Source organism: Populus nigra, chromosome 1 (assembly GCF_951802175.1).
Source record: "Populus nigra chromosome 1, ddPopNigr1.1, whole genome shotgun sequence".
Taxonomy (NCBI): Eukaryota; Viridiplantae; Streptophyta; class Magnoliopsida; order Malpighiales; family Salicaceae; genus Populus; species Populus nigra.
Window position 1 is genome coordinate 44,068,279 of NC_084852.1, and position 138,889 is coordinate 44,207,167.

Below are 138,889 nucleotides of genomic sequence, written 5' to 3' on the forward strand. Positions count from 1 at the left end.
CGGCTGCTAGGAGGGAACATGTTGCTGTTATGCAAGAACAAAGAAAAATGCGAATTGCTCATTATGGGAGAACAAAGTCTGCTAAGTATCAAGGGAAAGTTGTTCCTGCTGATTCTCCGGCTACAAATACCATCTCTCGAGAGGAAAAGAGATGTAGTTTTATCACTCCTAATTCAGGTATCAAACGAATCACTGACATTCCATTTGATTGAGTTAACCTTTCTATGCAATTAAAGGGTACAAAAAAAAAGTAACTAAAGTGTTCAGTCTATACTTATGTTTCACCAGATCCTATCTATGTTGCTTACCATGATGAAGAATGGGGCGTTCCTGTCCATGATGATAAGTAAGTTCTCTTCACTCATACACAATGTATATGATGGCACTCATGAATCATGAAACTAAAGGAGTGATCTTTTTATGCAGGATGCTGTTTGAATTGCTAGTACTGACTGGTGCACAAGTTGGATCAGATTGGACTTCAGTCTTGAAGAAAAGAGAGGCATTCAGGTGTGTGCTTTCAACGAGGGAAAAAAATAGAATTGGTTGCGTTGAGTTAATTGACAGAGAAATAGTGATTAAATGGTTTTTTTTCTTTCTTTTTGGACATTGATGTCTACTGCAGGGAGGCCTTTTCAGGGTTTGATGCAGAAGTTGTTGCCAAATTCACTGAAAAGAAAATAGCATCAATCAGTGCTGAGTATGGCATAGACACAAGCCAAGTTCGAGGAGTTGTAGACAACTCTAATAAGATTCTGGAGGTGATGCAACATAGCTTTCGTCACTTGTTCATTATTTCTTAACAATCATTTCAGCCTCTGAACTTTTTACTATACTGATGGAATCAAACATCTTACTTCACCAATGACATTCTCATTCGATAAGAAATATGCATAATTAAGGTTCTTCTAGAAAAGATCTTAGGTTGGGATTGATTTAATAGTTAAGTAACAGTCTTAAGAATCATTTAAAAACTGAACAGGTGGACATAATAACACTAACTACAGTTTGCCTTTGCGTTTGAAACTATGTATGGATGTATAAATACTTGCTTTGTTACAAAGTCAATGGACATGATTGAGAGACTTTACTGTTTAAATTATCCTGATTAATTTTAATTTAATTTTACAGGTTAAAAGGGAATTTGGGTCATTTGACAAGTACTTGTGGGGATATGTTAATCACAAACCTATCTTCACCCAATACAAATCATGCCAAAAGATCCCTGTGAAGACCTCAAAATCAGAAACCATAAGCAAAGACATGGTGAAGAGAGGGTTTAGATTTGTTGGTCCAACTGTCATCCATTCATTCATGCAAGCAGGCGGACTCCGTAATGACCACTTGATCACCTGTCCAAGGCACCTTCAATACACAGCCTTGGCATCGCAACATCCTAGCACTCTAGCCCCACCTTCGTAGATGAAGTTGATTTACAAGTGGCAGCATAGAAGGGGGAGAGAGAAAAACAGAGAGAAGGGAGATGATCAACATATTACATGGCATATAGTGTGACCATAAAGAAACAAATATAGTTAAGTGGCTTGATTACCTAACTACAGATATAAATTAATGCTGCTTTTTAATGTCAAATATTTCTGTGTAGACAGGCTTTTTTGGGAGTTTTCAGTGATGGGGCTAAGATAGAATGGGATGATGAAATGAAAAATTAAAGGAGTCTTGGGAGTGGGGGCATATGGGCACAGACAGCATGTGCGGGTGGGCAGGCAATGGCATATGTATGGTTTCAACTCCCAATTGCTTTTAATTTAGTGACCACCACACCCTCCTCAATTCTGTATTCTTCCTTTAAGCTGGCCCTCGGAGGATAATCTCCTAAATATTCTTTTCTTTTCTCCCTTCGTGGATTGGATAAGAATTGTTGTATCTTCAGCTTTCTTGAGGATAAAGACTATATTCTCTGGAGACAGAAACGAGAATTTGATCCTTCCAAGACAAGTATATAGTGACTTGTTGCCATTGCACCTCATCTCCTAAACAAAGTAGCCCAGATACATTTGTAATGGTCATTTTTTTCAATACTAACTTGTGAGGGATACCAAGTTCTTGTAATATTATGAATTAATGTACAGTTTGAGTGCTTTTTTGCTAGCTGAAACCCGACGACTTTTGCCTGCGCAAAATGTGTTAAAATTAATATCATGGGTCTCCATAAGCAGCTCGTTTGGACCCCTTGTTTTCCAAAACTCAGCCTCCTAAGTTAAGCATATCCTCTTCCTCCTCCACGTTCTCTCAGCTTCATAGCTGCGTACCATTCTTTCCTATACTTTTGTGCAGCAATCACTGCAGAGATACATGTATGATGATTGATGGCTGTAAAGTTGTGGCTTTAACCTCCTGTAAAGTGGGCATATATCGGAGGGGAATCCAAGGCACTACTAGCTCGGGTTGAGGGGCCTCTAGCTAGCTGTACGCTGACCCTCCCCCAAGAAAATATGCATTGTTGTGCCTGCAACTACTGTATAGGATTCCCCTTCATTTATCTTCATCTTCCCCTCTTGATTTTTGGTGGAATCAAAGCATGAGAGTGTGGATGCACGTGTTCATTTAAGGGACATCAATATGATTAGCTTAAGTAAATTTCGTTTCCCACAAGGGACCATGAGTTTTAAGCAAACATGCTGTTTGATTTAAATCCATTTTACCTGACTGTAGCCATGAATGCTTCACAAGAACATCTGAACAAAGGCATGAGTGCTCGTTAAAACCTTCTTGTATATCATCATTCGACTTCAAATTAAACCACCCAGTTTAGTCCAATGGTCGTCTCTGGAAAGATTGTTTCTTGGAACATAGGCTCGTGCAAGTAAGGGCTTGGTGCTTTTTCGAGTCTCTAGAGATGAGGGCAAGTGACCCCAACGAACTGGCCTGCTGCTATGCTTCGTAGCCTTGGGTCCTAGACATTGTTTCGTGTCCGAACTGAATTTCTGACAACGACAGAAATTCCGAACAAAAGCCTTCAGTTACAACTAGACTACACTGTCATGATCCAATGTAATCAGGCCTGCATATTTATATTTCATGGATTGCAACTTTACGGGCCATCTCAATTTCCACTCACAGTTACCCACCATGCCACCACAGCATCCATGACAAAAAGTTGCACACAACATGCTTGATATATATATATATAGATATGCGCGCTTTGAGTGTGAAATCGAAAAAGGTCCGCTCGATGGTTGAGATGGAGATCTCTCCTTGACCATCATGTTATGAACTAAGTCTATAGAACGAAAATTTAAGAAAAAATATATATTTTTAATTCTAATAGAGATAATCCATCTTTGATCATGTAAAAAAAAAAAAAACAGATTTAGAAACTGTTTGAGAACGTAGTGTAAATCATATTTCTAAAAAATTCAATTTTTTTTGTTAAGATTTAATATAGTTTATATATTTTGGATCGTTTTGATATGATGATATCAAAAATAATTTTTAAAAAATAAAAAATATTATTGGTATGTATTTCGATATAAAAAATTATTTAAAAAATAACTATTACCACACTACCAAACATGCTCTATAAGTGTTGATAACAGAAGATGGCAATTGAATCAGAACATTCTTTTTATCATGTAATAAAAAATCTAAAAGCAAAATCATAAAAAAAAATTTAAGAAATATAAATAAGAGAGAGAGAGAGCATTAACATGATGGAACCTAGCCAAATTATCGGATAAAATCACCATCAAATAAATGTTCTCGTCATTCATAAAAAGCTTGTAGACAACTAATTTAGACGGTTTTATCATCGAATTTGGGTGTTGATTATTTAAAAGCAATTTGTAATATTAATTTTGTGTTTATAATGCGATGAAAATGACCCGTTGTCCGCTAATTTCTTACACCCTAGCTATCTAGGCTTTGATTCCAAGCCTGCTAGTGATGTGGGATTAGTTTAAAGCCTATTCTTTTTAACATACTCATTTATAAATATACAAGGTCCGGCCCCCACTTCATTGCGGGCCATGTCAAAATCCAACCACTGCATTAAAAAAGTCTTTATGCATGCAATAAAATATTTGAAATGAGAGTAAAAATCTTGATAAATGTATAAGATAAAATTAAATGATCATCATATATGTTAATAAATTTAAAATAAAATTATTAGTGTGCTTCTTCAACCTAGTGGATTATGAACAAGCTAATTATCTTATTCAAATGGTGATATAGTTTTTTTAAAAACAATTATTATTGCTATTGATGACAAAGGATTAAATTGCAAAAAAAAAATCAAAAGAGTGAAATGAAAAGGTAGTGAGTGACACATTAAGTTGACCCATCTTAACCCGCAAAATAGATGACTCGGGTAATGGACACAGTAACAATAAGTTAACCTAATTAGACAATTTGCCTCTTTGTTTTTCCTTCTTTTATTCTCTTACCAACTAGGCCTTGTGTGGGTTTCAACTAACCTTGGGTTTGATTAAATAATGAAGATGGAATTTAAGAAATAAATAAATATTGAAGGGTATAAAATTAAAAAATATAAGTTTAAAAAAAGAGGAAAAAAAATAGCAAGCTCATGTGAATTTCTCGTGCTATGTCGTGGACCAATAATGTTTTGAAACAAGCAAGAAGAACTTGATACCTAAATCATTAAGTTGACTATATGTATCAAATAAGGATAAAATTGAAAAAATTTAATTATCACGAGTTATTACAAATAAAAGAAATACCAACCAAAAGATCAAGAACTTAAAAAAAAAGTAAAAGAAATTAAATGAGGATGAAATTGAAAACAAATTTTAATTTTCATAAGTTATATGAAATAAAAACAAATATCGACCAAAAGATCAGGGATAAAATAAAAAATAAAGAGAAATTAAGGGGTTGATTTTAAAAATTACAGGGTAAGGAGCAAGAATCTCCTGAGAGAGGGAAAAGGAAGGGGGAAAAAGCCATCAAAGTCAATTCAGATCTCTATTTTCTACACGTGTTGCTTATACTTGGAGGAGACATCAAGACAAATCTAAAGACACTCCAAAATGGTAATTTTGTTCGTCGAAATCAGCCGCTTATGACATCCAAAAACAGTGGAGCACTTGATATATTAACGTGTTCTTAGCACGCTCTAATTTTTTTTAAAAATCCCTTTAATTTGTTAAAAAACAAAACTAACAATCACTTTATCCAATAACAAAAAAGAAATTGATAACACAATAACCAAAACATTCCCAGATCCAAGGTACAAAAAATTAAAATCCAAGGACAATAAAATATTTTTTCCATGCAAATAAAAAAGGTAAGATGAAAACACTCCTTCTAACCAAGCGAAAGTATTTTTGTATATAAGGTTAAATTGGTTATTTTACTATGTATTTTACAAGTAAAAATACAAATCTACCCCTTAACAACACCAAATAATATAATAACCTTAAAAGTATTTATAATAATCTACCGTGCAGATTTAAAGTAAATACCTGTCATACCCTTAATCAATTTAAAAATATTAAAATACTCCTTTTAAAAAACAATCATGCTCTCAACCCCCGCGTAAAAAAGGTTCTTATTTTTTTCCAAGGTAAAGTGATGGGGAACAGTGAATTCACCATCCATTTTAGTTTTTTTTTAATATAATATATAATATAACCGGAGGGATTTACATTGATGTGGAAATATATAGAAACTCTCAACCTCGCTTTGGATATTCTCCGAGGTGCACTGCTCGTCTTTTAATTAAGCAACCCCGATGCCAAGACACCCCAGCATTATTTAAATAATTTAACGGTGTTATTAATAATAGCAAACTTTAATGATAAGGTAGCTAGCTAGCTAGGTCGTGTTAATATCCCAGGTTAACGGTGTTGTCGGCCACACCTGAGTTATTTAATTACCGCGTTTCGTGTTTTAATGTTTTATGATTTTTTATTTAAATTATTTTATTTATATTTTTAGATTATTTTGATATTCTAATATTAAAAATAATTTTTAAAAAAATTAAAAAATATTATTTTAATTCATTTTAGAATTAAAAATATTTTAAAAATAATAATTATTATATTTTTAAACATCCTGTTAATCATGTAGGTTAATCATTTAGGATAGCGTTTGCAATCTGAGAATTTGACACCTGTCCAAATCGCATGATTAAAACCAAACACCATTTTCAAAACTACAAAAGTAGTAACAGGTAGAAGAAAATTATACCAATTAAATAACCTCAAGAAATAGATTTAAAAATACCATAAATTATAGTTTTTTAATAAGAAAAAATAAAGAAAGAATTTGTAATAAAATCTATGTAAAATTGTAACGTGTTCCAATTAAACAAATATTTTTAAAATTATAATTAAATTAAAACGCGTTTTTTAATCACACATCATTAAACCACCGGATACACTCTTAATGGGAAATGGGTTTAGGATAGTGTTTGACATCTTGAAAATCTCACAGCCGATTTGAATCCCATGATCAAGAACAAACCATTCTCAAAATAACAACGACAATTATTAGAAGAAAAAATATACCATTCTTTTTCTTCCTTTTTTTGTGCCATCCAAGCGAAACTTCTCAGTTCTCACCGCACCGCAGGTTTGAAACTTGAAGGCCCAGGGATCTCGCATTACGCGTTCTAGTTATTACACATCACAATCAATTTTCTACATTATATTGATCACATTCACAAGAAATCCCACGACCAAGAGAATCTCAAAGAGTAAACTAGAAATAATGAAAACGCCGCCTCCTTCTGGGAAATACAAGCAGCAGTTGAAAACGCAAGCAACACCAGATGGTCCTCAATCAAGCAGCGGCAGCATTTGACGAAGGCGTCAACCCACAGAGAAAATATCAAGTAATGCCGGCAAAGGGTCCCTCCCTTCGCATTCTCTCTCTCTCTCTCTCTCTCTCTTTTTCGTTCTTGGGAAAAGGTCCCTTCCTTTCTGATTGTCTAATATATTTTTGTCACAATTAAATCTTAAATTTTAATATTTTTTATTTATCTTAATGCTATTACTGATGATAAGGTAAACCGTCTATATCTCAGCCGGTGTGCTGATGATAAGTTTTTTTTTTTTTTTATTTTCTTAATATTCAAATTCCAAATAATACTAAGAGTGATCCAAGAAAAATAATTGATTTTGACCTCGGAAAAACTAATAAAATGTGACTACCGTGAAATCTTTGTTAAAAAGAGAGAGGAGGTAAATGGAGAATCACCTTGGAAAACAATACCAACACGTGTACGACCCTGCTCGCACAATAAAAATAAATAAAAACTTATTCCGGAAAAGTAAATAGAAATGATATACGTGTCAACCAGTCTCAAGGATATCACTTTATTGATTGAAGTGAAGTGGGTCCAACTCAACGAATACAGGACACGTGTCCAGAACTTTCGCGCCCCTTCTGTGCAATCCTTCATAAATTAGTTGTTAAAAGATATTCCCGCAAATACAGGAATTATAAGAGGGTCCTGTATCCTCCCGACTAGTCGTCAGCTCTGTGAACTGGATCACTGTTTGAGCGTGAGAGGCTGAGAGCTGTATCGGTCCACGTGGAAAAATGAGTTATGATGAATCTTGTGGTCCCTGTCTAAGGCTGTGGCCTTCGTTTCGGAGGACAAGCCCATGAGGAAGGACAGGCGTCGTTGACGGAGCAGAGCACCGATTCAGATAATCCTCCATCTGTCTATGTTTCTTCCCTTATACTTTTGTTTGCTTTATTATGTTAATTATTCTGATTCTTATTTGACTCCTCCATGGTCTGGGTTGTAGCTTTTCTTCTTTTGTTTCTCTTTTTAGAAGCAATTTAGTATTATTAGAACAATTATTTTTTAAATTTATTTTTAATATCAATACATTAAAAAAACTTGATTTGAAGTAATGAAAAAAATAAAAAAAATTAAATATTTTTAAAAATATTTTTGAAACACAAAAATAAAGAGCTTGTTATTATCTCTTTAGTTTGTGATGTAAGGTGATTTTTAAAATAATTTTTATTTTTAAAATATATTAAAATAATATTTTTAATAAAAAGATAGAAATCATCGAATTCTAATAAAAAACTTATTGTCTAAATTTACAACTTTAAAAAAATATAATATAGTTTTCTCTAATTAATTTTAACAGATTTCTTTTGAATTGTTAGATAATAGCTCTGAATTATAAAAAAAAACTGATATTTAGTTATAAAATACGAGAGAAGATATATTGCAGATATCTATCATAATTTCGTTTTCTATAGTATAAAGGAAACTTTTATTAGAAATTTCACTCTTAATTTTGTTTTGTGTGCATTACTTCTTTTGTGTTCCAAACCTTTAGTTTTTGTTTGGGAACAATGATTATGCAATAATCTGATTTTTACAAATAAATCAACGATGCTTTCAAAAAAAGAGGCAGGAGGGAGGGAAAATGGCTGCAACCGGCGTGGACAATAAATTGACCTGGGAAGTGTTTTTTATGTGGAATCCAAAAGCATCTGAAATGTGATTTCCAAAAATAAAAGAGGAGGAGAGAGAGGGGATGAAACGGCGAACAATCTTAGCGTTTTACGATAAACAAATAAAGGGCTATATTTCTTAAGAAACAAAAAATAATGCCAGGGATATTACTAGTTTTGACAGCTGTATTTCTTTAGTAAAACTAGAAGGAGAATCATTCTTCTTAGTCTAAATCCATCCATTTGCACCAATGGATGAAACTTCGTATCTCACTGGGAAATATCTATCTGTCCTCGAAACACGAGAAAATAATTTGGAGAAATCAGAGACTGGGAATTAATTTTGAAAAACCAAGAGAAAAGAGAAGCTTATTAAAAGCAGACGAGGTTGTGTTTGTTTTTTAAAAACTAATTTTTAAAGAAAGTATATTTTAAATTTTTAAATTTTTATTTGTTATTAGAAATGAAAAATACTTTTCTGTTAGCAAAAAATTTAGCTTGGTTTTCAGAAAAGTGTTTTCCTTTTATTTTGGATGGAAAACACTTTCTGTAAGTTGTGAAAAATTTAGAAATATCATATTATTTGTTGATTATATCAAATTTGATCCTCAAACTTTTGATTGCCGTATATATTTTGTTTTGAATATTTATTTTTCAATTTCATCCCTTATAATTTAATTTTTTTATTAATTTTGATCTTTATTTTTATAATTGTTATTTGTTTTTCCCTTATCATTATTCAATTGAGATATTTTATCTATCAAATTTCATCACCATTCTTTTGATTGTTATTTATTTTATTTGAAATAGTTTATGAAATGTTAATTATTATTATTTTAATTTCTTCATCTTTCAATTTTTTTATTTTTTAGATTTGATTTCTATTATGTTGATTATTATTTATTTTATTTCAGATAATTTATGAAATTATATATTTTTTTCAATTTTATTTTCATTCAAGTTTTTAATTTTGTAATATTTGTTTCTCATTATTTTAATAAACTTGAAAAAAAATAAATATTAATAAATTATTTTCCACAACATAACCAAACACGGAAAATATTTTTCAATTTATTTTTCATTACACTACTAAATATCAGAAAATAATTTATTTTCTTAAAATTTATTTTTTTTTAAGAAAAAACAAGCCTAGACATATAGAAAAAAACCAAAAAAAGGGAAACATGAAGGACCCACAGGGAAGAAAACTTGAAAACTCAAAAGAATGAAAACAAAAATAGTAGCTGTAAGATAAAAAAGGAACGGAACTCAAAGCTCTACAGACACAAATTTCTACGCGTTGGATTGGCATGATGAAGATTTCTTTAAAAAATTAGCCTTGCTGCTGCTGTGTATTTACATAGATATTATTCACTCTGTTTTGTAATGATGCTGTAAAGTTGCTTTGATTGCTTTCTATTCTGTTAAATCTAATAATACTCTTGAATTAACATAAAGCTTTCCTCTCCGAACATTTACTTTTTAAATATTTTTTAATGGCAATAACTTTGAAATAATATTTTTATGAGTTCCTAGAGATTTATTTTTAATATCGGTAATCAAATGATCCAAAAATAAAATAAAATAAGAATTTAATTTGTTAAAAGATACAAAAAAGACAAACAGACAAAATTGCCCTTCACAATGTCGTTGCCGAATCACTGCGGAGAAGTTCAAGCTCAGACAATCGAGAAATCCACACTAATTTGAAAAATAGATGATTTAATTACCTAAAAAGGATATATTACTAATATACACTCTACCAAACCATTTCTAAAAATGGAGAGCCAAGCAATTTACAACCCGCTCTGGCACTCTGATTTGCTTTTCACACTCTCATTTACAGCCCCAAAAAAACTTAGAAAGTGATGTATAAAAACGGACGCAAACAGGCACGTCCTGTACACACCCTCTATTAAAGATACAAGCAAGAAATACAGAGAGAGAGAGAGAGAGAGAGACCTTCTTCCTCTGCCTCTTCATCTTCCCCCTCTCTCTCTGAGAAAGAATATACAGAGGCTTCCGAAATCCATCCGATATGGGTAAAGAGAGATCAGAGAAAGAGAGAGGTGGAGGAGAGCATAGCAAGAGGAATTTGTTTGTGTCTTGTGTTGTAATGAACTCATGTGCTGCCGAGCTTAAACTTCTTTTAACAGCTCTTTTAGTTATTTGCAGTGTTGCTACTCTTTTCCAGATTCTCCCTTCACGTTTTACTATCTCTGCTTCCGATCTCCGTTTTTGCATCTCTAGGATTTCCACCTCCAACACCTCCTTCGCTTCCCTCAACGGTACCCCAACCAGTACCCCAACCATGCCTCCAAGCCCATCCCCGCCCTCCATTCGAAAAGATCAAGTGGCTGACAATGGTGTTATCAAGCGAGCCTTTAACCCTTATGGTTCAGCTGCTTATAATTTCATAACCATGGGTGCTTACAGAGGTGGACTCAACACCTTTGCTATCATCGGCCTTGCTTCAAAACCTCTCCATGTTTACTCAAAACCCACTTACCAATGTGAGTGGGTCCCCCAATCGTCCTCTGCATCCAACTCTACTTTCTCCACTGTTTCTTACAAGATGCTCCCTGATTGGGGTTATGGTCATGTCTACACTGTTGTTGTAGTGAACTGTACCTTTTCAGAGGCTGTTAATAGTGAAAATTCAGGTGGGAAGTTGTTCCTGGAAGCCTCAACATCAGGCGGTGGTGATAGAGATTTTAACATTACTGATAGATTTGAGGTTTTAAATGAATCTCCAGGAGATATAAACACGACCCTTTTTAGTTCAAAGCCTAAATATGATTATTTGTATTGTGGGTCATCTTTATATGGTGGGCTGAGTCCACAAAGAGTGAGGGAATGGATTGCTTATCATGTGAGATTATTTGGGAAAAGATCTCATTTTGTTATACATGATGCTGGTGGGGTTCATGAGGAGGTTTTAGAGGTTTTGAAGCCATGGATGGAATTGGGGTATGTTACATTGCAAGATATAAAAGAACAAGAGAGGTTTGATGGGTATTACCATAATCAGTTTATGGTTGTCAATGATTGTTTGCATAGGTATAAGTTTATGACTAAGTGGATGTTCTTTTTTGATGTTGATGAGTATATTCATGTGCCACAAAAGAATACTATCAAGTCTGTCTTGGATTCGCTCTCAGATTATACTCAGTTCACTATTGAGCAAATGCCTATGAATAACAAGCTCTGCCTCTCTGCTGATTATGGTAGATATTACAGGTATAATTATGCTTACTCTCTTTTTTTCTCTTTTTATAATTTCTCTCTTATTTTAACTTTGTTTTATCTTTCCTAGCATGATTGATTTTCTCTGTTCCGGTATTTGTGCTATATTGGAATTCTTTTTTTTTTTTGTCTGTGAAAATGGATGTGTCGGTTCGCATAGTGGTCCTGCTGCCACAATAATTGAATTTTGCTTGGTAAAGTTTTCACACGGAGAAAATTGGCTTCTAGGCCTAACGAGATGGGTATAGAATATAGATTGTGGGTTGATTGAGTCTTTGGGATATTGGCAAAATTGGAGCAGCAGTCGGTTTTTGTAGTTTTGTATGATGCTTTGCAAATTTGGGATGCTGGATTGGAACATTTTAGGACTAATGTCGAACAATTAAACAAAAGATTGAGTAAAGTGTTTGGAATTATTCACCTGGTGACCATACCTTGATTTTTCTCTCGTCTCTTTATCAGGGCAGGTGGAAGTGGGGTGGGTTTGAGTTTTGTAATTTGTTCTAAAGTGATTGTCTCTTAGTAATAACTAATAGCTATGATTAGGAGCCTTGTCAATTCTTTTTTATTATCAATGCTGTGTTCTTTTTATTCTTGAAGAATCAAAAGCAAGGTTCAATTGCGGAAGTTCGCTTCTTAAAGATAGGAAAACCACAAAGATCAAAATAGAGTTCATTTTGGTAATGAAAAATGGATTATTGTGGCGAAATGAACTTGGAAAATCAATTAGATAGTCGTGAATGATCAATTATGCTGATGTTTTTCTATCAAAAGTAAATTGATGGCTATATAAAATAGTGAGATTGCACTGATGTTGATGTGGATGTGAAATTGAAAATTTTAATATCGAGACTGTTTTCTATATAAAATAAGTGCACGTTGCATTGACTTGCATCTTGTTCCGTTCATAACATGCCTTGTGATTGTGCTTGGATTCACAGAAAGTGGGGGTTTGAGAAACTTGTATACAAAGATGTGAAGAAAGGCATAAGGAGAGACCGAAAATACGCAATCCAACCACGCAATGTCTTTGCAACCGGAGTGCACATGTCCCAGAACGTCGCCGGGAAAACAACACACAAAACTGAGGGCATGATCAGATATTTCCATTATCATGGAACCGTAGCACAGAGGCGTGAGCCGTGCCGGAACCTGCTCAATGTCACGGAAATCAACTTTGAAAACAATCCTTATGTTCTTGACACAACAATGCGAGATCTTGCTTGGTCTGTGAAGAAATTTGAGAACCAAATGATTGGACCCAAGCTAAAAAATACTCGGCAATGACTGGATGCTAGATTATCTTTCCATACTATGTAGTTGCTTGGTAGTAACTTGTTATCCTTTCTTTTTATTACTATTTTACTGAAGGTTGGGTAGATCAGAAATATTCATTGGGGGGGTGTTCTTTTTTGTATCATATTGTTTTCTTTCTCCTTTTCTTTTATGAGTATAGATACAGGTGGTGTATGAAATAATATGGGAGGTGCTTCATTCTTTAAATTCTTCTATATATATATATATATAAATGTATGTATGTATTTATATAAACTTGCGTGCCAAGTTATTTTTCACATAAATTATGGGTGATTTGTTGTCGGTATGATGTCCCACCGGCCACCTTTGGGAGGTAAAGCAATGCCAGCCTCCTCCTCGCCTTTTGGTTGATCCCTCGTCGATGCCATATGCTTTCGTTGTGTTTGTGATTGAAAGACCAAAGTGAACATGTGGTATGGTTTCCGAGGAAAGCCACAGGCTGATTTTCTCTTTTCCCTTTATAATCTTTTTGACAAGTCGAAATGGACATGTGGGTGACAGTATAGCGGTCCCTTTCAAATGTCTCCTCTCTCAACTAATCGATGAAAAAAAAACCATTATTCATCATATTATAAAAGTATTTAGTTTGACTCCTCCTTTCTTCTAATACTGTTTTATTTTAGATATACGAATCTAAATTACTGACTCGAAATATTCTAATTTTTTTTTAAAAAAAAAGTAGCAACTTGGGCTATTAAAGAATATATAAAGATTAATTTTTTTAAATATAAAAGTATTTAGTTTGACTCTTTTTATCTATTAATATTCCTAAACATTAATTTTTATTTTACAAATCTTATTTAATATATAAAGATTTAAATCGAATATATACAAGTTGAATTCTAAAATATCCTATAGATAAAGAAACAGAAAGCAGCAACATGGGTATTTTTTTTATTAACATGGATGTTTGGGTGAGTTTATGCACGTATTAATTAAATAATAATAATAATAATAATTGTTATTTATTATTTAATTTTGATTAAACAACTAGGTTACATATATTTGAGATTCAAAATAAAGATCCCATGATTATTTTATCCTATCTGTATTCTTAGCAAGTATTTCATGAGAAAAAGAAATATGAAATAGTAATAAATTTGGTTCGGTTGGTGGGTCCCATCACTTCACGTGTTTGTGAATGACGTCCATAATTCACACACAAAATAATTAAGGTGATGGAGGGAATGGAATAATATTGCGAGACAACGGCTGTATTTATGGCCATACCTTGAAAGGGAGGGTAATGGAACCATGCACCAACTGTAATATTCTCCAGCATGCAATTGCTGCTCTATCCATGCTTTCATTTACGAACACTGCCAGCTAGTTCAACACAAGCCCATTTCTCCAGCTATTTTTGAGAGAGACTTCGATCGTGTCCTGTAGCTTTTTCACTCGTCATGACCTTTAATTATTAATTTGGTTGCATCTCTAGTTAATTATATCATCGATCTCTAAATGATTGATCAGACTAATTTCCCACCCCTTTTTTCTCTCATTTTTTGCTTCAAGAAATATATCACACAGTCATCCTCTTCCAAGCACCAAGTTAATACAGGAATTCACTCTGCTAAGCCATAAGAGTCCGATGTTACTAGCTAGCCAGTGAGATGGTCTTGGACGCATAGACCCGTAAGCCCTGTACGTGGAAGATTCCATAAACGAAAATTATGATACTGGGAATGAAAGCGACATGGCGTGGAACCTGTGGAAGAGGCCACTCACCGTCCAGGACGTCGTTAACGTTGCATGATCACATGAGGGCGCCTGAGCTGGGTCAATATCTCATCGATCCTTCATTAACTATCATGCCAATGGTTCTGGCTTCACTTACCAAAGGAAGGATTTCAAAGTCAAGAAAGATTGTTGAATCTCCATTGCTTGAAGGATTATGGTCAGCGTTGCGAGACAACTCAACGCGGTTCCATCATGATCAGTAGTTGAAAAATATATATTTCTTTTGTTGCTTTGTTCCTTGCTTCGGTTAGAGAAGAACCTCCCCGTCTAATTAATTACGAAAATATGGCAAAGCTATACCTATATATCTTTGTTTATTTATCTATTAATCTAGCTAGCTAGCTATCCATTTATCTCCTAAGTTATATTTTTATAGGGAAAGACGGAAAGGTCGAAGAGGTTCTTCTTGGTGAACAGCACCTCCAAAAAGCATTCCCACAGTACTGTTCATAGCTTTGTTTTTCCTTTATATAGATTATTTCTTGTACATAAAAATAGATGGCCACCATTAAATATATGGTATAGTGTGGGACAACGCACATGAGAGCATGTGGAGCAGGAATTTGGACCATTTATGCTTGCGTTGAGTCTGTTTGGGGTAGGTTACAGCACAGGAAGGGAGGAAGAAGGAAAAGGAATTCTTTAAGGTATCGGTTTTGTTTTTTATTTGAAAATATATATAAAAAATTATTTTTATTAATTTTTAAAAATTATTTTTACTATAATAAGATGAGTCACGGAGTACTGAACCAACCCATAATTGCAATAATGAGAATTAAAAGCTTCCATCGATCCTCCTCAATCACATCATTTTGTGGGTCTAAGTATGTGTTCTGTTCGGTGGAGCACTTATTACTAATCTAATTTCAACGACGATGAACAGTGGCTATAAATTTCTGCTAATTGCTCCATGTGGTTCGAACTACAAATCATGTCTATTTGAGATTTACAGTTTCCACCGCTAATCTTATCAATCCCTTGTCGAATTTATTTATTACAAATTTAATACGATGAATTAATCGAGCAGATAAGATGTAATTTCATAGGGGTACGGTGTCGGTGTGGACCTGTAGAGGTGTGTGACAGAAAAGTAAAAGATACCTAGGGAACTATTTCATTACATATATACTTGTGGATTTTCAGTTCTTATTTGTTGGTTGATTAATTTGGTGAATATAGACAAATACCTAACAAATAATTAGGAACTTAGAAGCAAACCCCCGAAGACTTTTCCCTGATTACTCGGTGATTGAACAGGTTTGTTTTGTTTATTTATTTATTTATTTATTGGCATGTGATTTGTAATTTGATTTTTTTTTTTAAAAAAAAAAGAAGAAGCCTAGCTAACTTCATGATGTCGGCTAATATATATATATATATATATATATTCGGGGGTTTGCTTTTAAGTTCCTCATTATTTATTTATTTATTATTCGGGGGTTTGCTTTTAAGTTCCTCATTATTTATTTATTATTTTGGCATGTGATTTGTAATTTGACATCATCAAGTCAGCTAGGTTTCTCTTTTTTTAAAAAAAAGAAATTCAAATTACAAATCACATGCCAAAATAATAAATAAATAAATAATTAGGAACTCAAAAGCAAACCCCCGAAGACTTATATATATATATATATATATATATATATATATATATATATATAAAACCCAAGTCTCTCATTCTTTCACGGTAAACAGTTAATGGAAGAGCAATGTTTCATTCAAACAGTGCTTCTTCTTTTTTTAATTTTTGATCCTTCATTTTTTTATCACATTCTTAAAAATTATTTTGATTTCTTAAAAATTATTTTGATTTGAGATTGATTTTAATGTTTTATTTCTCATAAGAATTTTAAGGCATCGATGAAATGTTTCATTACTCATTTAAATCTGAAATTAATAAAGAAAAATTCAATTTTAATGATTTAAAATAGAGAAATCATCGTTAAAATCTTATAATTTGATTGAAATTACACTGAATTACTGAATTTTAAAAAATTATAGTTTATTTCTTGAAGTTTATATGTATATAAACGCTTAACATTCTGATAAAAAAAATCAATAAAAAACATTTGATTATTTACAGAATTTTTATTATATTATATTTAATAATAAAAATACTTTTATACTAAATATTATATTTTTGCTATCAAATTAAAAAACCTAGCCACTACCTTCATTTTTTTTCTTGTCTCTGAGATCCAGACACCCATCTCATCGACCTGCAAAAAAAAAACACCACCGACTAACCAGAAGCATACCCATACCCTTAATAAAATCTTTGTGTCGAAGTCGGATAACCACCAAGTGAGAGTAATCTCCCCGAGCAACCTCATCCATCTGATTATTTCAACATTTACACACTTTAATGCTGGGCTGCTCAGTTCAACAGGCAGTGCCTGTGTATTCGATATTGCAATCTCAAGATTAACAAATCCCGAGGTCTCGATCTCTGGGCGAGCAGTGAGTAAAAGATTGAGATCCAATGCTGGGAATACTGACATAACTCAAAGAAAGAGATTTTAAACAAGGGAATCTCTAAAAATTGGGTTACAGCTTCTGCTTGCCACAAATCTCAAGAATATTTAGATAACATTCAGAGTAGTTTGGACATTATAAATCAATTGGTGCAATGGTTTCCTAGTGTACATTAGCCAAGCAACGATAACTCGTCAACATCAACAGTCAAAATTGGTTTTTTATTTTTTAAAAAAATAGCATAATAAACAAAAAAATATACTTTAACAAAATAGTACCGTTTTAAAAAGATTTCGTGAAATAATATAATTTTATATTATCACGTTTTAAAAGAGTAACATAACGACATTTAGTAAATATCACTATTAAAAAATATAACAAGCTAGCTTACATGCTTCAAAAGCGCGATAAGATAGATGTCGCAGTTCTGAAGCACGACATTTACTTAATGTCGTGCTTCTGAAGATCATTTGCTTAAGATGTCACGCTTTTAAAGCCTAACATTAATTAAAATTTAAACGCATCTCTAATAGAAAAACACAAATTATACGACCTCTTTCTCTCTCTAAAACCAAACATCACCCCTCACAATCTATCTAAAAAACCTCTACAAAATCTTTTTATTTTGTCCTTGAAACAACCAAAAGGCAAACTCATCCTAGTCTTTAAGTATCATTGGACGTGTTGATTGTGGTTTTTGTAGGTTTTTTTAAGCGGGATAAAATTTTAGGTATAATTCTTGTATAGGAGAAAAACTATGATTTTATTGTGGATTTTGCAGGTTTCGTTAAAATTATAAAATTTTTAACTTTCTAAGAATCATAAAGTAAATTAAATTTCAGAATAACAAAAACTATGATTTTATAAATTTTTTTACTCTCAACACACCAAAATTCTCCAAAAGTAAACAGTAGCCAAAATGATCAGATTATTTTCTTCGTTTCTCAAAACGGTTTACTAACTAATGTTGCAATTGAGATAAAATGATAATTGATGTCATGGCTCACAACCATAATGTTTAGTTAAATATCACGTTTTTGAACTGTGACATCCCAAATGAATAAAGAAAAGGGTTTTGAGAGCCTTCATTGGATATCCGGATTAACTAATGCAAGAGGTTTTGTTTTTTAAAAAATATAGTTTTCCTTAATTATTTTTAATTCTTTCTATTTAGTTTACGAGATTAAATATTATACTTAATAATTTTGTTTTTCCTAGTTTGTGTATAAGTTCTATTACTTTTCCTTTATTTTCAGATTTCCTAATTTGTGTAGGTTAATTTTTGAGTTTATTTAAAGTTTTTTAAATCTCTTAGATATACAAATTACTTAAAGAGAAAATATGGAGTAACAAAATTTTGAATTAAAATTTTTTATGTGGTGATCTTATCCCATAGAATTTTGTGTTGCATGTATTTGCTGTCTTTTTTATATTGTTTTCGCCCGCGTCAACTGCTTTCCAATGTAGCGGGTTGTGACGATAGAGCTATGATGACCAATTCTTCATCTTTTTATTTCTTTTTTCTTCTCTCTCCTCCACTTGATTTCCACACTAGCTTTATTTTCTTTTCCCCTTTTTTGTTTTCTTAATTTAATTTTTAGTCCCTTTTATTTCAATCTTTTGAAAAATAAAGATTCTGAACAAATTTTTAAAAAATTAAGCTACAATTTAATAGTGAGAATTTTTTTTTTAACTCCGTGAGAACCTTACATTGAATCTATCTAAACAAATTAATATTAAAAAAAAGAAACGCGAAATGATCAAATTAAGATATATATATGGAAAAAAAAAGCACCATTTGAATCCACAATGCAATTATGTGCGAGTGTCACGTAATTGAAACAATAAATTGCTTAGCTCTTTTTATTTTCTTGTTTGATTTTTTTTTTTCCGGTTTATGAAAAGAATACGGATTCAGTAACATCGGACACGAGAATCCATCACAACTAATTACATAAACGAGAGACGGTGACGTAACATTGTTATTTTCATTATATCACGTGAGGGATGGAGTGTCCATGTCAGACGGGCGTGGAACTGGAGGATGGTTTTAAATAGCAGTCATGGTTACGGTTGCCGTGTAGTTCAATACCTTAAACGATGTATTTAATATATTAAGGTTGCTATGTATATATATTAATTATTCATGCATATAATATATTAAAAACTCACCAAAAAGATCTTTTTGAAGCGTGACGTCGGCGACACCGATTATAGTCATGACTTTGATTTCTAGTTTATTTATTTATTTATTTACATGAGAGAAGAGTGTGTTGATATTGTAAACATGTTTTCTTGTCTTGTCAAGATTTTAATTGGAAATTAAAATTTTGATGGGAATGTTTAATGAAATGAGAAAATTATTTCAGATTAAGCAACAAAATTAAAAAAACATATGCACATAATAATATTTAATTTCATGACATGGGATGCATATTCAAATTTTCTTTTATTTAACTACACGGAATTAAATATGATTTTCATCACAAATATAATAATTTAGATTTTGTAGAAAACATTTAATTGCTAGTATAATTGTTTTTTACCAGTGTGTTTTTTTTTTTAAAAAATATGTCTCTTTAGCTATGTTGTTTATTAGATATAAATTGTAAGCAACTAAAATCAATATAAAAAAAATCTAACTTTTTGAAATAAGTCTAAAAATGTATTTCTTTAATCAAATCATGTTTCCCTATGTGGGATTTTTGTTGCCAAAATATTTTTTTTTCATAATTTATGTTTTTTTTTAAGTTTATAATAATCTTAAAAGCAACTTTTAATTAAAGAAATAATGAATTGATAATTTTAAAGAGCATATATTTAAAAAACATTAAAATCTAATATTGAGAAAATTATATAAAAAAACTTTAAAAATAGTTATTTCATATATTTATAAATTTATGCATATCATGTTCATATATACTTACTAAGAAATAAATTGTTGATATCACATGAAGGATGCTAATATTATTTAAAAAGAATGACATAATTAGATAATTATTTAAAGATAAATATAAATTATTTTATTTAAAAATAATTAAAAAAAAAACACACACACTTCATGTACCAATATAACCGTGATCCCGCCAACAAAACACATTTTATTTGACTTAAAAACACAAAATCAAAACAAGCAGAAAATTTTTTTGAAGTCGAATCTCTATATATATATATTTTTGTATGCATAAAGAAAAAAAAATACTTCCATTAAGTTCCACTCTTAAAGATGAATATACGAATACCAAATCAAAGTTATTGATGGCCAGAATTTGACCATCCAAAAGTTTTTTATCTCGACCAAAATTTTCATAACTTTCTCTCTTCTCTTTCAAGTTATAAGGATTGAAATGAAAAACAAATAAACTCCGGAACCTAAACAAACACTCAAAACCATAAGGGATCAAACTTAAAAAAATAAAATTGAGGGATTAAAATGTAGATTTACACGCCTTGCATCGTTATTGTGTTGTGCTTGAGAGAAATAAAAATCATAATGTTCTGCTGGCTCTGGGCCGGGCCTACGATCTCTAACAAGAACCCTCAAAATTGGCTATCAGGCTTTAAAGCCCTTTGGGTTAGGGCCTCAGGGTCCTTTTCTAGTAAACAGCGACGCAGCCCAGGCCTCTGCCTAGTAAATATGAAATACTTTCAATCTTCAAGTGGCTTCCGGCCCAACGCTCGTCAAGATCTAACTACTGTCTAGCCTCGCACTCAGAGCCCACGATTATGTCTCTTATTAATTATTCGACGTCTCTTTTTTCAAGGTTTTGCTAATGGTAGAAACCACATCATATAAAATGTTCTTGTGGAAGCATCAAACAATAGCAAAAACATCGTCATCGATTTCGTCATGGAGGGTTTTTATTTTTTTATTTTGTGGCGTTTGTCGGAGGCCTGGTCTGACCTGAGAGCCAAAAGCATTACCTTTTGCGATTTGGACCTAACTTTGCTTCACGTACAGAGAGCTAATTTTCACTTCCAGCATGGAATTTATTCCTCGAACTACAATCTATCTTATAACTCTTCTCTCCTTTTCCATGCCTTTTGCAACTTCCGCCACCATCTTTGATTTCGAAAACTGTGAGTTCCCAGCAATCTTTAACTTTGGTGACTCCAACTCCGATACCGGTGGATTGGCAGCTTCTTTCACCCCCCCTAACTTTCCCAATGGAGAGACATACTTTCACATGCCAGCAGGGAGATACTGTGATGGAAGGCTTATTATAGATTTTATTTGTAAGTCTTTCTTTTTTAACTTCGGAAAATCCAAAGTATAGATTCATAGTTTCAAGGTGAGCATGTTAAAAAATTAAATGTTAAGTATGTTTTATGAAAGAAATATACCAATACAAGTTAATTTGCAGCTTTAGTTGTGTAGCGGTCACTGATTTTGGAATCTTGAGATTATAATTCATGAATTTTCTTTCAATTGCGTTCTTTTATCAATTTTTTTTAATAGTTTAAGCCTAATATACATGTTTTATCCATAAAAATGGTGTCGATTTGAAGAAAATTTGTCAGAAAAAATAATGAACACTACTAACATTTTTTTTTTCTAGTATGCATAGTTATGTGCTGAAATGACATCAGTTTGAAGAAAAATTGATGAATATTAACAAAATGCTTGATTGAGAATATTTTGAAATATTTCAGATTGAATTTGATAAAATTCATAAATCTGGAACTCAATTGAAAATGAGTGGATAGGTTTAGGAGTAGATTGAGAGGTTTTCCCAGTTATTATTTTTATTTAAATAGCTTGAAAAAACCGTGTTTTTTTTAGCAAACAGTCTTGATCTTCCGTATCTGAGTGCATATTTGAATTCTCTGGGGACGAACTTCACTCATGGAGCAAACTTTGCCACTTCATCATCCACCATTACCTTACCAACTAGTATTATGCCAAATGGTGAATACAGTCCTTTCTACCTTGGAGTACAGTATGAGCAATTCTTGCAATTCAAAGCCAGGTCACAGTTGATCAGGGAAGGAGGTATCCCTTATAACATAGTTTATTGGTTTCGTGTTTTCAAGATGATGCTCGATTAACTAATTAACCTTAAATTGGCACAATTTGGTTCTGTAGGAGGAATTTTTGCCAGGTTGATGCCCCGTGAAGAATATTTTGAAAAAGCTTTATACACATTTGATATTGGTCAAAATGATCTCGGGGCTGGATTTTTTAGTATGTCTGTTGAGGAAGTGAATGCATCTGTCCCTGATATGATTAATGCATTTTCAACAAATGTTGAGGTATGCAACTCGATTCCGCTCCTTTTTCCTCCTCTAGACATTGAATGCGAGAACAATTTCAGTGTAAATATTTATACATAGCATGTATATGGTTCACCCCTCTGAGTCTCTTAGAATTTCAGTAGCTAAAAAGAGTGGAGTCTTGTTGATGTATGTGGATGCAGAAAATATACCATTTGGGAGCTAGATCATTCTGGATTCATAACACCGGACCAATTGGTTGTCTCGGCTACATTTTAGTTGGATTTCCCACAGCAGAGAAAGATGTTGCAGGTTGCGCTAAGCCTTACAATGAAGTAGCTCAATACTTTAATCACAAGTTGAAGGAAAGTGTTTTTCAACTCAGGAGAGATTTTCCAACAGCTTTATTCACATACGTAGATGTTTATTCTCTGAAGTATGCTTTGTTCAGCGAGCCGAAAACATATGGTATTTAAACCTTATACTGCACTTAAATCGCGTTGAGAATTACTTTCATCGATCACCGTAGCAGGATACGATCATTTTCTCTTATTCATTCAACATATTATATTTGTGACTTTTGGTCTTCCAGATGTATTTGATGTGGTTTCTTTGCAAACTGCAGGATTTGAGCTTCCACTTGTAGCATGCTGTGGCTATGGCAACCTGTATAACTATAGCAGCGGTGCTGTATGTGGAGCAACCATTGCAATAAACGGTACCCAAAAAACAGTGGGTTCATGTGATACCCCCTCGGTACGGGTAGTTTGGGATGGGGAGCACTACACTGAAGCTGCAAACAAATTTATTTTTGATCAAATTTCTACAGGAGTATTTTCTGATCCACCTGTTCCTTTGAAAATGGCATGTCATAGGACTGCAGACCTAGAGATACTAATTAACTAGATATCATATGTATCAATATCATCGAATACCCAAATGTTGAAGAATTTAGCAATGCTGATTAACTAAAGCAACTAGACACAAGCATGACAGGTTGCACGACACCAAACTCCCTGATCTGAGGAAAACAGGAAACTATTAATGTGTTAACAGGGTAAAGTTACTACAAATTTTAGGAATATAATCAACCATGAACTCATCATTATGGCCAGTATTAGACTAGGCTGGTCAAGTGACTGAAAGTGACCTTTTCTGCTCTTGTAATTCTGAAAGATAATGCCTAAATGAATTTTGAACAGATGTATTGTTAAATATAGCTTGAACAGTTTTTTTTTTAATCTTTCTGTTCTTATCTTTGGTGTCGGGCAAGGTTATGGCATTTTAGAGGAATAGGAGCAACGAAACATGGCAGTTCACTTTCTTATAGCAACTCGATCTCTCATGGTAATTGAACGGATTTTCAATCTTCCCAAGTGCAAAATCTCACCCATCGATAGATGCTGAAAATTTGCATGGTGGTTCATTGGTCACTAGAATTAATTTGACAGCAACCTCATGAAGACCATTCTATCAACCCAATACATGAAACAGATGAAGAAAAAGAAATGGCAAAATTCTCGTACAATTATATTGTTCAACCCTCTCTCGCTTATCCCCAGAATATGGCTGGAAAATGAAGGATGCATCAGACTCGGTAAAATTTGTCATCCAAAACTGCACAATTGCAACAAACAGAAGAACACGATGCTAGAAGAAAAGGAAGTTAGCAGAAATTTCATGCACCCTGTGCTTCTAAGAAAGCATTGAAGTCCTCCCTAGCCTTTTGCAAGCGAGGTGTAATGCAAGAAGCTGGCGAGGTAGGGTGCGATGTGGAAGATGATGTTGAAAACCGAACATGGCGAAAAGATTCATGGGATTTCCTGGGCGCTGCTCTTGTTGAACAACTTTTGAGAACTCCTTTTCGATCCTTGTCGAAGATGAAGGCGGCAGCAACCGGTGAAGTTGCATCATTGGAACTAGTTTGGATCAACTCCATTGGCAAATCAAAGTAAAGATTCATGGAGTCATCTTCATGGTCATTTATGATGGCCGATGAAGCCCATGAACCACATTCAAATTTTTCCAGAGAAACTGTCCTGGATATTACATTTCCCAAATCTACTTTTACTTCTTCCTTTTTTGGTCTCACTGGTTTTCCCTTTGCGAAGCCTGGGAGGTACAAGCATAGCACACCGCATTTAAATCCATCATCAATGGAATCCATCTTTTCACCAGTTATGAGATCTTCTTTGCTAGCCTCAGTTTTGAAATGTCCATGAGGTCTGTTATTGGATTTGCAAGCATTTGGTCTGGTGAACCAAAGATCAAGTTCATCAGCCGGTGCAGCTGTCCTTCCTTCTGCACAAGACTTGCTCCTTCGCAAGTGAATTTCTTGTTGAGCAGCGAGGGGAGCATGTGCTGAAGAATGTCGACTGGCCATTTTATCAATTTGGCGGGGAGATGCTTGGCTTTCGTTTTTCCATTTCTTCTTCAACATGGTGAAGCTGATCGAAGGAGATGAGCAGGCAGAGCTGGGGAGGCTGCAGGTTATAAGCTGGGATTTTGAAGGCAGTACAGGTGGTAGCAGGTCTGGAGGTGGAGTAGTTGAAACTAGCGGCAGCATGAAATTGAAGCTAGATTCTCTCCTTGATGATTCTCTCAACGATATTGGATCCACTGAAATCTGCTTTTCCTTTTGCATACTCTCCTTTCTGACCAACTTTTTAGATTCTTCAATAGCCAATTTTAACTCATGGAAATGTTCAGCAGTACTCATACAGAAGTCCAGATCATCAGAGATTTCAAGTGTTTCGCGAGTTCCATTATTTGAAGTGGTAAGGACAATATCTGAAGCTGGGACCATGGTGTTTAAGGGCACAAACTAGCTTTGAGAATAAAATGAGAGATTAAACTACTTATAAGAACAAGAGGAGGAATATGGCAAAGTGAGGACGTGGGCAGCATGTCATAAGTGTCAATGAGTAGTGATTTCCATGTTTTTCCCTACTCGCCCGTATAAAAAATGGCATAGTTATATAATATTGCAAGTTCTTTGTCATCTATCAATGTATCATCTGCTAGCTTCAGAATAATTTAGTTTATATTATATTCTTATGAGAGCTGACTTCCCTGCAATAATTATGGTCTAATAAGAGTAGCACTAATCGACACTAGCTAGAATCTAGTTTGTCCCCAGCATGACTCGAAAATAAGTGCCCCCCAAGCACCAGAGAAACCACTGTTTGATGTGCTTGCATCAACAAATAAAATCACATAACAAGCATGCAAGACATACGATGAGGCTTAAGCCAATAAGCAATACTAAAAGACTTCATGTTTTTTGGGCATCAAAAACTAAAAAGTATCGCATGGCCAACCATAAAAGATCACCAACAAGGACATGACACCAACTCTTTAATTTCAGCCTGGAAGTTGCAAGAAATTGTTGTAATATATTTTTCATTTTCTTCATTCACAAAACACAACAAAGGAAGATCATTAGGGAGTTGCAAAGAGGCATTCATCAGAAACTTTTTATCATACTAGCTCAAGCAAGGTCAATTAATTAAAATATATTGTAATTGCATAATCATGTGGTATTCACATTGTTTGAATGCATATGATACATTTTAAGTTAAAAGGTAGGACAAAAATCTCTACTGGAGAGAATTATAAAATAAGATTAATACTACTGCAATACCAATGATGATTGGAAAACCTGTGACCAAGTATAGCGCTCATTATAAAATGTAATATATTTTTCATTTTCTTCATTCACAAAACACAACAAAGGAAGATCATTAGGGAGTTGCAAAGAGGCATTCATCAGAAACTTTTTATCATACTAGCTCAAGCAAGGTCAATTAATTAAAATATATTGTAATTGCATAATCATGTGGTATTCACATTGTTTGAATGCATATGATACATTTTAAGTTAAAAGGTAGGACAAAAATCTCTACTGGAGAGAATTATAAAATAAGATTAATACTACTGCAATACCAATGATGATTGGAAAACCTGTGACCAAGTATAGCGCTCCATAACCCTGCAAAAGAGTTACAACCTCAAATTAGACAAGTCAATTTTCAATTTTCAATTTTCAATTTTCAATAGCTGATTGTTTTATCCTGCCCTCACAAAGACACCACTACAACCAGCATGCAGATTAAATGAACGAGGCAGATAGTACATGGTTTGTGTTTTTCAACAAATATTGTAGTCATGTTAAAGATTGCACAGAATATCAATCAGCAATTAAAACAAAAAGTATTACTATTTAAATCATATTATTTCTTTTCTGCTTTCCATGTATGAGGTTAGAAAATCAATAAGCCTTTATAAGAAACCAAAACATATTTAACAGTGCCTTTCAACTGTGAGAGAGTCAGTATTTTCCACAACAAATGTTTCATGAGTATAAAATTTTAAGAGCTAGTTGTATCCATGTTTGCAGGAGTATTGGCACCACATGGACAGCAAGCTCGTGAGAAGCAGCCAGACTACTGTTTTTAGAAAAACACACAAACAGACCACCCTTAAATGAAATACACATTAAACTAAACAGAAAGTGAACAAACCACAACTGGGGGTACGTCAGTTTCATCATTCATATCAGCATCCTCAATTTCAGCAGCTGAGTCCCAATCAATTTTCAGTCTCCTTGCAGCCTCTTTAGGATTTATGCCAGTGTCAGTGGCTTTTGCATAAAGGGATTTGCTTGGCTTTGTCTTGGTTGCTTCAACCTATTCAAGGAACACGTCATTGTATAAACAAATATTCAGCAAGGCCACAAATAAGGTGGAGGTGGTAATCACTAAATACAAGTTAAGGGAGGATCTATTAAAATGATTTTGCCGTGAAAAAATGCAGACCCCTTATACAAGTTAAGGAACACGTCATTGTATAAACAAGGATTGAGGAAAAGGAAAATGACAATTAATTTCATGGCTGATTTGATACACAAATGATTCAGGTGTTTAGAACTGCAACCATTCACAGAATTTTGGCTTAAAACAGAATAGTAAAGTAAAAAAAGGGACCCATGTAGCAAACTTGGAACTCTGACAATTAATTTGAGTTGAATTCAGTGGAGTTGCATGCTTATGGATATATTTCTTTTCAATTCTGGGTTGAACTCTAGGTTAAATTGGCTAATTTTAATAAGTTGACTTATTCATGCAAGGTGAAAATTATCCCAGTTAGCGGGATAAAGTTTCCTTTACAATGTGTCAAAATTATGTGGTCAAGACTATGCCTATTAGTCCTTGATAGATTATGATTTGAATATCAAGGGATCATGTTATTGCATACTTAGTTTCAACTACCTAGTCTTGAACCTTACAAAGTAGATTTGTTTTCTAGCTACTTTTACACACAGAATTAAGTAAATATGAGGTTCATTACTCGTAACCTGCAGCATGCTCTTATCAGAGGTGACGTGACTTTGTTGCACAGGACTGTCAACATGGAAGTGATATAACTCAACTCACTTAAACTAGAACACGGCATACTGATGTAGTAGGGTTGCGGCTCCGCTTCAATCTATTCATAGTTTTCAATGCTATGTGCCTTTTGCTGATCATTCAAAGAAAATATTTGCTTTAATAACTCTTTATATCCAACTTAGACAACCTTGCATAGTGATTCTTTCACCCTTCTCTGACTTCTGTCTATTCTGGCAAATTGAACACAGAAAACCCTAATCTTTTCTCCTTATGTTGCATTGCACATCACTTCTTGCATACCTCAACACAGTGAATGCTTGAAAAACACGATCACCTCCTCGTTGAGAATGATCCCACCTTCACCAAACCTGCTCCTTTTGTTTCTTGTCTCATACCTTGCTCACAACAGCCTATCTCATTTATCACTTCCCAGCTCGTTCTGAATTCCAACTCCCATTCGAATGTCTTTGGGTGCATCGCCGAACTATCTTAGTCTTTTAAGTAATTGGTTTTTTATGCTTTCCTTTTATGTGACCATACATGGAATAAATGCTTGAACTGCAGTCACAAACTTGCATTCTCTGGGCTAATCTCTCACCCAAAGTGCTTAAAAATGTTTTGCTTTAAGCACAGAAAATATCACATTATCTCGGAAATCATATCGCAAAGGGACAGGATCATAGCTAATGTTCATCCTAGCCTATGTTTACATCTAACCTTCACCTAAAGAAGGGAATTATCTATAAGTAAATTTACAAGTACAGATGATTTCTGAAAATTTAAATATTGATGAAAATCAGGAGACCAGAAGAAGTCAAAACCATAGCACCCCTATTATCAACAATGAGCATAGACTAAACCACAAGTTTACCTCCAAATTAGGCCAATTTATCATCTCCTCAGCTAGCATTTGAAGTGCCTCCCGATTTTTTGGGATTTTGCCTTCATTCACCTAGTAAATAAAGGATCAAATATTAGAAAGAATGAAATAATATTGTTCACACCTTATGAATATAAAGAGAATGTTTTCAAATTCTCTACTGGGGCAGGTGAGCTAACTTTCTTGAAGTGCAAATGCTTGAAGCAGCAACTATCATTATGGATTTTGGAGAAATTTGACATTGCAAAGTTTCAGCACTTAAAAGATCAGGGATGGATATCTGTCAAAAAAACTCCCATCTGCTACTAACTAAGTTGAGAAGATTGGAGATACTTGATCAACTCATTGAAACGTTATGTTATAGGTGGTCAGATGATTAATTTCAATTCCAGCTTATTTATCCTCTTCTATACCAAATTAGCAACTAAGTATCTGCAAAACACGGTGTTCTTGGATGTCTTTGCTTATGTGTAAGGGAATGCAGATTTTAAAACCAAATCTATGCACATCAGTTCATGGGAGAAAACTTAACTTATCACCCTCTACTTTCCCAATACTTAACACACTGTCTCATTCTTTAGTTACGGTAATGCATTACACTAGCCAGAAAAATAACTTCCTTCAAATCTCCAGCTAGCCTTGGCAAAAATTGACTAATAGTAACCTCAGTGCTGTCAAATATATAGCACAATTGAATCTCAATGGGGTATTAGGTCCAAGCACATTTTAATTCTAAAGTTAACTTCACAAGAAATGAATAAGCAGCAGCGGTGATTATTAGTTATAAAGGGAGGGATTTACTTGTTCTAGAGCTTCAGCCAAGTCATCTCTGGTTGGGGTATCAGCATCATCAATACCAAGCAGTCTCCTTCTCTCAACTTCTCTTGGGTCCTCAATCATTACTGTCAACTTAACCTAAAATATTTGGATGAGTAATTGAGATCAAAGTGAATTTAATAATAAAGAAACACAAATATTGAGCTAATTTGTAGTACAATATTCAGCTGCAAGAACAGTGAACATGAAATGAAATGAAGTGAATTGAATAACAAAGAAATAAAAAATACCTCACTAAATATCATGTCTCTGTTTTTCCTTAGAAGCTCCAACACCTAGTCAAAAGACACAGATATAATCAATTAATAAGAAACATGGTATTCTTTAAAATTTAAAAGAAACGAGAAAGAGAAAATGGTGAGGGGAAATGAAAAGCGACCCTTTTGATATCTTGAACATATTGGAGGTCTTGAGGGCTAGGGGGTAGTGCTTCTTCTTCCTCTTCTTCCTCTTCCTGGTCTTCTTCTTGATCTTGGACACTCAATTCTATGTCTTCTTTACCAACCAACAAATTACCAGTCTTTCTCCTTCTCAAAGCATTATGGTAGAGAAAAATACTAGCCAGTCTTGTTGTCAGTCGCTCATTCAAAGAAGGTGTGTATTGGTGGGATTGAAAGAAGAGTGAATGGGAATGTGAAGAAGAAGAAGAAGAAGATAATGAGCGTGTAAGGGGCATTTGGTAAAGTTGCAAAGCCATTGTTAACATCATCTTTCGTCACCCTCCTGCCTTCTATATCTATGTGAAAAACTAGTAGTAGTTACTGATATGAAGTAGTTGATGATAGGTTTATGCGTGTCAGTTTTGAGCATTTCAGAATCTTGGAGTTCCATGTTAAAGAAGATGGAGATGATGTTATGATAATCCCTTGGTTGGTTGACAGTAAAGGCCCAAATGTCACTCCATATGGATTGGGCTTTTGTGCTTTTGCAAGTCATCCCGATTCACGTCCGAATTAGTAACACATAGAGCAAGCAACTTATTAAAAAAAATATTAAATTTAAATTAAATAAACATGATTTAGAGTAAGCCAATATCATTATCCTACATTGTGTTGTTGGTTAAATCAATATTTTTTTTAATATAAAAAATATATATAGGTATTGTTGAAAAAAATATTTATTAATTTTTTTTTTAAACCGTATAGGAATTGATCCAATATGATCTGGTTAACATGACAAGTTTAAAAGTAACTCGGATAACCAATAAAAATATAGTTTAACTCAAAATAAATATTCAAAATGATATTTTTTTTATAAATATTGAGATGAATCAAACCAAACAAAAACAAATCACAAAATCTAATTAATTAATCCAACAATGAATAATGAAATTGAGAAAAAAAAAGTCAATTAGAAAAATAAAAAAAAATAAGTTGGTTGAATTCCCATCAAACTCGCAGTCTAGATCACGAGGCTGTAATAACATCATAAAAAGTAAATTGAAAAATAATTATGAAGTTCAATCCCCAATAAATTTAATGTTTGAGGATGAAATTGAAAAAAAAATATAGATTAAAAAAAACTAAAAGGTCAATTAAAAAAATGAAAAAAAATTGAATCCATCGAATTCCCATCAAACTCACAGTAGATCATGAGATTATAATAATTTTATAAAAAATAAATTGAAAAATAATTATGAAATTCAATCTCCAATAAATCTAATATTTAAGAGTGAAATTAAAATATATATATATAGATTTTAAAAAACTATTACAATAAATAATATTTTATTTTAGTGAATAAAGTAAAATCTCCTTCTCTTTTAATTTTTTTGTTAATAAAAATTATAACAAATTACTTCTTTATTATTTAAAATTTCTCATTAAATCTAATTATGAAATCTAGAATATAATCGTTATATTTAATAAAAAAAACATAAAAAAATCTCAATCACATCATCCAAGTTAAATAATAAAACTTTTTATTTTTTGAATTATACTTCAAAACATTTTAATGTATGAATGGTAAAATACATTTGAAACAACTATCATAATCATGATTTATGATGATGTTTAATGTCAAAAGTATGAAGTATACCAAAAACATTATTTTGATGTGGTTTTTTTAATTTTTAATCTCAAAATCATTTTGTTAAAGCACTTTTGACATATACAAGTATAAAAAAAATATTATTTGATTTTCAAAACAAGTAAAAATGACCTTCAAATTTTTCTTTACAACATAGAACTTTTCTTTTGTATAGACGGCTGCTATGGATTCAAATTTTTTTAAATATAAAACAAAAATTAGGTCTTAATTTTTTTTTTAACATCGTTATAAAATTTTATTATAAAAATATTTTTGTATGTTAATATATTTTTTATTTATTTTAGCCAAAACAATTTTTTTATTGAAAAAATTAGATTCATTTGCAAGAACATCGTTATAAAATTATATTCTTCACTACACTAGATAATTGATTGTATTAAATGACATTACACCCTACCAAACAAATATTGTGTTGAAGATTTTTTTAATGATTCCATTTCTAAGTTCATTGGGATAATCATTGCTCTATCAAATCAAAAATATTAGGTAATTACCATCGTACCAATACTCCTTCAATCCTCATAGAAAGAAACTGATGAAAATTGATTCTTATCAAATCAAGGAGCCTATTCCCAATTAAAACAACTGCAAGACCAGATTAATATAATTAATGGCTTAGCTTTATTGATGAATTAATCCCCATAGCACAAGAATAATCAAATATATAGTCCTTTGATCAATGTTGACTATCCTTAATTAATATTTATTTTGTTCCAAGATTACCTTCTATCCCAATTAAAAATAAAAAATGAAGAATATGATTTTGGCCTCCAATTTTTTTTTGTTTTTATTTTTTATCCTTTTAATTTGAAAGTTTTATATTTTGATCCAAAATTTTATATTACTCATATTGTATTCTCTAAGTTTGAGAGAGTCACTGAAAAAAAAACAAATGAAAAAGAAAGGAATCACTCGTCCAAACAAGAAAAGCTAATTAAAGTATATGTCAATATATATTTTACTTTGTTTTTATATATATTTCGTGATTACTGGTTTAATACATCTATATATATGATGTTTATTTTAACAAACATTCCATTAATTTTGTTATATGCTTAGCATCATGATGCTTATTAATTAGTTAAATCTTGATCAGCACATCGAATTAAACTAAACATTAATTAGCATTTTTTTCCCCAACACTCAATTATCCTTTAAAGTATGGCAAGAAAGCCTCGACGTATGGGATATATACTTTAACATTTACCATCACCTTAATATATACAGTTAAATGTGGTGGGAAAATGGAAAAGAAATAGCATACAACTTTTCTTCTTTTATGTCTCCAAACCTAGACGTTCCCCTGGACACCTGTTATTTGAATGATTCGAATCAGCACATCAGGTGTGCCAAAACATACTATTCGTGAATAATTTCCATGCTGCTATCTCACTAAAGCTCTTGTCAATGCAACTCCCAAATTCCTGCTTTTCTGAAAAAGAAAATAATAAAGCAAAAGTCTAACACGAAGAAAGAAGAGCATGGCCAGAATATCTGAAAAGGGATTCGTCGCGGGCGCAGCTTATTTGACAAGCTGCAACCACATACATACTCATAAAGGAACAGCTGAAATCTGGCTAGCCAGGACGATTTGGATCCACCAGCAGTGTTATAATGTACGTAGCGCTGCAGATGCCATCTTTCTTTTAGCTTTGTTCATACATATCGTGTACACATGCCATGCGCTTTATACAAGCTCAGCTCAACTCTTTTGAGGTCCTCATAGGACAAAGGGAAAAAAAAGTTTGAGAGATAGGTATCGATTTTGGATTTCGGCCACAGTATCCATTCAGATTTAGATTCTCTCCGATCAGCTAGTTGTTCCGGAGAATCAATTTTGTATAGTAAATTTAAACCCCAGAAGTACTCTATAAGGTTATCTAGCAGCACTATATATCGGTGGCCATGAGCTAGGTTTGAAGAGTTTCAAGATTCTTTGGATCGAGAGCCCGCGGATTGAGATGCAAGTATTTTTATTGACGAGTTAAAAAATCTTGAAACTCTCAAAAATCTCACATATATATCGGGACATCACACCACCGGTAAAATAAATTAGTAATGCAATTCCATTTTAAAACCAGGAAATCACATTCCTCAGAACGTGTGGATGTGAATATATTTTCTCTACTTAAATTAACATCCTTAATTTTCATAGAGCCAGAAGAAAACTTAATCTTAGAAAGTGGATGGACATTCTAATTAAATGAATTGAAGGCTCGTTTTGTATCAAAATGTTGAATTGATTTGAAAAACTAAAATAATTTTAGATAGCCCTTTTGATTATTATTTTGGAACAAGAGAGATGCATTAGGATAGAGGGGTTAGATAAGAAATGTTCTCATGTATTTTTTTTTCAAAAATATAAAAATTCACTTTAAAATTATTACAAAAATAAATTTAGTTTGTATCTTTGTCCATGAGCTCAATTCCTAAATGATTCAAAAAAAATAATTAAAATAAAAAAAAATACGAGGCCATTTGGGTTGACCCATCAAACTTAGGTAACCCTATAAAAAAGAAGACGAAGAAAACCATGAAACCTATTCTACAAAAAAAAAAAAAATCAATGTCTAGTAATGAGATAAAAAAAATATAAAATGATGTGAACCTGTAATCCAAGTTATTTGACTGGAAACACCAAACTTGAAAAAACCACCTAGCCTAATTTTTAATAAATCAAATATCAAATGATAAAATTAAAAAAACAAAATCAATCACAAAAAAAAATTATTCAAAAGAAAAAATAACAACTAAAAAAATAAGAATAAAAACTAAATTTAAAAAATAATTCGTCCACCAAAACCAAACACGCACTACATGTTGAGTAAGAGAATTCCGTGAGGGATCGAATGATATGGTAGGAGCAAATTCTTAACCTTCATGTGACGGCGCATACACCGCCGTAGCACTACGGCTTCTTTCACACGCCTAACATTTTTTTAATTACTATTAAGGACTAATTTACCCCTGAAACAACTTATTAAAACAAAAAAAAACTCAATTTAAAATATGAAAATGCTCTCGAGAGCTTAATTAAATCTTGAAACTAAGGTTATTTTAGTAAAATCACTACGCTAAAAAATGAGAAATCTAAAAAAGAAACCTTGGAGACTAATTATCTAATTTTTTTGCACTAAATTATTATGTTTTATGTTATTAGATTATTTTGATATGCTAATATAAAAAATTAATTTAAATATATATATATATATATATATATATATATTAACATATTTTTATACAAAAAAAAATTTAAAAAAACAACCTCTACAATAATATCTGACATCTAAATGAGGTAAGAGTCCCAACGAAGGAATATGGCTTGAATTCGGCATACTGAATGAGTGACTGAAATCTAACCCATAATTGAGGAATTTCATGTGGACTATTCCATGAATATTATATTAGATCGTCACGCACCAAATTAACATGGAGTTAATTAAAAAAATTCCCCATGTCTAAGTAATTAATTATCAATGCTCCAAATCATAACCTAGCTAGTAGCTAGTATTCAATGCTCATTCAATAATAACTTAAAATTGTATTAAAAATTGGTATATGATCATGATTAAACGAATGTTCATTCATAGATTTTTCTTTAATTGAAGTCTCAAACGAATGTATCAAATTGAGTTAGTACGTAGATAATGTAACCGTAAGCAAAAAAAAAGTACTTACTTAGGACTATAAATAAACGATAAATAATTGAACCGTATACTTACTTTTCACTGGCAAAATCATACTAGCCATGTCACTAGCTCGATTATGCATTTAAAACAAGCCCTCAATATATAATAAGATAATTAATAGTTTTAGATGGGGATGTTGGAGCTGCTGCATGCACCTTGAGTGGATTCCCAAATTAAATATCGTTTGTGAATTTTGATTTATTTATTTATTATTATTTTGGGGTGGGGGGGGGGGGGATTCATTAGAATATGCGATCCAGCAGGATCTAATTATTAACTTTTTAATAATCAAAATGGACAAGTTTACTCTGGTTGACCTTTTGATTATTATTGGCTCATTGTACTTTAGCTTGGTCGTCTTTAAAAAGTTGGTGAAATGACTGTCGTTTTGCTACCCTCCAATTTTCCTTTTTGCTACAATTAATTTTATATATATCTGTGTTTGATATCAGCATAATCATTCTCTAACGAAAGAAGAAGTCTGCTTCCTGAAAATATATTAAAATAGAACAAAACAAGAGTTGTATTTGTCTCGTGGGATAAGGTAAAGATAGGCATATCACGTCTTCATAGCCTTTTTTCAATAAAATAAATAAATAAAGGAAGAGGCATCACGCACGCCATAATTGAAGACGCTGTACTGCAATTCAGCCAAAACATTTATTTTTCTTGAAGTTGCCAGGTCATTACTCGATCTCCTTGCAAAGAGAGAGATAATTTATATAACTCTCTACCGAAATCCTTGCTGCTGTCATTAACCTCTTCTTCTTCTTCCTGGAAAAACCCTACCGACGATGTCAAAATGATTGCATCAATGAAATTGCATGCTTTTGTCCCGGGGCAAATAAATCAGCATATATAGCTTTTTATCGTCATCAAACAGCTAATTTAAGAGAGACTCTAAGAATGATTAATTTTGAGCCTTTAATTGTGTTTTAAGGGCATTACCTCTGTTAATTTTAAAGAGTTAGTTCAGCAGATAAGGAGATTTATTTATTTCTTTGATATTTTGAGTTCAAATGATCTAATTAGAGATAATACTTCAAAAAAATCTTAAGATTTTATAAATGAATCGGATCGAAGGTCTTTTTTCAAAATCATCCGGGAAAAACTTAGGCTTTACTAAAAAAAGACCTTTATATTCAGGTTAAAACTATATATAAGTTATGACTTGATATTTGATTTGGATAGAAATTAATATTATTGATGAGTGAAAACTGGTATAGTTGATACATCCATCGAGATCGAGAGAGAAGAAGAGGGAGTAGCAGCCAGGAAGACGTGACATTTTTCACAATTCCCCACCGATCTTAGCAGAAAAATATCGGCTTGACTTTGTTTATTATTACAAAGTAAGCTGTGAGATATTTCTCTAGCAGTACCAATCAAAACTTAAACGAGATGTTATATTTGGAACGATGCTGATGCCTCTCTTTATATATATATATAATCTTAATTAGGACACATACCTCTCATGGGTTCATATCATCTCTTTATGTGAAGAGAAGTTGTTCCATTCATCACGAAGCAATGATTAAAGAAAGTTGCATTTCAGTAGGATTTGATTACACTACAAGTAAGGGAATATCTCAACCATTTTCTGCTAAAGATGGAAAAACAATTTGCCAATATCTCTAGTTCTTTAAAATGTGGGTGACCCACCACCTGCACTGAAAACAGTTGCAAGAGAGCAATTGACAAGAAAAGTAGCCTATCAAGAACTTGATTTTACTTAAAGAAGATAATAGCTTGGGAGACAAGATAATCATATATCATATTAATGCTCATCTACATGATCACTAGTCTTAGGTATAGCTAGGGCATGTGGATTGGAAGAGCTTTCTAATCAGTGCAGAACAAACCAAAAATAAAAAAGGCCAGAAAGGAAAATCCACTCTTGTAGCCGACAATTTCTATGCTTTTGTTTTATTTATAATTTCCTCTGAAGTTGATTTTCGTTTCATTACTATAACCGGGGGAAATGCTAACTCTCCTGGCTTTTGTTTTTTCTCAGGTGTAAGCGAGTAGATTTGTTAAGCAATGATGTCGATCTTTGGATGTTTCTCGCTAGTGGAAAACACACGAGTGCCCATTACTGCAACGAGCAATCCCTCATTTTAATGTATTGCAAATAACCTATATATATATATATATATATATATCTTCATCAACAGAGAATTGAACAAGATTTATGACAAGTTCCAATAAAAGTTAGAGGCGTTTAATTTCCACAATTGCAGTTAAATATATCGTGGTTTAAAATATATTATATATAATCAGTACTGTTAGGATGTAAATGCCGCTTAACATATATATAATAGAGAGAATTATGGATTGTCATTGCAAGATATGTTTATAGTAGCACTTTCATTAGTAGAATTTGAAAGAAAAAGCCACCGAAAACCAATATTCATCTATATAATATATATCATGATTATAGTGTTTTACTTGTTCAATCCCTGGGTTTTACCTGATTGAAGCTAACTAAATATTGAAAAAATAATGCAACGGGAAGAGCCGTTAAATGTTGCATATTTCAGGTTTTATAATTGCTTTCTCATATCTAAAATCCTATTATAGCGAAGAAGAAGAATAAATGAAAGGGAGAGGTTTCGTCGCCTCATCCTCCACAAATCCACCACTCTTCTGCAGTTTTGCTCGGGGCCGGGCAGATCCATTACAGACCGACTACTGTGACAATATCAAAACATCTTTCGAAGAATTAACGTATAGAATACAACATTAATTAAACCATTATTTAAAGTGATAGTTATGGTCGGAAGCAATGAGTCACACCTTTAAGAGCATGCACGTACATGAACCGTATTCATATCTATCCCACTGAAAGGCTTACTAGCTACTTGTTCTTTACTCTCGCCTGAAGTAAACAAGTAAATTAGCGTTCATAAGAAAATAACATTACAGAACACTATATTTGCATAAATAAATAAAAAGAACTAGAATTTCAGTCTTTTAGTCAATAATCCAAGAATCAGTTGGTCTCCCTACAAGAATGGCCATTTAACAAGGACTTCCAATTCTTGTCTATTATATCTTTTTTCCTAATGGTCTTTTCATAAAAGAGCTACCACTTTTTCTCTGTTTTTCTTTTTTTATGATTTTAAAGAAGGCATGGTGTGATATTCAAGCAAAATTACTTGAATTTGAAGCTATATACAGGAAGAGTCTTGTCAGGGAAGAAGAAGAAAAACTCTAGAATTAAAAGAGAGAGAAAAAAAGGAAGGAATTCGGTGGATAATAAATAAAATCCACCATATGATATAATCCTCGCGCTAATTTAATTGTAACTGGCTATTAATTAACAAAAAGGATCAACATGGTAATTATTATAATGGGGTCGATAATACCAATATTGGACAATGAAATGGAATCAAACTCATCATCTTGTCTCCAATCCCTCGAATTATCTTTTCATTAATCACACATAAGATACTACTAATTATTATTTTTCTCTAAACATTGTTGGCTGATACAACGTTATGAGCCATCTCCATCCCATGATTTTTATTCTCCTTCTCCTTTTCTTCTCTCATTTTAAGATACATACCATAAACATAAGAACAAAAACCCCACCCACAAAGCACAGTGGATACTACCTTGACACCACCAAACTCATCTCCATAGACCAGCACCCCTCCTAACACGTTCATGGCCAAAAGGGCAGTCATGCAAATCCCTCCTGTTAGTGATGATGTTAAGAAAACCATTCCTGCTGTGCCCATGAAGCATAGCTGCCATGTAACCACGTTAGCGAACACCGTCACCCAGTAAATCTTTGGTCCTTTATCAAATTTGACTTGGCTCTCTCTCTTCATCTCTGAAAAACCACCGTCTGATGCCATCCCCGCAGTGGCCAGAGCTGTGGCAGCAATCTCCATCACTAACTGCATTTCCATCACCATCTCATAACAGTAGATCCATTTGTATATCTTTTCCATGACTGGTAAATATAAAGCAAATAACAAGCCAGCTCCTATGGTTGAAAAGAAACCAACGAAGTATTTTGCACGGGTTAGTCCTTGAGGTTTATCATGGCTTGAACCTAAAGCCAAAAGGACTGAACTTAGGGTCAAAAGGACTACACAGTTGAGATTTTGAAAGGTGATCTTTTGTTTTACTATGATAACCGAGAGAATAAGGTTGAATACAAGTTGAGAAGACAAAAGTAGAGATGAGGTTGATACTGGGAGATAAGAATTGCCCCATGAAAAGAGAAGGTTATTCACGCCTAACATAAGACCTATTAAGATTGATAAGATTAATATCCTTGGAGTGAAGTGACTAAAGGGACGTCTATCAGTGCATTTGAGGACATAAAAAGGGAGGTAAATGGGGAAGATAAGAAGAGGGAAACCAGCAGATTGTACCCATGTAGATACCCATCTGCTTGAACCGTGATGGTTGAAATAAAACTTTGAGAGTAAGCTCGAAGAGAGTGAGCCCGCAAAGAGGAACAGGTAGTTGATCACCAAAAGAAACATGTATCTCTTGTTCGTCTTGGCCTTTTGGTCTTCTTGCACTCTAACTGAATTGTTGCTCATGATCACTAGTGATTGTGAAGATGAGAAATCTTTGTGTAGCTTTTGCTGTTCTTGAATTGTTTCGGTATTGTTCTCGATGTTCTTGGTGGTGGTGTTGTTTAGAGCACTTGGAGAGTGGGGATGGGATTTGGGAGAATTTGGAGATGAAGCTTGCCTTGTACCGAGATATATATCCTTTAAAAAGGAGTTGAAATTAAGGAGACGCATAGTCTCTCTTGATAAGGAGATGGACGACTTTTGACTCCTAGCGTCTTATACAAGTAGTAGTGTTAAACAGTACTAGTATTTAAAAATATATATTTAAATCTGATTTATTAAATAAATAATTCAAATACACTTAATAATTTGTAGTACTTTTGAATCATATCACTAGGGATCAAAGTAAGTTAAAAAATGAACCTAAATCGCAACTTTAAATTGGATTCTATGTAAATCGTGGGGTCTGTGGATTTTTTGGGCCATATACGTGAAGTTTCCGGTGAACAACTTCAAGAGAAGAATCCAAGGATAATTAGTAATAACCTTCTAATATAATTAATCTGAATATGCATTTCTTCTCTGCCTTCTATTGTTTTTTTTGTTTAATTAGAGTGCATTTACTCTATTAATCATGAATATAATATCTAGAGCCATGGGAATTCTTTGGTGGAAGTTCATCTATCCTACTGGTGTTTAATTGACTTTATCCGAACAAATTATCAAATTATCTTATCTTATCTTATAAGTGGAGTCATTCTCATGTCGATAACTTTTTTTTAATTAATATTTTTTATGAATATTGTTATCTTTTATGGTTATCAATATATACAAAATTTTAAAAAAATTTACGTGCTAAGATATTGCTCTATTATTGCGAGCAAATTTAAGTTAGACAGTCAATATGATCTTATCTAGACCTTAAATATATGTTAATGTATATAGACTCATTCTAGACATAACCCTAGAAATGAGCCAAGATCTAAAGTTATCTCTACCTTCCCCTCGAGTTCAACACTTATATTTTAAAAGTAAAAATTAAGCTTTATATCTAGATTTGGATTCCAAAATACTTTTTTAAAATTAGTATTTTTTTACCAATAATGCATATACTAGTTTTGGCAATTTTTAGCAAGAAAATAATTTTTATTTTTATTATTAGAAATAATAACAACGCAACTTACTCTAGATGTTTTGAGATAATTTTTATTTTTATTTTTATTTTAATTCAGCATAACTAATTATTTAAATAACTTTGGAAATCATTTGGGGGTTTTCTAGTTATCATGAGCTAAGTGGCGACTACCTTTTCAATTCTATCCCTATCAATCATAAAATAAATCGAGTTTGTTGAGATGTTCCGGTGAAAATAATAAAAGGTAGAAAGGTAATATATGAAAAATCACAGGAAAGGGCTGGGGCATACCTAGTAATATAAAATTATTTTTTTATATTTAGATTTTTTTCTTAAAAAAAAGTAGAAAACATGTTTGTTTATTAAAAACATAGAAAAAACCATATTTATAATAGTCATATTCTATGTACATGATAATTTAATTATAAAAGGTATTAAGAAAAAGTTATATTTGTTAACTTAAAAAATAATTAATAATTATATTAATCATCATTTGAGGTTTTTTATTTGAAAATAATCAAAGACTTGTAGAGAAAACCAGTTAAAAAAAATCTTCAAAACTTGATATAATTTTTTTTTAAAAAAAAACAGGATAGAAAAATATTATGTCTGAACAAGAAAATTCAGTTTTCTGATCTCCGATTTTTCAAAAGAATAAATTATTATTTTATTTCAAATAGTCTCTGGAGTTTTTGTTCCGAGTGTAAATCTTGACAAGTGGCTTAGGAAGCATTTGGTAATCAGAAAAGGAATGCACAGATGAAGAGAGAGGTTCTGCTTCGAAACGGCTAGCCTGGACTGCTCCTTGGTTTTTTATTGCCAGATATCAACCACCGTATGAGCATGCAACGATGTGGTGTGCTGGCAATGTTCGAACAAGAAAAATAATTTAGTTTTGTTTATGAATATATTTATTTATTTTTTAATATTTATTTTTAATACAAAACCATCACGACAATAAAAAAAAATAAAAAAATTAATTTAAATAAAAACAAGTTAAAATTTTTAGTAACGAACGGCAGCCACATTCCATGCAAGCTATAGGCGTGATGATTGATGAAACTATTACAGTGTTTAGTGGACGCTCCACTAAACGACAATATGACTTGTCATAATACGCAGAAGAGAGATTAAGCTTCGTTGGTTGTCTAAAACGACAATGGCGGTTCTAGTTTTATTTTTTATTGATTAACTATTTTGGAGATTCATCAACTCTTCGTTTTGTATTTAAAAAATATCCTTTAATATATTTTGTTACTTTCCTATTATATACTAGGGTTCTTCTCTAGTTTTTTTTTTCTATTTCAAAATATCAGTTTTCCTATTTTACTTTATTTATTTCTAAACTATTAGGGTTTTTTTAGTTTTTTCCATGTAAAAGGTTGTAATATTTTGCTGGAAAATTAAAATATAGATGAATAAAATAAAGTATTTTGAAAGTCTTCTCATAATTATGGTATTTTTTGTCTTTAAACTTTTAACTTGTGACAGATTTTATTATTCTTCGTTTTTATTTGCGTTACGATTTATAATTAATAGCTACATGTTTACTGTGTGCTACTAGAAAACAGGTTATAAAAGATTACAAAATAAAACATGCTCATATAAAAAAAGGGGCCAAGAAGTTATTATGTTTCTTGTTGTTCAGGATTTTGACTTGTAATAAACTCTGGTAATTTTTATTTTTGTCTATGTAAAAAATGAGTTGAGATGAATACGGGCTATAGATGTGCCCACGGACAGAAAGCAAAAAAAAAATTTAAGTATAAATTGTAATAAATAAATTAAACTATTTTAAATTTTAATTAAATCAAGATCATGACTTAATTTCTGACAAACATTTGATTTAAGTTAAAAGTTATGTCAACGTAAACATGCTTATAACTTTTCATTTAGTGAAAAAAAAAGATTCAAATCAATTTATAAAAAATATATTAAATATTAATAAAAACTAAAAAAGGGGTTGATTTACTGTTCGCAGCATCATAAAGCTTTTTTTTTTGTTAGAATAGGGGTTTTTTCTTAATCTTTTTCTATTTTTTTTATTGGGTTTTTATCTTTTTAATTTTATTATTCAACATTAATTTGATAGAGGATTATATTTTATGATTTGTTTTTATGTTTTTATCCTAGTGTCGTGATCTAAGTTACGAGTTTGACAGGTTAACTTGAGTATTTTTTTTATCATTTTTAATTCATTTTTTCCGGTTCTTATCCTTCAACATTGATTTCATTTTAAGAATTGAGATTCATATTTTTTTTTGTTTTCCATGGGTTTATTCTGATTTTATGATCTAGATTGTGAGTTTGACAAATTAACTCCAATTGATTCAAGTAATTTTTTTAGTTTTTTTTATTTTATTTTTTTCAATTTCATTCTCAATACCAAGTTGTTTGAGATTTGAAATTAATAATTTATTTTGATTTAATTTCTATGGGGTTGTCATGGTTTCATGATCAGATTCTCGGTTTTAGTAGATTAATTCGAGTCATTTTTTTAATTCATTTTCTAGTTTTATCTCTTAACATTGGGTTGACATCAGGAATTGAATTTCATAATTTATTTCAACTCGTTTTTTTTAGAGTTATCATAGTATTATAATTTGAATAACAAATTCACTAGTTTGATCTTGAACGATCAAATATGTTGCCTTCTCAATTTTTTTTAAGAATATATTTTGATTTTTTTTTTCAAACTATATTTTTATTGATCATTCAAATTGTCTTTTGACCCGCTAAGTTAACCAAATTACATTGGATTGACCCTAAAATGGTTTAAAAGTTTTTTCTACTATAAAACATATTATCAATACCTAAATATATTTTTTATATTAACAAAAATTTGATTGAATTCGCATTATATCTTATACCAATAAAGTAGTAATCATATTAAATAACTAACTTGCAATATAGTTCAACATTTAGTCCCATAATTCATTCTAAAAAAACCCTTAATTATTTTTATAGGTAAACACAGTGTCACTAGAAAGCCTAACCACGAACGTAAAATAACGGCATAGCCCATTACGAATCGGGCCATTAGAAAGCCTAATAATAAACTGAGTCCGGCCCATATCGTACTCAATTCTGGCGCGAAAGAGCTAACCCCTCCACTGATTTCCCGCCAAACAGGAGGGCATAATAAAGTAATTTGCGTTGCCTTGCCTGTTTCCGCCATCGAACACAAACCCGCTAAAGCTCTTCCATTACAGAAACCCATTTTCAAATTCAAAACAATGGATGCATTCGGCCGCTACTTCGTCGACGAGAAAGCAGTCCGTGTTGAGAACATTTTCCTCGACTTCCTCAAAAGGTTAGGTTTGGGTTTTTTCTATTTTTATCTCGGTAATATATGTGTGTGTATATATATATATATATATAATTTAAGAAAAAAACGAGTTACTATAATGTTTTATTGAAATGTTTCTTTCTTTTTTGGTTTGTTTGGAGCAGTTTTAGATTAGATGGACAAAATCGTAATATAGGAGAACCGTACTACGATGCTGAGATTGAAGCAATGAAAGCGAATGAATCAACAACGATGTTCATTGATTTCTCCCATGTCATGCTTTTTAATGATGTTCTTCAAAAAGCCATTGCCGACGAGTACTTTAGGTATACAAAAAGAAATGATTTTGAATTGAAATCTGTTTAAGAAAGGCGTAATCACAATCCCCATTTTTGTTTATTTTGTTTAATAATGATGGCGATTATTAGGTTTGAGCCGTATTTGAAGAATGCGTGTAAGAGGTTTGTGATGGAGCTGAGCTCAACGTTTATATCTGATGATAATCCTAACAAGGACATCAATGTTGCTTTTTTTAATATCCCTTTTTCCATGAGGTACTTCTTCACTTTATTCTTAATGTTTTTTTCCAGTATAATATTCCTTTATTTTTGTTATTTTTGTTGACGGGTTTAATTAATCCCTAATAGCTGATTCTATATACACTGTTCTAGTAATCACTGCCTCAGTTGATGAAAAAGAACAAAGTAAATTATTGTTATTATTCCCTCAATTGTGTAGTGGGCTACCTTGTTTACAGATTAAGAGAGCTAACAACAGCGGAAATTGGGAAACTTGTGTCAGTAACCGGAGTGGTGACTCGCACAAGTGAGGTAAGGCCGGAGCTTTTGCAAGGAACTTTTAGGTGTTTGGAATGTGGTGGTGTTGTCAAGAATGTTGAACAGCAATTCAAATATACTGAGGTCAGTTTGTGGATTAGTGCTGTATTGCAACTTTAGTTTCAAGTTTTATGTTTTGTTTGATGCCAATTGTTAAACCTGTTGCTGGAATTGCGAGTTTTGCAGCCAACAATTTGTGCCAATGCGACATGTTCCAATAAAATGAGATGGGCATTGCTTAGGCAAGAGAGCAAATTTGCTGACTGGCAGAGGGTGAGAATGCAGGAAACCTCTAAAGAGATTCCTGCCGGTTCCCTTCCCAGATCTTTGGATGTTATTGTTCGCCATGATATTGTTGAAAAGGCCAGAGCTGGTGACACGTAAGATATTCTTATGCGTTAATTACTCTGGTTATCTCTAGTGTTTCTTTTCTCTTTGAAGTAAATGTTGGATTTTGTGTGTAATTTGGCTTCAAACTTTGATTGCTTCCAGGGTCATTTTCACAGGCACTGTGGTTGTTGTACCTGATATATTGGCATTGGCATCCCCTGGAGAGAGAGCAGAATGCCGCCGGGAATCTTCTCAGCTTAAAAATTCTGCTGTTGGTGGTGAAGGTGTCAGAGGGCTCCGAGCATTGGGAGTGAGAGACCTCTCTTATCGCCTTGCATTTATAGCCAATTCCGTGCAGGTTGGTCTACAGCATGGCTTGCTTGATACCTAATGTTTGACCATGATGTATGTGTATTACAATTATTTGTGATTCATAAGTGTGTCTTTGTTTAGGTTTGTGATGGCAGAAGGGATACTGACATCAGGAATAGAAAAAAGGCTGTTGATGAAGATGATAACCAGGAATTCACGGTCAGTTGTCCTATTTCTGCTTTTTTTATTATTAATTCTCTATGCCCTGACTTCTAATTCATATCACCATATCTTCACACTACACTAACCCTATGATAATATTAGCTACTGACATTCTAGATAAATGTAATATCATTTGAACCGTGTCATGTTTATTTGAGGGTCATGCTCATGTTGTCATATATGTGGTTAGAGTAATATACCAGACTTTTCTCACTTCATTTTACTTGACAGACAGAGGAGCTAGATGAAATCCAAAGAATGAGAAACACTCCTGATTTCTTCAATAAGATTGTTGATAGCATTGCTCCAACTGTTTTTGGTCACCAAGATATCAAACGTGCAATCCTGCTCATGCTCTTGGGTGGCGTTCACAAGTTCACTCATGAGGGTATTAACCTTAGGGGGGACATCAATGTTTGTATTGTTGGTGATCCCAGCTGTGCAAAGTCTCAGTTCCTCAAGTATGTTGCCTTTTTACTCTTAATATGTGATTCTTCTGCTTCTTCTTTGTTCAAGTCTATGCAAGGGAGGCATTTGTTTATATGGGTCTGTTCTTACAGGTATGCTTCAGGTATAGTTCCAAGATCTGTCTACACATCTGGAAAATCATCATCTGCTGCTGGGCTGACAGCATCTGTGGCCAAAGAACCAGAAACTGGGGAATTTTGTATTGAGGTAGCATTCACATGATGTCAGCACTCTTTTGTTGGCTGAGAATCAGTGGATCTGTTTTAGTCCAAGCAGTTGTGGCACCTGTTTACAGGTGCTCCTCTGGACAGCAGAGATCAATACTCTTTCTCTTTTGGAAGAACCTGCATGACTCTATGACTCTCTAGATTCAAGCAGTTACTAAACATCATCTTGAAGTTTGGTTTAGACTAGTGTCCCTTGCCGTACTCTCTAAGAATGACAATGACAGCAGTTTTGAAATGACACATGATATTGAGCATTCATGATTTCTATTGCAACTTCAAATCTTTGATCTTTTATTTTTCTGATTTAGTGTCTGACTTTTTTTTTCTCAGGCTGGTGCATTGATGCTTGCTGACAATGGCATTTGTTGCATTGATGAATTTGACAAGATGGATATTAGAGATCAGGTAATTTTCTTTCATTAAAGTTGAACTTGACATTTCTAATAGCGATTTCTGATATCAATCTAAATGAACATTAAGGTTGCAATTCATGAGGCCATGGAACAGCAGACAATAAGCATCACAAAAGCTGGGATACAAGCGACACTCAATGCTCGAACATCAATTCTAGCTGCAGCTAACCCTGCTGGAGGACGCTATGATAAATCTAAACCGCTCAAGGTGAGAAATTGTTTCACCTGATTTTAAAGCCATGTGAATAACTACAAGCTGACTCTTTTATGCCATTACCTGTTTTATCAAGTTAGATCTCTTTTTTTCCCCAGACTAACTGTTTCCAAGTGTTGTTGTCCAGTATAATGTGGCTCTCCCTCCTGCAATTCTTTCAAGGTTTGATCTGGTATATGTGATGATTGATGATCCAGATGATCAAACTGATTACCACATTGCGCACCATATCGTAAGAGTTCATCAAAAGCGTGAAGAAGCTCTTTCTCCTGCATTCACAACTGCTCAGATAAAACGATACATTACATATGCAAAAACCTTGAAACCAAAGGTTTGATGTTAATACCTTAAATATATAACGTGCACACACCAATGACTTTGTTTTGAGAATTCTTTCACTGTACCTAGCCATGCTTTAGCAGACCTAAATCTTGATGCAGCTTAATTCCGAAGCAAGAAAACTGTTGGTGGACTCTTATGTTGCTCTTCGCAAAGGTGATACAACTCCAGGGAGTAGAGTTGCTTATCGAATGACTGTTAGACAGCTGGAGGCACTGATCAGACTGTCTGAGGCCATTGCTCGAAGTCATTTGGAAACTCAGGTTTCTAATTTGCCATTTGCATCTTGAGATCGATATGCATTGATTGCATTTTCAACTTAGACCTGAGACAAATAACTTTTTCACAGGTACAACCACGGCATGTCCGTGTAGCAGTCAAATTGCTGAAAACATCCATAATCAGGCAAGAAAATTTGGGAAAGTGCTGACATCTTTCTTGATTTTTCAAGTTTTTTCATAATTATAATACGTGCCTTTTGTTGTGCTTGTAGTGTGGAGTCAAGCGAGATTGATCTATCTGAGTTTCAAGAAGCAAATGGTGATGGTGGAAATGATGGTCCCAGTCAAGGTGATGCCCAGCCAAGTAATGCTGACGCTAACCCAGTTTCAGAAAACACAGGTAGGCTTTTATATCCTAAGTTATTTATATTCTTTTTATTCAAACTTTTCACTAAACTACAGAGATTGCACAGAAAATGGAGCGGCTTCTGCTAGCCGACAGGGGAAAAAACTTGTAATAAGTGAAGAATACTTTCAGAGGGTTACACAAGCACTGGTCATGCGCCTTAGACAGCATGAAGAAGCTGTGATGCGAGATGGTAAACTGCAAGACCCCTTTCATTCATGTTACATGATATTTATGTTTTTGAGTTAGTATATTTTTGCTGCTATCATTACAATTTAGGTTTTCATCTCGAAGCATTTATATATTTTCTTAATTTTGCTTGAGGGCCTAACCTATATGATGTTGATTGGGAAAAAAACCCTATGTAATGATAGCACTGGAAGTTGGACCCTAGATGCATATTGTACAGTAATGATCTGTGCAATAGTGACGAACCAATAGATAGTAATGAACCAGGAGGCCCTTTCCTTTATTCACCATATATACTGTCTGAGGCGTGTTCTGCTACCAATTTCAGGGACGGGGCTGGCTGGAATGAGGCAGGGAGAGTTGATAAGATGGTATGTGGATCAACAAAATCAGAAAAATAGCTACAGTTCCTTGGAGGAAGCAAAGAATGAAGCTTCCAAAATCAAAGCCATTATAGAGGTAAAACTAAAAATATCTCGAGTCTCGCCAATATATTTTAGAAGTTCAATGCGAGTAATATATTGGATGGGACAAATGTTTATATTGCAGAGTTTGATTCGGAGAGAAGGCTTTTTGATTGTGGTAGATGATGGCAGCCGACCAGAAGCAGAGGGTGATGGTGCAAGGCAATCATCATCAAGAGATGACAGGATATTGGTTGTGGCTCCTAATTATTTGGTAGAATGATGTGATGCATTCACAACTCGGTAACCAGAAGACTCGTGCATGGTGCATGGTGTATGGTGTATGAGGTCATGCTAAGTTAAATGTAACTTAACCATATATACATGCTGCAAGTTCGGCTTTTCTATAGCCAATAGTTTTTAAGTTCACGGCAGCTGAAAGCCTGGCATTGGAATCAACCCATTTTTCTAATCGTAAATGCATTTGTAAGATCTGAAAATAGCATCTAAAGTGTGGTAGGTGATTAAGAAGTGATGTTTTTTTCTCCATGATTGTTATGCAAAGCGCAAATGTTTTATGGTGGCACAGAGCCGGACTTCAGGTACTAGACTCAGCAGCACCACTTACATCTGCTGAAAGTGCTTAACAGAGAAGAGATGTTAGTACGGATTGATAACTCAATTCTGCAGCTAAGATTTGCAGATCTCAGCGACTGCCGACTCTGTTTCACAATTTCCATCTGCAGGAGTGGGATGCGTTATCCTGTTCTCCCATGTATGATGCCTCAATTAGTTGCTCTTGACAATGAAACCTGACATTATAAAAGTCGACTAGTTTTTTTGAGTTCCGTAGTTGGATTCAACAAAAGCCTAACCGAAGTCTTCATTCCAACCACAAGTATAATGGCATGAATAATCTGCAAAGTTAAGCAGCATGGCGATTGATTCAGCTAGATTTGATGAACTCGTGAGTGATAGCCTCCACCGAACACGTTGTCGTGTTGCTCTCCCCGAAGAATCATCTCCTTTGATCTCAGCCTGGCTGTACAGGTTGAGCAGCCAGGGGCTTCGCTTAATTCATTCATCGCTATAGCTTTTTGTGCCAGCTTTAATTAATTAAAGCTTCTTAACAATTAAAACCAACGTATTTCAATATTTGTGGCTGATTAGACATCAGAGACGACATTTGTTCTTACTGACCCATCAATTTCGAATCTCTATCCTAGTAGAAATGAGCTGTCTATGATCATTTCTAGTTTTGGAAGCTAGAAATGAGTTTGATCCACCTTGCAGATGCGTCGTAAAGAATTTTCTCCTTACACTCGCAGTCTGGTGTACTTCTTTTATCAGTACTCCTGTCTTAAAAGAGTTCTGATGATAGGTTCTGATATATTTTTTGGGGTCCCAATCAAGGGTAAAATGAGGTGCACAGTGGTTCTTGTCAATATATATATATATATATATATATATATATATATATATATATATATATATATATATATATATTTTGCTCTGGCTTAAACTTGGGACATGATAAAATCTTGTGGAACATTAGGGTCAGTTAATCCTTCTTTTCAATTTGCACTGCAAACCCATCAATTTCTTTCCTTAGGTTCCACGTTTTTTGTGGGCTTCTTTGTCACCTGCCTTTCAAAAAAATCATTTTAATTCAAAAATTTAAACAGTTAAATAAAATTTTAAAATATAATTTATATTATTTTTTAACACACCACCTCAAATAAAAGCTTTTTAGATCTAAAATTTTTACAGACCCACACTACTTTATACTTAATTTTTATCAAAGAAATAAGGATGGTAAGATTCAAACTCGTGACCACAAGATCATCAAAGCTTTGATATCATATCAAAGCTTTGATATCATATCAAAGAACTAATCCAACTAAAAAGCTTCTTTAACATGATATCAGAGCTTTGATGATCAAGTGGTCACGGGTTTGAATCTCATCATTCCTATTTATTTGATAAAAATTAAATAGAAGATAGTGTGAGTCTGTACAAGTTTCAAGCACAAATAACTTTCATTTAAGGAAATATATTAGAGAATAATATAAATTATATCTTAGAACTTCACCTAACAACTTAAATTTTTAAGTTGAATTTATTTTTAAATATGATATCAAAGTTTAAATTATTAAATGAAATTTCAAAATATAATTTATATTATTTTAATCACATCTACCATATTTATATTTATGTATATCAAAAGATTCAAGAGAGACAAAATCATGTACTGCATGTAATCTTAATTCCAGACAGCCAATGGGGGCTAAAACTGGGGATTTAAATTTAAGCGAAGGAAGTGCATCATCATTAATATTCTGAAGACGAACAAACAGATAAATAACCAAGTCGTCTTAATCGAAATGCTCAGGTTGGAAAAGACTTGCAAACTTGGATAAGATTATTGGATGTAAGAAAGACAATAGAGAAGAGCCAATCAAATTACGGTTTCGTTTTCAAAATGACGAAGAACCCATAAAGCAGTCCTTATCAATGGAGTTCTGCACTCAAACGTCAAGTTCGTCATCTTCTGTTTCTTGATTAATGATACAAAGGCGATTGACACTAACCACTATCTTCATCACCTGCTCTGCTCTGCTCTTCCTTAGGTCTACCATTGTAACCAGCAGTTCAACATCTGGGCTTGCCGTGACATAACTACTCTCAAGCTGATACCATTCCATACTTCAGAGCACAAAACTTGTACCCATGAAATCTGTCTGCACAAATTAATTTATTGAAACACGAGAGCTTGTTCTAATACGTAGCCTCAGAGCAGACCTTATAAATGAGTAAATAAAAACTATTCTAAAAACCCCATCACTAGACAGTTCATTTATACCGGCTGGCGAAGCTGCTGTTATTTTTTTTCTGTTTGTTTTTGTATTTTAATAATATTTTTTTTAAAATTTTTTTATTTTTTTATTTTAAATTAATATATTTTTGATATTTTTATATATTTTGATGTGTTAGATATTAAAAATAATTGTAATGACAATGAAAAGGGAATGACTTTTTACCGGGTAAAATACACGCTCTTCAACAGAGCACGTTAACGATATGGATCAAGGACTCAATTGAGAGTTTCCAAACCTCTAGGGATCAGATCGAAGAAAATCTTAGAATCCCAGTTGAGATATGCGTGCTATAAGCTTGGGGACTGATTTGGAGTTTTCAATAAAAATGAAGTTAACAGAAAATCAAAGCCTCGGCTTTCAATCCAATTTCAAATCATTTTCTTTTTATATATAAAGCAAATTCAAATCAATGTTTAACTTTCATAATGCTATAGTTTTATCATTTAATCAATTAGTTTTTATCAAACGATAGAGGTATTAATTACAAAGACGGTCTTAAGAACACACCTTTTATATTAATCTAGTATTTTTAAAATTTCTGGAGTGTAATAAAACACGAAGAGAGACAGATCAAGCATCCATGTTTGGCCTTAATTTTTTTTATTTATATTATCTATTTTTATTTCTTTTTAAAAATATAATAAATAAATTTTTTTCTGTCACAATACAAAAAATATTTACATCCTCAAAGTTCAAACTCATAATATATAATTTATCATACATGCTAATCAACTCTGCTACGAGATAAATTTGTTATCAATTAATTAAAAAACAATATTAAGATATTTTATTATTTATATTAACAGTAAATCACAAAAAAAATCCATTTCTTTTTTATGTGTTTAGGATATATATATAACGTTTTTGCTTTGCGAAAATGTGTTTGGAAGTACAGTGTAAATCGTGTTTTTAAAAATTTTAAATTTTTTTTGTTTAAAATGAAAATTTTATTTTATGTTTTTAGATCGTTTTGATATGCTGATGTTAAAAATAATTTTTAAAAAATAAATTTTTTTTTATTTTAATATATTTCTTAGCAAATAAATACTTTAAAAAGTTCCCACAATTACCAAGAGCGTAGCAAAAAAAAATAAAATTAAGAGGGTTAAGATTTTAATTGTTTAATATTTAAACTAAAAACATAAATATTATACAGGGAGGAGCCGGAAAAACAATTTCCTTCCAGGGCCGGACCCTGCCAGCCCTCCCTGTACTCCGCACCTGGTTACCACAATTTTTAAGATTGGCAACTGAGTTGATTATGACTCTTGGATTACTCTACCTCTCCTCTTCCTTGGTGCTTGTGAATTTTTATGATCAAATCTCATATTAAACGCAAATCAAAGTCTTTTTCAATCTCCCGTTGCCTTCTTGCTCTTACTATAGTTTGCAACTTGCCATTATTAATTTTAGATACATTTCTTCACGGTGACTTGGATGAAGAGGTGTGCAAGACTCCACTATCCGGCCTTTGTCTACAGGGAGAGAACTTACTGTGTTAACCGCACAAGTCACTCTCAGAATTGGTTTTCGAAGTTCTCAGAAATTAACCATTCAAAAGGCTGGCTTTGTCCGATCTCAATTTGATCGATCACTCACTATTTGTTCAAAGAAAAGACTCATCTCGAATAGCGGTACTTGCTTATGTGGATGGCATGATTATAACTGGAAACGATGACAAGGTTATCTAGGATCTTAAACTTTTTTTTCATCAACAGTTCCATTTTAAAGATCTCGATCGGTTATCTGAAGTGTTTTCCGGGTTTGGAAGTTGCAAGATCCAAAGCTGTTATTGTTATATCTCAAAGAAAGTATACTCTAGAAATTATAGACGATGTTGGTTCTCTTGGGGTGCAACCACTCGGTTTTCCTACGGAATAGAATTTAAAGCTTACAGGTAGTTAAGGGGATCTCTTGCCTAATCCTTCTCGTTCCAGAAGATCAGTAGGATGATTAATTTATCTTACAATCACCAGACCAGATATCACTTACTATAGGAGCATTCCAAGTCAATTTATACATGCTAGCTCCGAGAAAGCCTCACTGGGATGCTGCACTTCAAATTGTGAGATACCTAAAAGGAGATCTAGCTAGGTCGTGGTTTGTTGTTCTCCTCAAATAGCTCCTTAACTCTTAAAGCTTAATATGGTGCAAATTGGACAGATTGTCCCATGACTGGAAAATCTACTTCAAGCTACTAAGTGTTTCTTGGAGGTACACCCTAATCTCATGGAAGACATATAAGCAAAAGATGGTATATAGATCATCTTCAGAAGCAGAACATACGTCTATGGTTGCTGTAACTTGTGAACTCACATGGCTTATATTTTTGTTTGATGATCTGCAAGTGCACATTTGGGACCAGTTGATCCTATATTGTGACAATCAAGTAGCTCTACATATTGCTGCAAATCATGTGTTTCATGAACGCACGAAATACATTGAACTTGACTAGTCATGTCGCGAGAGAAAAGATTCAGGCAGGACATATCATAATTAACCAAGTTTGTTCACTCCAACTTGCTGGGATGTCTTCACAAAAGCTTTGGGAAGAAATGAGCACTTTATGAACTTAATACGCAAGTTGGAACAGATATTCATGCTTTAACTTGAAGGGGAGTGTTGAGATTTGTTTGAGCTGGAGTAGGGCAACAGAAATCAGAATATCTCATTCGAAGAAATCCAATGATATTCTCTGATTGGTATCCCTTTTATATATACATAAGTTAATTGGTTTGTTTCCTTAAATACAAGATCAATTAGAAGCCTCTGTTACTCTGTAATAGGTACATATATGCTATCACTGTATCCTAATTTTTCATGAACTGAGTTAATGCTAAGTTGCCAAGCTACCGACTAAGCCATGGGTTGGTGGATCAGGGCAATGATAATAGTGGATTGGAAGGCAGTTGGTGTGGTAGGGATCGACAATGGTGGTAGCAAAATGACAATATCAGTGAGATGTACGATGATATCAATCAGAAAAAGAAACCAAGCACAAAGAACAATGAATGAGAAATAAGTTACTGGTCTGGTGTTGGTAGACTGGATTTTAGTCCGAGAAGATGACTTTTATTTAGGGGTATAATTGTCACTTTGTAAGAAAACAAATTAAGAGGAGTGTGGTTATGACGTTTAGTGGCGTGGTCCGTGGATATATCATTATCACCTCCCTATCTTCCAGGTATTAATTACTTCTCTTATACTTATAAATTTATATAAGTTTCATCATGAAAAATATTTATAAATATTTTTTTATAAAGAAAAATACTACTCTAAAATTACATGAGGCATTATGATATATATATTAAATCCTATTTTACATTTTAAAGAGATATCAAGTGAAGATATTGGGCTATCTTTTTCAAAGTTATATACAAATATCAATTAATTTTGCGTGACGAATTCCATAAATAAATGAGAGATGTGCTTGTCTAGACTAAAGAGTACATCAGATATAATTTTTATATCTTGCCCTATCATTTAACTCTAGCTACCTCTCGGCTTCTAGTAAAGAGATAAATTTTTTGTTGTTACATTAAAAAAATCCAATACAAAATTCATTGATAAGAACTTTCGAGTCAAAATATTTTTAAATAAAATAAAAATAAATGCTCAATTTAGAAATTTTTAAATATATAAACAAAAAGAATATTATGTATTTAGGTTGGGTCGGATTGATCGAGTTTCAAAAATTCTGATTCGTTACTCAATTTTTTATACATGTTTATTTAATTTTTAGATTTTTTAACTTATTATTATCTAATAATTTGATGAGTTGAATTGAGTTGGATAATATAAATATTATTGACAAGCCAATTTTTTTAAACGCTACTTGTGATATGACAAGGTGGCTTTATAAAAATGTTTGATAAGAAAATTAAAAATAAAAATATTTTTGAGTTTTCTTTAATATTATGTCTAATCATATATAAACTGCAAGCTGCAATCTTAATTTAGTAAAATAACATTTATAAGGTTAATAATTAGTAGAAACGTTGACTGTCAAAATTGTTGGATATTATACATAAAAGAATTTTCACCCTCTCCCTTTCCTTTTATGAGGCCAGAATCTTTCCAACTTTGCTATTTTTTTTAATTTTTAGATTTTAAATCTTTTTTTGCCAATTAGAGCATATGATTGACAATTATTCTGGTCAAAATTTGTGTTAGTCTACAAATCGTGGTTATAAAATTGACATAATCTAATATTCAATCTGCGGGAGTCTAGGACTGCCTCAATGACCGAATGAGGTGCATCTGTTGCTTAATTAACATCTCAAAAATGCAAATATTTGAAAAATGTATATACGATCAATAATTAGTTGATGACAGTGATTATTATTATTATTATTATTATTATTATTATTATTATTATTATTATTATTATTATTATTATTATTATTATTATTTTTGCTTATGCAAATTATAAATAGATATCCCTCTTTCATTTTGAGTAGAAGAGCTGGCTATTTTTAGGTAGAGAAAGGATTTCTCTGAGGAAAAAACGAGTAGAAATCGAATCATAATATTTATTGTACATACAATATAAACTATAAAGTCCATGGGAAGCGACAAGGATCTCAATATTAAAGCTTCTGCCACCGATTTAGAGCTGTCGACAGAGATATCTACAAATTAAGGACAGTTGATCAATCTTCGCTATATTACCCTACGCACGCATAAACAAGCATACCAAGCTGCATCGATCTCTCCCATGGCTACAAAATATTTTGTCAGGTAATATTAGGTGTCATCTACCGCTAATGAACAACGTATTATGTACTAATTAAATCTAATATTTCATAATGTCTCAAGGTATCAAATAATAGAAAAAACTTGCAAAAGCATCAAGTACCCCACCATTAACTAATCCAAGTTTCTTGTCTCCCTCTCCTTGTTCTTATTGTTCGAACATAAATTGTAATGAAGCACCCCATGTGCATGCAAGCTTGTTGCTTATATTTCTTCTTGTTGCTGTTAATTTCCCCCCTTCTTATCTTGCATGGGTGGATATTGCATGTCATTCTTCATTTGTATGTTCAAGCATCCCATCAATGTAATTATTCTACAACGACTCAGCAACTCAAAAGACCATGAATTAATCTATAATTAATGGAATGTAATCCCTTAACTTACAGGAAGAGTTTACTGGTTTTTCAAAGTTGATCTCCTCAACTATAATTAGGTTAGTCGAGTAAATAAACTTGCAGTTTAACTTACAATATCTATCTATTTATAAAGTATATATTTAACCCCAAAAGATCGATTGGTATATCAGCATCATTTAGCTAAGGGCTTGGGAGGGTTTGTTTCCTTCAACATCTCAAGTTCAAATCTACTAGTATTAAATTTATTAATGTCATGGGCTACAAGATTTAACCCTATATAAAAGTTGGTTCTAAACAGTAAAGATTTAATATAGTACGTGCAAATTAACTTAGAATACTTTATATTTTAAAATATCATGCGTATAAGCTGAATTAAAATACTCCATGTTTTGAAATAAAAAAAGTATTTTAACTCTATTTTTTTATCCATAACTTTTTAAATAAAAAACTTGGAAATTGTTTTAATATACCCTATATAAAAGCTGGTTTTGAGTCGTAAAGATTTAACATGGTGCATGCAAGCTGACTTAGAATATTCTATGTTTTTTTTTTTAAAAAAGCATTTTAACTCTTTTTTTTTATCCATAACTTTTTAAATGAAAAACCTGGAAATTGTTTTAATATATACACATCTCAAAAGAATATTAATTATAAAAACAGATGGATCATTTATCCAACATGAAATATTTAATAAATGGTAAATAATTAAATCACCAAATTAAACTCGATTCAATAAAATATGAAATCACCAAAGAATCATGGCACAAACGCAATAAGTCAGTAAGAAAATCAAAGATTCATGAAAATGGAAAATGGCGATGAATATTGTCCACGTTGTAGAGTTGTTGAATATCATCGCTATAGACTAGACAGAGGTGTCGAATCAAGAGGTTGAGATTTTTTATTTTTGAAAAAAGAAGACAAAAGGGTTAGTCATTGACGGCGTGATTGAAGAACCAGCGAAGCCACGTGAGAAGTTTTGAGAAGCCAAAGAAACATATTTTGTTACAGATCACAATCAACGTCCGAGTGGGGACCCACTTATAATATTTGCCACCTTTCATTGAGATTGATTGCCAACTGGCATCTCCCCCACACCTCTCTTCCCTATTTTGTCCTTCCCATGCCATGCTTATTTACAAGACCCACCCTTGCTTTCAATCATTATCGGCCAAACCAACCCTAAATTTGTGGACACTTATAGCCCCGCGGGGATCACCTTGTGATGCGGGGGGGCAAAGGGCTAGAGAGGGTCATTGACTCATTTGCATGGTGAGGCTGGCTTGCGTGCATTAATAACAAGTTGGTATGTTTCGGTAATTAAGTTGGAAAACAAGGGGTAGGTTTGTTGCAAGCATGTCTATATGATGCCATTGGCCTTAAGCATGATGCGCCTTAATCTGGAGGGACAAATATTGGCTGTAACAGTTGCGTTGAGGTGGACACGAGGATAGATAGATAGATAGATAGCAGAGAGACAGAGAGTTTGAAAGTAAGTGAGAAAGATGCGCACAGATTCTTTTGGCTGATTCATCAACTTTGCTCCTTTCTTCTCTACTTGTATGAATTTATGTTTGACTCGTAAATATATAATTCATGATGTTTCTTTCATGTAATCGATGAATATGTTTTTTTTTAATATTTTTCTTTCTTAATTGGATAGAGTTTTTGATCTTCAACCTCTTGATTATTCATACTTGTTTCTTTTCCGGATATACAGATTTGTTGAGTACTTGAGACAAGAGAGATATGGGGTATTGGAAATCAAAGGTTCTTCCAAAGATCAAGAAGGTTTTTGAGAAGGACAGTACAGCCAAGAAGGCAGCTGCAGCTGAAGCTATCAAGAACTTTGATGAGTCTAAGGTGCTCTTTTTAACCTGAAACTTTCTTGGATTTCTTCTTTTTCCACAAGAATACTGTAACTCGCTAGAGGCTAGCTTACAATATGTCTCTATTCTTTAACTTGCAATATGTATCTTTCTTGCTTTATTAGGAGGAAATCTGTAAGGAGTTTGAAGAGAAGAGGACTGAACTTGGACCTAAAGTGATAGAAATCTTTGAAGCTTCAACAGCTGAAATCAAAGTCAGTCAGTTTTATTTTTTTCCATGCGTACATCTACCTATTTTATACATGAATCAGGATATATACTAACATGGGCTTCTTAATTATCTTAACTTGAAACAGACATTAGTTAAGGATCCCAAAGAAGCAGGATTAAAGAAGCAAACTACTTCAGTTCAAAAGTTCCTTGATGAGCTTGTTAAAATCGGTATATATATAGAAAATTTACTCTCTCATGTCCTAGCTTCTTTCAATATCTATAAGCTATTTTATTATTGTCATCTCCATATATATATATATATATTTACTTTGCCATATTTTTGCATGCACAGAGTTTCCAGGATCAAAAGTAGTATCTGAAGCATCGTCAAAATTTGGACCAGCCTATGTTTCGGGTCCTATTTTCTTCGTTTTTGAAAAAGTCTCAACCTTTATTCCGGTAGAGGAAAAGGCAGTTGAGCCACCAGCACCTGAAACAAAAACTGAAGAAGCAACTTCTAGCACAGAGAAGGAGATAGTAGTTGAAGAAGAGAAGAAAACAGAGGTAGTAGCAGCGGAGGCTTCAGAGAAGACTGAACCAGTGGCTGAACCACCTGCCAAGGTGGAAGAAGCAGAACCACCAAAGCCATGACTCATCATCAAGAAGTAAATCCCGTACGTCTTTGTGAAAAAGGTTACATAAAAAAAAGATTTGTTATTCTTTATCATGTATCCTTTCATTGTAAGTTCTTTGGGTCATATATTCCTTTGTGTATTGTTTTTTTTTTTTTTTTTAAGTTGTAATATCAATTTACAGTCTAGAGAAGTGGTGGGGGGCGCGTCACTTGGTTTCTCCTCTCTTTTCTTAATTTGTTCTTCTTGATAAAAAAAATATTAAATTTCTTTGAATAGGATTGTATTTGTCCTCTCCCTCTGCATGTCTTTTTGCCTGTTTGTCCTCTACTCCTATTTATTAATAGTTGCTGGTATATGTCCTTTTTTTTTTTTTATCGTGCCTTGCTTGATAAAGACCAAAACGTTGCCTCTTTGCTTGGGATTTTAAGAATTAATTGCACGGAAAGAAATATTTCAATAAAAAATAATTAAAACCTTGGAGGAAATAAAAGCTTATTAATTTAAAAATGGAGTGCTTGTTTAAGTTCCCTGTTTGTCCTTCATTGCTGAAGTTCAATTTTTGCGTTCTCTACCTGTAAGAATGAAGAAATTATTTGTTTCAAGAACATAAACCAGGAGCACATGCAAGATACAAACTATTTCTTTCGAACGACATGCTAGCTAGAAAATGTGTATATATATATTCCCGACTTTTCTTCTCTCTCGATCACTTCCTATCAGGGGACCCTGAATAAATCATAGTAATTATACTTCCATGATCGTAGTTAAATTATTTTGATCGATTTCACTTTTGGGACAGGGCCAAGTAGCCCTTGAGTGATGTGTGCTTCAAGATCTATTTTGTAAGAACTCGTGAATTATTACAACAGATCGATTGTGCTGTTGTAAAATCTTGTTTGTCGTTTTACAAGTGGATGGCATTATTTTAGGCATTTTCTTTTTGTCTACCATACCATCTACCACCCCGGGGAGAGCATAATGTTTTGCCCAGCACTTCATTTGTTTGGTATCATGATGTATCAGCTCCTATCATGAATACTTGTACAGAATCAAGACAATGTTGTTATATACCACCGGAGCGAAGATTAATTTCCTTAATTTGGACAGACTCTCTGTGAGGACAAATGCTTGTTGTTGGTTCTGATGATCATCATGTCAGACCATTTTTTTCCAGGGAGGAGCTGGGGCATAGTTCTAAGGCTATCCATTTTACCAATTTATTCATATCGGTGCAGGTAAAACGGTCAAGGATAGGGTTCAGAAGTCCCCTCATCCTTGGACATGCTCCACGAAACATGGTCCAATACCTAGAGGGAATCCAAAGTTAAGTCTTCTCTCATAGTTGGATTAGGGCAAACCATGCTCAAATCTAAAACCATCTCTTCGGCCTCCTCCTAATTAGGCTAGGGAAAGCCATGTCCAAACTCAAGACCTTCTTTAGCCCCTTCCTAGTTGGCCTGGGATGGCCTCACTGCGTGCCTCCTCTCCTCGGAGGTAAGATCGCACGTCCCTCCTTGACATGACTTAAACTCTCAAATACAACCAATTGCCTTTAACGCACCTACGTTATTCTATTATAATTGAGCCCACTAGGTGATGACTGTCACGTTGGACTCATTTAGGCTAATTGCCGTTTTAAAACTTCGCCTAATCCATAATCCATGATCGGCACGTGACAGAATTTATTATCTAGGTTATGAGTTATGAGTTTGCTTCTCAACTCAGTTAATATAAAATAATATTATTTAAATTTTTTTTTTAAAAAATTAAAATAATATTATTTTAAATAAAAAAATTAAATCAAGTCTCATCTAAGTTTTAACAGGGTTACGAGTTAATTCTTCGTGACAACAAGTATAACTAGGTCAACTCCTAACTCGGTTCGACATGAAATCTAGTCTTAACCAAGCCTTAGATAGACGGGTCATAGATCTGTCATGTTAGGCCAGGTGAGGTTTATTAACATTTCTTAGTAGATGATTGACATGACAATACCTCTTACTTCGAACAAAACGCTACCACACATTAAGGTTTATATATCTAAATGATTTTTTATTTACTAAGGGTAGTCACAATCTTTTCATCTTTTTTTTTTGCCCTGTAAATGGTTATGGTTCACGGATATAAATATACATCTATGAATCATGAGGTACAAAGGAAGAGTTTCTTTCATACTTTGGTATCCTAACCTTCATCTTCTTTGTTATCTTGCAAATAACCATAAATACACAAATACACGATACTTAACCTTTAAGGCAACATCCTTTTTGCATCTTTATTGGTTTAAACATGAGAAGATCTTTTGTATTATATATGAGACTTATTCTGGAATAGATCATGAATTGCAAGTTAAAGTCTTTTATAACAATTCTAAAGCCCACCAACCAGCCATGAAAAAAGTCTAATATCTCTCGGAGTTTGCTCTAAACTTTGTTAGTGGTGTCATCTATAAGAACTTAAATTAAAAACCAAATCAATTCATTTTCTTTTTATAAATCTTCCAACTCTTTTCACAATTGATAACCCAGAAACACTAGGATAAGAGAGAGTGCTCATAGAGACACTTTTAACAATACAAAAGAAACTTAGAGCCTTACTTATTCCTTAATATCAATGACTTAACCACTAGCTCCATCACATGCATCACCTAGTGTAAATAGACAATTATTACCTAAATGAAAAAATCATCATGACAAATCATCATATTTTTATTCGGTTTTTTATTTCAGGTAAAAATATTACTTGAACAAAAAACAATCTTCATCTAGGCAAAACAAATTCCCACACGATGCTTGAACAAAAACCATATTTCATCTAGAAAAAAATAACCACTTTACTCATACAACTCCATTCTCTATGAAGACACCAATGACTATTTTGCTTAAACCAAATGGCAAACGTAAACTTAGAAAAAATTTTATATAACAAGGAGTAACTTTGCTTGGGTAAAATATGAATCCTATGAAATGCTCACTAGACTACATTTTCTTTATGTAACTCTCCAGCCTAGACAAGAGAACACCTCTACCTAGGTATAACATGATCTCTATGAGACATGCATCATAAATGTCTCTATGTAACTTTCCAACCTGGACGAGAACACCTTTCTAGGTGCAACATAATCTCCATAAAACATGCACCATAAATTTCTCCATGCATGTAATTCTCTATCCTAGGTAAGAATGGTTTTCATGAGACTTCTCCTCCCAAGTATAATATAGTCTTTATTTGAGTATATGAACAACTTGGAATGAACTCAAAATGTTCTTCCAATCTGGGTATAAAAAATCTATATTTGGGTATAACATGATCTGTGTGAAATATTTATTATGACATTTTCTCCAAGAGATTCCCCACCACTACGAAAAAAAATGACTAGGTAAAAAAACAATCTTTATTCAAGCTTAAGCATTAAAACTCTTTATTAAAATCCAAAGACACAAGGCCATCTCCACTCAGGAAAACATAAGAGTTTGCCAACTTAAATTTCCATAACAACATAAATGGTTACTTTACTCACAAGAGTAACAACAAGTATCCGTATGATTTTTCATTCGAACATGAACAATCATTTTGGGTACAACTACCCTTTAGAACATCTTATTTGTGAATGAATAACCTTTTTAGGTACAAACACCCTATTCAAGTATATACAATTCCTTTAGGTACAATTACCTATTTAAGTATTATACAATATCAATTCAAGTCTATATTTAAGTATAGGGATAACCTAACTTGAACTGAAGGAAGTCAACACTCCAAGTGAAAATGATCACTATAAAACTTCTTCATTCATGAACTATTCAAATCTTCCATTCTAGTATAGAGATGACCTGGCCTAAACTCAAAATACTCTTTATTTAGGCACACTCTCAGTTTAGGTAATCTCTATCTAGAATGAAAAAAGGTCAAGTTGGACACAATTCCATTAGAAAATCTAGCTTGAACTAGACAACCATTCTTGAAAAGCTTGGTATAAAATAAAATAAAATAAAAAATCCTAACAAAAAAAAAGCCAAAGGGCCTTTTCAAAATTGGTCCACCATTGGCCATTCATCCAAACACAATGCATGCCTTTTAATATGTCAAATATATGATCATTTGGTTATGACACATATTATGATACTAATTTAAATCTCTCAAAAACAATCATCATCAGGGTTTTAAGTTATAAAAAACAACTTTGTTCATGTACAAAAGCATTCTCCACTCAAGTAAAAGAATCATTTTGCCTAAGTACAACCAGATCATGAGTTACTCCATAACTTTTCATGATTTACCCCCTCTAAACTTCATAGGATTGAGGTCAAAGATAACAATTTTTACAATATAAATAAAAACAAAAATAAAAATATTTTTCATCCCTAGGGGTTTTGTCCACAAAGTTCTCTCTTATAACCCCAGGCTAGTCTCCTCCGGTATCAATATTGGGCACAATCTACTTCTTAATCATGTTTTTGTTTTCCTTTATAAATGGTGTTTTTGCGTGTTTTGCTTATTGTAACATATATACTTACTCAGCCCATCTCTCTATAAGTTGGATAATCATCTCCAACTTCCTAGAATTAGACTCAAATAAGTCCCTTAACTATCTTTTTCTTAGAGCCATTTTCCTCCTTGATTATTTTTTAAGCCCAAGTGTAGCCGTATCAATATAAAAAAATACAACACATCTAAAATAGGTACAAGGTATGATTACAAAATATACAACATGCACAAAGAGAAAGATATTGCATATCTTAAATGCTCCTCAAATGAATACCTTTTAACAAGATAACCCAAATACAACTCTTAGTCTTTGTGTCACTATGGTCACAAAGACTTAGAGAGTTACTAATGGATTCAGGAAAAACAACTCTTTCCTATTTTACAAGTATCAAAACCTAAATATTGGGTCAATGATAGGGCCTAAAGGTCCCTCACTCTTAAACGTACTCTATTAGCATGATCTAATGCTTAAAAGAACTCAAAGTTAACCTTTCCTCCATGTTGGGCTAGGGTAAACCTTGCCCAAACCCAAACCCATCTTTTGGTCTCCTTCTAGTTGGGTTAAGACAAGTTATTTCCAAATACAAAGCCATTTATTGGCCTCTTCTTAATTGGTCTAAAAAAATTTATACCTGAACCTAAAATCATCTTTTAGCTTTCTTCTAGTTGGGCCTGAGTGGACTGACTATGTGCCCCTTCTTTGGTGGACTGACCATATGTCCCTCCTTGATAAATATTCTTAAATATAAGTTGCCTAGGGTGCACCCACGTCATTCTATCATAATTGTGCCTACTAAACGATGGTTGTTATGTTGGACTCATTTAAACTCCGTAGATAATTGAATAATAAAGCTTTTTGCCTTGAACAAAAATCCACCATCCATTAAGCCCTATAAATCTAAATGATTGCTATTTTTATATGGATCATATTCTCCCTCTATTTTGGCTCTTATCACCAAGCAAATGAGTGTTAATTATGAATATAAATTTGCATTCATGAATGTAAGGTGAGGTAAAACATTTTCTTTTATACTCTAGTATTCTGACCTTCATCTTTTTTGTTATTTCCTGTAAACAATCATAAATATACAAATAAATAAATACACAATATTCAACCTTCATGATAACATCCCTTCTAAATCTTTACTGACTTAAGAATTATAGGGTTTTTTGTATTACACAAATGACTTGTTTTGAATGAGATTATGAATAACTAGTTGGACACTTCTCTAATAATATCAAAGCTCATCAATTAGTCATAAAAAAAGCCTATTATATCTTGAAGTTTGTTCCATACTTCATTATTCTCCTAAAAAATTTATTTAATTTATCAGTTCTTCTACATTTGAGTTGACTAAGTATTATATTAGATGAACAAATGAATGGCTAGAGAGATGAATGAGAATTATGAATTTTATATATCTTTGGTTATGATAATGCCACTACATACGTGTGTGCGTGCGTGTAGCTTAGACTTGAATTTAGAATTTAATGGAGCAACTTTTTGTTCAATAATTTTATATTTGAAGCACAACTTTTTTTTAAAGATATAAAACTTTTTAACATGAGAATACAAATATTAATAAGATGATTTTTTATCTCTTTCGAAAAGGGAAAAAAAGGAATCGTTATATATATATTTTTTATTTTACCAATAAGTTCCTGAAAGGAAAAAAAGAAGATTTGACTCATTTATTACACTGTAGATTTAGGTTTTTGTAAATCTTAGTTGATTCAGAATAACTTGGAACTGGGACATATTAGGTTTTGGGTTGTAAACTAAAACCTCATGCCTTATAGACTGAACGACGTAGTTTTCTAACTGTCTTTTACCACTTAAGGCCACCTGAACCAAACCTTTGGATGCTAATTTGAGACTGGCCCATAAAGGCCCATTCCAATCTCGTGAGCCGAGAAAAGAAAAATATATAGACCGAATGAGTTGGGCCTTTCAAAAAACAAGGCCATCCCAGGATCAGGGAGATCTTTGACTAATCCAACGACGATAAGAAACTATAAAAACACCAAGAGTCGTCCCACTCAACTACTTTCATTCAATTTCTAGGACCTCCCCTCTTCTTGTGCTTCTGCACTTTTTGACAGTGTAATTGCTGTTTCGCACTTTAAAATTGACAAGAGTGAGTTCAGTTTCTCTCATCGCACGAAAATTTGTTAGTGCCCTTTCCCTTTTATTGTTTTTCTTGACTAATTGTGTTGTTTATGCTGAAATTATCATGATTTTGATAGATGGGAATTTTGTTTTTCCTTTTTTTTTCAAAAGAAAACGAAATGGATTTTGGCATATTGTGAGCAAGTAAATGGAGTCCATGTACAAATCCAGAAGATGTATTGTAGTTTTTTTGTTTAATTTTTAAGCTCTAGTTCCTTTCTTTTAACCATCAAAGACTTAGACTTTACCGGTTTGGAAGAAATAGATCAAAATGGGCTGCAAATTTTCAGATTCTTCTTTTCTTTAACTTTTGTTCCTTTAAGAAAATGGGATTTTTTTCTTTCATAGGAAAGAAGGTTGCTACTTTTCTTCTTTTCTGTACACCTTATGACATCTTATTTTATTTTCTTTGTTGTTGCTTCTTTTTCATAGATGGAACATATGATCAGATCTATTCGAGGTTCCAGAAATGTTGGAACTGGGAACATTGAAGTTGATAACTCGGAAATGGAGGTGTTTTGCGGTTGTATTGATCGAATGTTCTCAAAAGTTAATGAGGTGTTTTTTTTTTTGTATTATTAATATTATCAATTCTAAATAAATAATGACTACTTGGTTTTGTTAATATTTTCCTTAAATTCATGTTAATAGATGTTGGAATGCAGTGAAGAGTTGATTTTTGTCAATTATGTCTTGATTTTCTTACTTACAACTTACAAGTGTGCTGGATAATGAAATGAAAAGATTGTCACGTTATTAATTTGATATTGCATTTTTTACGCAACTTGTTGATTACCAACTGAAACCAGCCTATTTTGCTTGCAGTTTGAGCAACGAGTAGATGCAGTTGAAAGATACTACGCAGATAATAAAGAACTAAATACTGCTAAATGTAGCTCAATTCTGAAGGATAAAATCAAGAAGAAACATTTGATGACCGTTGAGAAGCAACAGCAAGATTCTGAAAAGATAACGCAAGACCTCATGCGCCAGTTTGCAGTAATATTTCGCCAGGCAAGTAGTTAGCTCTCTGATTATATAAGAGGTTGCCACTACTTATGCTTTCACGTAAATCAGGAGTTATGCATATTATGTTTCTGAGTTGTAGATTTGAAGTTTCCAAATCTAGGATGAATTGAGATTTTATTGATCCCCACCCTCTTCATTTCCTCATTTGATGATAGAAATTCTATGCTGTTATAAGGAGTAGAAGTTTTCACGGTCAAATTCCTAGCCTGGTAATCTTGTTTGGTTTGTGGGCCTGTACATTCAAACTTCCAGCCTAAATAAATCATAATTCATAGGGGACAAAATAACTGAACTCTATTTCTGCCCTCTTCCGGATGGCTGGGAATGTGATTGAACAGTCTTGCACACTTTAGAGGTTATGTGACAGTGTTTGGTGCGGTATGCACATATAGAGAGCATAGCAACATTCAATGTTACTATTAAAATTATCCTCTTTTTTTTAGGCTGCCTTGTGTTGTTTCTGTCTTGTAACCTGTTTTTGTTTTCCTTCTTCAAAATAAATTGAGTGTTCTGCAGCTCAGAGGGTGTCTTGAAAATTTTCATTAAAACTATTCTGTAGTAGCTGAAGTTTGCTTAGTGTTTGGTATTGTGGTGCAGGGTGTTTTTTACTAAAAAATGCATCAAAATAATTTATTTTTTCAGATATTTTTTCATTTTTGACATCAGTACATCAAGACCATCAAAAAACACTAAAAAAAATGCATCAATTTAATGCTTTTTCAGGTAAAACGCACCTAAAAACAGAAGCTACCACATTCCCAAACACTAGATGTCTATCCGGATATTAACCATGTTAATTCATTATGTTGTTCAGATATGAGATTGGACTAAGCTTGTGGTCTCTTTCCATTGATAGAAGTTCATCAATGCTTTGTTTTTTAATGCTATTCATTTTGATTTTTTTAACTTCTAGTCTGATAAGTATGCTACATAATGTAGTATATCTTTCCTTCTTCCTTAAACCTTCTTTTCCCTGGTGAAAAATCTAATTGATTTCCTTATCGCTCATCAGATCACTCAGCACAAGTGGGCATGGCCTTTTCTGGAACCAGTGGATGTTGAAGGTCTTTGTTTGCATGATTATTATGAGGTAAAGCTTATTGTTACCATTAAAAGTTTCTACTTGTATATATATCTATGATCAACTGATCTGGTTTTTTGTTCCAAAAGTAATTTTAGGATCTCTTCCACACTTTGGGTTCTAGATTCAAGATCTAAAGAGATAGAAAGTGGGAAGGGTTATGTTTTTCTTTTTTATGATGATGAATTTCTAGATTTCTAGCAGTGCTGATAAAAAATATATTATATCACTTACTAAAACTAATGGAAACTAGGCCAGTTTGGCCTTAAATTTTGTTGCTCGGAAATCTCAATTCTGCCATAGGGAAGAAGTAACTCCCTTCCTGCTTTTTATAGAATTAATTGTAAACCACTTTTGTGAGAGAAAAAAGGTTGCTGTGGAAGATAGTGGGTGTTTACAAAACATCTGGAATTGTTGGTTGGCTATCTGACATTCTAAAATCTACCAGTCAAGAGTTGGAGAGGTGCAAAATAAGATTTTTTTAAGGATTGAACATGAAAAAAATAATCCTCACTTTGAATCTACAAGTTTGCTTATACCTATAATTTTTCTTGCCATGGTATGCTATAGATTTTCTTGATGCATCCTTTTATTTACTATTCATCTTTGTTAATTTTGGAGTTTCTTTGTGGATATATGTATCTTCAGTTAATGTTTAAGGTTGTGCATCCCAGGTTATTGAAAAGCCAATGGACTTTAGTACAATAAAGAATAGAATGGAGGCTAAGGATGGCACTGGGTACAAGAATGTTCGGGAGATATATGCTGATGTTAGACTTGTTTTTAAGAATGCAATGAAATATAATGATGAAAGAGATGATGTCCATGTGATGGCCAGAACTTTGTTAGAAAAATTTGAAGAAAAATGGCTGCAACTTCTGCCTAAAGTTGCCGAAGAGGTATATTGCTACCTTTGTTTGATTGCCCTTTTCTCACTGGAAATAGCTTAACTGTTTTCTCAGCACCCCATCTGACATTCGTGAGAGGTGAATTGCTACCCTAGCCTGAATATTGTTTTGCCTAGGAATTGCTTGATTCTCTACAGCAGACCGAGTCTGATAATTCTTTTCTAAATCTCATTATCTATCTGGTACTTTCTATTGTTGGGTGAATTCAATATTTAAATGCTTGCAGGAAAAAAGACAAGAAAAGGAGCAAACAGCAACTCTGGTGGCTACGAAACTAGCTGAGGAGGCTTCTTATGCTAACATGGCTCAGGATTTAAGCAATGAAGTATGTGAAACTTCAGAGCCTTTTTGTAACTCACTGTTTAATGGAAGGAGATGCTTTTTTTTTTTTTGCATACACTGGATGACGTCCCTCTATTAAATTGTTTAATATTGTATAAGAATATATCTGTTACATGGGTTGAACAATACATGTTAAATTTCTGTCAGCTGCATGGAGTTGATATGCAATTGGAGAGAATCAGAGAAATGGTGGTTCGCAACAGCAGGTTTGTTCAGCAGCCCATGTTCAGTTTCCTGATATATAACTTTGAAACTTTTATTGGTTCAGATAGATTTTCCATGGTATTTTACTACTGTATGTAGGACATTCATGATGTTTTCTTTGTTTTCTTAAATTCTCCAAGCAGAAAAAAAGAGTTGGGATGAAGTGCCAGTACATATTGATTTTCAAAAACAAAAGTGCTATTCTTAATGTCTCTAAAGCTTTATTTTAGTTTTTCTACCTGGAATCTGAGCTGGTGAATGACATGAACAGCTAGTCTTCAGCATAGCTTGGCATGCTGGTTTGTTCTTATTGTTCAATTTATAGACGAGTCATTCACATTTATGGACACACTGTTGAGTCTGAAAAAAAATCCAAAAGTATGCTTAATCAATAAATTTTTAGAAACTTGTGCTACATTAACAAAAACAGAAAATTAATGAAAAGGTCGGAGCAATACGTAGAGTTACTAATTTAGTACTTGTCCCCATTTATACTGATATAAAGTTGATCCTGGCACTCTGTTTGTTGAATTCTCAACTAAGAGGATATTTCAAAAGTTGATCCTGGCACTCTGTTTGTTGAATTCTCAACTAAGAGGATATTTCAAGTTAAAAAACTCATCCACAAAGTACAATTTTAAGGAATAGTAAAAAATGAAGGGGAAAGGGTTAAAAATGTACTAGTATCATTAGAATCTTAACTACCCCCCCCCCCTCTCTCTATACAGTTTCTCTCTTGTTAACTTACTCAAACACGAACTACTGCTCTTGCTTCCTGGCTCGTTTTTCATTCACTTCGTTAAAGAAAGTTTTGAAAATATTTAAATTTTAAGAGATGTTGATAATAGAGTCAAAAGTACCTTTTAAACCATCATTATGATCTGAGTTGTATGCGTGGTTTGCCCATGCTGTGTTGTGTGCTTGCAACTGTATGTGATGTGTGTATTTGTGTGCATTTGTGTTCATTTGAGACTGGCCAGCTGAATTTGAGCCATCTTTCATTATATTAGTATAATCAGCCATCCTCAGTTACAGTGGATAATGTTGTTTTAGAAAGATATCCACGGAAGAGAAGAAGAAACTTGGGACAGCGCTCACTCAATTATCTCATCAAGATCTGATTAGGGCACTGGAAATAGTTGCTGAGCATAATCCGAGCTTCCAAGCAACAGCTCAAGAGGTGAACCTTGACATGGATACTCAGGTGATCATTTATATCTCATGCTTGTCAGCATTCTAAATTGACAAGCATGTTTAGATTCTTGATTATAATTTCCAATATATTGCCATAGCAGCTAATATGTTTTGTTTTATTTAATTTTGTTTTCCCATTCCAGAGTGATGTGACGTTATGGAGATTAAAGGTTTTTGTGCAAGATGCACTAAAAGTTTCTGGCAGGAATTCTGGGGGCACGGGTATGGGGTGCAACAGCAATATTAACAATGATGATAACAAGGCCAAGATCAACATCAACAACAAGAACAGGAATTCCACTGCTTCCAAAAGGAAAGGAGAGAGGTGTGATGCCGTGACCAAGGCATCTGCCAAGAGGACGAAGAAGATCTCACTTAATTCCCTTAATCCATAGCCTACCATTGCAGTTTAGGATTTGTTCTGGCAGCAACCATTTACTTTATCGATAGCTTTCGATTACTTGGTTCCATGGGGAAGTGTTAAAATCAGGAAATTTTCTGGAGATGGGAAGAAATGGTTGATGTGAACAATTGAGAAAAGCATGGTGCGTATTTGTGGCAGGTATCACATTCCATGTGTCCTCTCGTGTGGATGCACATGCATAAGTGATATGTGAAGATTGAAGGTTTGGAGGTTCCTCTTATCTGGCAAATTAATCACGTTGAGAGATTTGTGAAGATATTCCTGTATATATTGAAGGAAAGTGGCAAATAGTGTATATTGGTTCTGTACATATTCTACTCTCTTGAATTGCAAGATATATGTTCTGTTGCTTCTGACATCAGTTTAAATGTTACGGATGTAGTAGTCAGGGATTTGTTTGTTCCTGTCTTTTAACACCAACCCTAGCCGCCATGTTACAAAGAGCTCAATGCCTTGGGCTCCAGGTGCTCTTTCCTGAAAGGAAAATGGGTTCAGGGCTCTAGGTGACTCTATCCTTTCCAACTCCTGATGATGAATCATTGACAATGCGCTTCTTGCTTGACTGACTTTTAATCAGGCAAATGCAGGACTTACACAAGAAATTGCCAGAAGTAAAAGATGCGGGCACCGGTTTAAGATTTTATTTCAGTCATTACTAGCAATTAGCATTTTGCATATTAACATTTCTCATGTGTTGTGAATGTACCTTGGGACTTAGCAGCATGTTGTGGTGGTATTTAAAAAAAAAAAAAAAGGAATGTTGCATTTTCTGAGATACTTGGGCATTAACCTTGTTCCACCAAATTAAGTTTTCAAAGTGATCACCATAACGCTCTTAATAACTCTGGAAAGTAGAGACCATATTATGGTTATTTTCTTTTCTTTTTTTCCAATCATTTCGGATTTCTTTTGGTTTGTTTTCATTATGAATATACCATGTGAACTGAAAGTTAAATTTGTTAGAAGCAAACTGTGGCGTGTCTGATTTTGACATTACATTTGAAAACATTTGCCATAAATCATAGAATTGATAGACAGCATCAGACCATAAATGCCGTGATCTTGATAGAATGATCTTCAGCAGCAGTCCGGACTCGACCCATCTGAGACCAACAAATGAGCTTAGGTTCGGGTATCAGTGAAAGAAAAGAAGTTTTCCAACAACCAGGTTGCCGACAAGGGACTCTAGAGAGGTTTTTCAACAATGAGATCCATAAACTCTGAAACTAGCTCGAAGTGTGGATTGCAAACTTCTGTTGTAACCCTCGAGTGCAAAAATGGTCATCTCAAATGTAAGGCTACCTGCGACCTTATCAATTTGCCTGGAAAATGGGAAATCAAACAATTAGTAAAAAGTTGATAATTTAGTAATACTCATGAGGGGAAAGAGAAACTATCAAAAAGAAAGGCAAGACGAGGAAATTTCCACTCCTCATTGGTGGTTTCTTAAATAATCTTGCTGGGGGCTGACGCTTACTTTCTGTAGGATTGTTCCTTGTTGCCTCTTATCAGAATTGAGCTAAGAATCTCTGATAGAAGGTCCTATTCTATTCTTATTTCTTTGTCTGCATGGTATCTTGGAAGAATTTCACCTGGCTCAGGCAAATTGAATTATTCTGGTATGCTGACTCATGATGCGCCTTCTTGAGCAGGCTACTCAGCTATCGTTCTTTTCTCCATCTTTGGACCTCTCAAATCTCATATACCATTAGCAAGAAATGCTTTCATTTCTTTTTTATAGTCTTTAATTGACTGTTCTCTTATCTTATGAAATGAGGAAAAGGAAATGTAAACAATAGACGAGCATATTAGACATGGAATCAAGTTCACTGAATGGTTTGGCCAGCCCTTAATCCTGATCTGTTTTAAAAAGCCTTCTGAAACCACAATTTTAAAGTATGCTCCGCATCACCAAAGAAAAGTAAGATGTTGGAGAGTAACCGTGGACAATCGATACAGAAGAGAGGAACTACAGATTATTGCAAAAATCTGAGCTTTTGCTGACATGAAATCCCTTGGCAGGCACCAAAATAATCATATACACCTAAGTCTAAGATAACTATGAGATAAATATAGAAATGGCAGGCAAGAAAAGGTGACATATCCGAAGATAAAAATGCTAACTTTTTGTTTACCTTCTGTTTCATAAACAATTGCTGTTGGTACCTCTACAGAATGACAATTGAGAAAACTGTGAGATGAGTGAGTCCTTGACCCTTGCAGGAACCGATTTGTTAGTCGTTAAGATCTCCTTTGTATCCAATTGAATATCAGAATCACGCCAAAACTTGATGATGTGAAGGCTCTCTTCTTCTGTTGATCTCTGGACAACAATTCTAGAAGCATACCCCTTCTTTCTCATCAGAAGACATATCTGTGAAGGATCATTTGTTGTAAGAGTAACCATGTATAACCATCCCTTATCCGACAAAAGTCTATCAGCTGCTGGCAATATCCTATCAATTACACTCCTACCATTCTCCCCTCCAGCCCAAGCTGACGCAATTCCTTCAAGACCCACCTCATAATCAGGTGTCGGAACATAAGGTGGGTTCACAACCATCACATCCACCATTCCTGCCAACCTCTTCTCAAGCCCAGATGCAATATCCATGCACATTAACTCGGCATCAACAGCATGAGCATCCAGCGTCTCACGCGTCACTCTCAGTGCATGAGGATTAATATCAGTGGCAAAGTAGTACACCCCAGGAAGCTCCTGTCCAAGCATAAGAGCTAGAGAAGCAATAACATAACCACTACCACAACCCACTTCCAAACATAATCTGGGACAATGATCTAGTATATTAGTTCGATCAGCTAGAAGCGCATCGACAAGCGCAAAGGAATCATCACACGGTTCATAAACCTCGGGATGCGAACTCATAAGGCGGATTTGTGCTGTTTTTGGGGACATCTTGTAAGCAACCTCAACTGAACTGGATTGATCACTTGTTATTTACTGTAAAACGAATCGATTTAAACAATTGCAAGTTTCAATAAACCCTAAACATTGGGGCAGTAATGGGATTCAACATAGAGTAAAATGGCATTATGATTATTGATTATTATATAACAAGAAACAGTAAGCAATAAAGAAAAGGGAAGAGGGTAAGGAGGCTAAGCAAAGTGAAGGTTTGAGATGTAATAAATCTGGGAATTGAAGAGGAAAACAAAGGGATTACCCGTTTTGTGCAATTCTGCCTCTCCTTCTCCTGCTGCTGCTGCTGCTGCTGCAGATTTGTTATGTTTTACTGATGCTGAAGAAGAATACAGGTGCCGAGAGGTTCTATATTATGGAAGAAAAGATAATCAATGGTACAAGAGAAGACTCCGTTGTTTAATCAATGAGAAATTATTTTTTTAGGGATTAGTTTTGCTTTGGGATAAAGCTAGGGTCTAGGTTTATATGAATTTTACAATTAAATGGTCAGTCTTTATTTTTTTTAATCTTTTTATTTTAGACATTCAATTATAAAATTAAGATAACTTTAGATCATTACAATTAAAAAAAAGAAGCTAAAACAGATAAATGTTTTAATTTTACAATAAAACTATTATTTTGCCCTTGATAATTATATTAAAGAAAGGTGTTAATCAATAATTTAACATTTTTTTTCTATAATATAATTACCAGACCCTTTAAAAAAATGTTTCTTGTGGTTAAGGGACTTTTCAGGTTTTTCATAAATTTTTGTGCATGTAAATTACTTAAATATCTTAAAAATTAATTCTTTTTATTATAGATATAAGGTTATTTTAGTTTTTCTGCTAAGGTTTTTTTAATTCTTATATGGAATTAAGAGTGATTTGATATTTTAATATATATAAATTAATATTAAAATTCAAAAGTGGGCGCCGCTGCGCTCTTTAGGTGACACGTGCGGTACCCACACAACACTAAATACTGGTTTTTAGAGCGGCGTTCGATACACCTCACCACCCTCGTCGTATTGGTGAGGCGCGTGTTCTCCAACGACATGCGGAGGAACTTTGGCAATGAGTTTTTCCTTTCTTCCCTCTTTTCACTCACTCCTTATAGAAAATTATGTTAGCCATTGCAAAAAAAATAAGAAAGTGTAATTATTTGTTTGTTAAGTTAAATTAGATCCTCATTCTTTTAATTGCAATGCAATTGGTTCTTGAATCATTTATTGAGTCATATTTTTTTTCAATTTTATCCCTTGATACTTTATTTTTATATCAGGTTTGATTCTCATTCTTTTAATTGCAATGTATTTAATATTAGGTCATTTATTAAGTTAATTGTTTTTTCAATTCCATCCCTTTACACTTTATTTTTATATTAGATTTGACTCTTATTCTTTTAATTATGATGTTTTTGGTCTTAAATCATTTATTGAATTAATTTGTCTTTGGATTTCATTCATTGACATTTTATTTTTAAATCAAATATGATTTTCATTCTTTTAATTGTTATTTTTAGTTGTTCTTATCCTTTTCTTAATTGAAATTGTTTTTCAATTTCATCCTTTATAATTTGGTTTTATTTTTTGTGTCAAATTTGGTTCTCTTTCTTTTCAAATTTACATTTTTTAAATCACTTTTTTAAATTTATTTTTTTAAGTTTATCCCTAATTATTTTGGTTGGTTTAGAATTTTTCATTGTTATTTTTTTAGGTTTGCCTTTTACATTGTGATCCAGTCTCATGATCTGTGTCACAAATTCTAAAGGTTGGACTGGGAGTTGGCTTCAATTATTTTTAAAAATTTCATCCATCATCATTGAGTTCGTTAGAAATTGAGTTTTTTGTTTTTTTTTGTTTTGGATTCTCTTACAAATTTGATTTTTCTTTTCAATTTTGCCCTTCAATTTAATATTTATTTATATTCAAGGTTTAACCCTCAATATTTTAATTTCTAATTTTAATTCTTAGCCTTTTTATCAAATTTTAATTTATTTTTAATTTCATCCTTAGATCCATACTCTTGATTTTTTATTTTTTAAAAAATTAGTCCTTATTATCTTGATTTTTTTATTTTTTAATTCACATGTTAATTTGAATTTTTTTAAAAAAACTTTTGCCCTTCAATTCAAAACTTTACTTTATCCTCTTTTTTTTTTCAAATGAGATTCTTATTCTATTAATTGCTATTTTTTATTATTTTTTTTATTTCATCATTCAACATTTCGTTTATTGGGATTTGGTTTTCTTGGTTTTTCTCATTGTTTCTAGGCCTTACACAAGAGTCAATCCAGGACAATTATCGAGTCATGGGTCGAGTAAGTTAGCTCGAATTAACCCAAGTCAATCAGATCTTTTTGTTTTTATAAAAAAAGTCAAAATGACACTTTTTTTAAAAGGAAAATAGTAAACAGGTTTTGACTGAATTTTCTCGGGTTAACCGAAACATTGGCCAACCCAGGTTTTTGATCGTATTATACCGGATCAATTTTCCCCGAATTTCTTTTGAAACTCAAGCCAGTTTAAGTCAAGGGTCACCCAGGACATGGGTCAACTCGTCAGATCGAGCCAAGTTTTTAAATAGTTGTTTTCCAGATGCGGTATTTATAGTTTAGTCACTACCTATGGTTATAGATTTGAAAAGTTAACACGGGTTGACATCGTTTTCTTTCCCAATTACATCATTTGAAATTGTTTATTTTTTAAAAAATAAACTTCGTTATTTTCTTCAATTTTCTTTTCAATCAGGTTATCTTTATCTCATGATCTAAGTTGGAGGTTTATCTGGGTGGTCTAGGTTTTTTTATAAATTGCTTTTTTTTTTTATCTTTCTTGATTTTGTCTTTTAAAATTCAATTCTTTTTAGAATTAAACTTTGTTTATATATATATATATATATATATATATATATGTTTTTGGTTTTATGGATTATCTTGTCTGCATGATACTACTCATGGGTTTTGACAATCTTACTTTGTTTTGCCGGTGCTTTGTTTTTTAATTTTTTTTCTTCTCATTTCATCCTTTTACAGTTTGAATCACGTGGTTTGACAATCATTGTTTTTTTAGTTCTCTTTATATTATGTCGAGTCGTTTATTTTTTTCATTCTTTAAATACAATGACAATGCTTTAGCATCGTGTTTTTTTGCTACAAAGAAATTGGCCCGGCTCATGATGAAGTGCAAACTATCAATCTAGTTACAAATAAAACTAAAAGGCATCAGTGTTTTATTATGGAATGTGCACAATGCAATTCATAATAAAATGATTAATGCCTCCCTTAAAAAACCAAACTGTTAAACAAACACTTAGCGGTAAATTTGTATTTTTATATCTTTATTGCATAATGTAACCACTCCTTTGTCCTTGAAAAAAGTAAAACACAAATAATGTATGATGGGCTTTTTTAAAATTTCACATTTTTTTGTATAGTCTAATTACCTTATAGTCCTTGGGGACAACTTTTGTTTTCCTAAGGTAAAGGAGCATTTTTGGTTTTTTGTACTTAATTTTTTTGCAATTACCACGTGGGATCAAATGTGTTACAACCTTTTTATAAATCAAGAACAAAAGGTGGCTAGCACGTGTGTTGCCTCCTGGTGACCGTTGGTCGCCTTCAAAGACGTCGTCTGAAGCGACGCGCCACCTTTCATATGGTGGGCTGGTGTGTGTCAGTTGCAAGGGCACAACAAAGCTCTAATAATAATTCTTCTCCCCCTTTCTTTTCTCTCCCCACCACCTCAAAAGGTGATATGACCTTGCAAAATTGCAAAATAGTCCTCAATCTTTTAGTTATATTGAATTTGATTTAGTTGTTTTTCAATTTCATCCACTGACATTTGATTTTTTATGTTTTTTTTAATCAGGTTTGATCCTTATTTTTTTTATTTCAATTTATTTTGCTTTTAATCTTTTTTTTCTAATTAGATTTAATTTTTCAATTTCATCCCTAATAATTTGATTTAATTATTTTTTTTAGTTGAATTTGATCCTTATTTTTATGATTGCAATTCCTTTTATTTTAAGTTCTTTTATTGATTGGTTTTTTTTTGGCAATTTTACCCCTCGTCATTTAATTTCATTGAATTTTCATATCATATTTGGTATTTATTTATTTTTTCTTTAAAGACTTGGTCTGGGAGTCGACCCCCGTTATGTTTTGGGTCATGGGTTGGGTTGAACGATCAGGGTTACTAGGGTCAATCATATTTTTTTTATTGTGCAGGAAGTAAAAATAACATTATTTTGATGGAAAAAATAATGGTAGAAAAATCAACGGATGTTGACATGATTTTTCCCTGACTAATCGCTTGATTTTTTATTCAGCTAAAAAAATGATATTATTTCGATAAAAAATAATGGAGAAAAAAAATTCATTTAAGATCTTCTTTCTTTTGATTGATCTTTCTTTGTTTTGGGTTCTTTTTTGGATTTTTTTTTATTTCATCCTTTCCATTTGATTTTGTTTTGTTTATATATCAAACATGGTACTTATTCTCTTTATTATTGTTGTTTTTTTGTTTTTATCCTTTCCTTTCCTTTCCTTGGTTTGTTTTTTCTTTTTCTTTCAATCTTGTCCCTTAACTTTTTTTTTTCTATATTTAGTCCTCATTTTTTTAATTGTTCTTTTTTAATCCTTTTCTTAATTTGTTTTTTCTTTCAATTTTGTCCCTCGACATTTTATTTCATTTTTTAAATCCAATCTTGGTTCTTATCCTTTTAATTACTCTTTTTTATCCTTTATTTTATTTTATTTTTTTGATTAAGTCCCTCATTATTTTCTTTTATTAGTTTTTATACTAGATTTGATCCTCATTGTTTTGACTACCATTTGTTTTCTTTTTAATTTCTTGATGGTTAAGAAATTTGTTCAAGATCTTTTTCGGTATTCTATATGGTCATCTCGATTACTGGTTTTGAAAATTTGACCGATTTAACTTTGATTCTTTTTTTTATTTCATCCTTTGACATTAGGCTATTAGACCTTGAACTTTCTAATTTTTTTCCCTTTCCTTTCTCTAGGGTTATCCTGGATTATCGGTTAGTCAAGTTAACCTGGATTCACTTAGGTTATCACCGTTTGAATATCTTTTCTTATGTTAGAAAAAAAATTGACCTGCCTCGCGGCGTAGCGCAAACAAAAAAATCTAGTAAAAAAAATAAAACCTAAGACGCCTTTACTGTGCAATATATATTGTGCATCCTCTCACAAAACCCGTTGTATTGGAATAGTAAATTTTTTTAAAAATCTTAAATTGATTCTCAATTTGTTTTTTTTATAATTGAAACATTTTTAGTCTAAATTAGTGCCTAATCACTTTCTTTTTTTAAGAAAGGGTTGAATTTAAACATAGATTATCAAAGTGAGAAAAATAGGGAAAATATATGGCAAATTCAAATTTTGTGTGAAAAGTTCATTCTAGTCCCTTTTATTTTCTAGTTAATATGTAATCAGTCCCTTTAATTGTTGGACATTTAATTTTAGTATAAAACTTTATTTTTTTATTTTCCAGCCACTGATTTGTTTGAGGAGAGAGAATTACTAGATTCTGATGTATAGAGAGAAAGTCACCGTTGACACCTATACTAACCACCAAAATAATTGAAATTTATGTCAACGGTTCCATTCAATGAATAGAGTCTTATAGAGGTTGTCTCGAGTTTCAATATTTCCAAAAAAAAAACATTTAAGTTTAGGAAGAGAAAATTTTTTTGTCTTGATTTTATGACTTGGACAATTTTATAGGTTTATTAGCATGATAAGTTTGTTAAGCAAACTCTTGAAATAACAGAAGCTAACTTGAGGAAAGCGGAAGGTAAGAGACAAATAATTTTATAGATGTTCTAAGAGTGATTTTAGAGTATTTTTGGGTTAAAATGGTTTTTTAGGTAAAAAAACCCACATCTTTGATTTTCTAGCCATTGCAGTAGTTGCAAGATTATGGGTTGGCAGAAGACACGTCATATGCTATAGCGAACAATGTGTTGTCTATCTTCTTCTTTTTTTCAAAAAAAGGTAGTCTATCCCTTTAAATGAGAAAAAAAAATGAGCCTAGGCACGCGGGCTTGGGTTGTAAGGCCCACAGTTGGGCTATTCTTTTAAAGGCCCAGGAGCATTAGTCTATAGGCCTGCTCTCCTAGGCTTTTTTAGCCATTTTTGTTTTTATATATATATAGGTTTATGAAAAAAAGATTGAACTTGGTTTAATCCATAACTTGGATCGCGAGTTCGTGAGTTAAACGACAACATCTGAGCTATTTGTTTTTGTTTAATGCATTTTTTGTCATTTAATTTTTTTAAAAAAGTGAAATTTCACCCTTTGTTATTGATAATTTATTGTTTTATTTAACTTAAAAGTAAAAAAAAAAATACAATTTCACTCTTTATTATCAATGATTTCTTCTTCTGTTATCTCTGTCTCACGTGCTTGTCATAATTTTTTTTAAAAAAAAATATTTCACATCAAGAAATTTTCATGCCTTTTATAGTCATGTATAAATGAAGAATAATTTTTGTCTCACGTGCATGACTTGTATCGCGAGTTTAGGTGTTTGACTCAAATTCACTTGTTTTTTTTTTTTACTAATTTCATCCTTCAATATTGAGTTAATTGGAGACCAAGCTTTTCAATTTATTTTTTTCAAGATTATCCGCAAATTTCGCATGTCAACCTAGTTGACCCAGGTAGATCCATTATGTTTTTGTCTCAATATTAAATAAAATATCATTAAATATGCAATTGATTTTATATTCATGGTTAAAATTTATATATTTTTTAGGAGATATGTTAATAATACCTAGACTTTGTCATGTTGAAAATTTTTTTTGCCCCAACTCTCGCAGGCTAATGTGATAATTAACATATATTAAAAAGCCTTGGCGTTTCACTGTAACAATTACTAGTAAAATGCTCTAGTCGTTTTCAATCCAGTCCTTATTTTTTAAGTTCAAACTTAATTTTTTTTTTGTTTTATCCTCTAACATAGGGTTTAATGAGTATTAAACTTCATAATTTATTTCAATTTAATTTCTATAAAGTTATCTCGGTCTCATGACTCGGGTTATTTTTTATCTTTTTTAAATTGATTTTTTTTTGTCAACATCATCCTTCAATATTAGGTTGATTGACAATTAAGTTTTATATATTTTTTTTATTTGCTTTCATATGGTTATGATGATCTCATGACTCATGTCACGAGTTTTGCAGGTTAGCCAGGTTGACTCATATTTTTTTATTTTTTTAATTGAAGAATTTTTTTTTCAACTTTATCCTTCAATATTGGGTTGATTGAAAATTTAAATTCATAATTATTTTTTATTTTATTTCTATAAAGCTATCTCAATTTCATGACTTGTGTTTGGCAGATTAACCCGAGTAGAATTGGGATATTTTTTTTAATTGATTTTTTTCTTCAATTTAATGCTTCAACATTGGTTGATTAGGGATTGAGCTTTTTTATTTATTTTTATTTTTTTTATGGGGTTATCATAGTCTCATGACCTGGGTCTTGGAGTAACCCAATTGTCTCAGAGTTTTTTTTCTTTTTTTTAATTGAATATTTTTTTTCAATCTCATCCTTTAATATTAGATTGATTAAGAATTAGGTTTCATAATTTATTTTGGTTTACTTTTTATGAAGTTAATTCTAGTTGACTCGGGTGTTGTTTTCTTGTTCTTTTTTTAATTGATTTTTTTTATTCTGCGACATTGGATTAACTTAGAATTGAGCTTCATAATTTGTTTTGATTTTCTTTATATGAGATTATCTCAATCTCATGACTCAAGTTTGGTAGGTATCTCAGGTGGACTCGGCTCATTTTCCTAATCAAATCTTATTTTCAATTTCATCTTTTAACATTAGGTTAATTGAAAATTGAGCTTAATATTTTTTTTTATTTAATTTCTAAGAGGTTATCAGAGTCTCACGACTTGGGTTGGAGATTTAGTATGTTAACTTGAATTAATTTGAGTAAATCCAATATATTATCATCTTAATATTTTAAAAAAGATATCATCTTGTTTTTTTAGTCAAACTATATGTATACCAGTCATTCAGATTGCCTTTAAACATGCAAAGTCGACTGGATTATATTGGATCAATCCCCATATAATTTAATTTTTTTCTACTAGAAAATATATTAACAATAACTAAATTTTTTTTTATATTCAACAAAAAATTAATCTGCAGAAAATTATCTAGTGTTATCTATTTTGTTTTCTATTGGGTTTTGGTGGAAGCGGGAAGACTTTCTCCCAATTACAACAAGAATGGTATCATTCTCATTCCATTATTTTACAATGATTAATATGACAATATTAAATATTTATCTTAATTGCTCTATAATTTTAAATTCTAAAATAATTACTTTATATTCATTTAAAATATTAAAAAGAAAAATTTAAATTTAAAGAATTTTATTTTATCTTTGATTGGGCAATATTTGTTTTTAAATAATGTATTTTAGAGGATCTAACTTATATTGTTATCTATAATTACCAATGTTACCTATAATTATAATAAATTATAGTTCATAATATACACCTTTAATTTACAGTGAAGTAATTAATTGTATAATAAATCAATGCTAAACTATTAGTAATAATTTATGAGTTAGAGTATATGATCTTTACTACACAAAAAATCAAAATCATGATTTATTGAGTAATGTATTCATAAAATTTATAATATCTACCTACACAATTTTAAATTTGTAAGAAAAAATATTTTACATGACTAGAATTTTTGAAAAATAACATTATAAATATATTTTTTGGAATAAATTAGAGCAATTTTATAATTTGTTATCAAAAGATTTAATTAAAAAAATGTTAAAGAGTAATATAAAATAATTCTTAAGACTTTATCTAATAATTTAAGTTTTTAAATTTAAATGATTCTTTCACATCATATCAAAGTTTTGTTAACCAAGTGGTTAGATGTTCAAATCTCATCACTTCAGTTCTAATGTGTGTTCTTGAAACCTCATTTAATAATTTATATTTTTAAATTATATTAAATAAAGCTGTTTATATTCTTCAATAAAAATAAATCCGTAACCACTACCATTAACTTCTTTTTTCTAAAATTTAACTCAAGTACCCTTACATCAGAAAAAAAATCATTGCTTCTTTTCTCACTTTCCTTCCATAACACTCATCCAGTTTCTACTGCCCAATCTGGAGAAATTATATATATATAAAAATCATAAATCCCTCATTTTCATTTTAAATCCCACTCTCATGAAATTAACAAAAATTAAAAGAGAAGATGAATTTATTGTTCACTTCCTCTTATAGCCTTACTGAAGTTAAGTGTCTAAAGCACTGGCTGGGAAAAAAAAAATATATATCCGAGCAATAAAAGCAAAACTTCAAATCATTTAGACATACCATCCAAATGATGACATAGTAATGAAGCCAGGAATTACAATCAAGGTTTGCCAGCAGTTCATCTTTTCCTGTTCTAGTTTTCATGCCTGGACAAAAACAAAACAAAACAAAACACCCCTCGTAGCTAACCACAGCTTGACTCTTAACCAAATGCATGCACAATAATAGAGCCAAATATGCTTTTAAGCATTAATTAGTAGCCCCCCCCCCCCCCCCCCCCCCCAAAAAAAAAAAGAAAAAAAGAAAAAACACCATTAATGATTTATATACTATCAATGGTAACTGTTGCAATGATGGGCTCGTTATACTGCTTGAGCAGAGTCATCCCCAATATTCACCACTCCTCATCAGTACTGAATCAATCATCTATATCTTCTTGTTGTTAACAGCTTCTATAATGATTATGATGTGTTGCATTAGGTTGGTGAAGTCACTGCTTGTGATATGTGTTGGGTTGTTTAGCTTCTGCAAGCATTTGAACAACTTCTCTCATTGTTGGCCTCTCCACACTTTGTTCTTGAACACATAACATCGCCACAAAAAAGACTTGCATTGCTTCAATTAATGGAATATCTGTCAGCCCTTGATCCAGAATCTTTACCACCCCTTCTTTGCTTGACTTAGTCTGTGTCTTCGTCCATTGAACAATGTCTAGCCCTTCTTCTCCGAAATCCCCAACTGGCCTTCTGCCTGTGATTAACTCTAACAGTACCACTCCGAAGCTGTAGACATCACTCTTCTCATCCACCTTCAATGTGTATGCATATTCTGTTACAAGAAATTGCTTAGCCCTAAGTTTCAAAGCGATAATCTTAAAGAAAATGTGATAGAATAGAAATATTGTTTATTTATTTAAAAGAGGGTAACCATGCACTATTGTTTTGGTCAAGTTTAAATGGTGAATCTCTGTGACATGTACTGTTGTTTGATAAAGAAAAGATGTAGTGTTCAACTCATCTCCCAAGGTAAAGTAACAACTTGTGTACGCTAAAAAAGAAAAAGCAGCTTATGCTTTAATAACTGTGTTGAATACACATATTTCATTTTTTTGGGGTTTAGGGAAAGTAAAGGTTAGATAGATCCCAATCAGGATCCTCAAGGAGGTATTGCTTGGATTTATGTGGATCTTGCTGTTGCTCCTATTTCTGGGTTTCGGTCAAAAAGGGCAGCTAGTGATTGGCATGAGTGAAGATTGGTTTATGGTTTCCAATACAAAAGCTCACAACCCCACTACTAATAGTGTGGATTAAAGCAAGAGAAAAAGTAAGAGGGAGAATTTTCCTTTGTGTTAGTGGAGCCTTTACCACTCTTGGACTCCACATGGGACTCTGCTAGCTACTTCGGTCCAGGGAAGAAAACACTTGTTCTTATTGCAGATCTAAAACGAGATCAAACGAGAACAGACTCTACATATTTACTTGCCAGTCGAACACACATAATTAATGTTTTAAAAGAACAATTAAACCAGATTAATAGAGAACCCAATCATGACACCAAGTCAAAGGCAAATGCGAGAAATGCTTTACTTGGTGACTCAATGAAGAGTGTATGTCATGTCACCAAAGCCAAAAGGTCTCAGGATCTAGAGCCCAATTCATTTGGATGAATTTAAAATTACTGTATGTGATCTTCCATTCTCAAGTTATTTTAAAAACCATATGTAATGGGAGTACCTGGAGCAATATAGCCATAAGAGCCAGCAATTGCAGACATGCATTCTGAAGCTCCGGTGTCTTGCAAGAACTTGGCAAGCCCAAAATCTGCTACATGAGCCTCAAAATCTGAGCTGAGTAGAATGTTATTGGACTTGACGTCCCGGTGGATAATTAGAGGAGAACAGTCGTGGTGCAAGTAACAAAGGCCTTTCGCTGCTTCAATAGCAATTTTCAGCCTGGTATCCCACTTGAGAAAACCACCTCTCTTCCCATGCAGAACTTCACCTAGGCTTCCATTTGGCATGTACTCGTATACAAGTAAATTAGTCTCTTTATTCGAACAAAATGCCAACAACCTCACTATATTCCTGTGTCGAATTTGGCCTAATGTTTGTACTTCTGCAGATAGGCCATTATCATGAGACGATCCTCTGCTTATTCCCAACAACTTCTTGACTGCTACTGGTTCTCCATTTGGCATTAAACCTCTGTAGACTATGCCAGCTCCACCTCTCCCTATGATGTTGTTTTCCTTGACGCATTCCAATATGTTTTCGCATCCAAATTCCAGCTTCTGGAATGCTGTGAGCTTCCAGGAATTCGATTTTCTTCCTATCTTTCGGGTTTTGATGATTGCCAAAACAGCAAATACCAAAGAGCATCCTAGAAGTCCAAGAGCAAAAAGTAGCTTGAATTTTCCAGGGACCTGAGACGTGGAGCTATTTTGGTCGTGGAATTGTAATGGAGACGTAGATGAATAGTTGCAAGGGTTCAAGTTGGAGCCACAGAGTTGAGGGTTACCGGAAAATGATGTGGAGTTGAAGAATGAATATTGTCCAAATTCAGGTATGGAACCAGAGAAGTTGTTGTGAGAAAAGTCTGCCGAGGTTAGACTTTTCATGGACCCAATTTCCTTAGGAAGACTTTGGTTCAAATGGTTCCAGGATATATTAAGGTAATTTAATATGTGGATTTGTGTGATCTGAACTGGAATCGGGCCTGAGAGTTGGTTCTGACTCAAATCCAAGTAAGTTAAGGTACGACAATCGCCAATTTCAGGGGGGATATTCCCAGACAAGTTGTTCCTACTCATATCCAATGTAAAGACATTGTTCAACTGACCTATTTGAGATGGAATTTCCCCCGTGAATCGGTTTCCGCTGAGCAGAAGAATTTGCAAGTTGGAGAAATTTCCGATGGATGCAGGAAGTGGCCCAGATAAGCGATTATCTGCAAGATTCATCTGCGCAAGTTTAGATGGCGTCTTGCTTATTTGTTGTGGAACCTGTCCACTCAGATAATTGTTCTGCATCTCCATCAGTGACAGTTCTGGCAAGTAAAGGAAACCACTCGGGATTGATCCAGTCAGATAGTTCTGCCCCAACCGAACTCTCCAGAGAGTGTCACAATGGCCAAGATCATCAGGCAGAGGACCGAACAGAAAGTTGATGCGCATAATTAGTATCTGCAGCTTCCTTCCCAAGCAGATAGATTTAGGGACTAATCCGGTAAGCTTATTGCTTGACAGGTCAAGTTCAGTTAATCTGCCATTTTCTCCCAGCTTTGCAGGAATGGCTCCTGTGAAGTTATTGTGCCAAAGCTTCAGGACTTCTAACTCAGGTAGCTCCGCAATGAAATAAGGGATCTCTCCATGCAACTTGTTAAGGAATAAGTTCAGTAAGGTGAGGCGACGAAGCCCGGAAAACTCTAGTGGAATATCTCCCGTTAGGGCGTTGTTTGAGAGGTCAAGAGATATGATGCTGCTCAGGTTGCCCAGTTCAGGAGGGATAGGACCAGTGAGCTCATTCGTTTGCAAGAAGAGGGTGTCTAGCTTGCTGAGGCCGCCCAATTCTGGAGGTATCGGTCCACTTAAGCTACAGTTTGCAAGGTCTATATGAACCAGATTGATCAGCTTACCGAACTCAGGTGGGATTCCTCCATCAAACTCATTGTAATACCCCAGGTAGAGCTGCTCAAGACTTGTAAGATTACCAAGCTCGCCAGGTATTAAACCACGCAAATCATTTCCCTTAAGTGACAGATAATTCAGCTGTTGCATACTTCCATAGCTTGGAGGGATAGTCCCCTGAAAGTAATTCCCGCCAAAATCCAAGTACTTCAGCTTGGCGAGTTGAGTGACACCTAATGGTAGCGTGCCATTGAAATTGTTGTTATAAACATCCAGCACTTGAAGTTCCTTCAACTGAGAAAACTCCCAAGCAAGCTCTCCACTGAACAGATTGTTGGATATGTTGAGGAACTGAAGCCTTATAAGCTTGTGAATTTCTCGTGGGAACTCATCAGAGAAGCTGTTTCCTTGGATCGAAAGATTGACAAGGCTTCGAAGCTCAGTGATCGCGGGTGAGAGAGTGCCCGAGATGTTTGAATTGGATATATCAAGAGCAACCACTGACCTGTTCATGTCGTCGCATTGGATGCCAGTCCAAGAGCAAAGAAGTTGGTAGTTTGGCACATTCCAACTATCAAGTGAAGGATCATATGACTCAAGAGATTGTTTAAGAGAAACCAGGATTGAAGCTTGTCTTTTGAGGTAGGTATTATGCGAGGAAAGTGATTGACAGGAGTTGATCAGAAACAAAAGAAGTAGAGAAGAGAAGACGGCAAGCCTCGTGTTAGAAGCAGCCATGCTAGAAGTTTGAATGATTTAGAGAGAGAAACTATATTTAATGGGTTCTAGAGAACCCAGCATCCTATTTATCAAATGAAATAAAAACAGTCCATTTCATACAATCTGAGCTGATGTCACACATGAATAAACACATCGAGATAAATGAAGAGGTGTTTGTGGGTGTGACAGAGTGAGAGGAAAGAGATGATCTGAAGAATCTAAAGGCAAAGTTGTAGCACATTAACAGCAGCATCCAAGGTCATCTTTTTCTTTGGCTCAGTATATTTTTTTGGTTCCATCTTTTGCTTTCTTCAAAAAAAAAGAAGAAGAAAGAAAGCAAAAGCAAATGTTCGCATAAAGATGTGGAGCAATCAGACCGTTTCATCAGCCATTATTTGAATCTTCCGTTATTACATATCTGCCCTTCCTTTTACTTTTCTTTGACACAACAGAAGAAATCTTAAAGCAACAAAAATATTATATAAAAAGAAAATGATCACCAGCACTTAATCTGTAAGTTGACTTCAAGCTGGATCAAGTAGCTAGACTACTAAATTAGATGGATTAATTAAATTCCTGTTTTTCCATGATCATTAGTGGATCCAGTGCCTCTAGCCCTTCCTTTCTCTTGATTCAATGTTCATAACCCGATCAATCTTTATCTCTCAAACCAATACACCAAACATCTTTGTTGATTGACTCAGCCAACACCCACAAATCTAGTTCTTGACCTTTGTTTTTATAATGTTTTCGATTCTTAGCATGAGTAGTCTTATCCCAATTGCAAACCAATGATCTGGTGTTGCTGTGTCAGCTTTCTGCGCCGTGTTTATCACTCATGGCTTTCATCACCCGGCAAAGATAAAAAAAAAAAAATGTAAAAAAAGAAATCGCATTGCACCAAGTTGGCAAACTATTGAAACTACTTATCAATAATGGGTAGGATGATCAATGATGCAGCATCTTCTTAGCTAGCTATAGCCTTTGCTGGTGCTGGTTTACTACGAGCACTTAAGTTTGATTTTAATGATCAGGGGGTGATTAGGAACGAGCACAGCTAGCTTAATTAAGCGTGGGGGTGCTGATCCTGTTAGTGATTAGTGATTTTTGTGTGCTTCTCTTTCATTCCAGCACACCTAATTAAGATCTCATCAGTTTTGCACTCAATCACAAGGTTTGGATTGCAGATAATGTCTATATACAAACACAGAAACATGAACATTCAAGCTTGCTAGCCAATGCTGCTGACTTCGTTAATCATTGGTTGCAACACTGCATTCATACAAGGTAGCTTTGCTTTCCACTTTTCCTTGACAGGGGGCGCCTTGATTGTTTCTTTACAAGCAAGGGAAATGTTTGTACAGTCATGGATTCTCTATAATTATTACTTTTAGAACAACCCGTTACTTCGGACGCTGCTATGGGACACATTGCTTATCCAATCACTGAACTAATCCATGCCCCCAAGTACAACGGCCTGGACTTTATTTTGCTATTGATTATTGTAACCAAAAAGACTTAATTCATTACAACATTTAGTCATTTTGATATTAGGGTTCCGGTATTTTTCCAAGTGATTTTAAAAATATGTTTGTGTTAAAGAGAAATTAAATTAGTTTTTTTTCTAGAGTTTTACACTCTCATATCAAATAAAAAATAATTTTAAAAAAAATACTTTCAGCCTACCAAACACAACCTTAAAATAAAAAAAAAAGTGTGTTAAGTACTCCTAAGAATAATGTAATCAACTTAGCTCTCTTTGTCTGTTACAAAGTATTTTATTTTTATTTTTTTTGCAAAGAAGTTTTCATGAAAAGTAGATTATTTTTTAATATTTAATAATTTTATAAAAATTGAGTTGAAAAATATTTTTCAATGTTTGGCTATATTTTAAAAATAAACTGGAAAATAATTTTTTTATTTTTTTTTCAAGTGTATTAAAATTATAGAGACCAAAACTGAGATATGAAAAAAGATTAAAGGAGTATGAGATTGAAAAAAAGACTTTCACTTTAAAAATTATTTCAAATAAAATAAATAGTAATTAAAAAAATTATGATCAAATCTGATAGATTAAAAAGTTAAAGGAGATGAAATTGAAAAAAAATAATTTCATAAATTGTTTTATATAAAAGAAATAACAATAAAAAAATAGAGATCAAATTTGACAAATAAAAAAATTGAAAAATGATGAAATGGAAAAAAATATAATTTCATAAATTATTTTAAATAAATCAAAAGAGATCAAAAGAATAAAAATTAAATTTGATAGATAAAAAAGACTTCAATTAAGAAAATGATAAAAAAAATATCCTAAGTTGATATAAAAATCAAATTCTAAGTGATGGAGTTAAAAAAATTAATAAAAACAAGAATTTAAATAAAATATATAGCAATTAAAGGATTGATGATCAAATATGATATAATTAATAAATAATAAGATTTATTTTTTATTTTTTTACAATTTTAAAAAGTATATTTCATTCAAAATAAAAAAGAAATACTTTTTTGAAATCCAAACCAATTTATAAAAATACTATTTTTCATGATACAAAGAGGCTTTAAGCATAAAGATAAATCTTTAAACTTGTTTCTTTCGAGGTGGATATATATATATATATATATATATATATATATATATATATAAACATATAGAGGTCCTCTTTCGGATGTTATTTGCGTAGGAATAATAAGTAGTGGCCTGGGGGGCACTGCCCCTCCCCACTTTAGACCGCGACAGATAACAAAGTGAAAGCAACTTCATGGGTTGATTCTTTTTATAGCATGTTGGGATTCATCACTCCTTTAGTGTCTCCCTCTCTCTCTAGTGGTGGACCTGCTGGAATCTACACATCTGCCTGGTCAATCTGTTATTTGGACTGTTTCTAAAGCCAACATCGGCTTGACGAGGTACTCCTCAGTCTCATCTAGATTGGTTTCTCAGAGCATAACCACTTAATTAGAGTCCTTGTCGTTTATCAAGATTCCTTAAGCAGTCCTTAATAAATTTCGACGATATTGATGGTTAATATAAGAGAACAAGACAGCATATATGGAAAGCAGTTATAATATTGGGCCAGGAAGCTACCGAGATTAACAAAGCATTTGTACAGAAAGCAATTATGAAGAAGAAGAAGGAGCTGGAAAAATAAGGGTCTGCTACAATCATTGAAGTTCCTGAACAAAGACCTTTTTTTTGAGCCCACATAGGGCTGCTTGTTTCCATCCCTCGATACATAGTGATGATGCTGGTTTCATCATCTTCCCACTCCCAGCTCCCTTTTAGGCCGGGGTTACTTGATTACACGAGACCATTTCTTCACGGGAAAAAGCCATAATTATGAACTCTCTGTATTGTTGTCACCCAGGAGAGGTCTTTAATTTTGCAGGAACAAATTTTAACTCTTCAATCTTCTTTTATTTTTTTCTTTCTGGTTGTGAGTTTGACACTCGATTGTAATGCAAGGGATGCTATTGAGACAAGCATGCAAACCATTCTCGAGTGTATTGATTATTGTATTTATTGTGGTTCCCAGGAATAGTAAGGCAACTGCATCTCTAACTCTGTTTTATAATTTATATGATACTTTGTGTGGAATTGCATCACCTGACGGAAGCAAATCATACCTATCTTCAAGTTGCTTTTATCATCTCCTTGTCTCCATTGAGAAGCCAATGACCTGCATTCAAAGTAGGGGTGTTAAAGAAAACCCACTCGTCGGTAGCCAGTTAAAGTTGGTTGATTTTCGTAACTTGTCTGCTTAACTTTAAAACTCGTAAAATTAGTCAAAATGCACATAAACTAACTTGGATATTCATATTAATAAAAAAAATTGATTAATGTAGATATTATAAATAATAATAGGTTAAAAAACATAATAATTGAATATCACGGGTTGGGTAGTAGGTCAAAATGTTTAAAACCCGCTTAATTCAATTTAATCCGCTCGCTCAGTAAATATAACAAGAAAATGTAACCCTAAAGCATTTGATATACAATTCTCAGGAAGCTGTGCAGTCTAGCAACATGCATTCTTATATATACATACATTGAGCTTGAGATGATATACTTTAAGCATCACAGGCATTCTTATATTTATTACTTGTAAAATGCATCTTTTTTATATAGTTGTTTCCTGAATCGCCTCCTACTTGCAAGGAATGGACTGCAGACATTAAGTTTTTCGGTTGTCCATGTAAATGGTCCAAACAAGTCTTTCTACAATGAAGAGACAGTTGGAGTGAAATTTATGTGATAACTCAGTCTCTGACCGTTCTTCGTGAACTGCAAGTTAGTTGGACAGTCCACGGTGACTGATAGAGCAATAGGTGTTTCAATGGTTAAAGAGTAAATTGGTATGTACACAGTGTTTGTTTGTTGGAAAATAATTGTTTTTTTAAACATGTTTTTTTAGAAATTAGATTCTCAAAAAGTGAATTTTTTTTTTATGTTTGGTAATGTCATAAAAAATAAGTTGAAAAATATTTTTCAGTGTTAAATTATGTCATGGAAAATAACTTATTAATGTTTTATTTTTTTCAAGTTTATTAAAATAATGATGAACAAATCTTACCAATTAAAAGGTTGAATGTAAATGAAATTGAAAAAAATTTAATTTTATAAATTATCTCAAATAAAATAAATAACAATCAAAATAATGGAGATCAAATTTAATAGATAAAAAAGTTGAAAAATGATGAAATTAATAAATAAATAAATTATAATTTTATAAATTATTTCAAATAAAAAAATAGGATTCAAAAGAATGATGACCAAATTTGATAGATAAAAAATTTTAATTAAAAAATGATAAGATCAAAGAAAATAATAATCATAAAAATAAAGATTAAAGTTGATATAAAAATTAAATTAAATTAAATTTTAATAGATAAAATTAAAAAAAATATTAAATTGTTATTAAGATTTATTAATTTATTTTAAATGCATGAGATGTCAATATGTTATCTCCCTTTATTCCTTCCCTGAATACTTGTTGAAGAATTAATGAACTATGCTGATATAGTGCTTAACTTAGATTGTAGCTGTGAAATTGGAACTAAAAAGAATAAAAGATTTAAATACAAATAAAAGAGATTTTTCCTTTCTATTTAAATTTTAAAAGGAAAAAAGCTTTTTTATTGTTTTCAAATTATTTTAATGAGAAAATCCTGGAAAATTTGATTCTTGTCAATCATATAATATAATATAATAGGTATTTCAATGTTGAATTGAATTGTGAATGGTTGTATAATCGATTTTCTTTATACTTAGTAGTTAATATGATATTGTGTTAGTTTTTTTTCTAATTTCTAATTCATGATATAATTAGGATATCTTGTCAATTAATACTTCTTGCCTTACCAGTGTTATTGAATTGTATTTTTTGATGAAGAATTATTACGAGAATTGTAAATAGTTGATTGTGCTATAAAAATAAAATCAAGTCAATAACTTCATTGATTTTATGTTTATGTTAACTAGCGGACGTTGTTAACATATTTTTATTTGGTAATTATAAATAAAAAAATCTTTAAAATCAAAATGTTTCATCTATCAACATCACTCCAATATCATCTGGTGCCCTAACTTCATCATCGAGTTGAACCAACTTGAACAAGTTCGTGTATCTAAATAGAATATCACTCTCTGCTGGAAGCAACCAAACATGATTGAGCATCTTACAAAAAGGCACAAGAATCAGGAATTCAATAATGCATCTGGGATCATAGTTGCAGCAAATATCTCAACGAAAGCAGTTAATTACCTCAAACTTCTTCATATAATAGCTAAAAGAAAAAAAAAATGAAATTACCTGCTAACCATGTCATCTGGGAAAACATTTCATATTTTTTTATTTTAAGAAATTATTTAATAATATTAATGCATTAAAATAATTTAAAAATATCAAAAAAATATTAATTTAAAGTAAAAAAAATAAAAAATAATTTTAAAGCACAGAAATAAACAGATTTAAATGGAACTGATGGACAATAAAAACAGGAGCTTTAGACACTCAACAAAACCATCTTGCCTATGCACCAGACCAGACTATTTACTCCCTCGTATCAACAGCCAATATTTACCTCATCTATCATATAATGCACCATGAACATATCTGCTTAGCTCCTGAAATATTTCAGTCCTGCTATTCCCAAATCTTCAATACCATAATAACGTCAACTGAAAGCACTGAGGAGGGAGAAACCAAGCCTGCCCAGAAAGCGCACCAAGCAAAGTAGTGCACCGCTGCTCACCCTTTGATCGAAATCCTTTTCTCCAACATCTTACAAAGAAACCAGCCCTCTTAAAAGAATGCCTTAAAAATAACTAAACTGAAACTGATTGGGTAGAACTGGTTTTAGTTGGGTTTCAATTTTTTACAAAAAAAACCAATTTTGATTTCATTGATTTTCAAGGGAAAAACTAAACTGAATCGAAAATGATTAGGATTACTAGACAGAGTAATGAGGTGGGTTGACGGTCTTTCCAGATCCCATCATTCCATGTTAACCCCGAGGGGCAAAAAGAAAGAAAGAAATAATACCTGTTTAGGGCTAATACGATTTCTTCGTCCAGAGTAGAAACTGGACTGGGCCTAAAGCTCGGTGGGTAAATTTCAATTTGCCCATAAAAAAAAGAACCTGGGAAAATCTCTGGACAGTTCAAATAAATAAGAAAATGAAATAATCCCAAATTACAAGACAATTAGCAGAATCTTTCCAAACCATTTTTTACCAATAATCGTTCATTCATATAACTTTTCCCAAACCCTTGTGGGATTTTACTTGCTATTCATTTCCTTATTAATAATCTTTTAATCAGGTACTTAATTTTCGTGTCAATTTTGAATCCTATTATTCCTTGGATTCTTTTCATTAATCTATGGCTTAGATCCTTTTGTTCTAGTTTTTTGCGCTCGAAGTATTCGTCAGAAATGCTCAGTGCTTACATTGCTTAATGTGTTAACAGGGCAATGAAGCAATCGAAGGATCCATTCGAGGCAGCGTATGTGGAGCAAGAAGAATCGCCACCAGAATCCCCAGTTGCCCAAGATGATTATGACACTCAAGCTTCTAACGCTGCTGCTGCTGCTGATGATTCTCAGGGTGCTGTCGTTGGTCAAGATGATGATGACCTTGGCGGTGGAGGCCGCAATGATTTTGCCCATTCCTCTGACCACCCATCTGCTTCGAGGCCTATGTTGGGCTCTGCAAGAAGTAAGGCAAAGAATAAAGACGATGATGAAGAGGAGGAGGAAGATAACATGGATGTTGAGCTTTCGAAGTTGGCTTCTACTGCTGACCCTGATAAAATGGCAAAGATGCAGTAAGTTTTCAGATTCATAATTCCTTTATTTTATCCTTCTTGTTATTGTGATTTGTTATGTATTTGATTGTGATTATGGGTACATTAACTTGTAAATAAAGAATGGTGTTTAGGAACTTTCTGCTATATATGTTTGTCGTAATGATTTATCGCTTAAGGCTGTATTTGAAGGCACTCTTTTAGGAGGGCTGGTGTCTTTGTAAGATGTTGGAGATACGGAAATCGATCAAAGGGTGAGCAGGGGTGCACTACTTTGCTTTTTGCACTTTCTGGGCAGGCTTGTTTTTTCCCCCTTCATTGTTATCAGTTGATGTTATGATGGTATTGAAGATTTGGGAATAGCAGGATTGAAATATTTCAGGAGCTAAGCAGTTATGTTCATAGTGCATTACATGGTAGAAGAGGTATATATTGGCTGTTGATACGAGGGGGTAAATAGTCTGGTGCATAGGCACAAGATGGTTTTGTTGAGTGTCGAGTGTCTAAAGTTCCTGCTTTTCTTGGCCATCAGTTCCAGTTAGACTCAGATTGCCTATAATTTTTTATTTTTACATATTTTAGCTTCAGCTCCTGTGCATGCTTATTGCAAAGAGTATCATGCGCAAACAATAGCCTCATCCATTAGACCTTCAGGCCTTAAATATTTTTACAATTCTCTCTGTAAGAAAGGTTAGAATGTAAAGCTTGGGATTAGAAAAGGTTCATTTCTGCATGACATGATAGCCAGTTGCAATAATTGTCTCTGTTACTTCTCTGAATGCTTTTTCCCAGATGACATGGTTAGTAGGTAATTTCATTTTTTTGTCTTTTAACTATTCTATGAAGAAATTAATTTGAGGTAATTAACTGCTTTCGTTGAGACTTTTACTGCAACTACGATCTTAGATGCATTATTGAATTCCTGATTCTCGTGCCTTTTGTAAGATGCTCAATCATGTTTGGTTGCTTACAACTGAGAGTGATATTCTATTTAGATACAAGAACTTGTTTAAGTTGGTTCAACTCGATAATGATACAGTTATTTAAGAATGTTAATGATTGATTTTGTAGGATCTTTTTGCAAATTTTCTTGGTTTTGTGATACAAAAGAATGTTGGCTTCATCAAAAAAACAGAAAAGAAGATGATTAATCTCACAAAAGAGAGATGTTTGTTTTCACGTGGTACAACTAGGAATTTCTCTATATGTTTCAAGATTGGCCATTTGTGGGGGGGGGGGGGGGGCGCAAGATTTGATGATATTCGCCCAACATTTTCCTCAGATTGCTAGCACATTATAATTTTATTTCCTTACATTGCATGAGATAGTAGGATGAGCAGGGGACCTAGTTCAAATCCTATGGTTTATGTGTTGCTATGGTAATTGCACCTATTGTAAAGGAGGTAGGGATCCTAGTTCAAATGCTATTATCATAAAAAGAAATTTAATAGAACAGAATGATAAGAGAAAAGTGAAACATCAGTTGGAAGTGATGTTCTGGAAACAACATCTGAAAAGCAAAATAGAATGTTTGATAGAAAGCCTAATTATTATTCGTTCATGATATTCTGCTCAAAAAAGAAAGAATTTGGTGTTGCTAACAGTCAGGCCTTTATTCAAATGGATGATATAAAATATCAGGAGGTACACTTTTTTAAATTGCAAAAATTTGCTTTTAAAGCTATTGGCTGTTTCCTTTCCACAGGTTGTTATTTTATGAAAATTACAAATGATGGTTAGATATCTGGGACATAATAAGAAATTGATTTTGTTTATTGAGTGCTAGGAAGAACGAAAAGAACTATTTCAAATGCTTTGTATCATTAATTGGATGAATACTATAGCGACCTTCTTCTTTTTTTATCTTCCTCGTCTAATCATTTATAGAAGGAGGCATTTCTTTGAGCTATTTCCCTTTGTTTCTTTATTCAGGACTATTTTAGCTCAGTTTACTGAAGAACAGATGAGTAGGTACGAATCATTCCGCAGATCTGCACTGCAGAAAACTAACATGAAAAGGGTATGCTTTCCTATTGCTTGCATCTTCCTTCTTTTCTCATACTATATCTTTTTTTTTTTTGTCTTGTCCTTGAAATTTATTTTTTGGGGGCACATGGTGGTCTTTTATTCCCCCCTGCCTCCTGTGGGTTGATACATGCAAGATGAATATTTTTCTCTGTTGTGGGGAACAAGTTGCCAGAAATCCTTTGGGCTTATACAGTAGTTGCTACATTTGTTAATTACTTCCACTCAACCTTCTTGAAATGCCTCCTTAAGTTTTGCACAAGTTGGTTTTGCTATTTTTGGCAATTACTTCCAGGCAGCCTTCTTGCGATGCATCATTCATGTCACTAATTTGTGCACAGGTTGATTCATTTATTTATTGATGCTAACCTGAACTCTTTACTTTTCTCTCATGGCATGAATGCAGTTGTTAGTGAGCATCACTGGATCCCAGAAAATTTCTTTACCAATGACGATTGTAGTTTGCGGTATAGCAAAAATGTTTGTTGGTGAACTTGTTGAAACAGGTGTGCATATATTTCCTACTTGTCATTGTTTTCTTTAAATTTCATTTGCAGAATAGAAATGCGTGGTACTTTTAAATGTAAGAAATGAAGAAGTAACAGTGGTGTTTCTGTGGCCATCATACAAGTTACATGATGACTGACCGGAGCAAACACTTTGATGTTACCTACTTTTAAGAACTGCATGATGTTATGCATGACTATGCTGGAAAAAAGTTTGTATATTGATATCTGAATAACTCTTCCTCGAATGTGTTTCTTTTATATGGTTTACAGCCAGAATTGTAATGACGGAGAGGAAGGAATCTGGGCCTATCAGGCCTTGCCACATAAGAGAAGCATATAGAAGACTAAAGCTTGAAGGCAAAGTACCGAAGAGATCAGTACCAAGGCTCTTTCGGTAAATGGAACCCAGGTGCATATTTGGTGGTTGCTTGCTCAGTTTTCTGGAATTGAACTGTTAACACATTTCTAATCTGCATGTTAATCTTGTTTTTTGCATTCGCCTTCATTGTACCTAGTCTAGAAAGTTAAATTTAGAAAACCTAGGTTGCCAATTTGGATGTCACAAACTGGTCACAATGCGATGCTTATGATTCAAAGGGCAGAATTTGTACTATTGTAGTTAGGACTTAGAAATGCTTTCGGTGCCTCATGGATTTTCCTTTGTAAACAGAAATAACAGCAAGGGCCTGATCATGTCATGCTGGTTTATGCTGAGACCAAAAAAAAAGTTAGAATTTTGCCCTGTTTGGGAATGCCTTTGGGGGTGAATTTTTCCTAACTGAGGCTATAAAAATGTTTGGATATCATAATTATTATGTGGGTTCCATGTCAAAATGAGGTAAAATTTGTGCATGTTTGGTAGTGTGTTTGCCTTGAAAAAGCATTGATTTAATATGTTTTTAGTGTTTTCTGATGATTTTGATGTTCTGATATCAAAAACAAATTAAAAAAAAACTTATTTTGATGTATTTTCAAGCAAAAACACTTTTGAAAACCAAACAATTCTAGAAAGACACTTTAACCAACAATGAGTGAATATTTGCAAATCTTATTATCAATTACAAAAATACCATCTAGCACTTGCAATTTGCTTATGCATAAAATTTCTTCTGTGTTTCTTCCTTCTTTTTTCCAAAACTAGCAGTTGATGCATTTTTACTATTCACAAATGCATATTATTTAAGATTACGGTTTCTTTAATTTTGTATGGTTGAGATTTTGAATTTATAATGTAACGACAACAAAAAAAATAAAGACATTCCTTGATCATTGGATTTAATTTTAAAAATTGGTAAAAAAAAAAGCTTTGTATTTTAAATTATATACAATTTCACAGGTAATAGTTTTGTAGTATTGTTATATTGGTTATTCATTAATGAAAAAATAAATAAAATCAAGACATCCTTTTATGTGATTTTCTTAATATTTTTGAAATAGCCTTTTGTTCATTAACGAAAAACTATCCTAACTCTTTTTTTCCCCTGTAAAATGCATTTCTAAAAACCTTTCACATCTCAATTTTAAAAGTCAATCAACAGTATAAGAGGCACGCGAAGAAGGGGCTAGACCAAAAGTCAGGGGGTTGGGAGAAGAGAGTGGGAATAAACCCTTTTACATTGTCAAGGTTTGGAAAATCAAATCATCTTCTTTTCTTGAAATTGAGCCGAAGTCGCTCAAAATTCTAAAACTAAATGATTAAGCCTTTTATTACTGACCATATGAATTGTGTTTTGTTTTGTTTTGTCCCATTGATTTCACTTTTCAGGTCACCTGATTCTAGTTCATAGAGCTGTGAATCCTGCCATGAACCCTGTCAACCGAAGGCCTGGTGACTTCTCCCCCTTTCCAGGATGCACCTGGATCTGCTGCTTAACTGTATTTCTCTTCCTCAAAATTAGAATTGGCATTAGATGCCTTCTCTGACACCGTAGTGAATCAGTCATGAGCCTTGATTTGGTTTTCACTTCAAACAAACATGTTGTGCTAACAAAAGGAGTTTTTCTTCCATGACTTCAAGTTACCATGACTCTGGTCAAAATTAATTTATTTTCTGTAAAATGAGTGTTGGATCCTTTTTCCCATCAAGGGTGCGCATGCTTGGGTGCGCTTGCTTGGGTGTGTGGTAGATGTTATTTTCAGGAAACATAATTTGAAGTTTTTTAAAGCAAGCAGAAGATTGCTTTGAGGAAACATGATCCTGCTTTAGTTTTATGTTTGATCATGTAAACACAGCATGGAATATGAAGCAGCTTCGTTCTTCCAACATGAGTGGATCTGTGTTTGCCATTGAGAAATCCGAATGATGCATGCCAAGATCGTACTTTTGCAATCATTTTTAAAGTGGAACTGCCAATCCTCGCATGTATTAAGGAAGGATCACATCAGAATCCGCAAGCCATTTTAGAGGACAAGAGACCCTCTAATGCCAAGTCCCACGTTGTTTTGTTTTCCTTGCCACTCTGTTCTCTAAGAAGAACATTGGATGACAACATATCACGACCGATTTCTCAAGATAATTCGACAAGGGTAATACTAGAAACGGCAATGGATCGAGGTGTGCTGATCTCATCTTTAATATTTAATATTTAAATATTTGTTAATAGTCCTATCTCCGCCTCCAATTTGATCAAATAAGGTGGGATAGAGAACTTTCTCCATTGAATACTCGATCGGATCCAGGTATTTCTTAAAATATTTTTACAAGAATAAAATTTTAAGTCTAGAGAATAAATTACTCTTCCTCCATAAATCATAAAAGAGTCTAAATCTTAAATCCGTGCATAAAATTATAAAAAAATCTTCATGTATTATAAAATAAAAACTTTCGAGTTATATTAAAAAATTAAATAGTTTTTTTAAAAAAAAGAGTTGAGGCCAAATTGGGTGACTTCACTTAACCCTTGTTTAACAGGAAAACCTTGACAAGGTATTGTAAACTCAGCCGAAAGTTGAGTAAGGGCTGAGTTCAGAGTTGGGCCTAAAGTACAAGAAACCCTAGTAGTTGGCGCAAACTGCATATAGTTCAATAAAGAATAGTATTGTTGAATGAATGAAATGGCCTTGGATCCCAAGAGGCAGCTAACAGAACAATAAAAAAAACAGAACATAGGGGACAAACCCAAATAAAAAAGAAGAAGAAGAAGAAGAAGAAAAAAACCCTCCTACCCCCCTCCTCACATACGCCACTGTGGTAGTGTGTAGGAGGAGTGACTACTCTCTCAAGTATTTATATACTTTCCATTGTGTATTATCAAATATTTTTAACTCGACATATATGCACTTCTTTGCTTGTCTGCTTGCCTGCCCTTCCTCGGCTTCCTCTCTCCCTCTCTCCCTGTTTTTTCCCTTCATGTCCTCCGCCTCCTCTCTATCTATCTTTCTCTCTGTTTCTCTTTGAGTTCCCATGTCTTGCTGGATGGGATGGTGAGAAAGCCATTGTTGATGAAACTATTGACTGACAAGATAACATCCCTTTAAAAGAAAAACCAAGGATCCCACCTTTTAACTCGTTAAGGTTCTACATAGTTGTACCAACAAGTGTTTTTGCTTGGTTATAATGATGAGGTCCGTGTTCTTTGCTGCCTCAACAAATATTGTTTGTTTTTGTTTCTTTTTTCTCCTCTATCTTTATAACTCATCCATCTTCTTCTGTTTTTCATCATCTGGATATTGTTCAAATCTGAATTTCGCTTTGAGTGTTGATCTTTCAGCTTTCTTTTTTGTTTTGTTTTATCGACTTTTGAATAGATGGATTGGTTGTTGGATCCGGGTACAACTGTTCTTGCTATTGTTGTTTGTTGGTGATGGTCATGATGAGAAGGAGGAGACATGAACATGGGTTTTGCTTGCTTTTGTTCGTTTTTTATTTGTCTTTTAAAGATGAGATTTTGTTCGCAGATTGCATATTTCTTTGTGAAAAGCAACTACAAGCATTCAGTGTTTCAAAGACAAGTTCTTTATCAAATTTCATGATATGATGAATAATCAACTGTCCCTCAAGAGTGAGATTAACACTCTTTTCAACGAATTGGATTATCTATAAGATCCAGATAATATATGGGGACTGATATTGATCAATTTGCGTTTCGATCAACAACCATTGTCAAATTTCAATTGCTGCTGTGGAAATACAAAGATTCAAAATCTCTGTTGTTAAGGCAAAAATGACTTTTTTGGTCTCAAACTTCTGATGCTCATTCTTGGATTAGGCAGGCCTTATCCTTTCAAATTCCATATTGTAATGCTCATTTCTTGCTGGACTGCAGTCGAAGACCTGTTTCAACCTCCTCCTCTCTACAGACTGCCCAAAAAAAAAACTTCATTTATCATCAACTTCAGAGCTCCACCATTCTTTGTTTCTCTGTTTTTTCCTTTGCGATTCCACTCCTAATATTGCTAGAGTAAAATGAGCTGTTTTGATTACTTCAATTTCTATTTCCAAAGCTTTTCACTCACTGATCTATGCCTGATTGTTTTCAAATTAATCTGGGTTGTATTTGAGAATGAATGAATGCATGGATTATTTGATGTGGTAGCTAAAAGATCAAACATGAAAATATCGAATGATCTCTGGACTTCAAAGTTCACTGTATGTTTGTGATGATTTTTTTGAATCCTTATGCATTGGCTTGTGGATCATCTCTCTGTTATCTATCGATAATGAATGACTGCTGTAATGTGTACAGGTATCAGAGAGTAAGCCCAGATTGTGTTCCTTTAAGCAATGGCAAAAAACCCAATGGAGTTGAGAATGGAAGGTCAATCCCAAATGGATTCAGTTCCACAAGTACTAATTTTGAAACGAAAGGTTTCAGATTTAGATCCCCATCGAGAAACCAAGACCACCACAATAACAGTACAACCAGTCCTCCACATTCAGATAACAGCCACAATCACACACAAAGACATGGCACCAGTCCAAGTCCTAGCCCAAGCCGTGTTGGCAACGGTGACGTGCTGTTGCAATGGGGACAAAAGAAGAGAGCTAGAGTTTCAAGGTCTGAGATCAGGGCCTTTCCTGATGAATCGTCATCTTCTGGTCAAGCTAGACAACCCATCAACAAGATTCCTAGGAGAGTTGATAATAAGCTCTCTCCATCGTCCATGCCACCACCGCCTCCACCACCATCATCCCAACAACAATCTGCCAGTACTAATACCAGAGGTGGAAACTTAAAGAAAGAAAATTCTGGGATTCTTTCTCACAGGTATTTTTTTTTTCTTGGTGTTTTCATGACTTTTAAGCTTGTTGGGTATTTGTTAAATTATGAATTTATTTCTTAAGATTATGTGCTAGATATTGTTGATGCTTGAAAACCTGCCCTGTATGTATTTTTGGTATAAATTCCCTGGATTTACTTGGATGGTATAATTTGGTGATCTTCTCTTTATTTTATTTATTTATTTTGGGGTTGAGGTTGTTGCTTTATATGGAAAGCATTTCAAAGTTTTGGGATCTAAACGTATGCTGTTATTAGCTTCTCTATTCATTGATTCCATTTGTTGAAGAGCAGCTTCTTTTTAAAGTGGTTAACCTTTCTACCCCTTGAAGGATGAGAGAAGAATATATGAAATATATCAGTCTCTCATCTTTCTTAACCTATTTATTGGCTTGATTGGTATCCAAGAAGTCCATTTCCATTTCTAGCCACCTCTGCCTACCCTGTTTTTGCTTTGTTTTTGGTTTATCTTGCTTAACATTTGTGCTTGCTGTTTTGATGGGGTCAAGGTATCACTCGTCCACTAGGTGCCTTTTTTTTTTCTGCCCCTTGCTCAGGTCATGACCCTTCTGTCCTCATTTGAGACTTTTCCCCCATTTGAAATTTCCTTTTTTCTAAAAAAAAAAACCTATCACCTTAATTAATTCGTTGCTCTTTATTGGTATTTGTGATATTTGTGAAATGTGTTTCTCTATCTTCTTTTTTTTCGTTCTTAGAACACAGTATGTAGTGATAGTGTTTCTATTGATGACTAATAAGGTTATATGCTTTTCTTTTCTTTTTCTTATTTTAGGTGGGTATTAAATTCTATGCCCTCCCCTTTTCTGCCGTTGATTCATATTCACTTCAAGACTAGAAAAAAAACCCACTTTTGTTTGTTTGTTTGTTTGTATCTCAGAACCAAACCAAAGCATTTCTCATCAGCAAGTTTGCATCTCTTTCTTTTTTTCTTTTGTGGCCATGACCAGGAATTTAGAAAAGCGATCGGGTGCTGGTAATGGGTCCCCATCAAGAAATAGTGGTGGCAGTGGCAAGGTTGTTTCTAGATCTACTGCAGGAAAGAGATCTCCTCCAACACCAGAAAATATTGATAGAAAGATGCCTAGCTCTAGGTCAGCAGCAAAAGATGAGAAACCAAATGGATCCATAGTAGTAGCCGATCATCAAACGAGGCAAGTTGATTCCACTCGGGCTCAATCAGAAAAGGAAGCCGGGGCTACAAATAGTAACCCTGCCTCAGTACCAGTAGTAGCTAGCGTAGGAGAAAAGGTGAATAACAATGAAGTCATTGAGTGGCCAAGAATTTATATTGCTCTGTCAAGGAAGGAAAAGGAAGATGATTTCTTTGCAATGAAAGGCACGAAACTGCCCCAAAGACCCAAAAAAAGGGCCAAGAACATTGATAAAGCACTTCAGGTAATCACAAACTTGCCTATCTTCTTTAAAATTAATGATATTGCTTGTAACAATGATTGAAAAAAAATAGCGGTTTTTATATTTTGTGTATTTGGGCAGTATTGTTTTCCAGGGATGTGGCTCTCTGACTTGACAAAGAGTAGGTACGAGGTTAGAGAGAAGAAATGTGTGAAGAAGGTAATGGTCTTTCTGCTTCTTACATCTTTTCTTGTGAACTGATTCTGCTATTTGAACTTGTGTTAATGTGCCTCTTTTTTTTTTTTTTTCTTTCTTTTTTTTTTTTTTTGTTTGCTTACCTACCTCCATGTCTCCATCCCTTGGAATCACTGGCACATATTACGCTGTTGTCATCGAGCATTGGTCTATCATTTACTTGTGTTAAGCATGTTACACACGAGGTCCAACTTTATGTACACGTGTGAGCCTAATCCATGTCTCCCAACAACTCAAGGGTTCTTCAACTCCTCACCTAATGAACTCTTCCATGGAAGGTTTATCTTCTTGCACAGTAAAGTGAATTGTCTGCGGAACCAGAATAATAAATAAATCAAGTCTCTGGTATGGATGCTGCATGACATGACCTCTTCTTGAAGCATGACATTATTATTATTATTATTATTTATACGGAGCATATTAGGATGGGCGGTGGGATGGTGGCCTGGAGGCATGAATAGATGGGAGGAAAGCTTTTATGTTATTCCATTAAGCATTTAATATTATGCTTGTTTGTGATGGTTGGTTTGTGTTCCTTTTCACATGCAGCAAAAACGAAGAGGTTTGAAGGGGATGGAGAGCATGGACAGTGATTCCGAGTAGTGGGCAGTAAATACTTTTCTAATCACGAGAGAGGGAGAGAGAGATGGAGAAGCTAAGCAGAAGCCCCTTTCAGTCTGTCAACTCTGGTGTTTTTTCTTTTTTATTATTATTAATGCATAGTGGGTAGGGTCCACCCACTCTAATTTGAAGTTTTACCTGCCCAGCTGGTGATGACATCACTAGCAGAGAGGAAAGCGGGGAGGCTTAAATCTTAATGTGGTAGGGCTCATGTGGTGGGTCAAATGCCATGATCCATCCAGCAGCAACAGATGGATAGAGGCATGAAGCCAGTGACAGCATATCCATAGCCATAGCTGAATGGTTTCACGAGATGGGTTGGTCCAGCTAGCGAACTCACAAGCTTATGGAAGACAGGAGGAGGATCTTCTCGTTTTTTGTTTTAGGGTCAAAAGTTTTGATTTTAAATTCTTTGGTTCATACTCCTGTACAAAACTGCTCCTGCATTTTTCCCAACGTCAATTTCAAAGCAGTTTTTAGGTTTTCTTTTCTGTCTTCTTTTTAACTTGACGACGAATTAAGCTCTTTTTAGTGAATCCCTTGGCAGCTAATTGGATAGGAGAAAAGGAAAAGTCATTATTGATCTTCATAAAATGCAGAATACACGTCGAGGAAGGTTACATGACATCTTCGCATGCCTGTTACCAAAAAGGAATCTGCCATCCTTGATGTGTGAGGACAAAAAGGTGGCTTCCAGGAATTTTCCTCCCTTCTTCAGATTGATCACTTCTTGCAAATAGAAAGAAGTTTCTTACACCAGGTAAAGATGATAAGGCTCGCCGAATCTGCTGTCAGTGGAGCCACAGGAGAAGGAAAGAAAAACACAAGCAACATTAACATTCAGATACCCATGGTTCTAGCAGACCAAACGCATTAGCGAATGATTCTGCTGAAACTCAAGTGTGCAGAACTCGGCGAAATCCCTCGTTACACATATCAAATGCACCAAATCTTCAAAGCAAGCAAACTAGAAATCACACATTAATTAATTAATAATAATAATATTATCCTAATCTTTAAATCAGGAATTACTATTCAGGGATTGGAAGAGAGTCTTCAAGAACTCCAGCCGCTGCCATCGCAACCGAAAAGACATTCTTCCATTTCTTGATTCTAGCTAGAACCAAGTCAATTGCAACTTTGTTTGCAGACAAATCTGTCTCACAAGCAAAAGCTTTATCGTAAGCGTTATGCATATCAAAGGTTGCCGTCCGACCTTCCAGCCCGTCGAGGTTCAGGAACATAAACCCCTCTCGAAATTGGATATACAATTCTTAAGGACCAGCTTAAATGCAGGGTTTGTGTCCTTGCTGTTGGCCAAGTTATTAAAGAAATTGACTGTATCGTTCGATTCTTTTCTTGATAGTTGTATGGCATTCTCCGCCATGGCCATCAAATCATAGCGAAACAATGCTCGTGGGCGGGACAACAGAACCTGCAGGCATACTTCAATGTTCTCGGTTTGCTTGCAAATCTGAGCCATGATTTTCAGACTTTTGGCTCGAGACATTGCCTCGGTCTGAGAAGGAAAATGCAAAAAGAGGCATAAAAATACGGCAGCAAAAATCAAAACTCGATCCCTGAAGGAACCCATTGTCGAAAACTGAAAAAAGATTAAATCTTGTGCTGATGATGTATAGTTGCATCTTATCGTATCTCGTTGTTAGCTTGTGGAGTCTTAAATAGAAGAGAAACAGGCCTGATTTTAGAAAAGTCAGTTACAAGCTTTGTTAGTGCAACTGGATATACACTGTACAAGACAGTTTACAAGGACTTGAATTTTTTTAATTTTTTTTTGGAACTGTGATGCGATGGAAGAAAATGCCACACCACACAAACCCAGCTGATTTTATTGGTAAGACAGCATCATCCTATCCACAACACACTTCGTACCAGAACAACTGTTATGTAGAGCGATTCTCAAACACTCATGCATCAGATACCATACCGAAACTAAAAATCTAGGCTAGGCAATTGTTATAAACAGGGCGGGGATATAGCAAATGATCGATCATTTCTTATGAAATTTATCCGACTCTCAAGCCTTCACTTCCCAAAATTAGCTTTCTCGTCAACGTGCACACAGAAAGAAGAGGAGTTTTGTTTTGTTTTGTTTTTCCCCCTCAAAATACACCCAACGGTAAAGAGATGAACTTGAACTTGCTGGATTCAATCTAAATGTATGAGATTATTACGACGAAAGGAGTCATAGTTTCCCTGCTATTGTGTGTGCAGCATCCACTATTCAAACCTTCAGAAACACCGAAAAATCCATCTCCATGTCAACACTGCTAACAGCATGGTTCTCTTAATACACTCAAAAGAACGAGAAACTTTATTAACCAAAAGGCCCCAATATGGGAGCAGTCAAGTGACAACAGATTGCATAGATGTGGAGGATGATTTGAAGCTCAATACAACAATGGCAACAAATTTGTCTTGACTTCCTTGGCTATCTAATCGGCTACCCTGTTGGCCCTTCTATTAATTTTCATCCATGGACATTTATTTATCTGGTGTTCTTACATCTACCATGTGGTATATTGCATACTTTTCACCAAAAGAAAAGAAAAACCGATGAGCATATGGAAGTGGATGCGGAAATTGATTCAAGAGTTTGATTATTATTTTTGCTTTTCCTTCCTTCATTTTTTATTTATACTTTAGTGATTGAGAAAGGAAAATAAAATACTATGTAGGTATTTGAAAATATAATAATAGTTGGTTTTTCAAGTGTTTTTTTTTTGAAAATATATAAAAAAAATGTATTTTTTTATTTTTTAAAATAAAAAAATTAATATCAATATATTAAAAAATCTAAAAATATATATAAAAAATTAATTTAAAAAACAATAATTTTTTTGAAAAACACTGTTCAATCCAGGAGCCTCCTAGATCTGTTGAAGCCAAGTGCATACCTTGCAAGCACTTGTCTTCGACGCGTGTATATTGGAGCAAAATTCTAACACCATCTATATTCCGTATAAATCCTATCAACAGATTGAAGGAAATACTGAAGCAAAAGGCTTGAACAAAATTATGTTTTCAGAGAAAAATAAACTCCCTAAAACAGATTGAAAAAATATTTATATAATGAAATAGGATCTTTCTGGTTAACAGAGAGCCAACAAAGACCAGAAGTGTACACACACTGGCAACTAAACGCGGTGCTTTTATCTCCTCTTCATTTTTCTTTTAGTTTTTCCCCTTTCTAGAGAAAGATAAAACACTTGTAACAGCCTCCCTTGAATTGATTCTGGCAAGTTCTTTGATAAGCATCATCGTATCTTCGACGGGAGCCACGGGAATTCCACATTTACGAAATTGAATTAGCTCGAGCTTCACTGAGGCTCTACAATTGAGTATAGATATTACAAAGAATATGTTAGCATTATCAACTTCTTTAAAGCATCAAGGAGGTGAAATATTATGACATACCAGCCGTTTAAAAGATCTGCTATTCGGTGATTTCTTTTTCTCCTCTCCACCTGGTTTTGCACGATCCAAAGCCTGTGATGCAACATGAGTTATTCTATATAAGCCCTTTACTATGAGGAAGAGCACAAAAGCTTTTCTTGTTTTTTTTTTGTCTATATCACTGATTAGCAAAAACCATGCAAGTAAATTCGTGGGCCCTAATTATCTGAACCTATCCCCATAATCCTTGGATAACTACACGAGAATATCCAAGAGGGCAATTCCAGTAAAGACTCACTGTAAAGCAAAGGTTTAGACTCTGCTTCTGTAGTCATTTAGGCAACAGTTTCAGGAATTGCCAACAATAATTGCAAGTTTTAGCCTTCCACTTAACTGACACCATTGTTGTGGCTTTATCTAAGTTGCCAGTAGGGTTATGTGATCCTATCACTGTCACCGTTGTTGTGGCTTTATCTAAGTTGCCAGTAAGGTTATGTGTTCCTATCACTGTCACCAACCAAACAGCCATATTTCGACTAGGGCATTAATTTTGGATTTTAGGAGTTATGATCATTCGTAGAGCATATAGACTTAGAGGGATCAACACACTGCATCAAGTACAACACCTGCGAGGTCCAGGACCTAGGCCAGTGAGTTGCTAGGCTTCACTTGGGAAAAACAACAGAACAATGCAATGGCTCTGTTTCCCAGCATCAACTGTAGACCTCTTCTAGCCTTACCTTGATGCTTTATTGCAGCTTAACAAACCTAAACTTTCTTTTTTTGGGTTCAACTGGAGGCCCTAAGAAGTAGCCATCCCCTATCCAGCTCTATCCCTAAATCCCAATCCACCCTTTCCCAGGGTTTGGACAATCCTAAACTTAACATGCGAGAGTGCTGACACTGCACAGCCTGCAAGCAAGTAGCAACATGGTTGCTTAAGATCAAATGCACAGCAAAGCTAAGAAAAACTGCTCTAAATTTATTTGGTTGTGAAAAAACCATTTGTCTTGTCAGATCTAAATTTCTTCAGACTACTTCTCAGAAAATCTCTCTCTGCCAAGGCAGGCTATACAGAGAAAATGAGCAAGCAGAGTTCACTGCAAAAGATGAAGATTTTACCTGAATAAGAGACTCTACACGTCTTCGCATGCGAGTATGCATAAAACCCTCCGAGCACTGTTGATGAATTTGCATGGAATAATTATACATTTAAGTGACAGATTAAAGGTAGCAGGAGCATAACAACCATAAATCAGTAGCTTATTATTGATATCAAAGGTTCTTATGAAACAACAAAAGAAACTAAAATTAGATTGGCTCACATGATGAATTTATGCATCCAACTACTCTGAAGCACACAGTAGCAACAAGGAAAAAAGAAAACAAGTTCAAACAAAGAGTCAAGTGTCTGTACAAAGAACGTAAAAAGATCTTGCCACACAATCTATGATATTATTTCATTTCCTGATTAACAGAGTAAAAATTTCAACTGATCATCACATTATCCTAGTTTCAAACATGCAAAATCTGGTTAACAAATGGGTCAAATCCCAAAACCATTTTGAAAAATAACCATTGCATCTCCACATAGCATGGCAGAAACTTAGAGAAACAACATTAAAATTCATGGGCAGTGTTGCATGTTCAAGTCCTCGTGTAGCAATGTAACCCCTTCTTTCTACTTTTGGGTAGAAATGGATTGCTACACCCCTTCTTTCTACTTTTGGGTAGAAATGGAGGCCATTAAAACTTTCATGTTCATGCATATTGCAACAAGGACTTTGTGTGTTATTCAAGGAGCCAAAAAAGTTATCTTTCTGTCAGTATGTGTGTGCGAGCTTGTTATTCGAGATTCCAAAGTATGTGAAACACCACACAAAAAAAATGAATAGTTGGAGCAATTTGCCAGGCACCTCACCTTAACATGATAACTAACATATGCATGAAATGTTGATAAATTCCACACCGTTCTGTCCAGCTTTTTGCCTTCCACATGACGAGGAAAAATGACTGCATTGTTTTAAGCATGGCCACATTTGTTACACTGACAATGAAAAAAAAGAGGGAACTAACTATAGCAATTCCCGTGACATTACCAAAAGAAACAAATCCTGCATTTGCAGACAATGCTTCTGCAGGAGCTTCATTCAATTCAAGAGGGGGAGTAGGAGACCACAAGCAAGGAGGAGCATTATTAAGTCCAGCTGCACGCCTGGCTTCGACAAATTCCTGAATTGAAATCGGCGCTTCAATAATTTTAAAAGAAAGAAGTTAACCAGGAATGGTTACACAAGAAGAGTGTGCTAAGCAGCCTTGGCAACAGAATTATAAATATTTCTAACGTTAGTATCAACAACAATTGTATTAGTAACACTATTTGTCCATTGCCCACATATAAGCAATTTCTGAGATGCAACCTGGATCAGTAAAATATATCTACACATAGAGTACCTGAAGGAAGGATGTGGCAAAAGCAGTATCTATGGAGTCCTTGAATCTCATAGGAAACACCACGGTAACCTTGTCTGGCTGCCATAAACAATTATAATTTCTCACTCAGTTAAATTTCAATCCATGGTTATTCTCATGTTGCTAGATATGAGTCACATGACAAACAGATAATATGATGTAACCAATAAATTACATTTTTATTAATAACATGGTGCCAAATGAATTTGAAATAGAAAATCAATCTTTCAAGATAAAATAAAAAAGCTAATACAAGCTAGTAAAAAATGGAAGAGGAAGGAGACACAAAGGAGTAGGACAATTTCCAGAAATGACATTTCTAGAAGGCAACCACTGTTCAATGCATGTAATTCTTTTGGTAAGGTATACATGCATACCTTACTTAAGTCACACGGGGAGTGGCAGCTATTTTGAAGGATATGAAAATAAACTAAAAAAACCTTACCAATCCTGCATTTGCAACATATAAAATAAATATAAAAATCAAGGAACACTGAATAAGAGGGAGGAAGGCCCCCCTCTTTGCACCCCAAAATGCTAGCTATAATATTCTCCCTCTCTGTAGGTATAAGGGTTACTGCACGAAGGTAAATGAAGAAGTTCAAGTAACACAATCTATACACTTTGAACTTATGTTAATACCTGAGAAACAAGGAAGAAAGACTCCTTTGGCCGATGCACGAGAGCCAGCACCCGATCTACATCAGGAACAACAGTCCTTGATGCAAGATGTTTTAAAACTACTCTTAATGGAGCACCTAGAACCACTTCCCTAACAGATGCAATCTTTACCAAGAGAGCATACCTGTGCTCTGCATAATATCAACAGTACACTTTCTAAAAACAACATCGATAACAGCCATTAAAATGAACAAAAACCTGAAACTTAACACAACCTAATCCACACATGAATCAATAAAGTAGAAAAATGAATCCTGGACCATAAAGAGAGAAATCAATGCATTCATGAGCAGAAAGGAAGATTCAAATGCTGCGAGCAGTTGACTTGCCACTTTAATAGCATGGCTGCTATAAAGGGACCACCCACAATTGCAAGGAGAACTAAAATTCAAGGTGAAAAGGAGAACAGAAGAAAATTGTCCCACCATCCGAATGACAAATAGGGTTTTGTAACAGCATTTGCAGCAGCCATTCAATTCTCCACAACATATTTCATAATCATAATGGCAATTTTGTTGACTTGATCCTATTAAACCCTCTTGAGAGATTCAATGCTTACACTAATGTTTGTCTGTGTATAAAACCAATAGCTATTCTCCTTACAAATTTTTGAGTCATATCGAAGCATCAATTGATGTCGTACAAGAAGAAATGTTTCATCAAGTTCATTATGATTTAATGATTTGTCTAAATTTGTCATTGTTTGAGAGTTTTTGTGCCCTTCAGAAATTTTTAGCAATCAGAAGTATCAGTGTGTTTCCTCTTTTAAATAGGACATTTTTGGTGTGTTTATATTCTTAAAAAAACTTTTTATTGATGAATTGAGAATTTGAGACTGGTTATCAATTTAGAGATGGATTTCCTCTGGTGTTTTTTAAGTCATCGTACAATTCCTCATATGCAAGGGGTGACATCCTCATGTTTAGCCCTCTCCTCTCCACAGTTCTATATCAATCACTGCCAGATCCTGCCCTCATTCCAGTCCCCGAACCCTTGTAACACAGGAAACAAATGATAAAAAGGCTGGTAGAAGGAATAAAGGTGAGAGAGAAAGAGAGAGAGCACAACCAAACATCAGACACAACCAGTGGAAAGGGAGCATGTAAGAGAAGAAGAAAAGGGAAGAATTCAACTATGATATATTTTCCAGAGCCTCTCAACTATGGACTGCTTCTTTGGCTACACCATGGTCTTTCCAGTGGATTGAAAAATAGATGAATTAGCCCTTCTAAGTGAATGTCACAGATGTCCAAGGGCAATACCCCTGTCCTCCATTAGTAACACATTTGGACCAGATAACGATTGTAGATGTATCTCTTACTGAGAGACTGCTAAACCTTCACCAGGTGATCATGCAGCTTTTCTGAGGTGGAATTGCAGACTGTTCCTTAACATATGAAAAGAGAACCTTTATGCATACAAATCAACCCTGTATATAAACCTAGAGACAAACAACATAAAGCAAGCCTTTGGCAAACATGTTTAATTGTATATTTCTCTTATTCTACTCCCTGGAGCTTGTAAAACTACATTAAGCTTGAGAAAAGTTTTAGATTTCAATCAAAATGTGCAAGTAAACTAAATACTCGGATTCATGAGATAATGCCCTTGGACTAAACATACTCTCTCGTAATAACCAAAGATATATCCATGTTTTACAAGGAGATCCTGGGGTAATTCCAAATGTAACTATACTCCTCCCAATTCATTAACCTATTTAGTCAATGGAACTTTCCCTAGTAATTGCCTTCTAACTATACTTGACACTGACAATAACATTGTCAGAAAGTTTTCAAACCATCATGAACTAGATGACAATCTAAAAGAGGACGAAAAATAAAAGTTAAATCAGCAAGTATAATCCTACAATTGATGAACGTTTTAAGAAGAAAGTCAATTAATGAAGATGAGAATGTTTATCAAGTAACTCCTAGTGTCATGTTTTGCTACAACGTAATGTAATGTGGAGAGGAAATGATCAACTAGATTCTACCACACATGCTACGTGCCATGGCATACGCATTATAGCAAGCAAATAATGACCTTAGGAAAGGAACTCGTAGAACCTTCATCAGGTGGAAGTTTCGCCAAATTGAGTTTCAAAGTGAGGTTAAAGCCATCTCTGGGAGGATCAAGAATATGTACAACCACACCATAAGCAGCCTTTATAGCTTCAATGGCTCCACCCGGGAGTCCACCCATGAAAACAGCTTCTGGAGGTGGAGTTGGTAATGAAACGGATAACAGCAAAACATTTGGATTCTTCGTTGACACCTAAAACAAGAATGAAAACCCAACAAAGATATGACCTAAAATAACCCAGGAAAACAATGAAACCCCAAGAAAGGAAACTAACATGAAAAAATCTTGGTAATCACCAGAATATGGTAACGAACATCATTAAACTCCACCCAGTGGTAATCCAGTTCAACTGCTTTTTCAAGACTGAAATCAACCCAGTAAGGAAAAAAAAAAAAAAACAAAATATGTCAGTGGTAAAATTAAAAATCATTTCTTGGATGGATACATAAAGACAGATGATAGAAAGACTCACTTTTGTACACGATTTAATAATGTTTGAAGGAGAAATCTGGATTGGGACTGCAACAAAATCATTGATTTCTACTTTTAGCTCTGTGTTATTTCAAATTGTGTCCCTCTCTCTCTTTGTATCTTCACTTTCCGTTTTTCTATGTATGTGAATCTGAAAGTGGTGATGATGATGATGATGATGTTGATGATGATAGTAGTAGAGAGAGTGCTTTGAGATCTTTTCTTTTCTTTCTTTCTTTCCTGGGAGTTGACAGAGCAGGGGTATCCTTCCTGTCTGTCGTGTTCAAAGTGCAGATTGGATTCTTCTCTCTCATAGTCTCATTTGGGGTGTTTGGGATTATAGAATAATATTTTTTAAAAACAATTAAAATAAATTTATTTAAAAAAACAAAATAACATCATTTAAAAACATTAAAAATTATATCAATTTAGAATATTTGACAGGGTAGTAAATTATCCTTTTTAAAATAATTTAAAAAATATATATCAAAATAAAAAAAATATTTTTTTTATTTTTAATATCAATATTTTAAAATTATCTGAAAATATTAAAAATATCATCAATTAAAATTTTAATAAAAATTATTTTTCAATATGCTTTTTACTTTAAAATACATTAAAAAATTATTTTTAATATTACTATATCAAAACAATTAAAAAATATTTAAAAAGTTATTTAAAGCAAAATAAATTTATTTTAAAAAATTATAATGAAATTATAAAAACAAATATTTTCTTCATACTTTACTTCTGGAAACAGAAGAAAAGGTGCCAGCACCGCTGAACCCCTCCTTCTCTCTTATTTTCGACTAACAAATTTATAATTACTTGAAAATAATATCTTACTAGCCAAATGACTCGTACTTGGCTATGGCTGTATGAAAGTTTTTTTTAACAAAAACAAAAATGCAAGTGTTATCAAAGCGTTTTCTAGTATAAAAAAATAATTGTGAGCTAGAAATTTAAACCATGTTTTTAATCAAATAAATTAAAAATAATAAATGTTAAAAAAATTAATGCTAGCTATATATTAAAATAAAAATTAAAAGATAAATACAAATTAAAACATTTGATCTCGTGTATTGCGATGAGCTTTTAAAAAAATCATTTAATTATATGCATTAAAAAAATTCATAAGAAAAATAATAATTTAAATTATATTGAAACATAATGATTTACTGTATAATTTCTCATTTTCTTATTAAAAAATATTTTTTCTATGTATTTTATTTAATGAAAAACAAAATCAATTAAAAGAAATATCAAAAGGAAATTGGGGAAATTTAAAATAAGAATAAAAAATGTATTTTTCTAATTAAAACATATTTATCTTATTCACTTGCTCCCTTTTACCATTTTTTTTTGCCATGATATTTGTTTTATGGACAACATTTTATCATAATCATAAAATAAATTAATAATTAATAATAATTTGAGAATTTTTACATGCATGTATTAAAAATACAACAATAATGCAATGCTTGTGCATTGTCACAAAAACATTTTCGGTAATTTTATTAAACCCAGCTTGCCTTGGAGACCCCCTGACCTAATCTTCTACCTAGTCTAGATTTTAAATTAAATCATATGAGATTTAATTCGATATAATTTGATCATCATGGTCAAAATCTAGTTTGACTTAAAAAAATTTAAAGACAACATTGTCATTTCTTTTTTATATATTAAAACAATAATATTTTAGATCAAATGGAGTTAACTTAGTTAATCTATTAAACTCACGACCTGAATCAAGAATTCGATTGGTTTTGACAACTTTATTTTTTAAAATTTATTTTTTATTCAATTATATGATAATAAAAATAGATATACACAAAAAAAACAACTGAATAAAATTTAAGAAAAATATATCATGAAGGGCTGGAAAAAAAAAGCATGTGTTAATATAAAAAAAAAATTGCTATAACCTAATTTGAAAACAAAGTAAAATTCAAAAATATTTAATAAAATAATATCTCAAATTTATTTTTAACTATTTCATTTTAATGAATCTTAAATAAAATTGAAGGGCGAAAACATAAAGTCTAAAAAGATGCTAGATAGGCTAAGAGAGCAAATTGTGCCTAGCCATATTTATTTATTTATTAAAATAGTAAACAATGTGTTATTCATTGGTTATTTTTTGTTAATCTCAAACTACTGAAAAATTAAGTGATGATTTCTTAAATAAAAAAAATAATTTTTAATTTTTTTTACTTGAAAACACCTAAAAAAACCCCCCATAAACCCTTATAAACTCATATTTAACCTCAAAACAACCTTTAGTCTATCAAAAAAAAACAAAAATCATCCCAAATAAGAAGTTCTTGGCTCTAATCTTTTCTCTTTTTTTTAACAAGACACTATGTCCCGTGCACGATGTTTTCTTGAACAGTTCTATTTTTTTTTAATTTACATATCTAACGTTATTTTAAATATTACTGACACCATTTTTTTTAAGTATTAAAAAAAAAGAATTTTATTTGTTGTTGGAAACTCTTTACTCATATGTCCAGCCGTCCAACCAATATAAAATTGGCAGTGTTCTTACAACTCATGACAAGGACACCATTGATTCTGGCATGTGCTCGTTTTGTCTCATGCGATGCTGCAGTTCTTAAATCACCTTTTTATTTTATTGTGTTATATAGCAAATAGATATTTGCAACAAAAGTAATGATTTAAAATTTCTAAAAAATGAATATATTTCACTAGGTGAGTTTTCATTTTTTTTATTAATTTATTTTTTATTAGTATCATGTTTTTTTAATAAAATAAATAAATGACATTGGAAATATTCATAAGAATCTCAATTTAAATTAAGGAGAAAAAATTATCTCTTGAATCAAAATTCTATTTTCTTGTTTAATTTTTTTTTTATGAAAATTTTTTTTTATGATAATCATTGTTTTTCAAACAAAAACTTATGAAAAGCAATGTTAAAAAAAAAACATAACTCCATAATTTATATGTTATGAAAAAGAATAATTAATCTAGAAAATCTTGTAAAATATTTAAGATAAAAAATAAAAAAATAGATATTTTATTATTGATTAATATTCTTTAGCGCATTTTTTATATATAAATTTCACATATTAGATTCATATATATATATATATATATATATATATATATATATAATTCACAAAATAATTTTTAATGTTGTTATAAAAAATATAATCCTCTATGAAAATTATGGTAAAATAGGATAATAATATAAATATCATTTTAATTATTTTATTGATAAAAAATTTTATTCAAAAAATAATAATAATTAAATGGTAATATAAAAAGAGGTAAAGATTGAGCCATGCTTCTAGCCCAAAAAAGAGAGCCCAAACGCACTTGATCTGTATGCCTAACATTTTTTTTTTAAATAGGTGAATGATGTATTGTCAACCCAATTTTCATAAATAAAATGGATGTTGCGTCATCCAGCTATCAAAGTTGGGTTTTATGTTCTTGAATTCAATAAATTGATTTTCAATTTATTTTAATATAAAAACATCTAAAAAAACATTATAACTATCAAAATAAACCCATTTTAATCTTAAAATACCATAAATCAATAAATAAAAACATAAAAAAATAATCTGATTCATAAAAACCTTTTTCAAACTTGGAGCTACTTTTCTAACAAGATGAAAGTTTAAAACCATCTTTTTTGAATTCTACTTTTTTAAGTCAAAATCATCCAAACCAATATCAACCTCTTTTATTGTTAGAATATTCTCAATCAAATATTTTTCTCTATTATCCTTTTTTATAACAATTTTCTCTATCATCCTTCAACACACAAGGACTAAACTGCTAACAAAATTAAATTTATGATCTCAACATAAAATCCTTGAGCATTAAGGATTGAGTATGTAAAAAACTATCCCTAAAGTAAAAACAATGAAATGGATGTTCTTTTTATCTTAATTTTGATCCTTGTTTTTTTCTTTAATTTTTTTCCTAACAACAAATTGATGCACTCAAACTTATAAAAATTAAAGGTTGGGAGCACTCATGTAAGGATTTGACACAATTAGATGGAGATCTAATCCAAACAGATTATATGGATGATCTACATATATTTTTATGGACCAGTAAAACAGGTTTAGACCCAAAAAGAGATTTGGTCACATTAAAATAAGTTAACCACTTAAAACAATGATAATAAAAGATTTGATTGTTGGATTAGACTTAATTTTTTTTATGTAATTATACAGGAAGATTTTCTATTAAAATGTCATTTCATCACTTATTGTACTATTGTTTCTCTCATAAAATAAAATTATTGTGTAGGCTAGTTTTGTTATTTTCCTTAGTTTTTTTAATTTATTTCAGATTATATTTCAATTTCCCTTATGCTTTCAGATTCTTAGTTGTTTTCTAGTAAATGTAGGGTTTTTTTAACCTATTTAAAAGTTTTGTAAATATCTAATAAGGCAGATTTCATGAGCTTTATTTTAGAAAAATAAACTGTGAATAATAAAATACAAATGAGAACATTAGCTTTTTTTTGTTAATAATAACAAAAACAATGATAATAAATAAATCAAGTGTAAAGTTAAACGAAAATATTAAAACAAAACTAAAAATCAATGAATGAATGAAGATACGAATAAAAAGGATGATAATAATTAGACCAAGTATAGCAAAAAAAAATCACAACAAAAACAATTACAAAATCAATGAATGAATGAATGATAATAAGAACAAAAATAATATTGATAAATAAATCAAGTGTAAAATAAAATAAAAAAATCTTTTGTCACAAAATATTTTATTATTAAACAATGAATAAATGAAGATAGAAATAAAAGTAATGGTGATAAATATACTATGTATAAAGTGAATTTTTTTTTTTATAAAATGCATAAAATTACAAAAAATACCTTTCGTATACTAACAAAAAGTTGTCAAAATTATAGAATTGCTATTAATCCAAAGAAAGAACAGTAAAACACCACTATGTTTTAGCTTTTTGTTAATTAATGTTAATGTTAAAATGTTAATTTTAATTAATGTTAATGTTGCTATCTTTTTGGACGGGAACACTCCGTATGGTTGTGCGTGCACTTTATAATTATTCACGAATATAATTATTTTTTACACTTTATAATTCTATTATTTGGAGATAAATTCCGACGAACTTAAATTATTAATTCCAATGAAGCATATGTGACCACCAGAAGCAAATAAGTAAAGCTGAAAACTAAAATTTACATGTATGAACTGACAAACTATTTGCATATGTGACTGATTAACACGGGATGGTGAGAGTGGATAAGTTTGTGAATCTCAAGTTTTAGATCTGAATATGCAGAAGTGTAGATTCTCATGCTTGTTACTGTAGGCACATTTTCATCGGGAAGCAGTGAGGTATCGACTGAGTTCATTGCTTTTTTTCTTGCATTACTGTTTCCTGGTGCTCTGGTGGCTTTGAATCATGAGTTGCTTGAGGAGTGGCAAAAATTTACTGCGCTTCGTGTGTACTGGGCTGGCGTTTGCACAATGCTGTGGTATGCTCATGTTGTATTATCTTACTAATTACTGATGAAGCTTTGCTTGTTAAGGTCATTCCTTCCAAGATTTTCATAATCTTTTCTGATTTAATTTGACAACTTTGATTCTTGCCATGCTATAGCTTGAATTGACATGTATGTCATGGTTTCATAACTTAAAGCTTGCTACAGAGTTGTGCAGTTTGCGGACTGGTGTTATTCCTTCTGCCCTCGATCTTGTGTCCCCTTTACATACATGGTGAAAGCCCCATGGTATGATACACAGACATATTTACTTGTTTAATCATGTGTATGTGTGTGCATCTACACACACATACTGGCTAACAATTTTCCTTCCCACTTGTGGCATTTGTAATTTTTACTTGGAATAGGTTTTGGATGTACCTTCTACCTCTCCTTTGTCTGGCTATCTGTCTCCTGGTGATGCAATCGTATCTTTGGACGGCAAACGAATCCATAATGAACAAGATTGGATGGAGATCACTGCTCTAATAGACGAACAGACACTACAAAGTTCAAATCTTTCAAAAAGTTTTGAAGGTCATGCAACGGTTCATCGGTTCATCGAATGAAGGGTTACTGTGTCCCTACTTTTATGGTAGAAGAAATCAGCAGGACTTTTTTCATAGACAATCAATCTGCCTGCCCTGACGACCTTGCTGAATTTGTGGCCATTCAATGCTTCGATCCAAGAAAATCAGATGATGTCAATATTGAAGATGGTTTAAGCAGAAGACAGCGTAGGCACTGCTTGAATGCTAAGGATGTTGTCAAGCTCAATAAATGTGGTGACGGGCGAGTGACAGAAATAACCGAAGGAAGGCATTACCTGAATCAAAACCCTTTGAGGTCAAGCCTCAATGCCATAATTTCTTCTACCTTTAGCTGGATTTTCTTATTTGTTATCTTTTTTCCTTAATGGCCACTGTGTGGTGAAAAATTGCACAAGGCTGTTGCCTTTGTTTAACATTAGTTTGAAAGAAAATGTAGTGATTTACTTTCAGCCGCAACTTCATTCATTTTTGGCATCGTCTTTGGGGGGACTACTGCTCCTGTTCCACTACCAGGGTCCAGAATGCATGAAACCAGGAAGAAATTCATTTCCAGCTTCTGAAGCTTCAGACTTTTCAGAGCATAAATGTGGTGGGACTTTTGTTCTTGTTGGTGATCTGATCTCGATGCCGCACTCAGTTAAGTTAACGGCATATCAACCTTGTTGGGCATATGCTTTTTCTGTGTACATCTTCCTAATGCTTCGGGAAAGAGCTTAATGTGCACGTTCCACGTCTCTCTTACACTAGCCATCCTCAATAGTTCGCCGGTAATTTCTTGCCAATTTAAATTTTGTTCTGATGGATTTCGTGTGCTTGTGTGTGCATGGTGGCATGATGATTAGTCTCTTGGAAGTGGATTTTGGAAACTATTTTGATTGGAAGGCTTCTTGGTGCTCATAAAGTTTACGGTTTTAAAACATATTATTGTAGGTATACTTTTTGGATGGCGAATCAATTTTGGAGGTTGCTCTCTGCCACTTCACATCATTGAGCCCAAGGAAAAGGGTAAAAGATATGCGAGCCTGTCTTCTAGGAAGGACTCTCACTTCCACACTAGCCTTTATGAGGATCTTCTTCAAGTTTTGGTAACCAACAGGTAAGCAGTATTATCTGTTGGCCTTCTTGATTTGTAAACTGCCATTCTAAGGTTAAGGAGTTACAGGTTTGAGTTACAATCCTATAATTCATAGAATGTCCGCTACCCTCCTTTGGACGACGTATGGATTGCAGAAATATAAGTTGTAACAGACTCTTGTTATAAATGCAAGTTCATCATAGGTTAGATGTTCATATCAATGCATGCTCTCCTATCAGTAGAAACATCAATGTTTTTCTTGTAACAAATTGCTCCCATCTATCCTAGAAACAAAGGGAACATGCCTAAATCGAGACTTTGGCACTGGTTTCTTTGTAGATTAGTTTTTGGATAAAATAGGATTTTCGTAGAGGAGGGATGTTGCTCATGAAAAGATTTTCATCTGCTGCAATTATCCGGAGATTCCTTTCTCGGACTATACTTGATTTTGGCCATCACCTTACTGCTATCCAAATTTACAGAGGGAGCTTTTAGATTTCTGTAAACTCAAACATAATGCATGAGATGATTTTGCTCTGCGTTTCCAGAAGGATGGAGTCTTACTGGCTGTTGCTTTATGGACACATGCCTAAAAGAAATCCCTTTTCATCGTAGTTATTAAACCAGTCTGGCCTGATCTCATAGGTTATCTCTTTACTTGGCTACACTCGGGAGAAACTCCTGTCCAGGTCAATTCAAGAAATTATAAATATTTTGTTTGACACATGGGTTGATCAGGCAATCACTGGGCCTTAAATCAGGTCAGGCCTGAATCGGCCCATGTTTTGATAAAACTGTTAAGAGCTTAGAAAGAGGCAGTGGATTCGAAGCTACACTTATCGGGCGGGCTTGAATGGGCCCATGTTAACTCTATAAATCCACCCTGTGGGCTGACAGTAGCTCCAATCCCGCCACCTGTATACCCGTTGGGCTACAAGGTTGATAGATTATGGGCTTTCCTCCTTCCCGTGAAGGTGACCTCATAACTTGATGTCATTGGAAATTATCCAGAATCCTCTTTCCATCTTCTTCTTCTTTTTTCTTTTGGCGATATTTTCTTGTTGCTCTCTGTCGTCTCTACGTGAGGATTGTAGATTCTTCAACAGTCAGCAGGCATGTGTTCCTCCCCATTGTGGTAAATGCTGGGTCTTTTTTTGACACTCAGATAGTGAAAGGCTAATATTTGGATCAGATATTATCCCACGTTGAAAAAATAAAAAAAATATTTTGTTATACTTTATAAAACGAACGAGAAACATTAAATCAATAAAAATTCTTAAAAAAAATTAAAAAAATATTATTTATAAATATATTACTTTAACTCTACAACAAACATAACAGACAATTAATACCTTAAAAAAGCCATCTTGGCGACTCCAAACATGCTTCCTACACCCATCGACCTGTCATTAGAGGCACAGCGCATGAAAGGCTTTTGGCCTATGCAAAAGCTTTTGCCCAAGAAAAATAAAATTCTATGAATATCCCTTCTCTGAAGGGAAACAAAACAAAAATAATAAAATAAGTTACCTAATCCTAACTGCCAGCTTTAGGGCGTTGAAAGTATCTTTCAGTATTTTTATGAACTTGAAACCTTTTACGACAAGGCAATCGGATTTGGTGCTGGGCCCCACCTGATCTCTAGATTTGTTTAAGCAAACATTTACTCCTTAATTAAGACCGCAGAGGAACGCCCTGACTGGCTGATGTTGCCCTAAATTGATTGAGAATCCTTAACTACCAAGGGAGCTGATTATTACCAGTCATTGAATGGTCGGTTCAGGACTTGGGTCCGTGGTCCAATAATGCCACAAGGGCGGGCTGCCTCTGTCTCTTAAAGACCACTTATATAACGAGACGTGCGTTTGGTTCTATTTACATCCATCCCTGTTCTTCTTGTTGTAATAATAATAATATTAATAATTTTGAATCTGAAACAAAAGCCATTTGGGATTTGGTTCCTTCATCATCAATAAATGAAATCTGTTCGTTGTAGTGTTGTGCTATGATCTTTATTCCATGGTTTGGAACTTGTAATGGCTTGAAATATAAAACGTGTCGTGCCCATTAACGTTTGAAGAGTGTGTGGTTCTAAGAGAATGACCGGGTTGTGTTGAGATAAAAAGACAATAATATAAATTATGTTATGAGATTTTATTTAATAACAACTTAAGTTAGTTATTTCTTATTTGTGAGGTTTTTGGATTGGAGATATCTTTAAAAGTGCGTTAACATTTAAATTTGTTTAGAAATATATTAAAATAATTATTTTTATTTTTAATATTAATATATCAAAACAATATAAAAATAAATAAATTTTAACCCATTTATGTTTGTACCATGCACAGAATCGAAGAAGGTTGTCACGGAGAAAACAGTAGCTCATGTCACTAGCGAGGGACCCTTGTATGTGGTCTAGGTTTTATCATGGCATTTGGTGACACTTAACTGCCATAACTACCGGGGGCGGGGGGTGGGGAGCCTTTTCATCACATGGGGTACCTGCCTTTCGCCTCTCGTGGCTGACCCTCTCCTCCTCTCTGTTTGTCTATCAGCCGCACGAGCCCGCGTGCATGTGCACACCCCTTAGAATAACGAGTGGAAACCGGAGATTGTTTCGATTTATATTTTTTTACTTTTAATTATGTGTTAATTTGATGTATTTTTTTAAATTATCTTGTAAACCAACAAAAGGGAAGGAGTTAGGTTAGCGTTTCCTTGATTGAAGACGATAAACTAATGAATGCACGTTCTTCAGTTACAAATTCAAGGTCGCCATGTATTTATTTCAAGCTAAAACGAGGTTTGATTTGCTGATTAGGGACGTATTATCCAAGTTTTATCAGAAAATCAGTGTCCAGAGATATTCGCACACGCCTCCTGATTTGATGCTGTACGAAATACAGAATTATATCTTGGAGTTTTAATGAATGATTTAAAATTTAAAATTTAAAATTTAAAATTTAAAATTGAAATAACTTTCTGACATTAAAATAATTGCGATACCAGACACGCTTATGACTGTGCAGTCAACATCAAAATTAACTGGCCTCGTGAGTCATGGCCACATAAGTTTGTGTCGGGACTGACCCATTTAGGCAGGCAAACACATGTCATCTCACATGCCCTTCAGAGCGCCAGGCTCGCATGGAGCAAAAGGGAGCTTCCAAGGCCCTCCTCCGATTAGGAATGGAGAATGTCCTCTCCCTTTCCTCCTCTCCTTCACGGCGTGTATATTTCAAACTAAACGCTCTAAGAGAAAAACACTCTAAGGCAAACGCAACCACTCCATTTAAGATTCAAGCATGTCATTTGTGCGCGTTCAAGTGAAAGAGAAGATCGTTCATGTGATCTACGTCACCTTTTCTTTTGTTGTTTTTCTGTCACATGCACGCTGCTGTTATCTCTTACCCGTGTGTCTGTTGCCATGGAAACCAAGGCCTCAGGTAATTAAGGACAGGCTATAGCCTAACACCCTTAATTTATCCAACGAACAAAATACAAAATATTCCTTTTTTAGGGACTGGTCATTAGGGCCTAAGCTCAAACAAAACCTGCATCCGATCATTTTTTAAGTCCCTGCCTGCCTGCATTCCCCGACTTTGTTAAGATTTTATAAACAAGTTCCACGCTCACGGGAGCTTTAACCCTACAAAATACTACGAGCAAGACGAAAAGCATTTTCAAACCGCAACTAGGTTTGTCTCAGCGATCAATAGAATTACACCAATCAGTTTTGACGACCTAGTATGTATTTGTTTTTGTATTTTAAAAGTATTTTTAAAAAATTAAATTTTTTTATTTTTTTTATTTTTTTTATATTTTCATATCATTTTGATGTGTTGATATTAAAAATAATTTTTTAAAAATAAAAAATATTATTTTGATGCTTTCCTAAACAAAAAGCATTTTAAAAAGCAACCGCTACCAAACTCCTAAACACCCTCTTAGTATCAAACATAGATATATGATTGTATATGAACAACGTACGCATTAACACTCGAGAGCCCGTTTGGTCTTATGAAATGATAGCTTTTTAAAAAAAATTGTTTGGAAATACATTGAAATAATATTATTTTTATTCTTTAAAAATTTATTTATTGATATCAGTACATTAAAATGATCTGAAAACGCCGAAAAAATGTATAAAAAACATTTTTTTTTTCAAAAATATTTTTGAAATGCAAAATTAAATGCATATAGGTTGTTACTTGGGAGGTTGTTAATTATGTTTATTTATTGAGATGGTAAGGAGAAGATTCATCCAATTTTGAACTTAAGTTTAAATCCTATGTGTTTTTGGTGAGATGGCTTATTAATATGTGTCGAATTTAAACTTCTAGCATAAATAAGGTGATAGAATCGTTTCAAATATATATATATATATATATATATATATATATGAAAATGTGCCTGCTTGGTTCACATAACAAGGTTTTGAGATTATTTATTAGGATTGAAATGTTTATTTTGCACTGTCAGCCTATCATCACAGGTTACAGGTAGAGTTTGTAAGAGAATGGTAAAGTAATAAATGAGATGAAATTAAAGGAGCGACGTGAGGGCATCAAAACCCACATGGCCTTTGTCTATGTAAGGCCCTAAAATCTTCAAGTGTGGGGGATAAGATTAGGTGCAGTTGTTGGAAAGTTCCATTTCACGCTCAATCGCTCTTTCCTCAGTCTTTTACCATATGTACTCAGTTAAGATGACGTCGTTACATCTATATATAAAATATTTTTATGATTTTGATATGTTAATATTAAAAAATATCTGAAAAAATATCGCATTAAGATGACGTTACATCTATGCATACTGACAGTAGATTTAACTTAATTATATCATTAGAGCACGCATCTTCTACATAAACTTGACAATATCCAGCAGCTAGTGTAGAATCAGGGAGTTTGAGCCCTTTCACGATGCTTTGATCCGTTAGTTAGCTGAGGAAAAAAGCCCGATACTTCCAGACTTGCCGCGAATAATTAGGGCGAGGAATTAATGCCATCCTCCTCATTCCATGTTAATTAGTGCTCTTGACATTATCCACTTGCAGATCCTTTTCAATATTAGCCAAATAGTAATGCGATGGTTAGGTCAGGATGGTACGTGGTGAGAAAATTAAGCACATTTTGGAAAACATGTCAAGCACGGCATGCGCTAAGTTCAAAGGCAGGCAGCGAAGACTTTTATGTAGGCTGCGCTTTTGCTGACGAGGAACCACGCTAATCACCATCGGATGATCGTCCTTCTGAAACACTCGAGTCTTCTCCTGTCATTAATTACCAAAATATATACTACTTGGTACAACTAGCGTCCATGAATATCTATATATATATATATATATATATATAAAGAATTGTTTTAGATCGAGTCCCTTTTTTCCACTACATATATTGATTTACTTTTATGATTCAAAGGGCTCGAAAGGAAACTGGAGGCTGCCTTTTGCTCCCCACTTTTTAAGCGATTCATGACTACGTTTATAATCATGAAGAGGCAAACCCGTGAACTAGAAATATAATTGAATATATCTTGGATTGATGGAAGACCGTTTGCAGGGAACTTAATTTCTCCCATTTCCAGAATACATGCCTTGACTTTAGGGCTTCGAACACCTTAAATTGAGGGAGTGCTCCTCTTCCTCTAGGAACCCTGGAATTCCCTGAACCTAGCTAGTTGGACGCATGCAGGACCATTTTATAGCCTGCAAGGAAAAATGAAAACGGCCAGTACCGGATATCGAGAAGTCGGTCATTTGATGAATTGACAAATTAATCAAAACATGATAAAAAGAAAGGAAATCCATAACTAATCAAGTTTATGGCTACGCAATTAATTAATAATGATAAGTATGTATTAATATATCACAGAGAGGTATTCAAAGAGCTTAATTCTTTTTAGGTGGGACGTAGCTTGATTAATTTGGTGTTCCTAGAAAGTGCATGGATAGCACGCCATCTCTCTTTCCACGTGGAAAAAATACGATAAGACAAGTGTATTTTTCTCGATCTCATATTTTATAAATCTTTGGGCTGAACAATCCTTTGTGACAAATTAAGTCATAAAAGCTGTTTATGAATTAACTTTGTGACGCAACGTGTACACGATAAACAGGATAACATAATTTATTGATACCGTTTCAAATTAAACTTTGTCTCTGGTTGAGTATTTGAGAATATATTAAAATATTTTTTAATTTATTTTTAATATTAACAAATCAAAATAATAAAAGAATCTTCAAAAAATGTTGAAAAATAAAATACTGTAAAAAGTAAGTTCCACCACGTAAACAAACACCCACGAAGTCTATAATTTTTGTTAGTGTTCTAGACAGTGTATTTTTTGCCGTCTCAATTCCTTTCTTCCAGTGGAAAGTACAGATGGGGGGAAAAAAAAAGTTAGAAGAAGACGAGCCAATCGCGGGAGGTGCCGGCACTGAACCAACGGGTGCACGAAATCTTCACTTGACCTCATCAAACCGGTTGTCCTGTTTCTTACTATTTTCTTTTGATTATCCCGTGCGACGTGGCAGTGAGAGAGCTTGTGCTTGTTGTCAGATTGAGTACTGGGGTTTGACGGTCTTGTCCTTGTATGGAATAGTCATTACAAACTATGGTGTTTTTGAAAAAACAATTTGCGTTTGTTTATTTTTCTTTAATATCCACAAAGAACTAACAACGTGTCTATGTGTCTGTGTCTATCATTTTCTTTAGACTATCATGACTAATTTTTTGAATGATTATTTTCAATTGAGATACTCCTAAAAGGTTAATGATTAATTGGAAATTATTATTTTGGGTGTCCAATAATGACTCTATTCTTGTAGGGCCATGTGACTCCTTGGCTCCTCGACTCTGCCGTAGATATATTACTATATCAAGCTTAACTCTTGTATAATTAGATTTAGTCATGTGATAAGTATAAGGTAACGTGAATATGATATAATTTCTTGATCTAATATATTTGAATTTAATTATGTGTTGAATCAAAAACAACATGGATTTTATAAGTTGTCAACCTCAGTATAATCAAGTTAATCAAAAGACCGGTCTAACTCTCTTGGGCATAGTCAAAGAACAGGCCAAGCTGCATTGGGCACGATCAAGGGAAACATCCAGCTCCCTTGGATTCAACTAAAGGAAAGAGCTCCATATTCATGGACTCATCAGCATTTTGTATCATACTCTCGCTACACCTCCATGTATATAAAGAATCTTCCAACGGCTTACCATATTTATTCCTTATTAATATATAAGTAAAGAATATTTATCTCTAATTAAAAATTATTAGGGCAAAAATGATACTACAACACTTCATCCCCACAAAAAGAAAAAATTCATTACCTATAAATACCTTATGGATCCTTCAAGCTTCAAGTTTACAATCTCTTCATTTTTAATATTTATAGCATTTATATTTTCACAATTTATCTTTTTAAAATATCATTACACTTTCTCTTTCTAAAAATATATTTAAGTATTCGAAAGTCTTTAAATCTACAAAAGAGAACCTTTATAGGTACCACTCAGCAGCCACCTTAACCTATCAGGCACTAGATACAAGCTGCTAGCCACTTTGACTATGAAAATTGGATTAAATTACTAAAACTAAGAGATTATTTAATTATCCAGCACATAAATTTTGCTATTAAGTTATTTGAATTTTTTAGGACACCATCCGTTAATAATTATTTTCAAGAGATGTGGATATATTTTATCCTTCTAAAAATTCAAGTGTTCAAGGTTATTATATTTTAAAAAAATGTTATAGATTAATTTAATAGCTGGATATTGATATTCTCTTTTGATCATGTCATATAAAAGATGTTTTATTATGTTTTAGGATTGCCATTGGTTATTTTCCAATCTTTGAACTTCATTTTTATAATAAGTTTATTTTTCTAATTTCTGACTTCATGTTTATAAAAAAATCAAAGTCAGCTTGATTTCTAAAACAATTCAGTTTTAACAAATTAAGAATTATTTCAAAAATATTATAAAATAAATGATAAAAAATAATTATTGGTTTTTTTCAGAGCACAACTACGATACCAGACAAGTGTAAGAAGGAGCATTACATCAAGTGCCAAAGACATTTAAATTTCTTCGGTTTTTTTCCCGTTTGCGTTTGAGATTCAGAGATTCCTTAAGATCAACAAAATTGCAATAAAATATTAAAGAGAGCAGATTTGTCGGCACACAAATTAGAACGGTCAACCGTCGAGCAACGGCAACTGGGGTCCACCTTTAACCAACAAAGAAGAGAGAAGCACGTGTTCCTAACGTGGCAAAACTGTCGAAAACCGACACTAACCGTGTTGTCGTCCTCTTCTCTCTATTGTCCCTTCCCTTTGCAACCTAACCCAGCCTCGAGTCATGAAAACTGCTTAAAAGAAAAGGATACACGACAAATCTTTATTAGAAGAGACCCCATTTTTTGGTACACCGTGGTCCCTTCCCCCAATACCCACTTCCTAGTTCCTCTCCCTTAAATTTGCCGCCATGGATGGGCCACACCATTGCTGCCACCACCACTATCTCCTCCTCCTGTACCACGCCCGACCAATTTATTCAGGACCCTCCACCTGCTCACTCTGACTCGTTTCTAGCCCCATGTGTATTAACGTGTTGATGATCTTGGAATTATGTGTTCCAGTATCTTTTATTTGCTGCAAAAACATTTTGGGTTTGGTGTAGATAGCGAAATATTCTTTGTATTGTAGTCTCAATTATTAAGTATGATTCAGCCAGCCATAAATTATTTGTATTCTTAAGTATCAAAGTTAAGTTATTGCCTGAGATTTTAACAGAGATTACCTGACAATACTTGAAAAACTCCCTTTTTTTTCTCTCTGTTTTTACATCTCCCTCTTCTCTTTTATATTTCTTTTTTTATTTCTCGGTTTTATCCATTAACAAAACCTAATAAGTCAAGGTATGAAATTCAAATTAATTTAATATATTATTATCTCAATATTTTTTAAAAAAATAATATTAAATTATTATTTTTAAAAGCCAACCAAATTTTTTACCGGTGTTTATATTGTTTTTAGATCCTCCAAGTCTTGTGAATCATGTCTAAGTAAATTTCACGTAGTTTAATTTTGAACTTATGCCATGTAACAAGACGTGTTAAGAGGTTTCAAAACTGATTTATTGGGTTTAATTTAATAATAACATCAAATAGTTTTTTATTGCCTAATTAAATATTTTTTTTTACCTTCAAGAGTTTTTTTATTTGAGCTACGAAATAACACAATTTTTATATTATACAATAAAATACTTAGGTTTTAACTCACCCGCTTCCCTTTTTATTTTTTTTTATTTTTCCTTTTCTTTCTTTTTTTCATTTTGTCATTTTTAAGTGTTTTTTTAATTCATTATTCAATATTGAGTTTTTATTGAGTTTTTTTTGTTTTTTTAATTTAATACTTCAACTTTTAGCTGATTTTGAATTGTTCTTCATAATTTTGTTTGTTTTATTTCTTTAAAGTTATTACAATCTCAAACAAATATTCTGAAACTTGGTTTATGCTTAATTTTATGAGCGTTTATTTTTGTTATTGTATAATTAAGTAAAAAATAGTTTAAATACAAAGTTATCAAACCTAATAGAATCAATATCCAGGGGTCATTGATGTAATTAGTTAAGTAGTGAAGTTTGAATTTATCAAATATTTTGTTATCGACAATGACTTTTAAACCCATTAAGTTAATCGGATCATGTTAAAATAATTTTTATATAATTTAATTTTAAACTCGAGTTACATAAAAAATTAATTTTAAAAGTTTCAATGTTAATTAATAACTTGGATTTAATAAAAATGCCTAATAATTTCTTACAACGAGGATGTTTTTTTTTTCATTAAAAAAAACTAATATGACTTGTAGCGGTAGCCTTTAAACTAGCGTGTACATGTGTATAATATTTGCTACCCTATTCAGAAGATGTCAGGATTAATTAATTGAAGTATTTCAGTTTAATTTAATGTTTTTAAGTTAAACAGCATTGTAATTAACAACCACAGTAAAGCTTAAAAATGTCACAAGTTAATTTGAATTTTCTAGCATGCACAAGCCAGATATATAGTAGTGAAATATTATTTTTGAGAAAAAAAATGTAAATATTATTGTTAAAGATTCAACCATTTATCTTTAAGGTTAAATTATTTATTACTTAATGCAAACACATTAATAATAAAAGCAACCTCTTGAAATTACAACAACATCATCATCTTGAAAGAAAACCAGTCGTTGGAGACCAACAAGTAAGTAGATAGTAGCTAGGTAGTGTACACATCTCTCACTGTTTTTTTATTAAACAGAGTTCTCCTTGCTCCTATTTACAGGAGAACTTGGTGAAATGCTTTTTGCAATATCAAATAGGATGATTTAAATATTGAGTTAAATAGTAACATTTTTAATATTTAATTTGTAGTAGATCACGCCCCATTAAGATCTTTCAAATCTTATTCTTGGTTTTCGGCATGATCTAGAAGTGTTTGAAATGAGTTAATTTAGATTTTTATTATGCTTTTGATAATGTAAAAAAGCAAGTTTCAGGCATGAAAAAAAATAATTATAGTGGGCTACATTTAGATAGATGTGAGCAAAAAAATTAAAAAATTGAAAAAAAAATAATTGAAAAAATAAACTGTGAAAAAAAACCTGTTAAAATTTTAAAAAAACTGACCGGTTCGGTTCTATAAACCTGAAACCGAAAAAACCGAATCAAACCCCAACCATAAAAAATCAGAAAAAAAACGAGCCAGAATTGAAAAAACCCAGCCAAACCGAAAAACCAAGTCAAATCGGTTTGAACCGGTTTTTGTCATAAAAATCAAAATGAACTGAAACCGGTCAATTTGAACCAATTTTGTTTTTTTAAAATTTAATTTAATTATTTTTTTAATAAAAATCCAATTAAACCAAAAATAATCACCTCTAAACTGCATATTATTTAATTGAATTTTTTAATTATACTGACGCCATCTACTCGATGTTACAGATGCAAGCACCGGTTAAAACTTAAGAATGTTGGATGTGGTCAAGCCTAGCCTTTTTACTTTTTAAGATTATATGTGTGGCTGATTTAATAGATTTTTATTGTGTTTTTAATTTAAAATAAATATTATTTTTAATTTAAAAATTATAATATCATGAATTATCCAATTATTTCATACAAGTATTTTTTAATAGGAATATGCTTTTTTATGCTTATATTTTCACTCATTTTTTAAGCAATTATATAGAAGCCTAATAAGCAATAAATTATGAAAAATTGCACATTGATATTCAATGCGAGTCTTTTGATTTTTTTGAACGAATTATTATTTGACTTTTTCCATGCAGCCACATAAAAATTATGTAGGCATAGTTTTTTTTATTTATGTTTGAAACTGAAACTTACTTTTTACATTATGAATTGTTTTTTCATAAAAAAAAGTGTTGCGACTTAAAAAACTATTTTTCTTAAAAAATAAGTTAATAGGAAAATGTGAGTTTAATATATTATGAATTTTGTTTTTTTTAATATTAATTTAATATATTTTTTAAAACCTTTACGATGGCGCGCGTGGGGTTGGTGCCCTTGAGGCACGCCTGGATCATGATAGCTAGTGTCCCTACAGAAGAAAGGGGGGCCCAAGCTAGTGCATGAATGCAGTAAACACGAGTCCCTTGGTCGCTACTTCGAGATGAATGGCTTTTGTGTCATGATTTCTCACGAGAAGTTCATGAGGCAAATCCATCGGATCATTGCACAAAAGATTCCGAAGATTTTACATAAAGTGCCCTCGTACGGTAGAAAACTAAATAAACTCCGCCACCTCATCGGCATAACACTACTGATTTTCACATTTCTTGGCGCATCACTTTTCAGTCGTCAGATTCTATGCTACAAACTTGAACTATAAATTAACAATTTATTTTTTTAAATAAAGTCCAATACAAATTTTTTTATATAGTTATGATCCTGTGGTGAAGTGTGGATACGACGTTAGTTTTTACCGATCCCTGTTTCGTATTTATTTGGTTGTTTTACTGTGTAATAAAAAATATTTGTTATTATTATTTTATTTGAAAAATAAATATACCATATGAAATTCAATATGAGTATTGCAAATTAATAATTTATTTTGTGAAATAAATTTTAATGGTCCTTGTCTCTCAAAAGATTTACAAGATGTTTTTTTTAGTTTAACATGAGTATCCGGATCAACTTGCGCGCATCTCAACTAATCCTATAAGTCTTGAAGTTAACGACCATGTAAGTCTCCAGTGGCGATCAAGCAATCATAGGGCTCGAACCTAAAATTACTAAAAAAACAAATCTTTTAATTTCAAATTTTTACTATTGAACCATCGTCTAAATAGTTAATTTACAGTATATTTTAGATAATTTAGCCTGGTGGTGAAGTTACATGTCCTTGTTTTGTAATTTTTTTTATTGTTTTATTGTGTAGTAAAAAAATATTTCTTTATTATTATTTTATTTAAAAATAATAAATAAACCATATGAAAATCAATACGAGTATTAAGTTTTTCCCCGGGGGGGGGGGGGGGAATCTTGATACTGTTATAATTAACCGTACCAATAGATATGCAGCATGGATCGCCTGCAAAGACGTTGACTTGCGAAGCAACAGCTTACGTGGTGACATGTAAAACTGACGTGATGACATGGACGAGAGCACAGAACCATATATTCAAAAATAAAACCGACACCTACCAAGCACTTCGACAGTGACGATTACATCAAAGAGGCGAGTATCTACGCTCCACGTGTGATGTTGCTTAACACTATTTTTTTATCATATTGTTTTAGTCATTTTCCCCCGTCGAAGTTATAATACTTTCAGGTTAGGTTGAAACTTAAAAAAGCTTGAGTGCGGGCATCATCTAGGTTAACCTATACATGCAACTGCACAAGATTTTTATTTTTATTTTTTAAATTATCTTCATTCAACTTTAATTCTTGAGGTGATCTCATGTGTTTGGTCAACCTATTTGCACACCTGTTTTGAGCACCAACCTAAAACGAAAAAACCCTAATTGTTTAATCACTCAATTACTTTGCAATTTTCCTAATTTTCAGTCTGTAAAAAAAGTTGGTCTCCCCCTCCTCTTTTTTTTTTAAAAAAAAAAACAAAAAGATTGCCCAATCTCTCTCTCTCTCTAGCCATCCATCAACCGACAAATGAATTGGCTTGGAAGAAAAACAATATCCGTAATGGCCTAGTTGCAATAAACAAAATAAAATTGGACTATGAACATCATGAAGATAAAGGGAACGATACATTCATTGAATATTTTCCATGGACTGTAAAATTTTTGACTAGCAAGATCTTCTATGTCGAGTGCAATAGGGCCCCCTTTGAACGGTTGGTTGTCCACAAGGGCTGCAATTGCATATTTTAATTATATGGATATACCCCCCCAGTTCTATATATATTGAATAATCAGCTTCAATGGGGTCATGGGGCGATCTCTTTTTTTTTTTTTTTTTCTTTTCTTTCACATAAGATAAAAGAACAAGAAACTAGCCCGTGCTAAAGAAGACACCAAACAAACCAACTTCAAAACCAAGCTTGCTGTTTTTCCCTTCAGCTCTCTGTTTTTTTTTTCCTTCTAGTTTTAGGGCTAATAGATACGAGGTTTTATATATTAAAAACCAGCAATATAATAGTTTCCGAGATTTTATAATAATGTAATAACGTCTTATCCTCTTTGAAAATTCAGAAATAAGTTCCTTAAAAAAGTGTTTTATACACGAATTTCTTCGTATAAATATTAGGGATGGAAATTGAATGCTCTGGTGGAATTAGTTAGTTGGTAGCTAGGTAGTTATTTAAACATTATTTGTTAATGTGATAACAATTATTTTTTAAAGAATATTTTATTTAAAAATATATTGAAATAATTTTTTTTTAAAAAATTATTTTGATACCAATACATCAAATCGATCTAAACACATAAAAAAATTAATTTAATTTTAAAAAAACACTTTTAAAATACAAATACAAACAAAATCTTAAAATAAAAGGATACTATTTTAGCTGCTTTTATATATATATTAGTTAGATGACCAGCGTGTTGCCGCATGTTTATTTTTTTGCATAAAAAATATATATAAAAAGTTAAAATATAAAAGTTTTAGGTTTTTTTGTAAAGTTATATCCAAGAGCCTTATGTTTGGTTGCAACGCCTGACCCAAGAGTAATATTTATAATATAATAATAACATTAAACTTGGATGACCCAAGTTTAAGTGAGTTTGACTGTAATACCAGATCCAATAGCCTTGGATGTGGGTCCAGCTGTAAGGTCGTATCATAAAGGTGTGATAATTAAATAGATTAATTAAAAAATATATAGAAAAAAACCAACATGAAAAAAAATCTGAATTAACTGGGTTAACCCTTCAAACCAGGTTAACCTGTCAAACCTTGGATTTGTGTCGTGAAAGTTTGATAACTAAATAGAAAAAAAAATTGACGGGTTACCCAAAATTAACTGGGCTAACCCGTCAAATCCGAGATCCGTATCATGAAAGTTTGATAACGAAATAGAAAAAAATTTAACATTAACAAACTAAATTAAACGAAAAAAATTAATAAAAAAGGAAAAAAAATAAAAGGCATCAACATTTTTACTATGGACTGCATTGTATAGTCCACGGTCAAAGACATAGAAACGGTAAAAAAGCAAAAAGAAAAAAAACTAATTGGTTTAAAAGAAAAAAAAACTTATAGGAAGAAAAAAAATAATGAAGAAAAAGAAAAAAAAATATAAATTAACCCGTCAAACCTGAGATCTATATCATGAAAGTCTGATAACTAAATAGAAAAAAATTTAATATCAACAAACTAAATTTAAAAAAAAATAATTAAAAAGGGAAAAACAAAGAAGAAAAAACCTATACGAAGAAAAAACTAATGACGAAAAAGAAAAAAAATCTGAATTACCTGGGCTAACCCATCAAACCTAAGATCCGTGTCATGAAAGTCTTATAACTAAATAAAAAAAATTAACATAAACAAACCAAATTAAAAGAAAAAAATTAATGAAAAAAAACAAACAAAAGGCATTAGCCTTTTCACTGTGAACTGCACTATGCAATTCACAATCAAAGGTATAAAAAAGACAAAAAAAAAACTAAAGACATCAGTCGATAACTAAATAGAAAAAATTTAATATTAATGAACTAAATTAAACAAAAAAATATTAATTAAAAATAAAAAAATAAAAGGAAAAAAACCTATAAGAAGAAAAAAAAAAAACTAATGAAGAAAAAGGAAAACAATCTATATTAACTGGGTCAATCCGTCAAACCTGAGATCCGTGTCATAAAAGTCTGATAACCAAATAAAAAAAAATAAAATCAACAAACTAAATTTTTTTAAAAAATTAATAGAAAAAAAGGTTTCAGCCTTTTCACCGTGGACTGCACTATGCAGTCTACATTGAAAAGGCATAAAAAGAAAAAAAAAAAACTAAAGGTATCATTCTTTTCACTGTGGACTGCATACGATATTAAAAAAAAAAATTGAAAGAAAAAAACTAATGAAGAAAAAGAAAAAAATTCTGAACCAACTGCGATAACCCGTCAAATCAGGTTAACCCGTCAAATCTGGGATTCATGTAATGAAAATATGATAACTAAATAGAAAAAAGATTTAATATTAATGAACTAGAATAAAAAAAAATTAATTAAAAAGGAAAAAGCAAAGAGAAAAAAATCCACGGGAAGAAAAAAACTAAGGAAGAAAAAGAAAAAAAAATCTGAATCAACTGGGTTAACTCATCAAATCTGAGATCCGTGTCATAAAAGTCTGATAATTAAATAAATAAAAATATTAAGAAAGCAAATTAAAAAAAATTAATTAAAAAACAAAAATACAAAAAAAAGCAAAAAAAAAAAACTAAAGGCATCAACTTTTTCACTGTTGACTGCACTGTGCAATCCATAGTAAAAGGCTTAAAAAGGAAAAGAAAAGGAAAAAAAACAAAGGCATGCACCACGGATTATATTTTTTTTCTTGCATAAAAAATATATAAAAAGCTAAGATCTAAGAGTGTTAGGTTTTTTTGTAAAGAGATACCCAAAAGTCTTGGGTCTAGCTGCAACGGTTGACCCAAGAGTAATATTTATAATTTTAATAATAATATTTAACTTACATGACTCAAGTTTAAGTGAGTCTGGCTGCAACACCAGACCAATAGCCTTGGATGTGGGTCTAACTGCAAGGTCGTGTCATAAAAATGTGATAATTAAATATATTAATTAAAAAAAAAAACTAATGAAGAAAAACGAACATGAAGAAAAAAACTAATGAAGAAAAAGAAAAAAAATCTGAATTAACCGGGTTAACCCTTCAAACCAAGTTAACCCGTCAAACCCGGGATTCGCGTCATGAAAGTTTGATAACTAAATAGAAAAAGAAAATTGACGGGTTAACCCAAAATTAACTAGGTGAATCCGTGAAATCAGGTTAACCTGTAAAAACCTGTGATATATGTCATGAAAGCCTGATAACAAAATAGAAAAAAAATTAACATTAACAAAATAAATTAAACGAAAAAAATTAATTAAAAAGAAAAAGAGGAAAAAAAAAATCTGGGTTAACTCGTCAAACCAGGTTAACCCATTAAACCCGGGATTCGTGTCATGAAAGTTTGATAACTAAATAAAAAAATTAACATTAACAAAATAAATTAATTAAAAGAAATTTATTAAAAGAAAAAAATAAAGAAAAAAAACAGGTTAACCTAGAATTGACTGGGTTAACCAGTGAAGCCAAGTTAACCCGTCAAACTTAGGATATGTGTCATGAAAGTTTGATAACTAAATAGAAAGAAATTTAACATCAACAAACTAAATTAAACAAAAAAAATTAATTAAAAAAAATCTAAGTTAACTTGTCAAACCAAGTTAACGTGTTAAACCCGAGATCCGTGTCATGAAAGTCTAATAATTAAATATAAATAATTTAACATTAACAAATTAAATTAAACAAAAATAATTTATTAAAAGAAAAAAAACAAAGAAAGAAGCAAAAAAACACCTGAAAGGCATTAAAAAAATAAAAAAAAACAACTCAAAAAACAAAAAAAAAAAAAAAGAGGGAAAGAAAAAGACAACTCAGTTTTAAAAAAAATGAAAAAAAAAGAGACTGATCAGCGTTTTATTGTGAACTTGTACAGTGAAACATTGAGCAGTTTTAGTATATGTTATAAAATATATATATATATATATATATATATATATATATATATATATATATATATATATATATATATATATATTTTATCCTTATGAATGAATGTTTGACCACATTTGTTTTTAAATTTCGCTTTTCAGGACTTTCGGAAAGGGCACCGATGAAGAACCAATTAGCCTTTTCATTTCAATGTATCTT

At 32.9% G+C, this 138,889-nt stretch overlaps 14 protein-coding genes and 1 long non-coding RNA gene across 31 annotated transcripts in view; 9 read left to right on the forward strand and 6 right to left on the reverse strand.

Moving 5' to 3' along the window:
• LOC133688592 (uncharacterized) overlaps positions 1–2,112 on the forward strand; it is a 2,756-nt gene extending 644 nt beyond the window's left edge. The window contains exons 1-6 of one of the 2 annotated variants that reach the window (XR_009841179.1): positions 1–177; positions 289–346; positions 427–510; positions 626–761; positions 1,132–1,534; positions 1,611–2,112. The exon at positions 1–177 is cut by the window's left edge and continues 644 nt beyond it. Coding sequence is in view for 1 of the 2 variants with exons in the window: in XM_062108126.1 (XP_061964110.1) it covers positions 1–177; positions 289–346; positions 427–510; positions 626–761; positions 1,132–1,422 (746 nt within the window). In the remaining variant the exon portion in view is untranslated. Of the gene's footprint in view, positions 178–288; positions 347–426; positions 511–625; positions 762–1,131 lie in introns of both variants that reach the window. The other variant, XM_062108126.1, reaches the window with a different exon arrangement.
• Positions 2,113–10,292: 8,180 nt separating this feature from the next.
• Positions 10,293–13,155, forward strand: LOC133680160 (galactan beta-1,4-galactosyltransferase GALS3-like). The gene is made up of 2 exons (XM_062102981.1): positions 10,293–11,646; positions 12,594–13,155. Exons 1-2 carry the CDS (start codon positions 10,445–10,447, stop codon positions 12,937–12,939), a joined length of 1,548 nt encoding a protein of 515 aa, XP_061958965.1. The 5' UTR covers positions 10,293–10,444; the 3' UTR covers positions 12,940–13,155.
• Positions 13,156–20,966: 7,811 nt separating this feature from the next.
• On the forward strand, positions 20,967–23,371 carry LOC133680171 (esterase-like). The gene is made up of 5 exons (XM_062102989.1): positions 20,967–21,420; positions 21,968–22,177; positions 22,271–22,437; positions 22,602–22,866; positions 23,024–23,371. Exons 1-5 carry the CDS (start codon positions 21,168–21,170, stop codon positions 23,302–23,304), a joined length of 1,176 nt encoding a protein of 391 aa, XP_061958973.1. The 5' UTR covers positions 20,967–21,167; the 3' UTR covers positions 23,305–23,371.
• A 488-nt stretch (positions 23,372–23,859) lies between these two features.
• Positions 23,860–26,099, reverse strand: LOC133680181 (uncharacterized). Its single transcript, XM_062102996.1, has one exon. It carries the CDS (start codon positions 25,202–25,204, stop codon positions 24,077–24,079), a length of 1,128 nt encoding a protein of 375 aa, XP_061958980.1. The 5' UTR covers positions 25,205–26,099; the 3' UTR covers positions 23,860–24,076.
• A 105-nt stretch (positions 26,100–26,204) lies between these two features.
• On the reverse strand, positions 26,205–30,349 carry LOC133680192 (ycf3-interacting protein 1, chloroplastic). Its single transcript, XM_062103006.1, has 6 exons — positions 29,885–30,349; positions 29,736–29,780; positions 29,470–29,583; positions 28,660–28,740; positions 26,922–27,086; positions 26,205–26,389 (listed from the first exon to the last, which is right to left on the reverse strand). Exons 1-6 carry the CDS (start codon positions 30,212–30,214, stop codon positions 26,300–26,302), a joined length of 825 nt encoding a protein of 274 aa, XP_061958990.1. The 5' UTR covers positions 30,215–30,349; the 3' UTR covers positions 26,205–26,299.
• Positions 30,350–38,648: 8,299 nt separating this feature from the next.
• Positions 38,649–39,952, reverse strand: LOC133683331 (probable purine permease 4). Its single transcript, XM_062106769.1, has one exon. The coding sequence runs from the start codon at positions 39,803–39,805 to the stop codon at positions 38,717–38,719; it is 1,089 nt and encodes a 362-aa protein (XP_061962753.1). The 5' UTR covers positions 39,806–39,952; the 3' UTR covers positions 38,649–38,716.
• A 4,123-nt stretch (positions 39,953–44,075) lies between these two features.
• LOC133695080 (DNA replication licensing factor MCM6) lies at positions 44,076–49,372 on the forward strand. Its single transcript, XM_062116872.1, has 18 exons — positions 44,076–44,229; positions 44,370–44,531; positions 44,634–44,759; positions 44,963–45,125; positions 45,228–45,421; positions 45,534–45,729; positions 45,825–45,902; positions 46,137–46,366; positions 46,466–46,580; positions 46,931–47,005; positions 47,081–47,221; positions 47,355–47,558; positions 47,668–47,829; positions 47,916–47,971; positions 48,060–48,187; positions 48,261–48,386; positions 48,711–48,841; positions 48,932–49,372. The coding sequence occupies exons 1-18, from the start codon at positions 44,153–44,155 to the stop codon at positions 49,067–49,069; spliced, it is 2,502 nt and encodes an 833-aa protein (XP_061972856.1). The 5' UTR covers positions 44,076–44,152; the 3' UTR covers positions 49,070–49,372.
• Positions 49,373–58,046: 8,674 nt separating this feature from the next.
• Positions 58,047–59,726, forward strand: LOC133687729 (plasma membrane-associated cation-binding protein 1-like). 2 transcript variants are annotated; one of them, XM_062107156.1, is made up of 5 exons: positions 58,047–58,336; positions 58,497–58,639; positions 58,770–58,859; positions 58,962–59,046; positions 59,171–59,726. In XM_062107156.1, the coding sequence occupies exons 2-5, from the start codon at positions 58,526–58,528 to the stop codon at positions 59,467–59,469; spliced, it is 588 nt and encodes a 195-aa protein (XP_061963140.1). In that variant the 5' UTR covers positions 58,047–58,336; positions 58,497–58,525; the 3' UTR covers positions 59,470–59,726. The 2 variants fall into 2 exon arrangements, with proteins under 2 accessions (XP_061963140.1, XP_061963066.1); XM_062107082.1 differs by having other exon boundaries at positions 58,072–58,268.
• A 6,251-nt stretch (positions 59,727–65,977) lies between these two features.
• LOC133680201 (transcription factor GTE1-like) lies at positions 65,978–71,713 on the forward strand. 3 transcript variants are annotated; one of them, XM_062103017.1, is made up of 9 exons: positions 65,978–66,079; positions 66,544–66,669; positions 66,937–67,125; positions 68,153–68,230; positions 68,896–69,120; positions 69,356–69,454; positions 69,619–69,677; positions 70,729–70,879; positions 71,013–71,713. In XM_062103017.1, the coding sequence occupies exons 2-9, from the start codon at positions 66,544–66,546 to the stop codon at positions 71,262–71,264; spliced, it is 1,179 nt and encodes a 392-aa protein (XP_061959001.1). In that variant the 5' UTR covers positions 65,978–66,079; the 3' UTR covers positions 71,265–71,713. The 3 variants fall into 3 exon arrangements, with proteins under 3 accessions (XP_061959001.1, XP_061958997.1, XP_061959008.1); XM_062103013.1 differs by having other exon boundaries at positions 66,003–66,112; XM_062103024.1 differs by lacking the exon at positions 66,544–66,669 and having other exon boundaries at positions 66,025–66,079.
• A 519-nt stretch (positions 71,714–72,232) lies between these two features.
• On the reverse strand, positions 72,233–74,682 carry LOC133680222 (uncharacterized). Of its 4 annotated transcripts, none has more exons than XR_009836278.1 (3): positions 74,479–74,682; positions 72,771–74,255; positions 72,233–72,615 (listed from the first exon to the last, which is right to left on the reverse strand). XR_009836278.1 is itself a non-coding variant. In XM_062103046.1 (3 exons), the coding sequence occupies exon 2, from the start codon at positions 74,208–74,210 to the stop codon at positions 73,437–73,439; it is 774 nt and encodes a 257-aa protein (XP_061959030.1). In that variant the 5' UTR covers positions 74,211–74,227; positions 74,479–74,681; the 3' UTR covers positions 72,233–72,615; positions 73,429–73,436. The 4 variants fall into 4 exon arrangements, 3 of the variants coding, with proteins under 3 accessions (XP_061959030.1, XP_061959023.1, XP_061959015.1); XM_062103046.1 differs by having other exon boundaries at positions 73,429–74,227; positions 74,479–74,681; XM_062103039.1 differs by having other exon boundaries at positions 73,429–74,232; positions 74,479–74,681.
• An 8,870-nt stretch (positions 74,683–83,552) lies between these two features.
• LOC133680247 (leucine-rich repeat receptor-like serine/threonine-protein kinase BAM3) lies at positions 83,553–88,214 on the reverse strand. The gene is made up of 2 exons (XM_062103062.1): positions 85,287–88,214; positions 83,553–84,381 (listed from the first exon to the last, which is right to left on the reverse strand). The coding sequence occupies exons 1-2, from the start codon at positions 87,913–87,915 to the stop codon at positions 84,044–84,046; spliced, it is 2,967 nt and encodes a 988-aa protein (XP_061959046.1). The 5' UTR covers positions 87,916–88,214; the 3' UTR covers positions 83,553–84,043.
• Positions 88,215–94,281: 6,067 nt separating this feature from the next.
• LOC133688481 (transcription initiation factor TFIID subunit 11-like) lies at positions 94,282–99,927 on the forward strand. 6 transcript variants are annotated; one of them, XR_009841161.1, is made up of 7 exons: positions 94,282–94,720; positions 94,868–95,224; positions 97,136–97,223; positions 97,635–97,734; positions 98,008–98,131; positions 99,276–99,361; positions 99,503–99,927. XR_009841161.1 is itself a non-coding variant. In XM_062107975.1 (6 exons), the coding sequence occupies exons 2-6, from the start codon at positions 94,872–94,874 to the stop codon at positions 99,522–99,524; spliced, it is 687 nt and encodes a 228-aa protein (XP_061963959.1). In that variant the 5' UTR covers positions 94,288–94,720; positions 94,868–94,871; the 3' UTR covers positions 99,525–99,927. The 6 variants fall into 6 exon arrangements, 3 of the variants coding, with proteins under 3 accessions (XP_061963959.1, XP_061963982.1, XP_061963969.1); XR_009841167.1 differs by having other exon boundaries at positions 94,297–94,720; positions 98,008–98,146; positions 99,265–99,361; XM_062107975.1 differs by lacking the exon at positions 99,276–99,361 and having other exon boundaries at positions 94,288–94,720.
• Positions 99,928–100,987: 1,060 nt separating this feature from the next.
• On the forward strand, positions 100,988–105,692 carry LOC133680255 (uncharacterized). 4 transcript variants are annotated; one of them, XR_009836285.1, is made up of 6 exons: positions 101,400–102,325; positions 102,423–102,944; positions 103,925–104,372; positions 104,472–104,549; positions 105,135–105,260; positions 105,353–105,692. XR_009836285.1 is itself a non-coding variant. In XM_062103090.1 (5 exons), exons 1-5 carry the CDS (start codon positions 101,294–101,296, stop codon positions 105,186–105,188), a joined length of 1,110 nt encoding a protein of 369 aa, XP_061959074.1. In that variant the 5' UTR covers positions 100,988–101,293; the 3' UTR covers positions 105,189–105,692. The 4 variants fall into 4 exon arrangements, 2 of the variants coding, with proteins under 2 accessions (XP_061959074.1, XP_061959058.1); XR_009836282.1 differs by having other exon boundaries at positions 101,401–102,325; positions 105,135–105,274; XM_062103090.1 differs by lacking the exon at positions 101,400–102,325 and adding an exon at positions 100,988–101,301 and having other exon boundaries at positions 105,135–105,692.
• Positions 105,693–108,233: 2,541 nt separating this feature from the next.
• Positions 108,234–114,650, reverse strand: LOC133680836 (actin-related protein 2/3 complex subunit 2A-like). 2 transcript variants are annotated; one of them, XM_062103845.1, is made up of 10 exons: positions 114,331–114,650; positions 114,173–114,221; positions 113,843–114,050; positions 111,738–111,907; positions 111,078–111,155; positions 110,723–110,855; positions 110,545–110,636; positions 109,746–109,802; positions 108,645–108,716; positions 108,234–108,558 (listed from the first exon to the last, which is right to left on the reverse strand). In XM_062103845.1, exons 1-10 carry the CDS (start codon positions 114,390–114,392, stop codon positions 108,523–108,525), a joined length of 957 nt encoding a protein of 318 aa, XP_061959829.1. In that variant the 5' UTR covers positions 114,393–114,650; the 3' UTR covers positions 108,234–108,522. The 2 variants fall into 2 exon arrangements, with proteins under 2 accessions (XP_061959829.1, XP_061959828.1); XM_062103844.1 differs by having other exon boundaries at positions 114,155–114,221.
• A 4,830-nt stretch (positions 114,651–119,480) lies between these two features.
• LOC133681108 (uncharacterized) lies at positions 119,481–121,689 on the forward strand. The gene is made up of 4 exons (XR_009836422.1): positions 119,481–119,836; positions 120,011–120,091; positions 120,211–121,160; positions 121,324–121,689. It is a non-coding gene; the product is annotated as an uncharacterized LOC133681108 (long non-coding RNA).
• The last annotated feature ends 17,200 nt before the right edge of the window (positions 121,690–138,889 follow it).

Excerpts from the sequence above, each read along its gene's own strand:
- LOC133680160 (XM_062102981.1), top strand. The coding sequence starts at position 10,445 with ATGGGTAAAGAGAGATCAGAGAAAGAGAGAGGTGGAGGAGAGCATAGC. Across the intron at positions 11,647-12,593 it reads GATTATGGTAGATATTACAG|AAAGTGGGGGTTTGAGAAAC; the intron begins GTATAATTATGC and ends TTGGATTCACAG.
- LOC133680171 (XM_062102989.1), top strand. The coding sequence starts at position 21,168 with ATGGAATTTATTCCTCGAACTACAATCTATCTTATAACTCTTCTCTCC. Across the intron at positions 22,178-22,270 it reads ACAGTTGATCAGGGAAGGAG|GAGGAATTTTTGCCAGGTTG; the intron begins GTATCCCTTATA and ends TTGGTTCTGTAG. Across the intron at positions 22,867-23,023 it reads CAGCGAGCCGAAAACATATG|GATTTGAGCTTCCACTTGTA; the intron begins GTATTTAAACCT and ends TGCAAACTGCAG.
- LOC133680181 (XM_062102996.1), bottom strand. The coding sequence starts at position 25,204 with ATGGTCCCAGCTTCAGATATTGTCCTTACCACTTCAAATAATGGAACT.
- LOC133680192 (XM_062103006.1), bottom strand. The coding sequence starts at position 30,214 with ATGATGTTAACAATGGCTTTGCAACTTTACCAAATGCCCCTTACACGC. Across the intron at positions 28,741-29,469 it reads TGGCTGAAGCTCTAGAACAA|GTGAATGAAGGCAAAATCCC; the intron begins GTAAATCCCTCC and ends TTTATTTACTAG. Across the intron at positions 27,087-28,659 it reads TAAATTGGCCTAATTTGGAG|GTTGAAGCAACCAAGACAAA; the intron begins GTAAACTTGTGG and ends TTCCTTGAATAG.
- LOC133683331 (XM_062106769.1), bottom strand. The coding sequence starts at position 39,805 with ATGAGCAACAATTCAGTTAGAGTGCAAGAAGACCAAAAGGCCAAGACG.
- LOC133695080 (XM_062116872.1), top strand. The coding sequence starts at position 44,153 with ATGGATGCATTCGGCCGCTACTTCGTCGACGAGAAAGCAGTCCGTGTT. Across the intron at positions 46,581-46,930 it reads CTGGGGAATTTTGTATTGAG|GCTGGTGCATTGATGCTTGC; the intron begins GTAGCATTCACA and ends TTTTTTTCTCAG. Across the intron at positions 47,559-47,667 it reads CAAAAACCTTGAAACCAAAG|CTTAATTCCGAAGCAAGAAA; the intron begins GTTTGATGTTAA and ends ATCTTGATGCAG.
- LOC133687729 (XM_062107156.1), top strand. The coding sequence starts at position 58,526 with ATGGGGTATTGGAAATCAAAGGTTCTTCCAAAGATCAAGAAGGTTTTT. Across the intron at positions 58,860-58,961 it reads CTTCAACAGCTGAAATCAAA|ACATTAGTTAAGGATCCCAA; the intron begins GTCAGTCAGTTT and ends AACTTGAAACAG. Across the intron at positions 59,047-59,170 it reads TGATGAGCTTGTTAAAATCG|AGTTTCCAGGATCAAAAGTA; the intron begins GTATATATATAG and ends TTGCATGCACAG.
- LOC133680201 (XM_062103017.1), top strand. The coding sequence starts at position 66,544 with ATGGAACATATGATCAGATCTATTCGAGGTTCCAGAAATGTTGGAACT. Across the intron at positions 69,455-69,618 it reads CTCAGGATTTAAGCAATGAA|CTGCATGGAGTTGATATGCA; the intron begins GTATGTGAAACT and ends AATTTCTGTCAG. Across the intron at positions 69,678-70,728 it reads ATGGTGGTTCGCAACAGCAG|AAAGATATCCACGGAAGAGA; the intron begins GTTTGTTCAGCA and ends ATGTTGTTTTAG.
- LOC133680222 (XM_062103046.1), bottom strand. The coding sequence starts at position 74,210 with ATGTCCCCAAAAACAGCACAAATCCGCCTTATGAGTTCGCATCCCGAG.
- LOC133680247 (XM_062103062.1), bottom strand. The coding sequence starts at position 87,915 with ATGGCTGCTTCTAACACGAGGCTTGCCGTCTTCTCTTCTCTACTTCTT. Across the intron at positions 84,382-85,286 it reads TTATGGCTATATTGCTCCAG|AATATGCATACACATTGAAG; the intron begins GTACTCCCATTA and ends TTCTTGTAACAG.
- LOC133688481 (XM_062107975.1), top strand. The coding sequence starts at position 94,872 with ATGAAGCAATCGAAGGATCCATTCGAGGCAGCGTATGTGGAGCAAGAA. Across the intron at positions 95,225-97,135 it reads GATAAAATGGCAAAGATGCA|GACTATTTTAGCTCAGTTTA; the intron begins GTAAGTTTTCAG and ends TTCTTTATTCAG. Across the intron at positions 97,224-97,634 it reads AGAAAACTAACATGAAAAGG|TTGTTAGTGAGCATCACTGG; the intron begins GTATGCTTTCCT and ends GCATGAATGCAG.
- LOC133680255 (XM_062103074.1), top strand. The coding sequence starts at position 102,300 with ATGATCTCTGGACTTCAAAGTTCACT. Across the intron at positions 104,373-104,471 it reads ACATTGATAAAGCACTTCAG|TATTGTTTTCCAGGGATGTG; the intron begins GTAATCACAAAC and ends GTATTTGGGCAG. Across the intron at positions 104,550-105,134 it reads AGAAGAAATGTGTGAAGAAG|CAAAAACGAAGAGGTTTGAA; the intron begins GTAATGGTCTTT and ends TTTCACATGCAG.
- LOC133680836 (XM_062103844.1), bottom strand. The coding sequence starts at position 114,392 with ATGATTTTGTTGCAGTCCCAATCCAGATTTCTCCTTCAAACATTATTA. Across the intron at positions 111,908-113,842 it reads GAAACTTCCACCTGATGAAG|AGCACAGGTATGCTCTCTTG; the intron begins GTTCTACGAGTT and ends GATATTATGCAG. Across the intron at positions 110,637-110,722 it reads TGCAGGATTTGTTTCTTTTG|TCATTTTTCCTCGTCATGTG; the intron begins GTAATGTCACGG and ends AAAACAATGCAG.